This window comes from Hippocampus guttulatus, chromosome 1 (genome assembly GCF_054856545.1).
Source record: "Hippocampus guttulatus isolate MCC_2025c chromosome 1, RoL_Hgut_1.0, whole genome shotgun sequence".
NCBI lineage: Eukaryota > Metazoa > Chordata > Actinopteri > Syngnathiformes > Syngnathidae > Hippocampus > Hippocampus guttulatus.
The window spans coordinates 22039042-22145647 of NC_141261.1; the positions used below are offsets into that span (position 1 = coordinate 22039042).

The window sequence follows — 106606 nt, forward strand, 5'->3', positions numbered from 1 at the left end:
TTGCCATACTTGTACGTCAGCATTACACCAGTGAGCGAGAGGGTAGCATCCCTCTGCCTTCTCTTCCTGTCTGTTTTTTGTGGCGATGCAACAAACAGCTGCTCTGAGTAACCACCCTTCTTGGAGTCCTCGGAGAGGATGCAGGAGAGCGCACCCTTCGGGAACCCCCTTGTTCTGTTGGGGGGACTTCACTGCTCAAGTGGGCAATGACAGTGAGACTCCGAAGGCCGTGGATGGGTGAAAGCCACCCGGATCAGAACCTGAGCTGTGATCCTTTATTGGACTACCGTGCTCGTTATGGGTTATGGATTGTCCATAATGAACACCATGTTCAGACATAATGGTGTCCACATTGGCACTTGGCATCAGGAGCCACTGATACTCTTCATCGAGAGAAGCCTGGTGAGGTGGCTCAGGCATCTTGTTAGGATGTCTCTGGTGAGGTGATCTGGGCACCTTTCATTGAGAGTTGTACGAAATGGTTGTGCAGGGGGATGTCTGGACATCCCTGCTTAAGCTGCTGCACCCACGACCCGACCTTGGATAAGCAGAAGACAATGGATGGATGGTTTTAATGCCTTAGAGATTTGTCAGCCAGAATCCTCAGGGAGATAAGTCATCCTTGAAATCTATTCTTGTGAGAGGCTACATGTGCATGCTGTTTTTGTTTGTCGTTGTCGTTATATGATGTAGTCATGTGTGCATCCATGCTTCTCACCCCCTCACCATTTTGTGTCCATTGTCATTCAAACATGACCCCGCCTTTATTGTTTCCCTACTCCTTAACTCACCATCAACGTGCGAGTGCTTGAAAAGCAGCCTCTTGTGAGCTGCTCTTATCTTCCACTGCTTCCTGCTTTTCTGCCTCGCCCACCCTTAGTACACACCCATTACCGACAGACAGCCCACATGCTGCTCCCCTGTCCCTCTCTGCTCCAACGACTGCCAACAATAGGGACTCGAGAATCATAATGGCAGCCCAAGTCTGCCTTGGCCCCAGGGGGGGGGGCCTGGCATATCGTCCCAGCCAATCTTAATGCACGTTTTCCGCAACAAATTGGCCAGTTTACTTAAGAGGCGGCTGTGCTCCATGAATATTTTATGGGCTGAAGGGGGCCGGGTGCGGCGATACAATGACAGGGGCTTATCTTATTAAGGCAGACAGAGGGGGTCGGTACCTGGCCTGCTCCAGAACACTCCACTAGTCTTCAGAGATTTGGGATCCAGTCTTAAAAGAAAAAAAAAACACATCCACTTGTCCACACATTTCAAATAGAATCAGAATCTGTCCTCTCACTTGGTAAACACAAAGATCTTTATGTACCCAGTCATACTTGAAATGACCAAGCGAAAATCGCAATATTGAATTGCAATGCCAAGAGCTGTGAGCTGCTTAAGTTACTGTGACGCCCAGCACAAATGTCATGTTATTTCTCTGTGTAACAAAGTCTAGCGCATAATACAATGATGACAGAGGAGGAAACAACACAGGGAGTTTTCCCAACTATCCCTCCCTTCTGCTCTCTTTGTGTGCCTCCTTTCTGTCCCTCTGGGCTTGTGTGATTTACAAAAAAAAAAGGCTTCTCATATTGCCTTGGCGGTGATGGCGAGTAATACAGCAGGCTCCAAATCAATGGAGCCTGTCCTAGATTTCGCCGCGGTCTCAACTCTCTCTATAAAGGGATCTGGAGGGCACTCTATATTTTTATTAGCTGCGGAGAAATGGAGAGGCAGGGACCTGGATCTCATTACACACACACACACACACACACACACACACACACACACACACACACACACACACACACACACACACACACACACACACACACACATTAAGTGGACATATGAACACAGAAGTTGCCAACACACAAAAATACATGCAGAAGCATGCATGTGGAATCCACACACCTCACCTGAGACCTGCTGGGGGCTACTCTTCATCAGAGACTGAAAACACACACACACACACACACACACAAGAATGATGCAAATGTCACAGTGGGTTACACTGCATTGCTGACACTGCACTCGGGAGGCTGTAGCGGGAAAGAATGCATGCAGCATGCAAAGGGACAGCAGACAGAAAGCAGAAATACAGTACGACATGTTCCACTTGCGTCCAGACATTTTCACTTCCTCAGCAGAGATAAAGTCTAACATTTGAGAACAATGAACCTATTTATCCATCTTTCTATTTTCTCCAGCCCTTTTTTTTGTTCAGGATCACAGGGAGATTTGATGGCAGGCTACACCATGGATAGATCACAAGTTAATACCAGGACTGACACAATGGTGAGTCTTCATTGAAACTAACAGATGTTTTGGAGTGTGCCATGAAGTCTAAGTACTATATACCTACAGCAAAGCTACACAAGCACAGTGTGGGGATACAAATGTTGGGGATCAGTTGAATCTTTCCTCAAAAAGGCTGAATTTGTTTGTAACACACACCAAATGTTCAAGTCAACTTCCTCGTGTGCTGACAGAGGTGTGCTGTCATTGAATGCTCCAGCCCGCTGTTACTTTAACATCTACCATTTTTATTGTTTTCTTACAACACACTTAAATAATTTCTGTTTATTCAAGGTTAAAATAAGATTCGGCCTGCTGCAACATGAGGTGTTTGGTTTTAACAGGCATGCTATTGTGATATCATGTGACTTTGATTTGCAAACCAACAGGAGCAGTTTAAAGAAAGCATACCAAAACTACAAATTTCTTCCAAGGGGTTGAGACAATCATCAGACTGCAAGTGAGAGCGAGGTTGACAGTCATTGATCGTCATAGTCACATCAGGAGTGGCTGAAATAATTCTTATTCTGTGGAACAGTCCAACTGTGTCACATTTGTCCTGCTGTCTGTCACATGAAACGTGTTTGAGAGGGAAACATTTTGTTCATAAACTCTTTCCAGCCACTATTTTGAAAGATAAAAGGATTGGACAAACTCACGGAGGGCCCACTCTTGTTTCTGTTGGCTGGACTGATGTCAGACTTGATTCGCCACAATGAAGCAGAGCTTGCAAATTGCTTTCTCAGTCGTCCGCCACCCCGTTGACACGGGCAGGTCAGAGGCGACGCAGCCCTGCGAGCATCTTGCGCACCGTCCATCCGCCCGACTGCCAGACAGCCAGGCTTCGTCAGCAGCTAATTAAATCTGCTGCTATTCATTTGCCCTTAATGTGCTTTTAATTGGATTACAGGCCCTGCGCCAGAGTAAGGGGGTTTCCACTTTCCAGGAAGGGGCGACGGGTAAGCCAGAGGTGAGGCGACAGGGGAGGATATCAGTCTGAGTGGTGACCTTCCATTCTGACCAAACACCAGGAGGAAGATCAAGAAGAAAGCTTTCACACTGAAGCATTTCTCTCTCTTTTTTTTTTTTTTTTTTTTAACACAGTCAGGAGATTTGGGGAACTTGACGAGAAATGCCATGACCATAATGTATATCTTTGTGCCGGAGTGCCGTGAGAGAAAAGTGACTGACTATTCTAGGGTCTGCATGACTGACAGGAGAGCCAGAAAATAGTATTTTCAATTTGCAGCATTACAGTGGTGGGAACTGAAGTGATTTTTTTTTCCTTTTTTGGTCTTCTCACAGAGCAACAAATCCTTGACGGCACCACTGTCTGTGCATGGGGCTTGCAAGAAAGAAATACAGTGTGTGGAATTTATTCACTTTTATGTCATCAAATGACTACACAAAATAAAATTATCTGGATCCAATACATTTATTAAGTAACTGTGTAGTCTATTTAAAACAAATGTACCTGGATCCGGATGATTTTATTTCATGCAATCAATTGCCGAAATAAAATTGAGTACATTAAACAAACAAACAAAAATCAGTGCAGTAAAATAGCATGCTTAAAATATTAAGATATGTTTTTGTCATTTAAAAGTTTTTAAAAAATGGCAAGATCAAAAAAGCGAGAGGCATTGCAGTGAGAAGTGTTAGAGCTGTTTATTGTTCAACATCCTCTTCAAAGGTTTCTGTATTTTAATCAAATTCATGAATGTTTGATATTCAAGTCACTCCCTGCTGCAAGATTAGAAGAAGGGGTGTGTTGCAGGTCAATGTTTTAATTTTTAGAAGAATTGATAAAACAGTTACAGACAGATCGATGGACTTTTAATGTGTATCTCTTGAAAGGCGGCTCAGTCTGACTCCTATCACACTGCCTGATTATGAGTGCAAGTTGTTTTCCCAGCATGCCTAACCTGCCCCGCCGTAGCAGGACTGCCTGCACTGTGTCTCAAGAAGGACCTTAATTACTTTAAAATGGGTGAAATTATCGATATTTCATATCTTTTAATTGAACATAGTTGGCACACCCTTAAATTTTAAATGGCATATCTTATTGGAGAGGGCAATACATTTATAGCAGATTATTCAAACTGGCAACAGCCAGTGACCCTTCGGCTCAGGATGCAAATGCAATGAAGCCTGCGCAATGTAAATCAATGCTGCAATGATGTATAGATATTTAATAGTCCGTACAAGTGTATTATTATTATTATTTTTTAACTTAGCAGTCCAGGTCTAAGCCACACTAAATGTGTTGGTGTCTTCCTCTGTGCTGTTTGGAGTCATAATGGCAACTGATTCATGACTCCTCCACTTCTCTGTATTCATACATAGTTGCATTGAGCCAATGATACAAAAAATTAAGGATGTGCATTGATTTCTTCACTTCCAGTTATGGCTGAATGGAGTCACTTCCATCACAAATGAAATGACTCTGACATTCCTGAGTCGCACAGCCCCGTTTGGCCAAATCAAAAGGGTCATCATCCATCAAGTGTTGAATTGAAGTACGGCACCAAGACGCATGCACTGAGCTGGGAGCAGCCCTCTCTCTCTTGCAACTCTTACACATCATTTAATGTGAATGTCATCAGTTTACATCAGAATTGTCTTCTGTCACTCAGGGGGAGTTTTATTGAGGTCTGTTTTCACAGTGTGTTGCACGGAGGGGGCATGCACTGCCGTGCACTGTTAAAAAGCGTTGACAGCATGTTCTGCGGATTACCCCCAGTTGCAGAGACGTTCTTGTTGGAATTAGATAACAAAGCAGAAGGTTCCAGCTCATAGCTCTGAGCAGCCGGAAATGAATTTGGTTTTACTCCGGTGTGTCAGCAAGGAAATGTTGGTCAATTGTTTTGGCAAAATGAAAATATCCACAAGTCAAAGAAGGCAGACGGCTGATTGTTTCTGCCATTTGATCCAAGAGAGCTCATGTTAGCTACAAAGTCATGTTGACGGGAAAAGGACAACAACAGAGAAAGGTACGTGATGTTCGAAACTGCCTGTGTTTGGCTTCCCAAAAGTTGTCAGTTTTAAAGCGACATAGGGAAGGCGTACATAGTGACTTTTTGGACCCGATTTAATTGAGGAGTTATTCATTTTAAATAACATTTACAAACAAAAGTGTGAGCTGTCAAAGTTATCCGGACTGCTCTACGGGAAGATCACAGCAAGCTTAAAAATGTCCCTGGATTCAGATGATTTTATTTTATGAAACCACTCGACCACGTGATGAAATAAAATTGAGCAAATTCGACCAACATTTTTCAGTGTAGGGTTTTAAAACACTGAGTTAAAGTGACTAGATGTTAGCATGCCTGCCTCACTCTTCTGGGTTAACATTCCAGGTGCTCTGGCTACTGTCCGCATTCCTACAATATCAAAACTAAAACATTATTAGATGACAGTTACAATACAGAATAGATGAAATGTACAGTATATGAATCAACATTTCATTTCCTCTGAATAAGTGCATTTGCTATTGGAGCTCTCTTATTATTATTTTTTTTTTTTAATTATCCGATGCAAGTTCAGTGTTGAGTACTTGTACTGTTCACAAAAATGTTCTTACTGTTTTTGATATGTTAACCTAAGCACTTTTTATGGACCTGATGTTCTATTTTTATTTTTATTTTGTAATTATTTGGAGATTTACAAAAACTAACAAAACTGTGATATTCACCCTGGTGGTCGAAACTAAAGGTTGCAGGTAGCACTTGGGACTAGTCTCAACTACAGCAGCAAGTGAATGGCTAGGACTGCATCTGTTCAAGTCTGTTTACAAACAATGAAAGACTATATAATGCCACTTCTTTTTGTGTTTTGATCTGCCTCAATAATGTAATGAATTAAAAATGGAAATAGGGGTTTTCTCAGCACTTTTTAGATGAGATTAAAATATAAATTAATTAGATCAATCAATTACAGATCATAATTAATTATCTCACTTTTTTTAATTGCTTGACAGTACTAGATGAAACAACATGTTCTTCTTGGCCAGTGCTGTTTGTTACAAGTAAAAGACAAGCTTTCGTATTCTATTCCCATTAACATGTGGCAGAAAAAAAATACTTGGAATATGCAATAAATCAAAAGAGTGCAGAGTGACTTGTCGTAAATGTCATCCTGGTGGAAAACTGTGCCGTGCAGTGAGTCTCTTGACTTCAAACTGCCTTTAATTTTAACCATGTTCTCTCTTTTGAGTGGGTCCTTTGCATGGATTTGGATGGAAAATCCTGACATGGGATTACTTCCTTCACCTCATTGGCCTTTCAGGTCTGCTTCCACAAACAAAGTGACACTTTGGTGGCTCTGTTTTAAGAGTCAGCCACTAAAGCACATCCCAACCGAATGATGTCAAAATCAATATGGCAATGTCACCAGGTCCGCTGCAGGAGTAATGACGGGGCCCGAGCGTGCTCCCAAGTCACGCACAGGCACGCACTTAAACACACCCACTTCATCATATCATCAACCCTATCAGCGGGCTTAATGGGCGAGTGCTTGATACATCGCAGGGGTCGAGGTGAGCGAGGCCCGTGACGCTCCTGCTAATGGCTGCTGTGTGCCGACGCCGCTTCACCTGTCGCCATCTTTGGGGTGGCCACAGGAAGACCATTGTGCTTATCACAGTATCCCTTGTCTAAACCACCACCGGGGGATGATAACAGGCCGGAGGTCAATCCCTCCTGACGTTATGAAGTCATTAAGTGAGGAACTTCTGTGATCCAGATGAGATCTTTTCGTTGGATTATGTTCAGCCATCCCCCTCACCCTTGCTGAAGTCTGTTTACCATGCCAGGAAGAGAGTGGCAAAAACAAATTAGTCCACAGGAGAGGAAAATAGCCAGGGATATTGATTTCGCCTTTTCATGCCAGAGTGGAGCACAGAAAATATTGGGCTATAAAAAGGAAACAAGGATATAAAGCCATTACAGTGCACACTTAATTGATCCCTCTTCCCATAACAAATTAATTGAGCGGAAAATGGCAGATGGCTTTGATGAATGTCATAAAAAGGCTTGTCAGCAAGGCTGGTGTGTACGACCCACTTGCCCATTTGCATAAGAATGGGGGCTTCTCGGAGTGCAAGTGTATATTTGCTCATGTGTTTAAATCGCAGCAATGCTGATGTTAATCATGTTGACTTTTTGACATAATTACTAATTGTCTGCTGTTTCATTTTGCTCTTTGACCAGTGCTTCAATGGCTGCTCAACACGCAAACCCTTGGCTGCATGCTATGTGTATGTTCGTTTCAGGTTATGCTTACTGACAGGTTGCTGCCCTCGTAGCAGAACAAATGCTAATTTAATCAATTGGCTATAAATCCTACTGGCCGCTGACTCATGCGTCTTCTGCCCAGGGGACGCTGACAAAAATAAATAAATAAATAAAAATAAAGAAAACTGCCAGTGCAGTTTGTTCAGCACACTCTTGCCCAAATACACGTACGTACTTGCAAGCACACAAACACACACACACACACACACACACACACACACACACACACACACCATTCATCATACTCCTTTTCCATCATGCAACATCAATATTACCACAATTATATTGGAAAAACCAGAGTGAGCGCATATGTTGACATAGTGGGATATTTTTTTCCATATCTTCTAAATTCCTGCAACTGTGCAGACAACTTGGAAGCTGCGGTGGGTAAACATAGGCATCCATCTCTCGTTGCGCTCCTGCAACCCTCTTAACCACAGAATTATTTATTGAGAGCATATTCCCGCACATGGTTACACACACACACACACACACACACACACACACACACACACACGCACACACACACAGACACACTTTGTGACATCCAAATATCCAAATTGGCTAATGCTGCTGACAGTGACTTAAGGGGGCTTAGAAGCTGTTTTGGGGGCACAGGGAGGTGATGGAGTGACACAGAGGCAACAAAATGGGATGCAGAAAGTGTCATGCAACAGAGGAAGAGAAGTGCCGGCGTGAGCAACAGCGTGATCAAGAAAAGTTGAAAAAAGAGGTGACAATGGAGGGCTGGAGGAGAGGCAGTCTGCTGGCTAGTCGGGCTCTGTTCAGAATTCTGTGGGGCCTCTGCGGTCCCAGTTTTCCCCATCAATCTCAGGCTCCTATGGCAGCCTCCAGCACCTGCATCTTAATCTGCTGGGGCCGGACGTGAGGACGGACAGGTCGCCTGGGCCGAGCAGTAAATAACCCATCTTCTCCGAAGTGTCGCAAATGCAGACATGCAAACACATGTCTCCTGCCTGCAAGTGTACATGCTACGAAGAAAAAAACGTTTTTACATCTACAGCATGCATTCAAAAAAAATTATTCTGAAGCTTTGGTTTCTGTTTCAATCCCACCTCCTGTTCAGTATGAGTGCATCACTATTGCCCTGAATTTTTTCCTCACTCTTAATGAAATCATTAGGTGGTATGGGGTAACATCACTGTGTGTATGTATATTACCTGTGGCAGCAAAAATTACCCTCAGCACTTACTGTAGCAAATAGCATCTGGCAAGTGTTGCTCACCTAACCCCATGGATTAGTGACACAAAGTCTTCAAATTTACGCCCTTTAAAGAAAAGCAACGTACTTCAGCAGATGGAGGGCGCCAGCACTGCAGGTGTTATTTTGACTTCAAAATGGTGCCGCGAGAGTGGCTGCCTTTCCAGCAGCTCCTATATTTTGTTGTTCTACTTCTTCCTTTCATAACTTTGCTGCTGTGAATTGGGAATTTCTCCATTGCGAGACTAATAAAGGTTTTCTTATCTTAATTGTTTACTTAAAAGCAATCAGTGCTACAAAAATAAAATACTGAATGATATCAAATTGTGATTTTGGTGAAAGACACTGTCAAAGTACTGCAATGGTACTTTAGAAATCAGAGCAGTTAACATCTGAGACAGCCTTTCTTGTATGCACATGAAGTATGCACCTTTATTTCAGTCCAATGGGTTTTGGAGAAAGTGGTGGTGACAGATGCAAAAAGTGGACACAATAGATGCTTTATCTGAGAAACATGCAAGAACCAAGGATTAGAATGTGGCAACCTCTCTCAACAGGCACCATTATGGATCATGTGGCTGCATTTACAAGGCAAGGTAGTTCTGTTGCTTTAACCCCGCTCCTCTGCATGCGGAAGACCTTGGCGAGTCAAAGGTCAGCATATTCTCCCTGCCTGCCAAGCCTGCTCGCTCCTGTAGCCTCAGGGTAGAAGGTTTGTGTTCCACTGGGATGCTGGTAACCATGGCAACCTTTGAACCACGAGAGGAGGTGTGGGATGAGTGAGGATGGATGGTAAAGTAACATCACAATGGTTGTGGTCACACAGCAAGACAAGGCGTGCAAAAAACATGACTGCGGCATCACTGTGAACTGCGCGCACACACACACACACACACACACACACACACACACACACACACACACACACACACACACACACACAGTGTTCCGTTAACCTGCCATGCATGTTTTTGGAATGTGGGTGAAAACCCACGCAGGCACGGGGAGAACATGCAAATTCCACACAATCGAACCCTGCACCTCTGCACTGTAACGCCGCATGCTAACCAGTTGACCGCATTCCCGCCATTTTGAAGTAATTTGATCAGAAATACTGAAAAAGGCAGAAGTGGGAGGAGTTCACACCTTGACAGATTGATTGAAATAGTCAAATAAACCATGGTGCCTCAAGCATAGATTAACAAGAGGTCCAGGTCAGCACAGTCTCGTCCTGTTGGGTTGTCTTTGCTGCATGGCGGCAGCAGCTCAGGTCTCACGACTTTGGGACATTCCAACAAACTGTCTTCAGATTTGAGAACCTTCTTCATACACATATACTGTGCGTATGTCTGTAGGTGCGTGTGTGTGTGTGTGTGTCTGTGTGTGAGAACCTGTGTCTATGGGGCCTTGTAGCCATGGCAACCCCAACCAGGTGTTCGTATGTGAAACTGATAATTCAATATGTGATAAAAAGCATGCATATAAGGTCAGTGTTATTAAAATGAGTCAAATCTCCACCTTAGCCACACTCTAGAGTCGAAACCTATCTCAATGCTACAATTGAGGGGCAGGCAGTGCCGTCGTTAACCCTATTTTAGTGAGGCTGAAGCATCCCCAAAATGTTCTTGAGCCTGCCCACTAAGTAATTTTGTTGCATTTGTTTGTTTTTTTAAAATCAAAAATATTCAGTATAAAGTGGCCAGAAAACCATAAATGATTGTAAATAACTATATACCTAATTCTGTTGTTTTCTGTGATTGACTGGCACCCAGTTCAGAGTATCCGCTGCCTACTGTCCGAAGACAGCTGAGATAGGCTCCGGCAAGTCGGCGACCCTCCTGAGGATAAGCGGCCTTTTTTTAGGACAGGCCCACCCATGTGGTCCTTGAAGGCTACCTGGTACCCGTGGACATCACCTGGGTGAACCCTGGTCTAAATGATTACCGGTACACAGAAAAAAGTCATTTGTGATGCAGACAGTCTAGGTCACATGCAACTCAATATGGATATGAAATATGAAACATTCCAGCTAAGATGCATCACATACGACTTGTATTATGTGAAACTTTATTTTGGAAAGTAATTATCAGGAAGTGGAGAGAACTAAGAGGAAGAAACGCATTAGCCTGTCGCAGATATTTTCAAGATTCCCACTTTAATATGACTATTTTTATTGAATTTAAACTTCAGTGATGTGTAAGATTTGTCTTCAACCATTTCGCCACATTTCAGCCGAAATGCAATCTCTATGACTTCTCAAGCAGTTATTGTGATATGAGCCAAAGTTAGCCTCGATTAACCTCTATGCACGCAGTCACAACAACGTCATCAGCCGATTCGTCAACCTTAAAAACCGATGGCATTCTCTTCCACCCAGTAGCTGCAGATTGCAGCTGTTAATATTATTTTGATGACATGTTCACTCTTAGAAGGTAAATGTTTCTCTACATTTTTAATGACGGGCTCGACTTTGTGACAACAGTGGCACTTTTTTTGCACGCAGTTTTGCAGACACTGTAACAATGTATATTTTCTTTTTTGGAGGGGGCATTAAAGCTACTAACATATTTATTGTGTTTGTATATTGTATTAAAAACGGACTGAAATAACACTCCAGCTCTAATCTGTTGACTTGAAACCTTTAACAGTATTATCAGTCTTCATTAGCTGCTTGTGAAATGTGCTCACAGGATGAATTTGTTCACATCCTGCACATCTCTTGGCGGCCAAGCCCCCACTATCTATAAAACCTAGCGATGCCCCTGGGGAGCCGGTATGATATTTTCCACGGTACAAGATTTAAGACTGTTTTAAATGTTGACATTCTGTATTATCCGACATGTTCTTAACACACTCAATATTGAGTTGAGAGAAGGCGTTGGCAATGGCCCGCTAAGTGAATGGGAGTCATTATTGCAATAGGAACATGTGATTAAAAACACAAAGAGAAAATGGGTGAAACCGCAAGTGGGTCTAAGGGATACAACGTGTCAGAGGGGCATGCTGTCGATGGGGTTTCAGGAGCTTGTTTTAAGCCAAGAGGTTTGACAGCTGAATTTAAAGTGGAGGGGGCTATGGATTGGAGTCAGGTCGCTACATGTTTAAGATTAAACTCCCATCCTCCTCCTACACCATTTTTGGGGGCGTCTTTGACATCATTTCCTAGGCTGTTTGGGCCGTGATTTACCGCCTGCTGCAGCACTCTGGTAGCCTTGAAAATCAGATTTTCTCTTGCAGCATCAGCAAGAGGAATCTAATTTAATCACAAGGCATAGTCACCATGGTGATATAGCAAATGTCATGAAGAGATTAATAATTAATGGACATTGTGATTTTGTCAAAGTTTGAGTCTCAAGGACAGACAGGAATAAAAACATGAATTTGACCCAGACTTTCAGAAAAGAAACTTGTGCAACTCTGATTGGGTGGCGACCAGTTCAGGGTTCACCCTGCTTCTTGCCCAAAGACAGCTTAGGTAGGTTCCACCTGCAACCCTGCATGGTGGGAATAAGCGGTGCAGAGAAGGGATTGACGGATGGAAAATACTCTGGTCCACAGGTTTCTTGTGAATTGTTTACTAATGTGCCACCACTGTTTCCTTTTTGGTTTCTTCCAAGATGAGAAAAATCTTGAAATCAGGATCCACACTCCATGCCGGTTAGTTGTTTGCCAACCGCCAAAAACCAATATAGGAAGAATGAGAAAAAGAACATGAAGCGCAAGAGTACTATATATTGACCAAATTGCAGAGGCAATTTAAGGAAGGAATGCAGACTAACCTGGGATGCCGCAGCTAACAGAGCTGGTGGTCTTGATTAAGGGAAATCAATGTCTAATCAAGTCAGCCACATACGGGAACAGATGTAAAGGCAGTTTTGTGACAAATATTTATGACACATACTTTGTCTCACTTTGAATGGAAAAGTAGAAAACTTGAAATCCTTGTCGATGCCGTATCCTGCCATGCAGGTTTTATTGCAAAGGACGGCGTTTAGGTCAGAAGTGTTTGCACCGCTGGGATATTCAATCACTCGCTAGGTATGTTTCACATCTGTAGGTGCGGCTTGAAGAGCTGCTGTGTTGACCTCGCACATAGAGATGATGGTCATAAATTGGTCTGAAGTCTCATTTTCCCCGCAGGATTTTGACCAGCTGCCATAGCTTAGAACCCACTTTGCTGCGGCATCCCCCACATGCCGAATGACAGAGATAATGAGAACATTTTATGGCCTGGGTTGATGACCAGGGAGAGGCAAGTGTATTGCGAATGCAAGAGCTGTAAATAGTACATAATAAGCACCACATGGCTGAAATCCACTGGACCGTCCATTAGAAAGCAAAGAAGTCGCTCATCTCACCTGTTTCAACCAGTCCATCTTAGGCGACAGAAACGTGATAGTTGCAAAAACAGAAGGCAGGTGACTGCTGACCAGGACGGAGAAAGAAATGGAAAGAATTCTGATACCATCATGTGGATGACAAGACACATTGCTGCGAACGAGCGCTCACGGGGGCTTGACAACTATGGGAAATGGGGAAATTTGCAAGAACGAGAACAACAGGTTTGCTGTTCATTTGGAATTCCTTGTCAGCCAGCGTGCTGGATGCAACCCCCATGTCAACATTGTTAACGACACTTATTCCAGCTTTTAATTATCCAAAGAGAAAAGTCAGCCAATTAATAGTCTCCTTTAGACTCTTATGATAGAAATTCCTTCTGTGTAGATATTGCTGCCACCCAAATAACTGACAATTATAGCTTTAATTTCAATACAGCATTTTCAAATTCTTTTTGTCATTCAAAAGTTTTGCAATCATGTAAAAACCTGAAGAATGTTTGTTGTTATGAACTATTCGGTTGAAACAGAAATTCGTAAATGACATGGCAACGATATGTACAGTTTTCATGAGAGTACACTTTGCCTTGGAAAAAGTTAACATTTCAATGCATTGTAACATTTAAAAAAAAAAAGTGCATACAACACAATCCTTCCAAGATACAACATTCCCCTAGGCAGTTTGCAGCGACATTTCTGAAATAGCTTTTATTTTATTATTACATGCCTATCGTTTTTCTGTAGCACTCATCCCGGAACCTTCAATTGCAGATTTGCTGTCGCTAAAGGCGACTTCACTGTGTCCATGCCCAACAGAACATAAAATTACATGATATAATTGTGTACATTTGTCATTATTTCCTTTTTTTCCTCTGGCCAAATATGGACAAAAAGGAATGCGCTGGAGTAAAAAAATTTGACCTGTCTCTGTTAAACCTGAATGGACATTTTTAAAAATGTGATCAGTAACTACGTTAAATGGCAATAAAATAACATCCAGTCAGCAGAAGCAAGTGGTGTCCTTTGACATCTGAATGGAATCTAATATATATTCTAAATATATGGCTGGCTCAACTGACATGAGCAACATATCCGGCGCTGACATAAAGACGGCCACATGTAGGAATGTCCCCTTCTATGGCTGCTTACGAAGGAGTAAAAGTCAGTAACAGACAAAATTGTTATTTAACAAGAGAACAACTGGAAACTCCGTCGAGTGGTAATTGTAGTACTTATAGTTTGGTACCACACGTGGTACACAGGCTCTCTCTAGTGGTTTGCAAAAGAATAAAACTATATAAGGTTCAGTTTAAAATGTTGTTCTTCAGTCCCTATGTATTTGCATATAAACTGTTTTCAAACGTCGGTGCCATTTTTACTTAACCTTTATGAGCAATAAATTTTGTTTGAACCATTTGGTCCAGTTAAAAAAATAATCCTATAAGTAGTCTTACGACTGAAACGATGTAAGACGTTACGGTGGTTTACATATTCATTTACTGTAATATACTTTTTAAGGAGGGAAAGAGATGCGATGTGGCCCCGGACATTTGTCACAGGGGCACGGGGTTCATTCACAGCACGGAATACTGTTTGTGGAAAGGGCAACCGGCTGGGATTTCGGGCCATCACTTTAGGGAAGCTCACACAGGCTGCCCCTATAAATTTTTTCATAGTTGGATTTTTAACACGGGTTAGGGTTTCAAGATAGGATTTAAATTGTGTTTGCAAGACGCGTGTCGGAACCACGGGTGACGCTGCCGCAAACAAATGCTTGAATGCCAACCCCTTTAATAGAAGAGGAAGAATCTTTCGGCCATACTCGCGGGTTCTCGGCTACTCGGCCTTCTTCGGCCCTTTCCGGACATCCGCTTGTTCCTTGCCGACTCTCGCTGTCGTCGTAGCCCTCGTCCTCCTCTCTGTGTTGTTGTTCTCGGTGACGCGACGGAGGTGTAGCCTGACGCGATCTCTTACGTGTCGGTCTGAATAAAAGTGGAGCTCCGTAGACCCGGGAGTGACGAAGCGAGTCTGTGTTGGTAAGAGGATACGCATCCGATCTTTGCTAGACAGTTAGATGGCTGCCCGCAACGTTTATTTGCGGTTTGTAGCCGCACAACGCCAACAAAGAAATCATGGCGGCGGCGTTGCAGAGGCTCACTAAAATGAGTCAGTGGCTGCAATGTTCGGAAAAAAATCAGATTTAGATGGACAGTGGGCTACATTTAAAAAAAAGAAGAGACAAAATTCCTAACGCCGCTGGACTAAGTCACAGAAGCAGTTTGATACATTTTAGCAAACACATTGTTTGAAATAAAGACGAAGCAAATAAACTGTGGTACAGTTATCAAATTTTCCCTCGCAAATCCTTACTGGTTGCAACTTGCAGTCGAAATGACATTAAGGCACATTTGATGAATCAACCGAGACGCAGTTTAATCTGAACACGACCGACTCATAGGGGGAATGCGGAGGAAACTAAACTCTCTTCTTTAAGGCGGAATTAAAGTGTAAACATTCCTATTAGCTTGTTAGCATGCTAACCAAGCAATGTTGGTCACGGTGGCCAGCGACAAGCTACTTGCAGCATTTCTGCACAGAACTAAACCAGGCAAGAAATTTGATCAAGACAACGATTGAAGTGCTTGTCCGGCTCATCACGACTGTTTAATTCTTGCGTTTTTTACTTTGATCAAACGTGTTAAGAAAGCCACACCCTCCTTCGGGATGCCTTTCAAAAGGGGTCACCAACTTGTTTCAAACTAAGAGCTCCTTTTTTAGAACTAATTCACGCTAAGAGCTACCAGTTTGATAAAACGCTTCTGAAATACCAAATGTGCTCAAATCACTTTTCATGTCGTTATTGTTAAAAGTTAATGATTTAACATTCAAGTGAAAACACTGATCATGTTAATGATTTCTCACAGTCATTACAGGGGAAGTCAACTAAAAAAATCGTCTTTGCAATATGTTCCGTGCGCCCCTCCCCAGTCTAAACACCACATTCTGATTAATATTGCGTTTGTGGAGATAAATACAGGTGCATGTTGCTGCTTAATTCATATTACACGAAAACATTATTAATCAGAAAATGCCATGTTTAGAATAGTGGGGGCGGATAGAACATGTTTGACTTGACTTGCCCTTTAAGAAACTGATAAATATCCCTGTGCACCACTTTATTTCTTTTATAAATCTCTGCTTACACTTTAAAATGATCACATTTACAATATTCCAAAAATCACAATGCCTCCTCAATGGTAAACTATTTTAGAACAGGTCCGCGGGCTACTCGAGATCATCACTACATTAGTGACCCTTTTCTTAGAAGTTGCTGAGGTAAAGCATCTCAGCTGAATGTCAGCTGTGCACACTAACACTTTAATTTAATGCTAATGCACATATATTCAAAGATTTTTCTTTCACTGTGCAGATTTTAAATGACAATGGAAGCCTGTGCCGATACACAGCAAAGTGGTGAAACGGGTGTGAAACAAGAGTCCGAGATTGTCCTGTCCCAGGTAACGTCATCATATCACCACCGATACTTGAAAATGTCTAATCTGCTATTGAGCATAAAGTGTCTCACTGGGTGGTTTGTCCTGGTCGTAGGCCTCCATAGCGTCGAGCCAGGTGTCATCCAGCAGTCCCACAGTGACCTTGGTGCAGCTGCCCAACGGCCAAACCGTCCAAGTGCACGGGGTGATCCAAGCGGCCCAGCCCTCTGTTATCCAGCCCCCTCAGGTCCAAGCAGTTCAGGTCTGCACCCAATACCTGCTGCTTATCTCACCAAAACACAGTAAACAGTTGAAATGTAAGGAGAATTTGTTGTGTTCCTGCAAAGATTTCAACAGTTGCCGAGAGTGAGGACTCTCAGGAGTCTGTTGACAGTGTCACAGATTCTCAGAAGAGGAGAGAGATCCTGTCCAGAAGACCTTCGTACAGGTGTGATGTTTCTTGTTATTTTTCCAAGAACCTTGCTAAACCTTCTATTTTGTTAACATTTTCGTTAACAAAATAAAATAAAAATTAAAATGCATTTAAACAAAAACTAACTTAAACTACATTTTACGTTTACAAATCGTACTATGTACGACATAATGTACTACGCACGTACTATGATTACAGTGAAAATGTCCTTCATTTTCATCTTTGGCAATTCATTTAATACATGATCCTTTGGGGTTGATTTTAAATGTATTTATTTCGCTATTAGCCGGAAAGAGAACGTTCAAACAGTCATATGGGAGTCATAGTCCTGTAGTCGCAGTAGCCAGGAAAGAAAAAAATCGTCATCAGATAATATCACTCCCCGCCGATGTGTTTTATGTTTGACTTGGCTTCAAGACGGGCTCCACTGATTTTTGCCATACTCATATGCACTGCGAGGTAAGAAGTGCTTTCCTGTTTTTGGTTCACATCTGACAAAAATATCTGCAGTATATAAAAAATAGTGCCGTACACTGTACAAACAGGTTTAGTATTTCTCAACAGGAATTCAAATATACTTCAGAAGCTGACAATTGAGCAAAAAATACTAATTTTTGAAGTTGTATTCCACACTGCACTTTGAAATTCAGTATCTTTAGACTGTTATATGGGACCTGTATTTGATTTGTGGATGGATGGATATTTTTTTTGGTTTTATTTATATTACACAATACTTAACCGTGGTGTTTTTTTGATCTTGCACAATTAATCCACATTTAACAAGTAATACACAATTTTAAAAAAGGGAAACTAAAAGTAACAAAAACTAAACTAAAACCAAGCTATTTTTGGTGGAACTAAAACAACAATTAAAAAAACAAAAACAAATTAATACTACTGTAACTCCATTTAAAAAAAACACAGCTCAAGACGCCATCAAAGTGACCTGTATCTGTAATAAAAATTCCAAAACCTTAATACCCTGGTAGGTAGGCATTATTTTAAATAGATATATGTATATTTTCATTATCTATTTATATCGTGTCTAAATATGTTCACTTGTGAAGAAGTGAAGTCCACAAAATATTATTTTTTTCATGAAGGTTGAAGAGACAGATAAAGTCACAGTCTTTTGTTTGGATTATTGTTGTAATCTAATTTAATGAATTCTGTTTTCAGCATACGCTACTTGTTTGCTAGAATTTTGTGAAGTTGGTGTAGATAAAGACTCCAAGTCAATTGTTTAGCAAATTGACTAATTGAAGACTCTTTCATATCTCGTTCCTTTGCCTCCCGGTGGTCGAGTGGTTAGCGCGTCGGCCTCACAGTGCAGAGGTGCAGGGTTCGATTGCAGCTACGACCCTCCTGTGTGGACTTTGCTTGTTCTTTTCCGTGCCTGCACGGGTTTTCTCCGGGTACTTTGGTTTCCTCCCACATTCCAAAAACATGCATGGCAGAAAAATTGAACTCTCTAAATTGTCCCAATGGTTTGTTTGTCTCTGTGTGCCCTGCGATTGGCTGGCAACCAGCTCAGGGTGTCCCCCGCCTATTGCCCGAAGAAAGCTGGGATAGGCTCCAGCACGCCCCGCGACCCTTGTGAGGATGGGCGGATCAGAATAAAAATGATTTCTTTGCCTTTATTTTAGCATAAACCTAATTTATAAACCCAAAACACACTAAATTGATTGTAATACAGAATAAATTATTCCTTGTTTGTTTAAAAATAAATGAGAAGAGGACCTTGAACAAATACTTACCGGTACATATTAAATCTCAATATTGGGGGTCAGGGGAGGAATGTGGCAGTAACGTATGTCTGTTTTTCTTTTCAGGAAAATCCTAAACGACTTATCTTCAGACGCTCCAGCAGTTCCTTGCATCGAGGAAGAAAAGTCAGAAGACGACTCTGCCCCGGCCATCACCACCGTCACCATGCCCACACCCATTTACCAAACAAGCAGCGGCCAATACAGTATGTTGATTGTCCACTGCCAGCTTGCAGATGTGGGTTTTGAAGAAATGTTAAGGCCGACGTGTCACAATTATCTCCCCTCTGCAGTCGCCATCACACAGGGAGGGGCCATCCAGTTGGCCAATAATGGGACAGATGGCATTCAGGGCCTGCAAGCACTCACCATGGCCAATGCCGCCACAGGCCAACCAGGTGCCACCATCCTGCAATACGCCCAGACCAGTGATGGTCAGCAGATCCTGTTGCCCAGCAACCAGGTGGTTGTACAAGGTGAGAAAAGATGGCAAACACGGTTCCTCTGGCACTTCTCTTTGTTACCATTTACCTCCAACCCTTCAGCCGCCTCCGGAGATGTTCAAGCCTATCAGATCCGCACAACCCCATCCAGCGTCATGGCGACCTCGCCCGCATTAGGTACAGGAACGGGAACAGAGGAAGTCACGCGCAAAAGAGAGGTGCGCCTTATGAAAAACAGGTATGTTGCTGAGAATCCTGCACGACAACAGTCCCACAATCTGAGACAGTTTTCAAGACCGTTGGTCCTCTCATTCAGGGAGGCTGCCCGTGAGTGTCGCAGGAAGAAAAAGGAGTATGTCAAGTGTTTGGAGAATCGGGTCGCCGTGCTGGAGAACCAGAACAAAACCCTCATTGAGGAACTTAAAGCCCTCAAAGACTTGTACTGCCATAAATCTGAGTAAGCTCATCATTACTCGCCCGGCGGGGCCCGCCCATGTACAGAGACTCAGCAAAGAGCCATGCATATGGATGCCACTCTACCTTTTCTAATTGTTTTGCTTTCTTAAAAAAAAAAAAAAAACACACACACACACAAAAAAGCAAGAAATTTATGTGGCCCAGTAGGCAAAGTTAACTGGCAGTACTCATTTAGCATTCTGTTTCCTTGATATCGTCATGGTGGATTTGTCCTGGGAGGGGCGCCCATAAATGAAGTGACCAAAGGAATAGATTCTGTCACTGAGTCTTGAACGGGAGATGGAGCTGCAAGATGTCATTGGCATGAATGATAGAAGTTACCCCCCCAGCTTCCCGGCGGTGCCTCACTTGGATACCTCACATCATTAACAAACTGTGTGGTTTCATAGTGGTTGGAAGGTGTACCTGAATTTGCATCATGGATTTAATCTTTTAGCTGTTCTTCTGATCTCCTTCTGGGAGATCGCCCTCTTTGTTGGCACACTTTGCCTTGCTATGTGAACAAAAATGCTCAGCGTTTGGATTTTAGTGTTTTATACAGCACAAAACACTAGCGATCTCAAATGTTCCGTTTTTTTTTTAATTGGCATTTTGTCTCTAACCTTATTAATGCAGGGTCATTATTTTTTGTTTTTGGGTTGTTGTAATCTATGGATCTGCACTTTTTTTTTTAAAGAAAAACAGGAGTTCCACACGTGGGTTTGCAATAAACATGGTCTTTTTTTAGACCTTGAATGAGAAGAGATGGGGGAAATGTAGAGAATGAATAATTGACACAAGGTGTGTGTGTGTGATCCAAGTATCAAATGCTTTTTGTATTGTGGCTTTTATTAAAATTATTTCTGACATCATTTTCTTAAAATAAAAACCAAAAATAATGAGCCCTGCTTACAGCTTATGCAATAGATACATCATCACAGACAGTTTGTGATGTGTTTTAACTTCTCTGTGTTATAAAGACATTTGAGAACTTCAAATTAGTAAAATTAGGTTGTATACAATATGCACTTTTCCTTGCTGAAACAATCCAGATCTTCAAGGTGTGTCTGAAAAGTCCCAGCCCTGGTGTTCCAAATGTTGTTTCAAATCCAAATGACAAGTTTCCCCCGTTTAAGTAAAGCCATTCAGTCAATTACACACTTTCCTGGCCTTCTCTGCATTGCCTTCATGCATACCTGGAAGGATTTTTTCAGGACCCTCTGCAGCTTTGTTATCACAGCCATCTTGAGTGACACGCGTCTTCAAAAACAGACCTCCTTTGTGAACCTTTGCGCTTGGGAGAGAGGAATAAAATCAGAATGTGTTAAGTTGGTGCGTAGGGAAATTATATCCAACAAAGCAATGTTCTTTTTGGCCAGGAAATTTCCTTTGCTCAGTGCATTATGTGACTGCCGACTGTCAAGAAGAAGAAGCTGCAGCCACCATGAGCTGTTCTCCCACAATTATTACCTCTTCTCACGCACTGAATTAAGCACACATCACAGGATCTTTTTGAAAATGTACTGGTTAATCGTCTGGCCTACTTAGAGGGGGAAAACTGGTAGTAAATGGTTTGGATTTGAAGCAGCTATTTTTTTAGACCTTGTATTCAACATTCAAGCATGATGCTCTGCAACAATGTAAGCAGTAATTGTCCACAAAATGTTTGGGATGTCATTTTTTCTTCTCAAAGATCATGTCATATCTGAATTTGATCAAGTGTGTTGCACATCGCATTTGACTGTTGGTCAAACATTCTGGAAAGGGATTGTAAAGTGCACCCAACCCAAAGAAATCTTGATCATGATGGGCTATCTTATTTTCCTTTTAGGTATGGTGTATAATAAGACTTTGTTATATTTCATGTGGCTTTTCGTTTATTTTCTTAATGTCCGCACCAACTTGTAAAATACATTGTTAGAGCTGTTACATTTTGGCCGCTGTTAGTAAAAGTGTTTCTGAGAAGCTTGGATTTCCAAACAATACATTTATTTAAATGGGGTGTCTTTAGAAAGAAATCACAAATCCCTCCTGGGCAGTTGTTTCCCAGCTTTGTAAATATGGATGTCCCTATTTTTGTCATAGTAAGTCTCCTCGACAGTAAACTGCTCCCTCAACATTGTCAAAAAATTGGTATCTCGTTCATAGCGTATCCTGCATGCCAGTAGCACCACGGTGGCATCCGCACACAAGTGCTGAAGTGTCTGTATCAGTGGCACAAATGTGTCCTCCAGGTAAACGATGTCTGCTCCCAAGACTAGATCAAAGCCTCCAGCTGGGAAGTGGTCAAGGCCCTCGCCCCAAGACAGCTCAGACACCACCACAGATTCCCAGAGGTCAGAGGGCAGGTTGTATTTCACATTGTTAGAAAGGAAGTCCAGAGCACACCTCCTGTCAGTGATGGTCACTTTGGCACCTTAGAAGTCAACAAAGTCACATTCGATTTTTAAGTGTTAAAACTGCAAAGGCATCACCAGTAACACCATCAGTGAGAGTTACCCAGCAGGGCTGCAACGATGCCCACCAATCCAGTGCCCGCCCCCAGCTCAATGGACACCTTCCCCTTGAGCTCGACATGGCCCAGCTCCAAGTACATACACAAGACAACAGCCTGCAAACACGTGTCACTGTCAATTCATGCACATTGTTGAAGCGCAATTCTGCTCAATGCTTAAGTTTACCGACCGCGTCCCACACAACCGCTGCCACTCCAAGCGTCCTCCAATCCTGAGCTATGACGATTTCATGGCTGGCGAAATGAAAACGCGCCGATGAATTCTGAAGTTTGGAAAGGGCAGGTACCACATTTTCTACATACGGAACCAGAGCCATAACGCAATCGAATCATTTAACGCTCCACTATAAAAAACAAACAATTTACTCTCTTCGCTTCCACATTTTCCACTTCCGCTGAAGGTAAATCATCGCTACTCTTGCAATGCTACTGCCCTCATCTGGTGACTGTTAAGCACTAGATTACGGGATACGTTTCTGTATTCACTCACACATTTGTAAAACTAAACTATATGATCACATTTATTCATAAAAATCACGCCCATTGTCACCGCTCATCAATTTAGAAATCAATACTTGTTTGAATCACACTCACTGCCTTAATTAGCACAAAATTACATTGTGATATTTGCCATTGTCGATTGTTATTATCTTTGGAAACCAAATTCTTGTCCGATAATAAAAGCCGAGGAAATGTAAATGAAAATACCCAATACATTAACAGATATTGTACCAATTTATATTGTATATAATACTGTACAGCACAATTCAATTCAATTATTTTCACTAAAATCATGAATGCTCTTTCTTTTGAAAAATAATCACCCGGATATGACGTCTCGAAAGTGCTCTTGGACAACAGTGGTCTGGTCTCGCAGTATGTACAGAACGTGGGATATTGTTTGAAAAAAACATACTGCACTTATTTGTTGGATTTCACTTAAGTGTCATTTCTTTTCGATGCATCTACACTGCACCGACTCTTAATTAAGGCCGAGTCATCGTAGTATGTAGTAAAGTCGTGGATTGGAATGGGATGCGGAAGCCTGCCCATGGACCAAGAGAAAGCCCTGATTTTGGATTTCTAATCTCTGTTTCGTAAAATGACCGGATACGAATATGTTTTACACTATTAACGATTTTCCACCCATGTTTGAAGGGATCCAAGAATGCAACCGTGCTTACATTGGTACGCACACGCCCTGAACATGTCAGCTTTTCAAGACATGTCTGGTTTGTTTGCATATTTGTCAAACACTCTGAGTCTACATCCTTGTTCTCAGAAGCTAAGACACATTTCGTTCAGGAGGATTGCACGCCGGCTTTACATACTTAAACCTACCCTAACTTAAAAGGATAATAGCTGAGGCCTCTTGAATGAAGAAATTGACTGAGATGATGCAGCCCATATTTCTCGTCAGTTGCATGGGAAATTAAGCAATGGGCGGGTTGGTGTCCTGCTGCATCTCTCCAAGAGAGAGTCCCAAGCGTCTCAGGAGAGAGCTGGACCTTGAGGACTGTCCTATCACCGCAGATGTGAGTGAGGAAACTGGGACCTGCCTGCAACATATCAGTGACAGAGAGCTCCCAGATGGTGAGAGGAGAGCACCTTCCTTTGCACAGTACAGCAACATTGAGGTAGACATATATTTGGATAACCGTTCCTCTCTTTTAGAGCTGGCCCAAGAGGGCAACCCATCGGATCACCCCAGAACCACAACCCTGTTCCTGAACAAATCTCAGACAGATGGTGAGCCTTTCTCTGTCACCATCTGTCGTCATTATCCACCTGAAAGTCACCTAAATGTTTTTCTCTCACCTTTTAATTTAGTGCGAGAAAAAAGGAAAAGCAACAACATAAACAATGTGAGTCTTTCATACAATGGTAATTTTCTTATTCATTCATTGCTCAAATGTTGATGTGCATTATAAAATATAGGTAGAAATACAGCGCTGTGCATATTAGTCAACTTTCACAGGTAAATATATCAGATTGTAGCCACAGCCCAACTCTAATTTTTAGTCTCTTTGGCAGTTTAGGGTTGAAAAGCATCCAGTAGTTATAAAATAAACAAAGGAACATAGAGACAGAATGCTATTGTCGTCATTTGTGTTCTCCACCATAGTTATAGGATAATGTATGTGTACTCATGTGTAAAGAAATCTTTTTATGACCGTTGTTTCCGCTCGTAAATGTTTGTTGCTTTGAAACAACAACAAAACACCAAAACTTAAGATCCTACAAGTAAATGCAAGCCATATAAAAATATGTGAAACAGAGATATAGATGTGCCAAATTCACAAGCCTGATTAAAGTTATCTGCTGAAATCCCTGTACTCATTTTCCATCAATAGGGTTACAAATGAGGGATTGGACAAATCCCTTAATATTCTGCACTCAATTAATTTTACTAATCTGTTGTGAAACCGATATCTATTATGCAGCAAGGTGGAACAGTGGCTGACCTATCATAATGCTCACATCACGGCTACAGGTTCTGTTCAGCATTGGCTCGGGTCTAGAGTATGTTTGTTGACTTTGAATAATCACTTGGGGTGCGTTTGCGTCCTCCCTTTTCTAAAGACATGTATTCCAGATTAATTGAAGATTTAGAAATGGAGGTATCACTGTAAAGCTAAGATCAGCTGGTAACCACATCAGTTTCCTTACTCTTAGGCTAAACATTGATATTTCCACCAGATGTCCCCTGGCCTTCTGATGAGGAAGTACAGCTCCTGCTCTACAATCTTCCTAGATGACAGCACAGTCAGCCAGCCCAACCTCAAGGACACCATCAAATGGTACACCAGCTTTGCTTTGCACTCTGGCAAGTATGGGAGATGTACTTTAGCTCCAAGAATCTAGAGTTGAGCGGCAAACTTCTGCATCAGGATTCCCAAAACTGTTGAACTGTGCTGCATCTTGATTAACTGTCAGGCATACAGCAGGTAGACTTGGTTACAAAAAATATACAGAGATAAATGAATCTGTTCCAAACAGTGACGCACATTCCAAAACTGATGTCCTTCATTTTCTGTTTCAGTGTGGCCTTGGCTATTTACTATCACATAAAAAACAGGTAAGGGTGCTTAGCTTGTTTATTAAGTGTGGGTATTAATGGCAGCATCTTTCAGATAGCAGCTTCAATGAATTTACACTTCTCAAAAAAAAGTTTGTGACATTGAGCTGTCGGGTGAAATTTCAGAATGGATTTAAAATCCACAATCTTTCTGGGTCAACTTAATTTGACATTCTGAAAACCTGTAAATGCACAAAAAATATATATCTCACACAAAGTGCACATTTAATTTCACATTCTCTCCTCCGCTGCAGGGATTCCAGTCGCTCGCTGGACATATTTGATGAGCAGAAACACCCACTGTCGGTGAGATAAAAGCATTTCGATTTTTACTGGCCTGTTTTGGCTCATGACTGACGGATGCCGTTGCTGCCTCCCTAGCGTGAGAAAGTTGCCGACGACTACTCTGCAGTGAACCCCGAGAACAGGCTCATTTACCGCTTCATACGCACGCTGTTCAGTTCTGCACAGCTTACCGCCGAGTGTGCCATTGTGACACTGGTGAGTTCACAACATTGCATGAACCCCTTGACTAAGATAAGTCTTCACGACAGCTGTTCACGACAGCTGTTTTTTTTTGAAAGCTCTTTAATTTTGGCGCAAGACATTTATGACTCTCATCTAGGGCTGCAGCTGATAATTATATTATTTCAATAATCGATTAATCTGTCAATTATTTTCTCGATGAATCATTGAATCAGATAATAAAAACGTTTTAATTTCCGGTTTTGGTCTGTAGCGTCAAAAAATCGACAGAAATGTTGACAAAATCGTTCAAAAAGTTGAAGCAAATGTTCTATTTTGATTCAACACGCAGTTAATCGGTCTGCTATCCTTGAGGACAACACAGAAATGTGGGAATACTTACTGTTGAGTGCTTGTGTTTTTTCTTTGGCCTTTGGTAAACAACATACAAACTTTTTTATTACCATAACCAGCATTTTTTTTCAGCCAAGAAATGATATCCATCATTTTATTATGTGCTGTATGTTACACATACAGCACATTTGACAATAAAGTTGAATCCAGTCCAATCCCAATCCAATCCAATTGTTCTAGTTTACTCTGCCTCCTCTGCAGATTTACTATGACAACAATGCCAATATTCCAACAATGCCAATATTCCAATAATATCATACAATGTAACATTGCTAATGCTGCACACAAACTGATTGAAGTACCGTATTTTCACGACTATAAGGCGCCATTAAAAGTCTAAAATTTTCTCCAAAATGGACAGGACGCCTTATGATGCGAAGCGTCTTGTCTATGCGCTGAGTTCCAAAACCTGACTGACAGCCGACACGCTGTTTATATAGAGAAAAGGCGGAAGTGACTGTGGACAGGCATGCGGCAAAGAAGTCGGCCAATCAGTGAAGGGTGGGCGTGTATGTATACATATATGGAGAGAAAGAGAGAGAAAAGGCAGACGTGAGTGACAGGCATGCGGGGAAGCAGTCCGCCAATGAGTGAAGGGTGGGCGTGTAAGTGGACGCTAAAGGCACGCTACAAGCAGGTACCAACACCTGTATAGAGTGTGGCTATGTGCATTGTTGCAAAACAACTTCGGTTTTGGTTTCTAAGAGCCCCCGAAAATAAATTCTACAAAGAGACACGCCTACGAAGCTCAGTTCAAACTTCAAGCCATCGGTTATGCTTTTGGCATGCGTGCCCATCTCACAGCAGCGGTGAAAAACCAAGTCAAGCAAATGAACTCTGAGCTTGCCGTTATTCCCGGAGCCTTGACTAAAGAACTCCAACCGCTGGACATCGGCATCAACCGGGCGTTCAAAGTAAAGTTGCGAACGGCATGGGAACAATGAATGATCGATGGCAAACACAACTTTACAAAGAGTGAGAGGCAGCGCCGGGCGAGTTACGCCACAATTTGCGAATGGATTGTGGCTGCTTGGACGAACGTGTCTGCTTGCACTGTTGTTCGAGTTTTTGGCAAAGCCGGCATCATTTCTGTGGAGCCACATGGCAATGAGAGTGACTGACAACGAGAGGGAACACGGCGTTTTTGATAGATTACCGGTACTTGCACAATTGTTCAATTCTGATACAGAGGATGAGGACTTTGATGGATTTCTGGGTGATGATTGATCGAAAAACGTGAGTACATTGTACGATGGCTAAATAAAATACAACGGAACTCAGTTTTCCGTTGCCTTTTTAAAAACGTGTTTTTAGCTTGTATCTGTATGTCTTGCATGCTACAAGCTAACGTGTTTTTAGCGTGCGCGCATGCATGCCGTATGTTTAAGCTGGCGTATGTTTTACCACTTTAAAATTGCGCCCAATCATACAGTGCGTTTTGTCTATGTGTAAAATACAGAAATAGCACCCATTAATGAGACTGCGCCCAACCATACGGTGCGTCAAATGGTCGTGAAAATACGGTACATACTAAACAGAACAGGACTAAGTACACTGCCTTGTGGAACACCAGTCCATTCATTTAAGGAACCAGACTTAATTGATCATTATGACTTGGGAGAAGACTTGATGAGATTGATCCATTTTGTGGAGGAATTGCTGTTGGGTGAATAAGCTGCTTTCTTTCAGCATGGATGTGTCCCTCCTAAGGATATCTTTAGCTCTGGATGAGGTAAAGGTTGGTTCTCTCACAGGTGTACTTGGAGCGGCTTCTAACTTATGCAGAGATGGACATCTGTCCTTCCAACTGGAAGCGCATTGTTTTAGGTGCCATCCTGCTGGCCTCTAAAGTCTGGGACGACCAGGCAGTATGGAATGTTGACTACTGCCAGATCCTGAAAGACATCACTGTGGAGGACATGTGAGTCTTGCTTGTAACTGATAAGTACTGTTAAGGTGCCATTGAACATTCTGGCATTTTAGCTTTGCATTATTGTTTTCATGAAAATCTTCAAACTTAGCTTGACTCTTTGGTCTCTAGTTTTGTATACAATGTGCGTTGGGTGCCCTCTTCACAGCGTGTGATAGCCCAGGCAAACTTTATATCATCCCCCGTGGAGGTCTGCATGCAGTTCCTTATAAACGTACTTTGTGAGCTTCTGCATGGTCTCCAGCGAGTCAGCTTCTGCTTCCTTCATGTCAAAGACTGTGCGCCTCTTGCGCATTGAATTTGAAGAGATTGAGAGGAGCCGCTTCCATTGATCACAAAGCTCGTTGGCTGTGTTCACTCCCACAACGGGGTAAAGCGTTTGTTGGTATTTGCGCCTGGCTGCGGAAAATACCAAAAGAAAGGCACTTCCACCAATGTGTACAGTTAGACTGTGCTTTGCGCTAGTCCTTTGCTGGGCACGAAAATAGAGCCCTAAACCTTTATGAAATTACTTTACGTCAAACATAATATCAGTTCTTTTTATTGTTCTTACATATTCAAACTGTGAATAATTATTGTTTAATGCAACAACCCATGTTTTTAAAGGAAATTTGACCCAAATAATCTGACACAATCTCTGATAATCCTGTTTGACCTTTCAGGAATGAGATGGAGCGTCACTTCCTTGAGTTGCTCCAGTTCAACATTAACGTCCCGGCCAGCGTCTACGCCAAATACTACTTTGACTTGCGCTCACTTGCTGATGACAATAAAGTTGGCTCCCTTCTGCAGCCGCTCAGCAACAAGCGAGCCCAAAAGTTGGAGGTGAGTAGTCGGAAGCACTTTGCCACATGTCCCTGTTGTGCATTACTGACAAGCTTGCAATGTTTTCTTCAGGCCATCTCCAGGCTGTGTGAGGACCAGTACAAGAACGTGAGCAAATCCTGTTTGCGGAGGACCGTCAGTGCAGACAACTTTGTTCTTGTCAAGAACACAAAAGCAATATTGTCCTAATTTGAAACCTGCAAGGAAGTGAAGTAATGATGGGTTCCAATCCCATACATTTGAATTGGAGCCTAAATACTTCGCAGACTGACATTTCAAAGTGTCTTCACAAATATTTGGATGCTACCCTGTGGTGGTGTTCCTTTCACGGAGACAAAAGTAAATTTTGCTTTGCTTACTATGTAGGCTATTTTGACTGAAATGTAACCGACTTTATTCAACTAAAATAAAAACAAGTGCAGCAGTTGGGTTTATTTATTTTTTTGGTGTGGTGTCTCCCTCACATCCAAAAAATAATGAAAAGAAAAACAATCCAGGAAGTTGTGAAAAGAGCCCAGAATTGTAAAAGTAAAGGCTTTATTTGTGGCCTGTGCCCGAAGTTGGCCAGAAGGTATAAGAAAGTCAATTTACTGTACAGTAGAACTACACTGCAAGATACAGAGAACTGTTTCAAATATTTTTGTAATTTTGCTTTCTATATAAGTTAACCAAAATTAAAAAAAATGTAAGCAGCTGAGCTCACCATTATACAGTATTATCATTACCCATTCTTGGAAAATTGCGATCAACCTTGGTGTATGTTAGTTGCAGTGAGTTTTGAATGTTACTGAATGTATGTGATGCAGGTTAGTACCGTGCAAAAGTCTTACCACAACTCTGTGTAAACAACCCTTCCATAGCAATCATTTTAACTCATTGAACAAATGCAGTTCGTTGGATCAGGCAAAAATTTCAAAACCAGTTTATTAGAAAACAGAGACTTGTGGCCCATGGAGGACCTGAAAGAATGGTGGTGAGCTCATGGAAAAAATGGACATTGAGGACTTAATTTACATCAGTACCATAACTGGCATCAGTGAATTCTGGAATCCCTCCAGAATCTTTTGGCAATTCCATAGTGCAATACAAATTTGATGTCACTCTTATTTTAACTGTTTGTTCTTGGTCAGGGTGTATTTTCTTCTATCCATAGCAGTGGTTCTTAACCTGGGTTCGATCGGACCCTAGGGGTTCGGTGAATCGGTCTCAGGGGTTCGACAGAGCCTCTGGTTAAGGTTAAGGTTAAGACACACCCGACTGAACATGTCAATTAGTTATGACACGCCCACTTGGCCATCACTGACTGGTTCATTTTGTGCACAATTAAAATAAACATATATTTATATCTTGAGATTTTATTTACGTTTTTTTCTGGTTTTAATAAATGCGTTTTCTTATGTCTTGAATTTGTAATATATATACTGTATACAGTATATAATTTTTTTTCCACTAATGAAGGTGTCTGTGAATGTGCATACGAACTGGTTTGGGTTCGGTACCTCTAACAAGGTTAAGAACCACTGACCTATTGTATACCATCTTCATATCAAATCTAATGGTGAAGTAATACTATTGTAAGGTCCTTTGCAACAATTTAGACCAAGCAAACAGCCATTGCAATGGTAAAGTGACGCGTCTGAGACATTATTCTCACGACTGTAACATTAGGTGGTAAATATTTGCTGCTGTTGTTGTTGATTATGATGATATATTAAGATGATATATTTTCATCGTAATATTTGTTTTAGCACTCAAGGGAGAGTCCATTTTCACACCGCAATACCTGTATATTTTGCTGCACTGACCAAACGCATTTTACCAGAAGAGTATCTCGCTGTGCTGAATATCTTCAACAAACTTTGTTAGCAGAGCAGCGTGGAGAGAGCAGTGCCCGCCCGCCACCCCAACATCTTAAAATAAACAAAAAAAGTTGAAAATTACGGTCCAACTCTGGCTTCTAAGAGGTACGTTAAAGATATGACTTGACAGTCGTGTAGGCTATCTGGAATCGTTCACTGCAAAATGCTAGCTTCAAAATCGCCACCTGCTGCATCCAACGGATCTTCATTTCATCCAGTACAGCTTTCTTTTTTGCCACTCGTTCCAGAATTGTATGACGTGTTTACGTCCACGGGGAGGCAGCACCACAACGCCTACAGTAAGTGAGCTCATATCGTCACTCAACGTCCTCTCTGGGCCTAATTGCAGCTTGTTTGTGGGGCTACACCCAGCCAGAAAAAAACCCGTCAGAAATCTGTGTTGCCTCAGCTACACATTTAAGGCTACAAATCCTCTGCTGTAAGCTCTTAAATGTAAATGTGTCTGATTTATTAATCCTCCTTGTAAGCAAACTAATCGGGGCTATGCAAAATTTACCAATTTATGCCTTCTGCAAACAAGGTCAAAGCATTTTCTTCCGGTTCGGGTGACTGACAGAGGTCGATGACCAGAGACTGGAACAAAACACCTGCAGAAATATCCAGCATCTACAATGCCTTCTGTATTATACAAAATATCTTCACCAGCTGACCATGTACTGCATGTTCCCCTGGCATTTTCATGCTGCCTAGTCATACGATGACATACGCTATGGAATGTGAAATCTGTGTGTGTGTGTGTTTTGTTATCCCTATAGAACTCACAGCGCCAGTGTGGCTTCATTAATCTCTCAGCATCAAGTCCCTTGATTCAAGGGACTTGACTGAACTCATCAAGCTGCCCCAACACCACCTGGGAGAGTCTAAGCATTTACCCTCTGCTCAGGTCACGCTTCACAAAGAAGGTGAGAGTTGTACTGTATACTTGTCAGGCTTCACAGCAGGTGCTATGTTTCGCCCTATCAGTCACACTAAATGGACCGTACATTCATTCAGTGCCAGTGCCACAAAAGTAAAAAATTAAATAAAATCAAACATCAAACCAAACAGGTTACCTAACAAACAAGTAACTCGCCAGGTCAGATTCAGCATATCTATGAATTTAGACTGTCATAAAGTCAAAACCGCACATTTGATCAATATGAAACAATGTGTCCCATCCACATTACAAAATGTACAGAGGCGCTATTCTGATCACATTACAAAATATGCGGCACTATACACAGTGTTGTGTTTTAGGAAATAACTCACACCATGCAAATACTCAAGTAAATATTTTTCCTTCTCTGTCTCTGTGAGTGAAGGTAAATCTGCTCAGTTCCCGCACTTTTTTCAAATATGGCTCTCGAGATTCACTCCAGAAACCTGAGTGGTTTCCCATGTGGAAGATGAATGAGCAGAAAATGTCACTGCTGGTTAAATCAGCTCCACAAGTTAGAAACACATTCTGGAAGCTGCAGTGTTCTGATCCATCACCAAGAACCAGCACAGTTCTCGTGGTAGTGTCTTCTTTTAGGCTTCTAAATGAAGGAACACTTTGAAAGATGTTATTTTGTCTCTGACTGTAACCACATATTTTCTGCCAAATGCCTGTGTATACCATTGATATACAAAGACCTTTTCATAATGTATATGGAGAGGTGTTGGGTGGCAGAACTGGAGTGACAATCGCTGACCTGAATTGAAAATGATCACAAGAACTTGTGTTTGCGCTGCCAGATGCTCCCCAAAAGGTGGATTTGTTCGAGTGGATGACATAACTGATAACTTACCTGTTGAACTTACCTGTTGAAATGTCAATTACAGACACCATTGCACCTTCCTTGAAAGCAAGTCACCTCAGTCCGCACATTGAAACTATGATGCAGAGAATAAGGTTAAAAATCATCATTCATGCCATTTACCGGTACTCTGTTTTCTCAATCATTCCGGACTTGTCACCTGCCATGCATGTCATGGTTTGTTCACATATGACAATGCTTGAGGTCTTACCACCTGGAAGTATGCGTGTCATCATGGTGAAAAGTGCTATAATGACCTTCACAAACAGATTCCTTACATTACAAAAAAAAAAAAAAGTGTGTCCCTCCCGAAGAATTGAATTGTTTTTGTATTGTGCTGCAGAGCGTACAAAAGTATGACGCATCCACCTCAGTGTCATCTGCAGGAGTGAAGTGATGATGTTAACGGTGCGCGTCGGATCCAAGCTTTCACATTATAGCATCTATCTTGGCTTTGCCGCACCGCCGCTCTTCCTGCTGAGCTGGCACAAAAATGGCTGCTGACTGCCGCTGGTTCTGTTTGTCTTCTAATGAACTCTGATTTAAATTTTGCCACGCAACCCTGGCAGTGGAGCAAAGTATTTCAGGGGAACCAGATGTTCAGCAGACACCAACAGTAAGCTTAAAGAGCGCCTGTGTACCCTTTGACCTTAGCAGGGAGGCTGCTGTGGCATTAAATCAGCGGGTATGCGAGTTGGGTTGGTAGTCTTCTTCACAACACCTATTTGCATATTTACATGAGGCTGTTTACATACAGTACAAAGCAGATAGGCTGCAACTGGAATCATCCCGGTCCCATTAACCCCTAGGCCTGGTTCAATTTAACAACCTTTTAAATTTGTTTGTGACCATTTTTGCCCAGTTACAGACAGTCAGAAATTTTTGTAGCTTTTTGTTTTTGCTTCTTTTATTTTTAACTAATATCAGTTCTTATCGTTCGTATTAAACGTGTTCATTTGTTTACCGCAGAAAAATCCTGTCTGAAAAAAAAAGACATTTCCACATTTTCTCACTGACACCTTATTTTTATAATATTGGTAAGAGTACAATCTTTTTTACTGGAAGCAGATGGAGCTTCCAATTCTTAAATTTAAATTATTCTCCATAGACAGCACGGGGGTTGACTGGTTAGCACATCCACCTCACATTGCAGAGGTACAGGGTTCAATTCTGGCTCTGGCCTTCCTGTGTGGAGTTGCATGTTCTCCCTGTGTCTGTGTGGGTTTTCTCCGGGTACTCCGGTTTCCTCCCACATTCAAAAACATGCATGGCAGGCTGATTGAGCACTCGAAATTGTCCATAGTTTTCACTGTGAGTGTGAATGTTTGTCTATGTGTGCCCCTGCGATTGGCTGACCAGCAGTTCAGGGTGTCCCCCAACTACTGCCCGAAGACACCTGGGATAGGCTACAGCAGGCCCACAACTCTCATGAGAATAAACAGAACAGAAAATGGATGGATGGGGCATTCTCCATAGTCAGCAGAGGCTCGATCACGACCTCTTGGAATCCAAATGACATCATTCATTTGGTCCATTGGAGGACAAATGACATAATCTGGTTCAAAATACAGTATAAAACAATTACATTTTGAGAATGAAACAGAGGGGGGAAGGGTACATAAAAGAGCAAAGTAAGATACGATAAGAAAACCTTTATCAGTCTCGCAAAAGAGAAATTCCCAATTCACAGCAGCAAAGTTATGAAAGGAAGAAGTAGGAGAACAAAATATAGCAGCTGATGGAAAGGCAGCCACTCTCGCACTGTAGTTCTAATGTGTCTCGATTTACCAAAAGTTTCTTTAATAGAGTCAGAATCAGTGTAGTGATGTACAGTATATAAAGAATTTAAATAAGAAATAACACTGTCAGACAACACACACACACACACACACACTCCTTTGTGGAGTTTCATTACATGTGCATTAGCACAGTTAAATTGGTTCTGGAAAGTGTCGTAAGTTGAACATAAATGGCCAGCCTAGAGCCCAGAGGATTGCACTTGTTTTTGTGACCTACTGAACTGTATTTCTCACTTTGATGCCAGATGGTTAACAGCGCTATTATGTCATTAAGGGTCATGAAATGCTTACCTCTTCCTCTGGTGCCAGTTAACATTGAAGCAATGCGACACTAGAGGTAAACCTGATGATGATGCTCCCTTTGCGACCACTATGTTAATGTTCCTGTGAGCGCTGCGATTAGCAGTTGCTGCGCAGTGATGATGAGTTGAACAAAAATGTGTTCTTGTGCGTTACAACTACGGTTGTTTTGTTTATGTTGGCAGAGACTAAAATGTCTGTGTGGGATCTCATGTTGACCTTCACATCAAACCTTGCACAATAACGGCCGTCAGCCAAGAGAATGTAATAAAGCTAATGGAGCACGACGCAGTGGAGAGAATATGGGGCGAACACTGCATGGCTGTTCATGCATGTCTCTGCCTTGAGTGTTCCAAAATCTGTCTCGCTTCTCACTGTTTATCAGCTTCGAAGTAGCCAGCGTCATACTTTCTGCTTGTGCAGAAGCAGCATTCAGACTTTGTGCTTTGATGTTTATGTGCAGAGGCTAGCTTAGCATGCTGCAAATTAAATCAACATGATATACGGTTCTGCATTCATTGTGGGCGGTTCCACAGCCAGCCAATAAGTTTCCACTTTGCCTCTCTTGTTCTCCTTTCCCCCAATGAGAGCTTAAAATCACTTTATCGCACAGCCCAAGACAATTTCGCCCTCTGTTAAATCACCAAGAAGGGACTTTTTTTTTTTTAAAGCGCGGCAATGCACCCCTGCTCTTCGGCACCCGCAGTGACAGTTAACAGGATTAGGCATGGCTTACATAAGTGTCTCCCATGGCAACAGAGCGATGGCAGCAAAGAAAAGGCGGGGAGTCCATTCGCACCTGCAAAAGATCACCGCCGTTTTACAGCATGTCCACGTGCAGACAATAAGTTTTACTTTTGATGCTTTTTCTTTGTCACCGTCACAAATGAATGTGGCACATAGGTGGGAACACTAGCGTGCACTGTATTCTCTCAGCCACGTTGTTTGTCTCACTGTATGTGTATCTGGCTCCCTGCGACAGTTGTGCTTGCATGCCTCAAATTGTGTCCCGTTGGAAACACAATGTCTTCAGAATGGTTCGTTTCCCATAATTCCCCCAGGAGAGGCACATGCATGCTTTCTGCCTCTTGTGGCTCCAGCCATTTTTACCATACATTAGCAATCCACTGTCATAAGAGTTGAATCGCTACCTCTCATCCAAAATTGCAACTCAAAAGCTCAAGTTAAGCATTACATTTGAGATTTGGTATCACTGTCGTGAAATGTGTGTGTGTGTGTGTGTGTGTGTGTGTGTGTGTGTGTGTGTGTGTGTGTGTGTGTGTGTGTGTGTGTGTGTGTGGTTTCTAAAGTCGGCCCACAACATGTCCTATCAATATGCCGAATGACTGCTTGATAAAAACATTCTATCATGATTTCTCAGCAAAGCCACGTGGCCGTGGCCTTCTGCCACCTTGTTTTGCCGTAGCACTGACCATTTTTGATTTGTTAGGCTCATCTCAAAAGGCTTATAACCTTGAACTACAGTGTCGTATTATTCTGTATTCCATTATGTCAGGGGTGTCAAACTCAATTTTGTCGCGGGCCACATTGTAGTTACCGTTCCCTTGGAGGGCCGTTATGACTGTGAAACCCTATCAATAAGTCAAGAATAAAGGTTTATTCAACTATTGTTTAAGTAACTCCAATGAGGGGTTTGCTAACAAGAAAATGCTTACAATATCTCTCATATCTTACATATGAGAATTTGAAATTTTGGAACACGTTTTAGCAAACATCATGGAAGTTGTCATCTTTGCTTTGCTTTCGTGGGCCACATAAACTGATGTGCTGGGCCAGATCTGGCCCCCGGGCCTTGGGTTTGACACCTGTGCATTATGTGATGCTTGCTGTCTGCTGCACTGTTTCTTTCCTCTCTCATCTTGATCTTGCTGGCAGCGGACGGGCCCCGTCCCAGATAACAGTCCTGACGGAGATTTTCGGAATCAACCGGATGGAGGCTCATCGTCACTTTGGCCTCATAGTGCAGCATCACTTTGCATCCAAGTCCAAGGCTGTGATTGGTGATGAATGCATATAATTAGAAGGGGTAGGTCGTTCAATTGATTCCTTGGCCCATTTAGAGAATGAGGGCTCTGCAGATTTCTGAGCACAGCAGACAGAATGAGGTGATTAATTCACCCATAGATATATAACTCACCATTCTCTCAGAGCAAATCAAACCTAAAATGCATCGCTGTGTTGTTTCGCTCTGAGTTGTTAGCGGCAACTTTTACTGCAGGACTGGCTTTAACCTTGAGACGTCTCCCCTGGCGCTGGTGTGTTTGTCGACCACAAGGGGGTCTTTAACCTACATAGGTAGCAACATTAGCGGAGCTAAACGCATGCCACAAACTCCACTGGAGAACAGCCAAGTCAGCAGCGGGATGGAAGCTAGCAGTCATGTCAGACGCGCAGGAGGAAAGCGTAACTTTCGGCACTGGTTCTTTCCAGCCTCACACATATTTTCCTGCTGCTGCCTCCAAGGACTTATTTTTATTTCACACATCCTGAACTATAAACTGACATTGACAATGACCTTGTCAGACTTTTCAGTCATTCCATGTTTATGTTCACTTCACACGTATTAATTGCTAGTTAGCCAACACTGTGCCATGGCCTCCTATTGGCAGCAAAATCTGCGGCAAGTGGAAGATTTAAGGGTGTGGAGTTAAGTTGGGGGTCGATTTTAATTTGGCCCAGCGCTGCAGCTGATTGTGGCGATTGTATCGCGTTGCTGTTGTCTGGCTGATGCCGGTTGGAGCTTATCATGGGCACGTACATTGCTGATTATCTGCAGCTTTCTGCGGCTGCACCAAGATCAGCTATCTTTGTCTGGCTCATTGAAGCAAGACAGTAAAGGTGACAAAAGGACATTTGGCGAATTATGATCATGGGGCCTTTGGGGGCATGAAAATCAGCTCACAATGCAAATCCGTCATTTGGGTGAAAATATGGTCACTGATTGTGTTGCGGTTCAGTTGGCTGACGTCAGTGCAGCCCGAAAGGCTCAGTACCCACTCAGTGACGGAATTAGACTGACTATAGTTTTCTTATTTGTACCTTTTCTTTATACTGTATGGATCCATTCAAGCTAGGCACCAAGTCCTTGTGCATTCAAACAGGATGAATAGCATCGAAAATACAGGAATGGATAAAAGAAAAATATTTGTTCAAAATAAAGAATGGATTCTCACCCTTTGCCCAGGAAAAGAACAATTTGCTAACATGCATGCTTATAATTGACCTCACATTCCTCGTCATAAGGTTCTAATTGTATTTTCTCCCAGCCAATCAGCATAGAAATATAGTGATAGGTATACACCAACATAAATAGAAAGTACAACAAATGCAAAGATCTAGAATCAATTTTTGATTATAATAGTAAAACAAAACAATCAAACTAAAGGTCCCTATTTTCATAGACAGCGCACATGCGCTTGGCATAAAAACTGGCACATCTTAATTTTCTTGTCTCTAAGTCTTGTTTAGCATGTTTGGGAACGTGGCAGAACGTGCACCATGCTGGGCCTTCCCCGTGGACCAAGAGCATTTTCCTTTACATGTCCCCCGACCCACCTGACATTTTGGCGACTGAAAGCAGACTCGACTTCAGACCAATTGCAGCCAGGTCGAAGTTGTGGCACCGATTTTGGTGAATTTGTGTGATGGATGGTGGTCTTTTTTTCATTCATAAATATGACGGTAGCATGCATCGATCCCACTGAATCACTGTAGAAATTAATTAATTGAATGCATCAAGCTGTGGTGGTATGAAATAAAATCATCTGGATCCAAGTATATTTTTTAAGTAGACTATTCATCTACTTAAAAATGTATCTAAATCCAGATTCTTTTATTGTGTGCAGCCATTTGACAAAGTAAAATGGACTACATTCAACACACCATATTTTTCAGTGCAGCTAAGGGCAGGGAGCAGCGGGGGGTTCAAACACAGAGGTGAAGAATTGCAGTGGAAGGCAATTTCCAAGTACTCAAGTCCCAGTGGTGATCTCTGCTTTAAATTATCCTCAAGTGGAGATCTGCTTGCATTTCCTCATAAACGTACTTTGCACACTTCTGTCTTTGACAGGTTCTCCAGCAAGTATTTTTCTGCTCCCGCAATGTCACAGACTGTGTGCACCTCTCCTGCGCTTAATTTAAGGGGAATGAGAGGAGCCGTTTCCATTGGCAGGGAAGCAATTGGATATGTTCACTGCCACATTGGTGCAAACGCCCCTTTCTAACTGCACCTGTCTACCAAAATACCAAAAGAAAGAAAACTACACTCATGCGCACGGTTGGACTGCGATTTGCACTGGGCATGAAAATAGGCCCCACTGACTTGTACTCCATATACAGTAATCCCTCGTTTATTGCGGTTAATGGGGACCAAAACCACCCGCGATAAACGAAAATCCGCGAAGTAGCGTCCAATTAACATAAACAGGTAAAAAAAAAGTTTTTTTTTTTAAGTCCGCAAACGGTCCGCGAGAAGCTGCAAAACAACAGCGAGTCACATAGAGCAACATATACAGTACTGTACTCCATGTATATGTAAAAAAAATAAAAAAAAAATATACAGGTACCGGTATATATTTTTTAAATATGTTTGAAAAAATCCGCTATGCACTGAACCCGCGATAAACGAACCGCGAAGTAGCGAGGGATCACTGTACTGCATATGCTTTCTGTTTGCTTTTGGCAATGTTTCAATGAGTGCCACGAAAGGGATTTAGGACAGCATTTTTTGTAACGGGAGCTACCTTAAGTTACATACACAGCTGTGGACAAGTTTACATACCTTTGAGAGATGCATACCATCCTGTAAAGAAAACATGAATGATCAGGTCAAATACATTTGATTTTATCTATCCATCCATCGATCCATCCATTTTCTGCTCCGCTTAATCCTCACAGGGGCACACAAAGACGAACAACCATCCATGCTCACACCCACACCTACGGACAATTTAGTTCAATCAGCCTGCCATGCATGTCGACACGCTAACCACTGGACCACCGGGTGCCCACATTTGATTTTAGTGTGATTCAAATTAAACTGAAAGGCATTTCAGAATAGCACAATCATTAAACAAAACATGAACAATATTAAATATAACGAGATGGTCCGGCAGCCCTATTTTACCCCAAATTTTTACAAATTTTATGTAAACGTATGAGCACAACTGAATTTAACATCATTGCTGGATTATGAATTTGGAAATGTTTGTTATTTTTCTGACAATGTTGTATCATCGCCACAGTGCAACAGAGATTAAGTTAGATAAAAAAATTCCATCAACAGAAAAAAGGTTGAAGGGGATTACTTGTGGTACAGTATTTCCCAAAATGTTCCATACACTCCTCCTCCCTTGGGTGTCCACAAAAAGATGTCGCTGGAGTAGAATAGGCGGGGAGGCCCGGATGGATAAGTGAGTTTACCTTGGCAGCTGGCCCTGGATGTGTCACCACTCATGGTCCTCTACTTTAAGTGCATCTCCGTCCCCTCACATAATTTGGCCCCGCTAAAGACAAAGCTGTCACCTGGAGGTTTATCCAGTGACGAGCCGCGGGTCGCTCTGGGCAATCCTTCATCCTGACCCACACATCGCATATACTGAAAACAACATTGTCATCTTCAGCCTGAGACGCTTGTGGATTTCTCACATCCAATGATCCAGTTTCATTAAGTGGGTGATCAAAGCACATTCGGTGACGAGACAAAACCATTGATCGCAGGCCTCTGGGGTCACCTCTCACTGTGGTGCTTTCACTTGGATCAGACGGGTGCAAATGTGATGTAGGATGCTTTTGACACACACAAAAAAAGTGTCACCAATGTCGGCAGTTGTTGCAGACGGAGGGCTGCAGAATAGGTCGCAGCCAAGGGGGAGGTGCAGAGAGAGAGAGAAAGGCATCAAGAGAAGAGTAAAGGATGGGATCCAATTTAAAAAGAAGGGAACGAGAGGACGAGTGGGAGAGAAGTGGAAGATGGATGAGTCAGCACATTAGTGAATGATGAGGTGTGTGATGGGACCTAATCTGGTGTCTGCTCCATACAGTATACACTGTGTGCCCTGAATGTGAATGGGATGCTGGTGCAGGAATAGAGGGCTGTGTGGGCGGGTAGCAAATGGTCTGGCTGTCATTCACAGCGCAGGCCAATCCATTGTGAGAGAACTGGAGGTCACTGGGATTGTTATTGTTGTTGTTGTTTTATTAAACACATTTATTTATTATCTTCTCGTTTTATTTGCTGACAAATGCTTGAATAATCAGACTTATTTTGATTGGCCAAGTATGTAGAACACACAAGAAATTGGTCTCTGGTAGTAAAGGCTACACTAGTATCAATGAAGTCAGGATCAAAAGACTTTCCGTAATTAAGGGCACCATTGTGCAGTAGTACCACCCAATGACAGCTATGCGACAATGTGCAGAGTCATTGAGCAGAGATAAAGTGATCGGTGGTGCAGTACAATACTCTGATGGTTGTGCAGTTGGTGCAGATAATCACATTCTTTAAGTGACCAGTAGCAATAATTGTAGTACAACTTTAGGTGTGCAATTATACACGAAGTCCTTGAGTGCTTTCAAGTGTCTGGTGCTGTGGAATATTGATCAATGACAAGTTCAAGTATGTAGTGAACTGGAGCTACAATGATCACCTGGTTCCACCTGGTTGTGCAAAAATGCAAAAAGTCACTATGGATTTGAGTTACTGTTTAGGAATTAATGGGGAGAGGGAAGAAGCTGTTTGAAGGTCTCGTGGTTTTGGTCCACATGGTTTGATAGCGCTTACCTAAAGGGAGTAGCTGGAAGGAGTGGTGGGCACGATGTGGGGGATCCAGTAGGATTTTTCGTACCCTTGTCTTGTTTCTTGCGGTGTGCAAGTCCTCAAGAATGGGTAGAGGGGTGCCACCGTTTGAGTTTGATGGCTGTGTGTGTTGAAGTGCAGTCGTTCGTGTAGAGGGAGAAGAGCAGCAGAGAGAGGACTCATCTTTGAAGGGGCCCTAACAGATTTTGGATAGGCTTTGTCTTTTGAGCTAAGTAGAGTTTTTTTGGGGGGGGGGGGGGGGTTGCTCAATTCTCCTAGAATAATAGCATAATTGAAACGATGTAGCAACACAGGTGATTAAAGAGCCTTTGGTAGGAACATCCGGTCCAGTGGAGTATGCGCTAGCATGGCAGACATGCTGCTGTTTTGTTGTTTGTTTTTGTAGTATTGGCAGCCCTCATTTTCCCGCAGGCTTTCCACTCTCATGGATGGGCAGTGTGACAGGCCGGTCAATCGAAGTCAGGAGTACTTATGCAAGTTGCTTATGTTTAATGAGGATGATCGGCGCATTGCCAAGTGTGCAGAGAATACCTTGGTGATTTTCTGTCTGTGGATGTCCAGCAGTGGGGCCAATTTCATTTTGTTATTCATGAATCGAAGGGCAGGACAGTTATAAAATTGGGTATTGCCTTTATCACCCATTGATTTGATGATCATTGCAACGCACCGTGTGATCAAAAGTATTGGGGCATCTTATAGAGTGAAAAGAGCAGAAGGAAGGTTTCAAGGTTTCGCAAGTTCTTCTCCAGCAAATGTGTCCAATCTTATCTTTAGGAAGCTTGCTTCATGCTTACCCTGCCACGAGCTTGGTAAGATGATAAACTAAGATGTCTTCTTCAACCAGCGAGTGATTGATGAATGAATTAAGTGGGGATTCTCAAAACTCACTTAAGTATCGTGTTTGCAGTGTGATGCGCGGTGACGGGCACGATATACATGAGCTTGAACTGTTTTCTGGTTTCCAGTCTAAAGGCATATTTTTATTGCCTCATTGTTTCCATATGGGCTACCATTTTGCCCGACCCTAATCCTCCTGCGCATTTCCCATCTCCCCGCAGGCTCGATGTGGTCCTCCATGCACTTGTGTATCTGCCTTGCTCACTGTGTTGTGATTGCGTTGGTGTGGTGGTGGCGCCGGCGGTGGTGCACTGGGTCGGACTGGGAAAGGGGGGAGAGAAAAGCGTTCTGCAGTAAAAATGTGCTACTACTGAAGCGTAGAGAGACTGCAGCACCAGTGAACGAGCCTGTGCACCACCTGCAGTCCTCTGTGCTCGCGCGCACGTGTGTGTGTCTGCTCCTCAAAGTACGTCCGTGTGTGTGTGTGTGTGTGTGTGTGTGTGTGTGTGTGTGTGTGTGCGTGTGTGTGTGTGTGTGTGTGTGTGTGTGTGTGTGTGTGTGTGTGAGAGAGAGAGAGAGACAGAGAGAGAGGAGGAAGATAATCTTGGAGGACGCAATGATTCAATGTCTCTCTTCTCGCTCCTTCTTTCCATTCAGCCCAATTCTGCTCACACGCCACAATCATCTCGTTACACACAGTCTGCTTTTTGTGTGCACATTGCGCATACTGGCGTGCGTATGCGTGTGTTTTGATCGGTGCTCTCTGCTCTCCAAGCACTTTCTCCCCCTGCATCTTTGTTTTGTCCCCCCTTTTCCCGCATGTCTCCCATCCACGCATCTTGACTCATCCATTCTCTCTTTCTTTTCATTGTGTCACTCAATATTTGGCGTGCACCTCCCGCTCGTCATTTCCTCAGCTGCCCTCTTAAACACAAGCGATGCACGCTGTATGCTTGTTTGGTGATCATTGTCTTCTCATTTCCCATCATTCTGTTTTCCCTTTTCTACCAAACCTTCCATTCCCAATACACACACTTTTTTGCTCCCATCCACCCCCTCCCCTTGCTGGCTGAGTAAGTGCTGCAGCATCACTGCAAGTGTGTGTGTTAGAGAAAGAGAGAGAGAGAGAGAGAGCAGCAACGGCGTGTAACTGTGAGAGCGCAAAGCACCGGGAATCCTGAGCCTAGAGGGGAGCCGTGCGATGAGAGGGGGGCTCGTCACCCTGTGGATGTATGCGCCAGGACAACGTTTTTTTTCCCTATGTTATTTTTTTCTTCTGTCAAAGGCGAGTGCTGTGTATGTGAGAGACAAGCCAATGAGTGTGGGACATGCCTCTGTAGTATGTGTGTAACATTGCCGTCGATGAGTGGCGGACTATTCGCATTATGCAACCGCCGATGCTCATGACTCTTAAACTGATCTAGATTGGCTTGGGGAGCAGAGAGGGGACCGGTGACTTATGGACAGACAAGAAGACAGTTGCATGGCTTTGGTGTGTGCTAAACCATCCAACCAAGGGGGCTTGTCCAATTTGGGGGAATTCGTAGCTTTACATAGACGCTTGTTATTCACCCCACAGATTGGCATTTGCAAAGACACAACCAGACAGGTTGTTCAAATTTGTCACAATGGAAAACCGGACAAGATTGTTCGACTAGGAGTGTATTGTTTGTGAGGGATCTTTTTTTTTTTTGACATTGTTTTTGGTGGGGGTTACAGGATCATACGTTGGGGCCGAGCCGGAAATAAGGGGCTCGCAGACAAGAGGAAGCAAACGCAGGCATGGCTCGCCTCAACTGGTGCCTAGCTGCCGTCATCAGCTGGGGCAAGTTCCTCTTCGCATGCTTCTTTCCTCTGCGGGGGTTCAAGCGAGACAAGGTAAGATTCCTCCAAGGCTGAGGAGTGATGTGAGCGACTGGATGATTCGGGAGACTCTCTCTTCTGCAAATCTGCCAGTTAGCTTCTGTGCATCATGTCATTTGATGATGGATGTGAACCATTCACACACACCCCTCACCACCACCACCAAATAGCCAAAGGAGTGATTTTGCAGAAAAGAAAAATCGGGGAAGAGTAAATGAAAGTAACCATTACATACATGCATACCACCAGCTTGAACAAAGCATACGAATGTTGTGGACGCGTTTCTGGGGGTGCCTGTCATGCTGGGACCTCAGTGCATGATGGCCCCTCAAAGTGCTGATTCAAGGTCAGGGTTACAAGTGAAAATGGTCTCCATGCAGCTGTTGCCCAAATAGAAGGGCTCAGATTTTGGATTCACCACTCGGGCTCGGTACTCGTTGCCATCAACTGGACAATGGATGTTCTGGACGAACAGGGTCACCTTCCGATCACAAATTGTAGTCCACTATCATCCGCATTGCACATCATGCTGTTGGCTGGGGGAAGACTTTCGTCCCTTTGCCAGGATTTGCCATGGCACACATGCTTGAGCGATAAAGGCCGTCCAGAATTGAAGGAATGGTATCGGTTCTGTATGCTAATCTCCAAGCGATCAACCTTTTTGACTTTTTGTGTGACAGGTAATCGTAATAATGTGTCTTCACAGAAAGGCCAAATGACATTTTGCCATACTCAAAGTCGGAGACTCACATGAGGACAGCCGTGCCTGAGCTAATCCTCTCATGGGAAGCATCTCCTGGTCATTTTTTTTGAATGGCAAACACAAAGACAAACGTTTTTATGGCAACTGTGAATAATCTCTCCCCCTGTTGAGAATACATCATCTTCTGTCTCCCCACTATAATTCAGTCCTTTGGCTAATTTGAATCTAAAAGCTTTCAAGCTTCAAATCTGTGCAAAATGCTCAATACGAATGTAGCGTGCGTTGCTGCATCCGCTCATCACATCAAGCCCCAACACCCTCCTACCAGCCCCAAAATCCAACCTTCCCCAATCCCCTCGTCCCCCCCACACTCAATTGCCGCAGCTCCTTATCTCTACACCCGTGCTCAATCCCGGCGTGTGTGTGTGTGTGTGTGTGTGTGTGTGTGTGTGTGTGTGTGTGTGTGTGTGTGTGTGTGTGTGTGTGTGTGTGTGTGTGTAAATGTTTTGCATGAACACTTGGCTGGCTTGCTGAGCAGCTTGTCTGCAGGCTTGCTCGTTAAAATTGTCATGGAGGTGTCCGATTTCATCAAACCTAAGCACTCATTGTGCTGCACTTTTCAGATAAGTCATGCGTTTTGGATTTGCAAAAAAAAAAAGTAATAAAATAAAAAAGGGTGCAATGATGTAACACTCTTAGCCCCCTCCCTTTAGTCTAGTCTGATGGCTCCAGCTGCAGTGCCAGAGCTCATTATGTGACTGACTGGGAGGTGAAAGTGGAGAGGTAAGTCTCCGAGTCTTCCCCTCCGAGGACCGCTGTGAGCTGTTCAGTTTCTATGGCAACCAAGATCACACGGTCCCAGGCTTGGGTTATGGCAGGAGATGGCGTAACAGGCAGACAGGGGAATAGGTGGAGGGCTGATGATGTACAGAGGTTTTTCCGTTGCTATGGTGACACTATGGCAGCGCATACATATGGATCCTTTTCTCTTCATTTTCCTCTTCTCTACTTGTGTTCTTCCCCTTCTATGGCCTCGTTATTCACTTTCTTTCATTTAATTTGAAATCAAAGCCTTTTCTTTTAATGTCCTGTTTCTTGCTATCATTTACAGATCGGTCGAGAACTATTTGGACCAGACCCGTCACAAGACCCTTAAGGGGGGCACATGACATGCATGGCAGGCCCATTTATAATGAATACCCCACAGACAGAACTTACTTTGCTCCAAATATGTGACGCTACTGTACACTGTTCGCGCAGCGCTGCCGCTTTCAGCTGATATTGTCTTGAATGGCGCCCTTTGCGACAACTGCTGCCAACTATTACCATAGACAACATTTACATGACATTCACAAATACGGCATCATGAGTACGTTTTATTGTGTGATGTCATTGCAAGTACATTTTACAAATATTTGTCACTTTTATGGCTTATACAAAGGCCACATCCAATATGCCGGATGCAGGAATAAAAATAATAATCAAATAAAATGAAAAAAAAAACAGCAAAAGAAAATTGGCTGTAACAGGTGGCAAAAGAACCTGAGTAAGTTGAGGAATGCTCATCAAACACCTGTTTGGAACATCCCCCTGGTGAAAAGTCTAACTGGGAACAGGTGGTTGCCATTGTTGGGTATAAAAGGAGCTTGCCTGAATGGCTCAATCATTCACAAGCAAAGATGGGGTGAGGTTCATCTGTTTGTGAACAACTGTGTGAGAAAATAGTCAAACAGTTTAGCGACAATGTTCCTCAACACGCAATTGCAAGGAATTTAGAGATTTCATCATCATCATCTCACATCTGCATAATATCATCAAAAGGTTCAGAGAATTTGGACAAATCACCCCTTGAGAGCGGCAATGCCTAAAACTGGTCCAAATACTTCTGATCCAACTGTACATTGCTCCTCATATTCTTCCTTTGTTTCCACCTGTAGTCTTCCGCTCTTGTTGTTTCTCTGTTCCATTCCTTCTCCATAATCTCCTATTCATCATTTTCATATGCCTTTGTTTGGTTCCCTGCTTCGTCCTCTGGTCTCTTCCTTTCTTTGGTGTTGCCTTTTCCGTATTCATTTGACCAATGTCCTGCTGAAGCCGTAGAGTCGCATCATAATGCCTTCCCCGTGTTCATAATTCTGCGACGCAGTACAATGAGTAATGCCAGCCACTCGTGGGTGAATGGCATGCAGGTGCGTAGGCAATTGGACATTTGGTCCCTGAATGGCTTGCAGTATTCTAGGGTGACACTCAATGTGATGGATGCTTTGTTATTCTTCTATTAAATCGCTCACGTGATGGATTCCTCAGCAAGCAAGAAGGAAGGGCAACTTTTCCACCTCTCGTTTCATTGTTTCAAATAAAACCCAAATGTTTGCGCATGGGGATCTTGGATGTGCCTAAAATTTGGCAACCTGTATGCGGTCTGACCTCACCATGCAACTTCCGCACTGAGAAAACACCACCACTCACTCCCATAGGAGTGATCCACTGGATCTCTTGGCTATATAAAATCACCAACAAACCAGAGGCAAACTGCTATATTGAATGGATTGCGGTGAACATGCAGGCAAGTTGAAACAATCTGCAACCAACCTCTGAAAGTTTGTTGGAGGCCACTAGAGGCTGCTAGCTAGCCAAAATAGAATGTTTAGCTGCAGGAAAAAAGTCTCTCATGGATCACATGCACGCTCCAAATCATTTCAGAACATAGTCATTACTTCTGCCAAAGTTTCTGTTAATTGCCATCACGTTTATAGTGTACATGCACATGCACACACACAGACACATGCATACAAAGAATATGTGTCAGGTTAGCCTCTGGACTAAAATAACTGTTAGAGTGCAAGTAATAAAGTGCAGCCGCGATCAATAGAGGGTATTTCCTCAAAATGAATCGGCTCTTGGGCTTTTATGGATCTAATTGTGTTATGATGTAACGTGCCCTCTGATACAATGCTGATTTATTACTCGACTTTTTATTGACATTCAGAAGGAAGATGCTCAAACTCACTCATAAAAGTTTGATTACACATGCTGCAAGTGTGAGTTCACGCCTCGCACCTCGTCTCTCAAATCTTGTTCTGCAAATGTTTAGCCTCCGAAGGGCATACGCTTGAGATACTGTATTTGCAGACTTTGCCAACTGTGTCTGGAGAAAATATGGTCTGCGAAATTCTTGTGCATTTGTGTCAAATTTGACTGCATAAAAGCTAGCACCTCCATCACCTACCTATCTTTTGCAGCTGCCGACACCGTCAGCGTGGGGGCTGGGATTGATGTGATCTTGTAAATGAAACATCTGTCTGCGCCAGTAATTTGTGCCATTTTGGATTTCGGAGGGAACAAGTTGAGGTGATTAGGGGAGTTAAGGAGGAGCGAATGGACAGAGAGAGACAGTCTGACAAGATCTGGGAGGGAGAAACAGAACATCTCCTGGCCCACCTCCTCCTCATTCTCCCTTCGCAGAATAAAGTGGCACTAGTTGACAGGAGCAGCCAGCAGAAGTGGTCGAGGCGCCGAGAGCGAGGTAGCGAAGCATGAGAAGGACGGAGCCCCGACGGGGTTACACTGACTGATCTTTCCTTTCGACAGCATTTGTGCCCCTTACATCTCTAATGGCTCACGGTTGCCATTGGAGCCTGAATGGCAGCGCCGGGAATACTTGGAAATATTGCGGTTTTATCATATGAGCTGGAAAGCCCTCTTTTCTTGGGTCGGGATGCCCTCTGCGTCTCTTTCTCTGCCCTCTGCTCTAGCCGGAAGAGCGAGGACGTGGGTCTGCCTCTCCTGCATGTTTTGGGTAAGACATTTTGTTCAGTCTGAGGGTCTTTTACTGCTTGAAGGACTAATAATCTTCTTGTCAGCTTGTCAAAGTCAGGGAGTTACAGGATTGGCATTTGGTTTACGAGGCAACCTGGACACTAAATAGTTTCTCGAGTCATCTTTTATTCCCCGCCTTTACTGCATATTCCAAAACTCAATTTTCTGTCCGGGGCTAATCTAGTTGCTGCTTTGTGGTGACTCTCACCGGTGTGTCCAGGCGGCCGCTACACCGGAGCTATTTCTGTTCTCTCCTGTATAATTTAATCTGCTTCGCCTTTCCTCCTATCTGGGACTGACTGAGTATATCGGGATGCGGGACACGCACCACAATGATTGTCTATGTCGGACAAGAACATGCAGAACATGAAGACCCGTCCACATTACTATGCACATGTATTGGTTTTTCTTGGTGACGGCACCTCACTAGTATTGGTAGCTCCTCATTTATCAGACTTTGCCGATCTTTCTGAGCATCTTAAATATACAGTATATTTCAAACACATCAAGAACGGATCTGGATGTTTTCCTTGGGTTTTGCCATTTAGTATGGATACACATTGTGTGACGATGTGTCCAACGAGGCTTCTGCCCTACTTTTAAGTCTTGCAGTCGTTTAGATGCAGAAGTGGAGAATCTCCCATGCAGCGTGAATGCCAAGCGAGACTTAGCAAAGGCACGATCCAACATGAGTGACCACTGGATGCAGAAAAATTTAAACCGAACATGGGGAAGGAAAGACCTCAAGGGCTGTGAAGAGTAACACGCAAGAGTGACGTGTGAGAGGCTGGTTCCAAGAAAGCTCCCCAAATACACGGCATTAATGATTTATCAGGCCCGTGCACAGGGAGTGAATATTCGATGTGACGCACTGACACAAGTGCACTCCTACAGAAGCATGTGTGTGCTCATTGCTAACAAGCAACTGATTTTTTTTTCTTTTTACACATATCTCCTGCTGTAACACGCAGTCATGGAAACGTTGGAGGCTCACATGAATGCCGGATCAATCATGTCTTTAGTTGTCTAACAGAGTCCCATATTGACTCAACCAAATCCTTGGAGAGCTGTGAAAATCAATCAGGCTTTGATTGGACTTTTACAGCCATGCCACACCTCTGAGTGTTAGTGTTGGTGTTTTCTGTGTGTACGTGTGTGTGTGTGTGCGTGTGTGTGTGTGTGTGTGTGTGTGTGTGTGTGTGTGTGTGTGTGTGTGTGTGGCTGATGTGCATGGCTGTGGCCCATCACACTCTAGATTCGAACAACAAATGTGTTGCTCACCATTCCCTTCAAGAGTTGCGTGTCCTGACGATGACAACAAGAACTTTATGATTTGATTGGGCAACCGTAATACTGGTCCACTTGTAATTTGTTTAGTTTTTGAAACAATATTTCCAGTAGCGAATGTTAAAACTAGAAATATGTTTCAGGATGAAAAATTTTCCAGACCAAAAATCTGTATTCCCTCTCCTATTCACAGTGTTACATTGTAAGATAACCACTGTTAACATAATGTAAAATTATTATCAGGCTTATTCTTAACTTGAGAAATGGAAGTGTAAAATGAGGGAATGTCAAATAGTAAAAAAAAATAAAAAATCTCCTTCCATTCACTCCCATTGAGCACACCAAAGTTCATTCTTTGATGGTCACTGAACTGGCGAGGTACACTGAGTGTGCGGGTTCAAAATATATTGTGACTCGGTGGTTGGAACTTTGTCGTTTGAACTTTGGAGTCATATTTTCTCAAAATACATGGTTGAATTCTGAACAATACGAGGTCAGGAGTTTACTTCAGATGCTCCACTTTGTATGGATATTGAGGTAACAAATATAACTGCCTTCTAAATTATTTATGCATTGAAGATTAATGTTAAAAAAAACATTTCTGTGTAAGTTGAATCTACTCTCTTCGATCCATCTCAAGCAGGTTTGATCATTTGTTTTCGAGCTGAGCCTTATTTAGCGGAAATGACGGAAATAGTTGTTCCATATTATTGAGGGAGTGACGGTTACAAGGCATAATAGGGATCAAAGAAGCATTTTTGTGCGAATGGAGAGTGTTCAGTCGTCCAGCGCCATGCAAAAGGGAATGAAAACATTTCAACAAAATCATACTGGGAAATCATTTGTCTGTGACTCATGGAGCAAACGGGTACGTTCCGATATGGCACGTATGAAGTTCCTGCTCAGCAAATACCCCATACCTTGTATTAAGAGCGCAGCAAGCAGGTATTTGAAGTTACTTGTGTCTTCAGAGTCACTCTAGAATCCTCCCAAAGGCTTGCAGTCACACAAGTTCTATTTCAGCCGTCCTGCCGAATCCATCTCATAGGAAACAATTGCAGTGGTCCCAAAAATCTATGAAGATAACTTTCAAAGAGTTTATTTCCACTGATGCTGTGCTGCTTTGGATGGTCCAGATGGCTAGAGTTGTGAAGCTTTGTTGCTTGGCGCCACCTCCCAACAAGGCGGCAACGTCAACAGGAGGGTGCCAGAGTGAAGGTTTGGGCTGAACATAATGGGGAGGGACTTGGTAGCCCCTTTAACAGCGGCTGAAAATAACGGAACAAAGTCGATACGGTCGGGTCTATAAATATCGGGGACATTGACACCGTTCCCATCGTTTTATTTGTAAAGACCCCTCAATGAATTAGAAATTACATGCGTAAGAACCACAGACATTTAGCTTTAATTTGACGGTATTCTCATCAAAATCAGGTGAGTGGTACAGGGATTAGTTTGTATAAACGCCTCCCACTTTTTTTTAGGACCAAAGGTAATTGGACAAATGAACAATCATAAAACAAGCTTTCACTTTTTATGTAGTTGCAAATCCTTTGCAGTCATTTACAGCCTAAAGTCTGGAACGTTTAAACATCACCAGATGTTTGTTTGTTTGTTTATTGAACATAAAACATATATACAGTAATAATTTGACAGAAAATAAGGTAGATAAAAAAAAGTAAAAAGAAAGAAATCAATCTTCATTCAACACAGTTATTATGTTCAAGGGAGTAGGAAGAAGTAAAAAACTTATCTAGTCCTACCCCGTTATGTGATTGTATCTAATAAATCATTTTTATATCAATCAGAAAAGAAAAAAGTAAGAAGAAAGAAGTCTCCATTAAGGCTCATACTTTACCCTTAACCGTGATATTTTTACAACTTTTGGTTTGTATCGGGATTATATACTTCCACACCCTGACACTCTTGTGTCAATTTTCTCTTGTATTCATAATGGATATTTATATACCTTTCTCTATTTATCAACTTAGTTCTGATTTATCATTATATTTAATGTTTTGAATTGATCATTTTAACTCTGATTGATGTAGGTTGTTTGTACTATTTTTTTGAATTTGTTTTTGAACTCAGCAAGCGATTTACTCATTTTCAGGTCCGTTTCGAGATTATTCCACAGATTAACACCTTTGATAGATACACTTCTTTGCTTGATGTTTGTTCTTGTTTTGAGTTTTTTGAATAAGTTGGTACCTCTTAAATCATAGGTGCTTTCTCGAATTTCGAAAAACTTCTGAATGTTTTGGCAGAGCAGGTTATTGTGTGCTTTGTACATTAATTCGGCGATTTTAAAGTCAACCAGGTCATAAAATTTCATCGTATTTAATTTGATAAATAGTGGATTTGTGGGTTCCGTATATTTTGATCTATTAATAATTCGAATTGCTTTTTTTGTAGGTTGAGAATAGGGAGTGTGTTTGTTTTGCGGGCATTTCCCCATATTTCGACACAGTAGGTCATATATGGTAATAATAATGAAGTGTATAATGTGTACAAAGATCTCTTATTTAGCACTACCTTGGTTTTGTAGAGGATCCCTACGGTTTTGGCTATTTTTCTTTTTACGTTATCGATATGTGGCTTCCAACATAGTTTTGAGTCTATTACTAATCCGAGAAACTTGGTTTCATACGCTCTTTCTATCTCAATTGAGTTTACCATAATTTTAGCTTGGTGTTTGATTGGTCTTGTGCCAAAAACAATTAACTTCGATTTTTTCAGGTTAAGTGACAATTTATTTCTGTCGAACCAGTTTTTTAATTTGCTTAATTCATTTTCTACGGTTGTCAGGAGATGTTTCAGATTTATTCCAGAACAGTAGAAAGTTGTATCATCAGCAAATAGGACACATTTAAATTGTTTTGAGACCTTGCAGATATCATTTATATATAAGATGAATAGTTTTGGACCAAGCACTGACCCCTGAGGAACTCCGTGAGTGATTTTCAGTTGATTCGTTTTTTTATTGTTGAGTTGCACGTACTGATATCTGTTTTCTAAATAACTTTTTATCCATTTATAAGCTACACCTCTAATGCCATATCTTTCTATTTTTTTCAATAATATACTGTGATCTATTGTGTCAAAAGCTTTTTTTAGATCTAGGAAAACCCCAACAGTAAATTCTTTGTTGTCTATATTAGTGGCTATTGCTTCCACAAACTCCATAACTGCCATTGAGGTGGTCCGTTTTTCCCTGAAGCAATATTGATTCTCACTTAACAGTGCATGCTTTTGTATAAAGCTATCAAGTCTGCGAGAAAATAGTTTTTCTAATATTTTTGAAAATTGTGGTAGTAGTGATATTGGTCTATAATTTGTAAACCGATGTCTTTCTCCACTTTTATAGATTGGAATAACTTTAGCAATTTTCATTTTTGATGGACAGATACCAGCTTTGAATGACAGGTTGCATATGTGCGAGATGCTGTCACTTATATCGCGCTTTTCTTCCTCGGGAACTCAAAGCGCTTTACACTGTTACCTCATTCAACAACTGAGAAAATGTGAAAAGAAAGATTTGATCGTATTATTCAGTATAATGCTGTTTGTTATACAAGGGCCGCATTATTTTGGTGATCAAAAACATGTCTGTTGAAATCATATTGACAACGTGAATGAACAAAAATCAAATCCAACTTTTTTCGGGACTGCTTATCCCCACTATAGGATTGTGGGTGAGCTGGTACCTACCCCTGACATTGGGCGAGTGGCAGGGTACCCCCGGAATGGTCGCCAGATCACCGTTAGGCTACAATGGACAAAGCAATCATTCATACTCAGGTTCACACCAATGGACGATTTCGATTATTCAATTAACCTAACATGGATTTTTGCCCGGGCGGGGGGTGGGGGGGGGGGGTGCAGGAGGAAGGGGGAGAACATGCAAAATCCACACATGATGAGTCCGGAATCTTAGAACTGTGAAGTGAACGTGTGAACCATTTGCCCACCGTGCCACCAAACACGGCGAATTTGCCGGTAGTTAGCAACACATAGCACATTTGGATGTGCGAGTTAGGAACACAGCACATTTGGATGTGCGCATGAAAACAAAAGGTTGGCCTTTGACACCGTCAAAGTCAGAGGTTGTGACCTGCTGCAGGAAATGCTGTCAACTATCATGTTGTTCAAATGACATGAAGACCTGTGCTTATTTGAAGTAAGCCCTAATAATGGGCTGACTTCATGTCTGCCCCCAGTTCACATGACCTAAAACTGCAGATCACCACAGTCTGCTGGGCTGCCTCCGCTTTTCGAGCCAGTGCGTACTGCGTGTATCTTCACCACTCCTCTGAGGGTGTCACTCTGGCCAAACATATCTATTGCGTGCGTCGCGGCACTTTGCACCTCTTCTCATCGCCTGTGTTGCTCGCGGCGGTCAGAGGAAGCCCGCTTGGAGGCTGCACGTTCGTCTGTATTTGCTCCACACTTCTATAAGTCAGGTATTGCTACGATCCTGTCGTAGATTGTGCAGACGCATCACACAAAGTTGTGTTTGACATCATGCCGCAGAGATGCTCTGTGCAATCTGCATTTCAAAGCACTGCTCTGTCTTCTTCTTCAGTGTGTGCGTGTGTGTGTGTGTGTGTGTGCGTGTATGTGTGTGTGTGTGTGTGTGTGTGTGTGTGAATGAGAGAGCATGTGTGTTTTCGATGCATTAGCAATCACCGCATCCCCCCCCAACATTAGCGGATGCCCCAACAATCATACTGCAAGTGGCCGTGACTTCATGATCGCGGCTCATCGATCAATTTGTCTGCCGCACCTGGTATTGATCATGTGGCACCCTCATTCCACTTTGTATAGGTTGATGCTATCATGCTAACACAAGCTTGGCAAAGCTGTCACCTCACAGCATTTCTCTGGGCGATCACCTACAATCTGGGAACAGGCCCAGAGATTCAGTCTACTGGGATTGACTGTATTCGCTGTCATTAATAAAACATTCTGAAGTCATCTCTACGTTCTTGTACACCGATCTATACTCCCATGATGCATCATTGCACAAAGGGGAAAGAACTTGTTGGCAAAGCCTTACAAATGAAAGCTTGTGTGCCAACTTGCTAAAATTTGTACTGAAATGTCAAATTGTCATGTATAATAAATAACGTTGAGATCTTGCAATAATGTTGTGACCCTGTTTACACTCACTTGAACAATAATTGAACAAACTATTATAACTGACTTGACTGATTTCAAAACCAGTACAAGTAATTGATTCATTTGTTGTGTGCAAGTAATACATTTTGTGGTTTCGCTGTCATAACAGCCCTCCGAGGGAAGACGCAACTCCAAATTGGCCCGCCTTTAAAATGAGTTTGACCCCCCTGGTATAAGTTAGCATAAGTTTACCACTGGGGCCAGTTAACGATAAGAAAAAAGTCCACTCCCCCCCGCAAAAATTGCCTTTTTGAAATCGAGAGTTACTTCTTTGGTATTGATTAAGGGTTACCAGTTTGCTACACACTTCTGAAATAACAAATTTGCTTTAATTGCCTTTATATGTTGTGATTCGTCATGGATGATATCCATTTACTTGTATGTGAAAACACTGATCATGTTAATAATTTCTCACAATCATTAGGGAACCAATACCTGTACATGTCATGTGCAAAAGTTTATATCCATTCATCCACATTCACATCCATTTTCTTATCGGCTTATCTTCACCAGGGTGGCGTTTGTGCTGGAGCTTATCCCAGCTGTCTTCGGGCAGTAGGCGGGGACGCCATGAACTGGTTGCCAGCCAATCGCAGGGCACACATAGACAAACAAACATTCACACTCACAATCACACCCAGGACAATTTATAGTGTTCCATGAGCGAACCATGCATGTTTTGGGAATGTGGGAGTACCCGGAGAAAAGCCGCGCAGCCACGGGGAGAACATGCAAACTCCACGCAGGAAGACCGGAGCCGGAATCAAACCCTGCACCTCTGCACTGTGAGGCTGACATGCTAACCAGTCGTCCACTGTGCCGCCCCCAAATGAATTTATTGCATATAACCAATGACAGAGTAGTGCGACCATGTTAAAAGGTGTCCATGCTTTCCTTTCCTTTATATGGCTTTGAATGTTGTTTTGAGCATCCCGGTGGTGACAAATACTTCTTCCTTGGGGCATCGTCTGGATTCATCAAAGCTGACACACAGCACCAATGTATGATTGGTCAAGAATGAAGCACTCGATTGTAGCTGAGCTCAGCTCGGCAAAAGAGTCACATCTGAAAGTGCAGTTTCGTGAGAGCCCGCAGTAGCCGTCCTTCAGCCGTTTGGTTAACCATTTACATGTGGAGATGGCTCATGAATTGGTTTTCATGGAGCATCTTGATTTAAAGGCAGCCCATGGAGTGGGGTTAGTTGAAATTGGAGGGAATTATACATGCACCACAGCATGCAAGAGTGAATGCACAGCATATGGGAGCTTTTGCCCTTCTCGTTGGCCCAGTCTGTCTCACAAAGGCACTCTTTGTTCCAGGCAGGATTTCACTCTGGTGGAAATTGAAAGCAGGTGTGGCTGCTTTCTTTCTTAATCTTGAGGGGCGTGCAGGATTTCTCCTGCTGCAGGCCATGTTTGTTTCTGTGGAGCCTGGTCCTCCTCATGCTCACCTGGCTCAATGCAGTCCTGCCATGTTTCACACTCGTTCCAATTTTATCCTCTACCGAGGCTACCTAGTTCATCAGCATTCCTGTGCGACTTCACATCTGATTTAATTACTGGCTCGACCAATCTGTAGCTCATGTTGATGATGTAAATTTTCAGGACCACAGATACCTTCACCATTATTTCTGGCGCAATCGTTTGGTCGCCTGTTTTTTAAGGAATGATTTAACACAGGTGTTCCCAAGTTCGAACAAATGATCAGGTGTATTGGAGGAGGGAAACATCTAAAAAATAGGGGCCGTCAAGGGCCAGTCTTGGGTACCCCTGATTCAAATTTTTCAACATGTTGACGTGCTTTTTTTGTATCATATGCTGATGAGGTATTTCATAATAGCTGCAATGTGTCCACGCAGTGAAAAAAAATGCAATATGATAACACAGTGGCAAAAATACAAAAATGAAAATTGCGCTGAAATCAATGTCCCCAAACCTTTGAGCTGTGTGTTTCTTTCAAGGCCAAATTCTTCCAGTTTCGTGGCATTAATGTGCTGCATGTATAGTGGCTCCTATTTAAAAAAAAAACAAAAAAAACCAAAACAAAACCCATTTTTGTTGTAACTGTCCAAAGGAAATTTAGACTTTAAACTTTTGAATTTGTTATTTAAGAGTTAATGGACTGCAGGAAAATCACGTCAGACCCTTTATTGCAACACAAGCAAAAGTCAGGCTTTAATGTACTTGGTAGCATTTTGCACATTTCACACACTTTGAGGATTAACATTGATACATCACCGTAAGTCATTCTTAAAATATTCAGTTGAATAGGAAAAGCTTTCCCAGTCTTTTTTTCCCCCCAATCAATGCCCATAAATCCATATTCGTCGCTGAGTAAGTTTGACTTTTGTTCTACAACAAAACTTTGTCAAAGTCAAAAATGCTTGTTTATTAATGATAAAATTCAGGTGTGCGGGAGGTGCGTGCTTTTGAAAAGTGTATCATTTGGTGCTGATCCAAATTGTTCGGCCGTCAGAGGCCGGTGCTCTGCTGGGTGCTATTGCTGTTTGATTGAATTCATCCATGCTTTGGTACCATTCAGAGACATGCCCACACTAATTTGCATTCCTGGGGTGCAAAAGGACACGCTGGGGTCTTTGGGTCTGTCGCCCCGCCTAACTGCCTCTGCCTCGCCTTTCTTGTGGTCTTACATCTGTGCTCAAAGTGAAGTCGAGGTACAGTTGTGTCGCCCTGCTTTTCATTAGCTAAGTGCACCTAGCGGAGAGGACCGCCAGTGCTTGATTTACTGTGCGAGCTGTCTCAAAGATACGGAAAAACACACCTCCTCTCCTTGTTGTCTGTCCTCGGCTCTTGGGCCATCTTCTGTCTTTTTATGTCCTCTTTTTACCTCCATTACATCCGTTTTCTGCTTCTCATGGGAATGCTTAATTCTCTCTTGGGCGTCTTCAGGGAAGCCAACACTGCACAGGGATTGGGGATTTTTTTTATTCTTATTTTTTTTAATCCTGTCATTTTGAGAGCTGCAGGGTTATTTATAAGGTTGGTAAATGCTCACTTTGTCTACTGTCCCCATCAACTGACTGGCCGACACATGTTGCCGTGGGAGTCAGTTCGGTAAGGTGGTTTAAAAAAGTTGTTTTCAAGCAAGAGTTGCAGTTCGGCAGAGCCCGCCCTACCGATCTTATTCAGACTGCACAAAGACACAAAGGAAATGACATTGCTGCTATGAAGAGGTGGCCTCAGGGAGAGGAGATGATGGGAACATGACAGCTAAGGAGAGGAAAAACATTACGTCCAGGAGAATTTTTGCTTGGCATCTCTCTCATGGGAAAGACATGCACGACTGCAGTAAAACACTTGAAATATTGTCTTTTTTTAAAATGGATTTGTACCAAACTCATTCCTGAATGTAAACATAGATACATCTTTAATGTATGGGTAATTTCAGTCAAACTTATTTTTTTTATTTACGAACTTATGTTTCTCTTGTTCATGATCAAGGTCTTTTTGTTCAGTTTCAGATTTTAACATGTTAAAATAATGATACCCTTAACTAGAGATGCATTAATGCACTACATTTAGTCTGCGACATTTCTTCAAGTAACTTATAAATTGTACTTGCGAGTCGTTTTGATGCAACATACTTTCTACTTTTACTTGAGTATCTGAAGAAGAAACAGTAATTTAGCTCCATTGCATGGAGCTGCATTCCATTCTCCACTTTTATTTTTATGTTGATTCTTTTATTAATTTATTGGTTGCACAGTCAGAACATCACATTCGCAGTAGGTAGAGAGCTCAATTCATGGAACAACCCCTGGTAAGAAGGATGAAATCACCAGTCTTCGAGGATGTTCATTCAAATGTTTAATTTTGTAGCATGGAAGCAGGTCACAAATGTGACAAAAAAAACAAAACAAAAGTCCTTTCATATGGCAAGTCTCAGACTTTAAGAAACACTAAAAGAAATCGAGAAAATAAAATGTGTTATCACAGTTACTACTGTAGCAGAAGGAAAAAAAAGCGAAATCACTCAATTCTGAGGGGAAAAAAAAAGTCAAATCAGGAAAACGACAAAAGAACACTTCAACACACCATGAGTACTTTGTTGTTCCATAATTTGTGCCAGGGGTTGTGCGCTTCATGTCTGGGTCTGAAAAAACAGCTGTACAGCCATATTAATATATTTTTTTAAATCATTCTTTTGGACCTAAAAATAAAGCAGTGTCTGTTATGAATTCATTAAAAGTTTCAGTATACTTTTAATTTGTATCACTTTTGTCAGTTTCAAGATTTGGGCCAATGCATGTGGGGTTTTCTTACTTGAACAAATTGGCACCAATGATTTTCTTTGCGTGTGTGTCAAAATGATGCGGTATTTTGCCTGTGTGAGATTGTTTCTTTACTTTTATCATTGATTAGTCATTCAATTGGACATGTTCAAAGTGAAAACATTCTGTGCTGGTAGTTGTGCTTGTGTGTGTGTGTGTGTGTGTGTGTGTGTGTGTGTGTGTGTGTGTGTGTGTGTGTGTGTGTGTGTGTGTGTGTGTGTGTGTGTGCGCGTGTGCGTGTGCGTGCGTGTGTGTGTGTGCGTGCGTGTGTGTTTTAATGGCATTGGGAGTTGGATGCATTGAAAGCAACACACAGTGAGCCAAGCATCCTCATGTTAAGATGACATTGGACAAATGTTGAGGTGACCACGTGTGTGTGATGATAATTTCCTCTTTTCTACTTCCACTCAGCCCGACGAGCTGGAGGGGGTCCACACACACTCCTTTAAGCTGAAGCCATTCAAGAAGGCCAAGAGCTGTGATATATGCAAGCAGGCCATCACAAAGGAGGGTCTCGTCTGCAAAGGTGAGTGCCATTCACAACAGCGGGACTTCTCCCACGCTGATGGGTTATTTGCTTAAATCCTGCTTGTATTTTATGACTTCGGATAGAGCTGTTCTCACATCCTTCCAGACAACCAATCGAAGGTGTATCTTCTGGCAACCTTTCCCTTGCCTTTTTCTCTGCACTGGGAATGGCTGCGGCTGCCGACGACCTACTTTGTCCGTTTAGTTCAGCAAATTGCCATCACGCCTGCCAGAAACATTACCATGCCTCACTGAATGCAGGCTGATGATGTTCAGGAAATCCTTGCAAGTCCATCCCGGTGTTTGTCGAGTTATGATAAAGCACATGAAGCATGGGATGGTTTCTACTTTTTTTTTTGTGGGAGGGTGCAACCATACGGCTATTCTTTTGTGGTTGCAGGGCAAATTTCTGTACTAACTGCAGCCGAAGTCAAGATGAAAAACGCAAAGCCCCAGCAGTAGGAGATCAGGCCGGTTTGGGGCTTTGGCTAAGGATTTGCTGTTAAAATTAGCACGGCTACTGCAGCTGCTGCTGTATTAACCTAGATAAGAGGGAAAGTGGGGTGGTAGAGAGGGGCAGAACGGGCAGAGAAAATGGGGAAATGTGAGGGAGAGTGCATGTGAATTGCCGTCATCCCTCTTTTGTTTTTTTGGGCAGCAAATGGTCCTTGTGTGAATATGGCACACGCCTCCAATTGACATTGGTTGCTACACTGAAAAAAATGGCGCATTGAATTTACTCAATTTTAATTATTCGAGATTAAAATTCGAGAAGGAGCTGAGCGAAAGGGCAAAGCTCTCAATTTACCGGTCGATCTATGTCCCAACCCTCATCTATGGTCCCGAGCTATGGGTCGTGACCGAAAGAACGAGATCCCGGATACAAGCGGCCGAAATGAGTTTTCTCCGCAGGGTGTCCGGGCTCTCCCTTAGAGATAAGGTGAGAAACTCGGTCATCCGGGAGGGGCTCAGAGTAGAGCCACTTCTCCTCCACATCGAGAGGAGCCAGATGAGGTGGCTCGGGCATCTGATTCGGATGCCTCCTGGGGGCCTCCCTGGTGAGGTGTCCCGGGCATGTCCCGCTGGCAGGAGACCCCGCGGACGACCCAGGACGCGCTGGAGAGACTATGTCACCCAGCTGGCCTGGGAACGCCTCGGGATCCGCCAGGAAGAGCTCAAAGAAGTGGCTGGGGAGAGGGAAGTCTGGGCTTCCCTCCTAAAGCTGCTGCCCCCGCGACCCGACCCCGGATAAGCGGTGGAAAATGGATGGATGGATAATTATTCGAGTGGTTACACAAAATAAAATAATCTCTCTCTCTCTCTCTCTCTCCCAAAGAAAGGCAGTGATTGCTTATGTACATGTTTTTTTTTATTTTTTAATTCTGACGTTACTGTTGTGCCATTTCAAAGCATTCAAAATACATGACTTTATTTTTATGTTTTTGCTTGACTCTTTTGAATTGAGTGACAACGACGGGGGTACTTTCCCCTACTGGAGTCATGTGATGATAGCATCATATGATATGATGGAGAGGTCAAGCCAGTGAAAAACTATGTGGCTCCATCCTCATTGTTTTGATCTATTGAACTGAGGATCAATTTACACTTAATTATCTAATACACCAAAAATGTTGGCAAATTAGTTGATGTTTTTTGTACTTCATTTGAACTGAAGTAAACTTGGCCACACAAACATCCCAAATAATCTTTTACTTTGTGCTTCATTACTGAGCTGTTTTACAGAGAAATATATATTTTCTCTGTATCCAATAAATCATGTTTATCTTATGACATATATTAAAGGTGAAGAATTTGAAAATCACTCGCAGTCCTCAATTTTTCTGTATTTTGCCCTTTGGAAGAAAAAGTTTGGACACCCCTAAAATAAATGAATTCCGTTGTCATGTGCTATTGTAGCCACTTGGGGGCAGTAACACACTTAAACATGTACCGTACAAGGAAGGAGACTGACCTTGATGCAGTTTCCTTTCGAACTCACTGCTCAGTCAGCTGGACAGAAAGCATGACAGTGTGTGCATGTGTTTTCCTGTACTGTATATGAAACAAACAGTCCTTGCTTTTCTTGTTGCAGCTTGTCAGCTGTCCTGCCATAAAAAATGTGAAGTGAAGGTAAGACATTCCCCACTGACTGGTGGTGTGTTGTGTGAAACTTTACTCTGTTTTACGTTTGGGCTCAAGCATCAGCTGTACAGTGCACACTTAACTACTTAACTGTACTTGTTTTTGAAATGCCCACACACACTAGTAAAATGCCCTCACACTCATGACTTTTTTGGGGGGAGTGGGGTTCTCATGTACATGCAGCTGAGATTTCTGCAAATGCATGAGTGCATTTCCAAAAACAAATCGTACATTTGGTATATTATGCTATCATATTTCAATATAATAATAATAATAATACATTTTATTTATAAGCGCCTTTCAAGACACCCAAGGACACTTTACAATCATATAATCTGTCAAGGCAATTCAACTTGTGTGTTTCAGTCATGAATGAGAGCATTTCAGTGGTGCGTGAGAGTACATCTTGAATTATATCCCCGACGGCCCTTCCACCTGACAGGTACACTCACGCTGCAGGCACAGTACAATGCCCTGTAACATAATGGGTCAAAGATGACATTTGTCTTTATGTTATTGATGCTCTAAAGGAGCAAGTATGGCACCACAAATAAAAAGAGATAGCCTGTAGGTATTCTAACTTGTAAAATTCATAACCCAAGAATGATTTTCACTTTATACTCTGCTTTATGCGTGCAAGACGAATACAGTGATGTGTTCATTGCCCTTCATAGCTGGCAAATGGAAGCCGTTTCCTCCAGCAGGCTTGCTCGGCTCCGTCTGTCTGTCTGTCTGTTTCCTCACTTCGGCCCTTTAATGTCATCACACAGTCACAGTGCGCAATGGAAAACACAAAAAAATGAAAAGGTGATGATAGAATGATGGCTCAGCGGGCAGAGCCGAACAAGGCTGTTCTTGTTGTTTTTTTTTTGTTGGTTGGAAGTGATGTTGAAAATTATCGTCACCCTGATCTCTCCTCAGCAGAGTTCTCACCCGAGACGTTTTCATTGCTTTTCCTTTGGCTCAAATGTGTCTGCGATAGCGTGAAACACACGCAAACACACACACACACACACACACAAACCTCAAAACAGGAAAACTCGTTTTGGTGGCTGGCGTTGAACTTGAAATCTTTTGAAGGAGAACATCATTTAATTCCTCAAACGTGTGGAAACTGTGCTTTTATCTCCAGCCTTGTAAGAGTAAATGTGTCAGCAGTCGCATTGATTTTATTTTTTATGTTTAGTCGAGGCTTTAGCATCCCATTGTTGACATCATTAACCACACATGCAATTGCTTGAATGCTTTAATGTAATGTAATGTTCGTACATTTTATGCTGTTTATGGCGCTTTAATGGGGCCTATAATGATTTGGATGAGAGTGTCAAGAAGGTTTGATGTTGCCAGCATGTGGCACGCATAATATTAAATATATCCACAGCAACAAGCAAATTCAGTCTTGTGGCAATTTTGTATCACTCTTGATGCAAAAAGTCGAGATCACTCCCTGTTGTTGTTGTTGTTGTTGTTGTTGGGGGGGGGGGGGTTGTCCATCTTGTACGTGTGTCCTGGATCGTTGCTGCATTGGTTTTCCGCAGTTTGGAAGATTCAAAGGAGAGATTTGCCCATGTGGATTTCAAGGAGGGATGTCTCAATATACCTAAAAAGCAGGGTCAGAGAGCATAACTGTACCTCCAAGGTTTTGTGACTTAAAATACTACTTACCGGTACATGTTGGGTTTATTTATTTATTTTTGGGTGAAGGCATGTCACACTGTGCTGCTGCTGGAATTGTACTTCACCCTGAAGAGAAGTTTGTTCACAGAGCCTTAAATACACAAAACAGATGGAAGCAAGCACAGGTTTGCGAAATCAGGTACTGATTTATACTGTATGTGAATAAAAATGGGAACGACTGAAGCTCATGCAGTTCATGATATTAAATGAGGTAGTGTGTCATTTTAATAATGCATACTGATACAGTTTCAATGACTTTTAGTAGGAGTTTTTTTTAAAATATTTTGCATGATGTTCAGTTGAATCAAATTATCATTATGATGTCATGTTGTTTTACATTGCATGCATTGAGTGAGGGAATGCCAATGTTGCCTCATTTTATAGCCAGGAAAAAAAGAAAACAAAAAAACATTGGAATTTCCATCAGCTCTTTTGTGCCACTGACATTATTGGCAGATAACTCCTGTTTCATGTGCAATGGGCTAAAAGTGACGTGTGCATCAACACGAGCACCTTGAGGTTTGAATTCATATAAGCACATGTCTGAAAGTCCACTGCATGCCAGCTGTAGGACCTGGATCATCGCTGTGGAGTTTGTCAGAGAGTAGCTGCATTGTGCACAACTCTCCATCAGGCCTTGTTAACATGTTGACGTTTGCTTGGTTGTGGCATATATATATATATATATATATATATACAGTATATATATGTGTGTGTGTGTATCAAACAGTAATAGAGAGATAATGATAGCAACACGTTTTTGTCACAGAAACATGTTGCGGCTACTGTATGTTGATTCCATACATCCCTCCATCCTCCACTTTTTATACTGCTTACCTTCTCCTGAGAAGCATATTTTCGGGGTGTGGGAGGAAGTCAAGATCCATTGCATACAGGAAGGCCGCATCCCGGATTCAAACCTCCAGCCTTGCCACTTGCTCACCGTGCCACGATAGCTTGATTCTGTTTTTCCCCCACACAGTTTCACGACGTTGCTAATGCAATGCTAATTACAGTATTCTCTTTGAAAGAAAGTGCGGACAGAGGGAGTGCGGACAGTGGAATTCGACAGACAGGGCTCAGAGAGGGAGGGATGCAGTTATTGTCTTGCTTTGGGCACCAAGCAGCCCCAAACTGTTTTCTTGGCCTTATATAGTGTGTTTGGATTCTACTTGGCAGCTGATAGAGGAGTCTGGGCCAGCAGCACAAAAAGTGCTTCCTGGTTCAGTCCAGTGGCTGAACACAGTCGACTTCAGTAGCTCTCTGGCACGCGTCCGGGATTACGGCTGGTGTTTGGAGTGAGGGGGGCGGGGGAGGCTTGTGACTGAGGAGGTGGTCAAAAGTGTCTGTATTTGGCGCTCCTTCTTCTGCCTCTGTCCTCTCAGGAGGGGGTGAGGCTCGTAGGTGTTGTGCAGCCAGTGGAAATGCAAAGTTAGAAAGCAGGCAGAACAGGAGAGAGGAATGAGCTCCAGCGTACAGGTAAGATTTGTTTTAGGGTACGTTCACCAACTGCATGCTCACAGAAATGGGAATTTTGTGTTGAGAGAAACTTGAAGACATGGTATGCGTGTTTTGTTTTTTTGATATATATATATATATATATTTTTTTTAAATGTTGATGTTTAAGTTCCATCATGGCTTAGAAGGAATTCGATTCTTGGCAACCTCCTTAAAAGTGTAGTTGAAGTTTATGTATAACAATTGTAAAACTGCACGAGATAAAATGAAGCTTTTTATAGTTCATGCAGTTTTTCACACTCTGACCTCCTTCACGCCTGAGAAAACTGATGTTGCCAATCACTCTTCTCAGACCTTCAACAGCAGCTAACTTTGAGTGGCTGGGAGGTCAGGGGGGCTTGCATGTCCTCTTTCCTTCCTAACAAAACGTGGGAATTCAGTTTTATTGTACCGCCGTTGGGTACGGCACAGCCTGCCAATATTCTTAATTTGCTTGTGAGTCTCAAGAGGAAAACATTTCACCTTTTTCTCACCTTGCCCATAACAAGAGCGCTAGTCATGCGTCCCTTGAGCGTCGTAAGGCGAAGACCGATGTTAATAGAGCAGCTGTTTGTCTCTTCTTATAGAACTGGGTTCCCCTCAGGGAAGGTTACATGTTTACCCATTCGAGAACAACCCCAAGGGAAATGTGGGAGACACAGTACGAATCATGGATCCACACGGTCCCTCCGACAATGCGAAACCAGCTTGACCCATGAAAGAGTGTTGAATAAAGTGTTTTCACTGTAAAAGCACACATGAGGCAGCTGCGTACTGAGGCAGCTCCACTCTGCAAGAAATGTGTTTATAGAGCCTTATGGGCTTGCATTCCATCACAATGCATATCTTTATTCTGACTTCACTGCACTCTTCGTAGGCCATTACAAGCCTACAAGTGATTACTGTCCAACAGCAACATCGTGATTATTTATGAACATCAGCAAATTGCACATACAGATTTCCCCCATAAGTGAAAGAATAAACAATGTTTAGAACAAGCAATCATGGTGTTAAATCCCACTACGGCGTTTCCGACCAGGTTTTCTGTGTCCAATGTGTGCTGCAATTGCACATATGCTCATCATCAGTTCCTTATTTAAAGGTGTATTTTGTAGCAGCAGTCATGATTGGCCCAATTTGCTGCTCACTGTAGCCTGATTGTGATCCAACAGCTACTTTCTCTCTCAACCCGGGTTCTCAGCATCTTGTCCGTCATTTTATGAAGTTCCTTGTTGACCACAAAGCCGTCACGCAACTGCGGCGGTTGGGGGGATAGCTCATCCTAAATATATGAATATGCTGTGCTCTAGGCAGCCGATATGTTATATCTTGCTGAAATCACAGTAGATGTCAGTAGTTAAAACAGAACACTTCACATCAGCTTTCCTGAAGAGAGACGGAAATAATGTGATGACATTTATGCATCCATCAGATTATGTGCCAGGAAGTTGTTTCCACATAGCTCCCAACTCAAAGCTATTGCCTGTGTTTTAGGGGAATTGTCCAATAGCATGTGCAGCATCATTGCACCCTTATTTCAAAATGTCAAATCAGAGATGAAAAGGCACTCTCTCCACTGTTATGGCACTTTGTGGGTTTCTTCCCTTTCCAAAGGAAAACAGAGAGCCAGCATGTTTAAATCCATCCAGAGTTTTTTTTATTTTTTATTTTGAGCTTCGATCCTTATTTGGCCATTGCTTGGTGAGCGTGGGATTCAATTTCACAGGCAAGCTAGATCAGCAGGATAGCCGCTGGAATTGTGAGTGTGGTTGCCCCACTGGAGCCAATGCACTTCTACGTCAATTAGACGATATATACACGGTATAGAGTAGGGCCTGACTGATTTGGACTTTTTTTAGGCTCATTCAGATATTAAAATAAATAAATAACTGCTTAATCAGCAGATTAATTTTTAAAAATATATAATGAATAAATAGACTATGTTTTGGTCTCTTAAAACATTAAAAATCCGAATCACAGGCAGAACATTTGACAGATTTACCTTACTTTGTCCTATAGTATTTGTTTAACTTTGGCTGATTGTTTTTTTTTCTTTTTGTTTTTTTTTATATAGGGGGAAGAATGTGGGAATGTGTTGACTTATGTTGTAATGTGTTCTGTTAACGTGTAAAAAACATATAAACTAAAAATACACCAATAATGGGCAAAAAAAAAAATTCTGACTTTTGCCGAAACAGCCAATATCCATCCATCCATCCATTTTCTGATCCGCTTCTCCTCACGAGGGTCCTGGAGCATACTGGAGCCTATCCCAGCTGTCTTGGGGCAGTAGGCGGGGGACACCCTGAACCGGTTGCCAGCCAATTGCAGGGCACACACCACAACCATTCATGCTCACACTCACACCTAGGGATAATTTAGAGTGTTCAATCAGCCTGCCACGCACGTTTTTGGAATGTGGAAGGAAACCGGAGTACCCGGAGAAAACCCACGCAGGCACGGGGGGAACATGCAAACTCCACACAGGAAGGCCACACAATCGAACCCTGCACCTCTGCACTGTGAGGCCGACGCACTAACCAGCCGCCACAAGCAAATATCAGACAAGAGAAAATCGACATGCAAATGTGCTAGGGTGTGTATGTATATAGTCCCTATACAAACCAAAAGTTGTAAAAAATAGATAAGTATACTATAGCACATATAAGCATGTTTATTTTCAGACTTTTTCCTTTTCTGATGGATATAAAAAATGATCTCTTTATATATTAATACATAACAAGGGGTAGGACTAGATACGTTTTTTTACTTCTTCCTACTCTTTTGAACATATAATTGTGCTATATGATGACTGTTTTCGTTTCCTTTTTTTTACAATTTTACTGACTTTACTTTCTATCAATTTATTACTGCATGTTGAATAAACAAACAAACAATGAATTGGTCCGGCCCTAATAAAAACGACACAAATATTGCAGCATATGTGAGGTTATAGCTGTTGGGCTTGAGGGCTTGCTCATGCTTTCTGTTGTAGTTCATCCCAAAAGGTGTTTGATGGGATTACGGTCAGCGTTCTGCGCAAGAGCTTCTACGTCAAACTCACCGAAATATGCTTGGGCTTCTTCCTTCCCCAAAAAGGTGACATTCCACATGCCTCGAGCCAGCTTTTTGTAGCCGTAGATCGGACTGCCAAGGTGCCCGCCACCTGGCGACATTTTCCTTGTTAACTATTGAGAAGAGAGAATAAAGAAAAGAGGGGCAGACCTGAGGAAAAGAATCATCTCTTATGAGTTGTGCTTGAGGTCACTGGCTTCCCAGAAGCCCCTTGTGATGTGATGCGATTTTAAACTCTGTGTTTCATCATGGCTGAACCCTTTTCAAGTTCATTTGTCTCCAATCTGGATTATTTGAATTGTTTTCTGCCTGTGGGTTTGCTCTGAAGGAGCAAAGAGAGGCTGGAAAGGAAGCTTACCATAGAAACTCGGATGCATGCTTCATTTCGGTAAGGAAGCACCAAACTGGCTGAGGCTTTTTATATTCTGTTTATTCTAACAACCAGAATTTCTTGGCGCATGGTAGAACCTCCAAGATAGTCCTGTGCTCTTATGTGCCTCAGCAGGCGAATACCACATGAAGACTGTATTAGCTTCCCACATCAGCCGCCTTATAAGGATATAGTCAGGGTAGACGCAGTCGGAAATGTTCACAGTGAAGGTCTGTCGTCACACTTCTCTTGAGTCTCATTATCCACATCTCTGATGCTGCTTGACCTTCAAAACGACAAACATCCTGTATGCAGGCGATTCTCGGGTCACAGAACTGTTGGCAGTGGTTCGTGGGCAGCAATTTAGAAAGGTAACATGACATAGAATGTTCTCATTTTGGGCTGTGATAATCAACACGGTATTTCAGGGATGTTCCTTAATAATGCTCTGTAATGCACAGCTGTTTGGACAGTTGAGATGTTTTTCAAAGGCATTTGTTGCAAAATAAATTCAATTGCTTGCGACCGGCTGGCAATCCGTTCAGGGTATACCCCGCCTGCTGCCCGAAGACAACTTGGATCGGCTCCTGCAAACCCGTGACTCTCGTGAGGATAAGTGGTTTGGATAATGGGTGCATGAATACATTCACTTGATTTTATGTCTATAAAAGTGGCTTGCGACTTAATGATTGTGGGAAAATGTGAATCTTTGCGTAACCCGAGTTGAGAACCCCTGCAATGTGTAATACATTACTGCTGCAAATGAAATGACATGCTCTAATGATACAGCTACTGTGCGCCAAGGCAGTTGTGTTAATGTCAAGCGAGGCCGCGGGAAGTGAAAAAGAGTGCCCGTTGGCATGAAAGCAAAATGGTGACTTTGATCAGCGATGTTTGTCAGCTCTGCCATCACGTGACATATCAACAGTACCGTTCCAGCTCCTGTGTTTTGAAATATTCCATGATAGCAAATGCCAACCAGGCTTTTGTTCTCACTGTGCAAACTAATTATGGTGGCTTCCTTCCCACTGGAGCCTGCTGGCCACTGATAGAGCTGCGTCCCGCTCACTGCGCGCAAACATGCAGCAGCTCATGTTTATGTGTAAAGTTCCCTCTCTTGTTGGATCCTAATCAGTGATGTGTGGCTGTGAGATGCTCCGACAGAGTATTTGGAGCCGTTGTTCTTGTCATAGATACCATACTTGGAGGAAAACAGAAACGTCATGAAAAGCCGCACGAGTTCTGAAGCACTGTGATGATCATAGGATCTCCTTGCTTGTTATTATCTGCAGAGTCAGACGGTTTCATGGAAGAAAACAGAATCACAGTCCTTCACACATTCTCTCTGCTCTCACAGGTCACCACGGCGTGTCAAACGAGCACCAACTATGAGCTTGTGAGTACAACGCGTCGCACCTGAATGTGCCACAGACACCTTGACCGACTGACCCCTTTCACCCGCTCAAATCCCCTTTTCCAATTTCATGATCCTTCCTGGAATTGTGGACAAAGCCACCCACAAACACAGCGAGCTGCCGCAGGAGGGTCATAGGTCAGGCTCTCAAGCAGGGGTGTCAAACTCATATTTGTCGCAGGCCACATTGTATATGGTCTCAACATAGTAATTGGACTTTTTATTTCTTTGCTTTGCTTTTAGATATCTTTACCTCTTTTGTTTGGAAATGCACTTTTATGTGAAGCACATAACTTATCTAAATAAAGCTTCCTTCCCTTGCTCTCAGGGTGACATTGTGACATCATCATTTTTGAACTTATACACAACAATTTGATGGATAGCAACATTTTAACCCTTTCAGGGACAGCGGCTACGACAGCGGACGGTTTACCATGTTATTAGGATACAGGGTGCGTGAAAAGGTTCAATCACAAGTCAAGGAAGATCATTTTTGCTCAACTATTAAATGAATAATTTAAAACGAGGCTTGATGATGTGAACATGCTTCAAATTTCCCACTGGTATTTCAAGTAAAGCCAATTTAAAATTGAAAAGAAGAATGAAGTCGGCGGACATGATTTGCTTCTGAGGGCCAAACGTATAAGAACATGTGGTGGACCGAATCTGGCTTTTGGCCCGTGAATTTGACACCTGCACTCTGTATCTTTTGCAAGACTCGTTTTGTGTCGCACTGAGGACCGCGTCAAGAATTTGATGCTGCTTGCTGGATGTTTTCGCCTATTTGAAGAGCTGAACAAATTAGGAACATTCCTAGCAGTCACTTATTTGCACTTATTTACTTTGGATGCGGGCCCTTTAAAATGACCAATGCAGCTGATAAACAGTCCCAAGTTTTGTTTATAGAGCTGAACTAAACACATTGCTGAACTATTTTTCCTGGATACATTTGGGGAGAGATGGCGACATGCTTATGTTTTGTCCATACAGTAGCTGTAGTTCATCTCTTTGTCACCCAACCCACATGTGTTTTACCCCCCCCCCCCCCCCCCATTCCCCGCCACCGCCACATGTACTTCTGCAAAAATAATGCTCTTCCAAATAACTGGCGTGGCAACATTTGGAATTTTGTGACTAATCAGTCGCCTGTCTGGTTTGTCTCCACAGCCTCCCACTCCTCAGCTGCCCTTAAAGCACGTAGATACTCCGGTAAGTAGCATGTCTTTCTGGCTCCACACATGCACAGGTCACACTTTCACAGTCCACATCTGCAGTGTTAAATATCAGCTGACTGATCACGCAACCTGGTGTGAAAAATAAAGACACGTGCCACGTAATAGGTTCTGGACCAATACAAGGAACGTTGACCTGACCTAAAGTTGTGTTCAGTGTAATAGTTGTTTGTTAAGAAAGGCTTTTAGCTTTTCTTTGTGTACACCGCACAATCTGAAATGAAATGAACTGAAACATGTCTTAGTAGGCTTGTTTGTTGTTCGATCTTTCTGTTATCCGTGGACTGAATGTTTACATGTGGGATTTGTTGTCACACTAAACTGTAACCGGGAATATTTTTGGCAACAAATCACGGGGCGAAGTATGGCATCGCTAATTGACATACTTGCACGAACAATGGCAGAAATTACACTTATAATTGTCTCTATTGTGATTTTCACAGTTGGCAAGGAGTCGAAAATGATGAGTTGACATTTAAAAATACAGTGCAATTCTTTTGGATGAAGAGATGAAGGCGTTATATATTTTTTGTTCCCCCTTTCCCATTGAAAACCTCCATGGAAAACATAGCCACGAAAACTGAACGTAATTGAGATCGTGCAGGGGTGTCTGGGTCAAGGAAGTGCTCTGTCGGGATTTTTAAAATCAATTTCTGTCTCCGGGGACAACCCAGTGTAACGTGCTGTAAATTGGTGGAATGAACAACGGGGCTCATGCACGAGACAATTTTAGTCTCATTTCAACCACAGCCGCAGCGACACCAGGATAATGCAAGTCGGTTGCAACTATTTTGAACTCAGGAACTTCATTGTGAAGGGTAATTACAGTTAGCATCTCATGTTTACAGTACGAAGGAAGTGCACAACAGCACTCGGCTTGGGAAGAAGGGAGAAACTGTTGTGGGGGAGTTGGGAATAAGCAGAGATAATGAGACAGAGGGAGGAGCCGCTGCAAAGGAGGCAAAGTATGTTGGAAAAACATCTCCCGTTGGCAAAAGCAGCATCATGCAGCATCTTTGTCCACCATGGGAACCAGTGTGGAGGGCAATGCAGCCTCACGGGACATAGTCATATCCTGCCAAACTTAGTTTTCTCACCTATTTTGATATTCCAAACAAAAAGCATCTGGCAGCCTGATCGGCCATGCCTCTCGGCGGCTCTTTTCAGAGGCATTTTCCCTTCCTGCGTTTAAGTTGGAAGTGGAGCACAGGTCACCTGGTCAACAAGGTAGGCCCCGCCAACATCAGAGAACAGATTTCACTCTCACTTTCATTTAGAATGACGTCAAACACAAGTCCGTAACCTTCTGCCGCCGTACTTTTGAATACGTGACGTGTCAGTATAAAGAGGTTGCAAGATGTCAATTGCTTCAGCCTTCATTTATATTTTAGACAGCTAATTTGATTCGAATGTGGGTAACGTGATTAGGGAGGAACTATTCTGCTGCTTGGATTAATGGAACAGGGTTGTTGTTTTTTTAGGGCGAAATAGATAATATGCAATAGAGATGACCAGCTAGCCATTAATATTTGCTCGATTTCTTCAAGACAACCCAACCATGTCTTCCACAAATTCACTGATGGAGGTTTGGTTCCGAGTCAGTTCCTTTTGGAGTGGCTACTCAGCCTCTGAAAAGTCTCGTGATCTTGCGACTTGCACTCGATTTATTTTCCGTACCCGTAGGTTCTGCTGGATTCGTTTTGATTTCGATTTTTTTTTCTCAAAGAAATTGAAAGATACCTCAACCTTTTATAGTATATCTTACGGTGCATCGTAGAGTTTTTGTCATTGATTTCAGTTCAAGTCAGTGGAAGTCAATTCCTTTTCTGCCACTGGCGCCTACCATTTGCAAATATTATGAAAAGGGTTTATAAAGCCCTTTGGAATTCCCAAGATTTTTATGAGCGTATACGAGCTCTGAGCTCCACTGTGATGTACGTTATATAGACTCAAGTATTGGGACACATGATCATTGGAGGTTGACCCCTCCTGCAGTTCTAACAGCTTCCATACATGTTGCTACAAGACCACCAACTGTTGTGATGTTATGTGCTGAGCCCTCATTCAGCAGTGTCTGAGGCCTGCCCCACACCTGGTGCTTGTCAGAGCACTGAAGAGGAGGCTTCCCCTTTTGGCTCTCAAGGCTAGTTCCAGCTATGGCCTGTGGGCACCACACACTCTGTGCTGCAAAATCGTTTCATATTGTTGTCCTGCGTGCTGCCATCTTCGACACATCCCCATCTTACTCGCTTCCAAAAAGAGGAGTCATGTTAATCCTGTCCACGGGTGATTCTGTCAAATATCTGAATCGGCAGTAAAGGAACATTCAAGAACATGAATTTGCTTATGATTTATTCGCCCTTCCTCCCTTCAGGGGTCAGCCAGGTCCTGCAAGAGTGCCGAAATAAAGCGAAAGCAGTCACGGTAAGATGCACCGCGGTCACGCCGCATACACACAAACAAACAAACTTGGACTGAACATGGACGACTTCTCCTTTGTTACCCAGTGAATGTGCGAAAAATGAACCACTTTTCTCTGATGTGTGCATAGATCACAATAATTACAATCTCTGCTCTGATAACACAATAAAGCAAGAGAAAATACTGTAATGCGTAACCTGCTTCGTGCTTGCCCACGCCAGGAGTCAGAGTATGGTCCAGGACATGGAGGAGAGCTACGAAGTGGACCTGGTCTACATCACAGAGAGGATCATCTCCTTCTCCTTTCCTGCCACCGCCGAGGAGCGCAGCTACATCGCCCACCTCAAGGAGGTGGCTGCCATGCTGCGCTCCAAACACGGTGACCACTACCTGGTGAGGAATGGCCCTGGAATTAATCCAACACTTTTTATGTGGGCTTTGATGCATTTCTATTTGGTCTTCCGAATGTTAGGTGCTCAACCTGAGTGAGTTGAGGAACGACCTAGCCGCATTAAACCCCAAGGTAAAAACGGGTACGATGCAGGAAAACATGCCATGTGAGAAGGTTCTTACTCGCTTGGCTTGTGCAGGTGCTGGAGTTCGGCTGGCCAGACCATCATGCGCCACCACTGGACAAAATCTGCAGCATGTGCAAGGCCATCGACACGTGGCTCAACGGCGACCCGCACAATGTCGTGGTGCTTCACAACAAAGTAAATCCGTACAGACAGCACAAATCAATGAACTTGTAGTACATTAGGTGCATCACACTATGGCATCTCTGGTGTTACAGGGAAACCGAGGTCGGACGGGGGTGGTGGTGGCAGCCTACATGCACTACAGCAACATATCGGCAAGGTAGCGAACACATTCTCGGAATTCCCTACTTCAAGATTGCTGGTGTTGTTGAATTCCGCTTTTCTTCTTCAACTTTGATCCCCCGGTCTCGAAAGCCTTGAGGTGTGTGAGAGTCCGCTGTGTGATGAATGTGGCAAAACAAGCCATCCCAGCTGGTTTATTGTTCTGGTTCTGAGAACGAGCAGCTCGGGGAGAGTCATCATTCTTTAATGCAGCCAGATGTTGTTAGAACTTTGGAGATACTTTGAAACTCTGCAGGATAATTCTTCAAAAGATTCCCGTAATGCCACTGTTCATCTACATTTACAGCGCTGACCAGGCATTGGACAGGTTCGCCATGAGGCGTTTCTATGAGGACAAAGCGCTTCCTATGGGCCAGCCCTCGCAGAGAAGGTTTGTTGTTCCCTCGCTCCCTGTTTGGAAATGTATGCGTGTCACGCAGTACAAAGTATACAATCCGTGTCTCCAAACCACCTAATTTTCCAAGATTGGTCCAAATGTGGTCCATTCCTGTACACAGGAAAAGCGTTTTTCCCATCTGCAATTTAGTTTGAATTGGGATAATTGTGTGAAAATGTCATGGCATCTACTGTGCTTGTTTGAGGGATTCCACTCATGCCAAGAGAGGTCCCAAGAGAGTGTGGCGAATAGCGAAATCTGTTTTCCGCCACTGTGATGACTGGAGATGATGTCATCAAGCATGTTGCGGAATCGCAGAATTTAAGAGGGGGAAGATCGGAAGAAGGTTACAGAGAATGAAAATCGGATGGCTCATCCTCAACGGTGCAGCTATTTCCCGCGTCAGACATAATTATCTCTGCTCTCACCCGGCTGCTATTATGAACGCGACGTTTTAAAACTGGAATGAGCTCAGTTGCTGCTGTGTGATTGTACAAGTTTATGTTTAAAACAGATTATACAACATGTAAGTATATTGTGTCATTAGGTTATTTTATACTACATTACAGAATCTGAAGGAAGTTAGAACTTTCAACATGCAAAATTAACTTTCACCAGAACTCCCAAATGGGGCAGATGAAAACTTGGCCCGAAAATGGGCACTTTAAAACATTTGGATCACAAGCCGTGGCTCCTTCCTTCCTTCCTTGCTTGCTTCCTTCCTTCCATCTGTGAGATCCCGGCTAACTAAACCATCCGGCTTCCATCAGCAGATCAAGGCATTCGGCCTCCTCATGGTCAAGGTCATGTCCTGCAGCTCCCTCACAACGATGTTTAACAACTAATGCACCAGACCCCCAACCGTTCACAACAGTTCACCCGAGCACGTTCCACAGTGGACCGGGGTGGAATAATCTCAGGGATCAGGAGCAGCACATCCGACTGTGGGGAAAGAAATGCTCACATTCTATGATTTTTCTTGATTTTTTTAAATGAAATTATTTATTTGGGTTAGAGGGGAAGTAGGCACAGAAAGCCAAGTGACATATAAAAGGTAACATGTCTGCGTCACAACTGAGAAACTCTGCCTTCCCTGTGTGAAGGTTGTGTGGGATTTCCTTCCACATTACAAATACATGCACATTAAGTTCACTGATTCGCGTAAACGGTCCACCTGGGAACAAATGAGGAAAGGAATCAATACAAGTAGGCTCTGCTCAACGCTTTCTTTGCTCTTTAGGTACGTGCGATACTTTAACGGTCTTTTGTCGGGAGACATAAAAATCAACAACAAGCCCCTGTTCCTGCACCACGTCATCATGCACGGAATTCCCAACTTTGAGTCCAAAGGAGGTGAGTGTGCACCCTACAATTATTATGGGGTAGTTTGGTGTAGTGAGAAATAAAATGAAGATCAATGTCCATTCTCTGTTTGTCCTTCCCAGGCTGCCGTCCATTCCTAAAGATTTACCAGGCGATGCAGCCAGTCTATACGTCGGGAATATAGTACGCAAACATTGGCAACTTGTCAGTTTGGTGCAGCTTTGAATGCATTTGTTTTTTATGAGATGCTGTTCTTGTTACACAGCAACGTGCAGGGAGATGGCAACACCAGTATTTGCATCACCATTGAACCCGGCCTCCTGCTAAAAGGCGACATCCTGGTGAGCGATTCCTCCTTGCTCATTCTGATCACGCCTGATCATTTTGTTGTCATCACGCCACCCCGTACAAATTTCTACACTCACCTGCCGCAGCTCAAGTGTTACCACAAGCGCTACAGAAACCCCACCAGGGATGTTGTCTTCAGGGTGCAGTTCCACACGTGTGCCATCCATGATCTGGGAGTGGTGTTTGGGAAAAGCGAATTGGACGAGACATTCAAAGGTAATACAGTAATACCCCCCCACCCCCTTTCGTGGGGGTTATGCTCTGCTCCCCTCCACACACACACACACATGCGTGATAAGTGAAATCCATGATTTTATAGCATTTATGGCACTTTATTTTCTTTAAACACACAAACAATACAAACACATTTAAACGCATGTACTATGTTGCAAGAGCAATGGATAACACTAAAATATTGCACAGCAAAACAGTGTACCGAACTCTCTGTGTTTACACAATTATAAACAGTTCTGTCTTTTTTCCAATTTTAACAAATTTACAAACTCGGAAAGTCATAATATACATCAAAAATCACGTCCAAAGATGGACATTAGAAAAGTTTCTTAGTGCCGTTGCTTTCAGTAGTGTTTGGTTTTCTGAGTGGCTGCCTTTCCAGCAGCTCCTATATTTTGTTGTTCTACTTCTTCCTTTCATAACTTTGCTGCTGTGAATTGGGAATTTCTCCATTGCGAGACTAATAAAGGTTTTCTTATCTTATCTTTATTGTTCTTCATTCAGAGTAGTTGTATGTTCCCATCTAGTGGTCAAAAATAGAACCACACCCGGAATGGGTGAGTTTTTATTATTATTTAGAAGCATCCATCCTCCATTATTCACTGTTTTTGCACTGAGGCCAAAGCCATGTCTAATCTAAAACTAGTACCATCCGGTGGCATATTGGTGCTAAGCAACTAAGGGTATGAGGTTCATTGTCCGAAAAAAAAAAGTATATTGCTGCCATCCAGTGCTATCAAAGGTAATTACAAACCTTTTGGGGTGAGTATCAATTATATGCAGATATTCGGTATTCGCAGCAAAGCTCGGTCTCGATCCCTCACCACGAGCAGAAGTTCATTATATTTCTGAGTTCATGATGTATTCACAGATATATATTTTTACTCGTTTACCACTCTTTTAAATTAAGATAAGATAAGATGTCCTTTATTTGTCCCACACTGGGGAAATTTACAGTCTACAGCAGCAAGATTGTGGGTAGAAAGAAGAAAGAAGAAAAACAAAGTGTTTGCATTCACTCACAAAATAAATGTTACAGTTTCAATGTACACCGTTCAATTAAGTGCAATATAAATATAGATATAGATAAGGTGGCTGTGCTATTTGCAATTGTTTTGCGTTTTTTTTTCTAATTAATTGCTTTCTTTGTACAGATGACAGATTCCCCGAGTATGGGAAGGTGGAATTAGTTTTTTCTTATGGTCCTCAGAAAATCAAAGGTAGCATGCTTTTTTTTTCTGACTGCTTATAGTTACTAATTGTTCCTAAATGTATGAGTCACGTCCCCGTCATGGCATGTGTTCCACAGGCCTCGGCCATCTGGAGAACGGACCGAGCGTCTGCGTGGACTACAACACTCAGGATCCTTTGATCCGTTGCGACTCATACGAGAACTTCAGTCATCGCTGTGAGGGAGCCGTGGATTATCAGCACGGTATGCCCATACATGCACACCCATCAGTACTGGAGTCATCTCAGTGGCAGCCAGTGCGGTACCACCATCCACTTTACGATGTCACAAAGAGCCATTTTATTTTTATGGACTTCCTCTGAGGGATGTCGTGGTAATTGCAGCGTTTCAAGAAGGTCAGCGCCCGAATTGCAAATTGTTTCCTATTTTAACAAGGACTCTGTAGGAAGACACTTGTCCTGTAATTTCTTCAATTTAAGTCTCTTGGCTGCCCAGTCAAGTGGAAGACTTTGTTTTTATACCATCTGAGTAGAATTCTCGATAAATAGTATCAATTGTTTTGGAGGATAGTGTCTGAGAAGAGTGTGCCCTGCGAGGCGATATTTGTATGACGGGATACGCTGACATTGTTGTTTAGGGCTGAAATACAGATCAGTCTCCACCATCACAGCTCGAAAATCTTTCTTGGCAGAGGAAAGGTTTCAACTCGTCGCAGCACAGCCGACACAATTACTCATTTGCAGAAGCCAGACTTGTTCATTTGTTCTGGGCTTCGGGCGTTGATCTTTGAATCCACGTCGCTTTCCTCCCCCTGGCGCCTTGCTTAACCCTGACCTTGGACATGGAGTTGAAAGAGCTCAGCAAAAGAATGGTGTCTTTCAAAGACTGCGCAGGATTAGAATGCTTGTTGCTTTCATTCGAACTCACAATCCCCCAGTGGTACAGTAATATTGGCAGTGCTCCCCATGAGCCTTCACCTGTGTCAGTGCACGCGTGATTTTATAAATATTTTGAGTTCCTTGCAGTTTTTACACTGGAATGCAAGCATGTGTGTCAGCTTGACTTTGCTCCGCTAATAACTCTGATCCCCGGCAGCTGTTTACCTGCAAGTCAGAAGGCCCCGGTCCAGGCCGGTGAACAGCCGGTTACTTTAAAACTGTCAGGTACTGTTGTCTTAAAAACAAATGTGTGTCTAGTTTAAATACAAACAGCTGATTTTTCAAGACAAGGCCACTCGTCATCAGACAAAGAAAGCAAACATGCAGAAATAAAATGTATTTACAGGGAGGGAATATGAATTACCATTGCTCCGGATTTGTTTCGAAGGACTGGAATTTGTGTGTGACATTCAGTAGGCTTACAACCCCTCCCCTATTTGGCCAGGCCGCGCCGCCACGAAACATGTCTCGAATAGCTGGACAGTGACAGCAAGGGACACAGGCAGGCAGGCAGGCAGGGTGAGGCAGACGCCGCCAGTTATATGTGTGGAGCCACACAAGTCATTTTGTTTGCGTTTGCGAGGACTGTTTGAAGGAAAACTTGTGAAGAGAAGCCGAAACGCGAACCGTTTTTTGGCTGGTGAGTCCAACTGTCAGCTCTTCGTCAACGTGAATGCTTGCATTTCGAGACATCGATTACCTTCAAACCTGGTAGTCAGCCATGTCACTGTTGATGATGGTTGTCATGGATAATAGCAATGGTCAACATCAAAATGTTGACTTTACGTGTCCCTAAATGTATATTTGATGATCATTTAAAACATATCTTAAGTTTTTTTTCAAGGCCATCATTTAACCATGCGTTGTCATGTATCGTGATGACGTTTCAGAAACAAATTCCACCTTTTCCTGAACGTAACTGTTATTGAATAATAATAATGATAATAATAATAATGAAGTCACTGATGGTGTAGTGTTAGACTGGCCTGCCTTGTGTGCAGGCAGCGTGGGATCGGTTCTCACTCAGTGACGGTGTGGATGTGGGTGGGAATGGTTGTTTGTCTCTATATGTTTGTCTCTATATATCTGGTGACCAATTCAGCCTTCCGCCCGAAGTCAGTTGGGATAGACTCAAGCAACTTCACGCGACTCTGTTTGGGATAAGCGGTGTTGAAAATGGATGGATGGCTTAATAATAAAAAAATAAATAATAATAATAATAATAATAATAGGGTGGTTAGCACGTCGACTTCACAGTGCAGAGGTACCGGGTTCGATTCCAGCTCCGGACTCCCTGTGCGGAGTTTGCATGTTCTCCCCGGGCCTGCGTGGGTTTTCTTCGGGTACTCCGGTTTCCTCCTACATTCCAAAAAAACATACATGGCAGGCTGATTGAACACTCTAAATTGTCCCTAGGTCTGAGTGTGGGCGGGGATGGTTGTTCGTCTTTGTGTGCCCTGCGATTGGCTGGCAACGGATTCAGGGTGTCCCCCGCCTGCTGCCTGAAGACGGCTAGGATAGGCTCCAGCACCCCCCGCGACCCTTGTGAGGATAAAGCGGTTCGGAAAATGAATGAATGAATAATAATGATAATAATAATAATAATAATAGGGCGGCCCGGTAGTCCAGTGGGTAGTGGCTTAATAATAAAAAAATAAATAATAATAATAATAATAATAATAGGGTGGTTAGCACGTCGACTTCACAGTGCAGAGGTACCAGGTTCAGTTCCAGCTCCGGACTCCCTGTGCGGAGTTTGCATGTTCTCCCCGGGCCTGCGTGGGTTTTCTCCGGGTACTCCGATTTCCTCCCACATTCCCAAAAACATGCATGGCAGGCTGATTAAACAGTCTAAATTGTCCCTAGGTGTGAGTATGAGCATGAATGGTTGTTCGTCTCTGTGTGCCCTGCGATTGGCTGGCAACGGATTCAGGGTGTCCCCCGCCTACTGCCCAAAGACGGCTGGGATAGGCTCCAGCACCCTTGTGAGGATAAAGCGGATCGGAGAATGGATGGATGGATATTTATTTCACATGATGTGGCATCACCAGGAATGAAATGACTCAGGAAACCCAGATATTTTTGTTTTGTTTTGTTTTTTTTTTTCCTGACAAGGCTTCTAATTTAGACATGAACAATTAGTACCATGCATGGTCACTTATTGTGAGAGACTGGACAGTTGTACTCTACTTGGGAGTTTTCAATGTAGTAATTTTACGTCTTTTATTGTGCATTTGTCCTCATGTCTTATCACTCCGGAGTCTAACCTACAGGAGCCCATACCTGTACATAACTGACTAAAGAAACCAAATATACTGCAGCCAAACTAAGTCTGCAGAAATGGAGAGCAGTGAGGTATTTTAAATGCGTGCTTGTGTGTGTGTGTCACATGAGAACAAAATGCTTTGAGCTGGACGTGTCACTGACAGCACGGTGAGCCGCAGCAGCAGGTTCAGGTCCCAGCCGTCCTCGAAACCCTGCTGGCTGTCTTCTTTCCTTCATGCCTTCTTTCTCCTCTGAATAGCTATTTTGGAGTCAACCCGCTACTGATCGCATATCCTCTGAGCATAGAGATAAATGTGAATTAGAAGTGTAACGGGATGTCTTTAACATGACATCACCCTGAAAATCCTCTTGGTAGGTGACACCAATACGGACACATCACGTTACCGCTAAGGAGTGGCTGATGGATGGAGCAGGAGGCAGACTTTGCTCATATGAAACCAGTCACTCACCGATTCTCCCACTGTGACACATGCCGTGTGCTGTCACGTCATATCTCACTCTTAAAATGTTCCACTCTTTAACAGAGAACTGCAATGTGTTATTAGTTCCCTTGAAGATTTTGTAAGATGGGCTAATGTGACACAAACACGTGTATGGGACAAGTCAGACAGCTGTCAGTCAAACCCAGTCACCTTCTGCTGGCATGTAGACTGGATGACGTCTCAGCGATATCAAAGCTAAATGTCACATCCAGTGGTGAGGCGATATCACTGTGTGTCCACACATTCCTGCACTGGCCTGTCAGTGTGTATAATTGTGACTGACGTTGAAGATGTTGTCATACTGAAAGAAAACATCAACCTCCATCTTTCACACTTTGGTTGACTTCAACAAGGACAGTATCCACCTTTGTGGGTTTTTTTTAGGTCCCCCCCCCCCCCCCCCCGCAAAGCAGAGTGCAGTTTTACTGTCCTCTTGTATGCCCACTGAGATCTGAATTGCTTTTGCTTGAAATTCCAGGCTTTTGATCACACAACATTGTAAATTGCTTACGCTTTTACGAAGAAGAAACAAAAATAATGCACTGCATCTAATCAAATTCAAACTGCAGGTCTATCTTCCAGAGGTAGATGTTAACCAGACATGTAGTCCCAAGCAGGTCAGACCTGTCAATGAAAGGTGTAGCACTATCGCGTAAACTTTTTTTTTAGGTCTTCTTGTAAAATTGTACGCTTGTCATGCATCTATCATCTAATCTGTAAGACTGCCAAGTGCGTATTAATCATCTATATAATGTGAATAGCCTGCTGATTTGTTTTTGTTTCGCTATCATCAAGTAGGAAAGCACAGAATCAGCCTTGTTGACATCAAGTTAGGTCCAGACTTGGACTACCAAGGAAGTTTTATTTTGCCTCTTTCCTACACCGCTACAATTGATTTGAATTACAATAAGCAATCAATTAGTATCTGAAGTGTAGACTCATCTTTTATCATTCAGGAATTACAGCCATTTTATGTAGATTATGTCACTTTGTATGGACTGAAAAGTATTTTGCTAAATACTTCATAGTTGGTCACAACTGCCTGAAATCTGGACTCCATGGGCATCATCACATTCTTACATTTCTCCCTGGGTATGCCTTGACCGACTTTCATTTCCAGACACCTTCAATTGCCGCTTGTTTTGGGGTCTTACTATTTTGACTGAAATCTTCAGTAAGTGACCAGAATGCTCCAATGCAACGCTATTCAACTGACAGCTCGCAGCGCAGAATGGAATGGACGGGCCCATCTGTTCTGTTCTATTCTGTTAATGCCATATTTTTCTTTGGTCTTACATCTGAAAGTTGACACGGCAATCACATTTTGTTTTCAGTGTAATCCATTGTGCTGCTGTGTAAAAGGCAAAATCACAAACACTGTCCAAATACTTCTGGACCAAACTGCATGTACACCCCGCTTTGTACTCAACTTGCCAGCTGGGCTTTTGACACCGCAGTGACACACGGTGCTCAACTGCTTCTATTTATAACAAACCATTAGCCACTTTTGTGAAAATGGCTTTTTAATGGCTGCCAAGTCTGAGATGTGCCAATGAGGCACCCAAGCTAGGGCTTGTGTTTGGGATTGAGTGTGTGGACCTGCAACCAGTACCATTCATTTACAAATAAACAGAAATACACTAGGTGAACAAGCATGTGCACCAGCATTTGGTGTGCATGGCACACTGCCCGGGTGACTCACCTGATCTAATTTAAGGTTGGCTGCCACTATTTAATGGCGCCCAGGGAAGGTTGTGCGATCTATTTGGGTTTAAAATCCTGCTCGCCACAGTTAATACCCAGCTGGAGTGCTGCCACAATGATTTGAAGCGCTTTGGCATTAATGTGAGTGATAACTGCATGTTGGGTGCCTTGCAGCGCCATCGGATCTTTTGGTGGTCATAGATGGATGCAAAGCATGTGTTCAGATTTCAAAAGGATTTCTCCAAGCCATCAACATTGCTGCTGCCGCATGACTGACATTGCACCGTCATCCATCCATTTCCTATACCGCTTATTCTGTACTGGATCTTCAGCGAAGCTGAAGTTGATCCCATCTGATTTCGGGTGAGAGGTGCCATACATCTTGGACTGTTAACCAGGCATTCGCTGGACTTACAAATTGGAATAGAAAACCATTTGCAATAGTCCCAGTCTGCAATTGAATTCGTTTATCGCTCATATTTATCAGATTTATGACTGACATGTCGCTTGGTAGACTGCAGAGTACCCTCCATGCTCGATTTTCATCAAAACAGATATTCAAAACTGTTGGAGCACTGTACAGTGGTCTCTGAACTTTCAGGTGATAGAATTAGAATTTTTCAAGATGCGAGCCGTCGCTTGGCTGATTTTCTTTGACTTGCAAGCAGAAATCAGAGATAAGAGTGCTCGGTGGTTCAAGCAAAGTCGACTCAACTCACTTCATGGCAAGCAGCCGATAGTGTGCAATTCTTTCAAAAAGAAGCTTCAAGCTGTTTCTTGACAAGGACCAGATGAAGTTTACTTTCAAACTAAACTGGAAACAAAGAATTACATTATTGTGTATTTAGAGCAAACCCCACAACTTTGCCTTTAAAACACATGTATTTGCTAGCTTGAAGTTTACCTCCGGCGGCCCATTTCGACGTATTGTTGGAGAAACGGATCAATATTATAAAGTTGGATCATGAATAGCATTGATTGTTGTGTGTTATAGTCCTTTAACTCTGGCGAGCCATTTTCCCAAAAAAGAGAACCTATTGCAGGGGTGTCAAACTCATTTTTGTCGGTTACTTTTGAGGGCCGTTATGACTGTGAAACCATACATACATAGTCAAGAATAATGTTTTATTCAACTATAGTTTAAGTTACTATAATGAGGATTTTGCTAACAAGAAAACTTACAATAGCTCTCTTATATATCACATACAAGAATTTGAAATTGTGTTGCAAATTTTAGGAAGCATCATAGAAGTCAACATGTTTGATTTGCTTTCGCGGGCCACATCGAATGATGTGGTGGGCCAGATCTGGCCCCTGGGCCTTGAGTTTGACACCAGTGACCTAATGAGTCAGAGAACTCAGAGAACATTTTTTCAAGGCTCATAGAATATACACAGAAACTACCAAATCTTTTTTCATCACACACTAGAGCTAAGATCGGCCCTAAAAAATCGAGCCCGACCCGAACCGGCCCAAGGGGATTTAAGCCCGACCCGGCCCAATCCCGATCACTTAGCTTGATTTGCAGGGCCGAGCCCGAAGCAAACCCGACATTTCATATTTTATTTGTGAGGACTCGGGAGGAGGAGGGTTGATTTCTGATAACAAAGCCTTTCTTTTGGAACGAAATCTAAGTTAAACAAGACTGTATAAACATTTACATCTTTTATATTTCTGTTTCTGAAGAGGTTACATTAACCGACAATTTTCTATCATTGACGGATTTTTTTTAAGAGTGGACGGGGAAAATTTAAGGCCGTCCGTCATTTTGACGGGTTGAAAATTGGGCCGTAAACCACCACAGCAGTACGTCCTTAAGAATCTAGCGCGGCACTATATGAGAGAGAAGCAGAGAGACAAAAAAGAATAATGATGGGTGGATCATAGACAGAGACAGGAAGGAGTTCTTTGAATTGTCATTGCAAGAGTTTAGTACAGTACGTGTTGTGATGAGGCGACTTCTGTTTTTTTGCGAACCACGGTCTCTCGTGGCCAAAACTATTGACGGCCTCGAAAAAAAAAATAAGTCAGCGAGAGAGAAGCCCAACCCGACCCGAACCCGAACCAATGATTGACATTTTAAGGCCCGACCCGACCCAATCTTACCTCTAACACACACACACACACACACACACACACACACACACACACACACACACACACACACACACACACACACACACACACATTTTGTTTCTACCTAATTCCATGTTTAGTAATCAGCAGGAGAATATGGGTTGATTAAACAAATCCCTTATTTTAGACCAAAAAATACAGAATATTCGTTTTTTGGGAAAAGATCAATTTTATGCAGAACAGTGACTTAGAATGCTAACAATTTATTTGCCTTCGTGATGTCTCTAACATCTGAACAGTCCATTTCTTCTATAAAGTACTAACAGCAACAATGAAAATGTGCTTTTGATGGCATTTGAATGATTTTACAAATATCACCATTGTGACAATTTTAAGTTTGACAAACTTTCCTATTTAGTAGTGCATGTGCGTGCGTGCATGAATCATGCCATGCATGTTCATGTAGGATGATAAACTGATAGGAAATTCCATTGGATTTTCATTTTCAGATTTTACATTGCACTCGTAAATGTATCTAACTCATGACTGTTTATAATGTTGAAATTATTGCTGAGTGAAAATGTCTTAAAAAAAAATCTATACTGTATGTGTTTTGGGACTGTGAGAGGGTGCCGTGGAAGGAGAACTTGATAATTCACTTTTCTCCTGCGACATCAGAAGGTTGACAGATGGGTTTTCTGTGTAGCCACTCCCCTGCTGCTGGGAAGAATCAAGTGGTGGTGCGGCCCCGCTTCTCATGTCAAGCGCATTTCTGGTGATGAGAGGGCGCAGAGAGGGGAGCAACAGGAGAAGGCTCACTCTTTATATATGTGGAAGTAAATTATTAGTTTGCGTAGTTTTTGGAGAGGGAGAGTGATGGAAAATCACATCGACAGCAGGTAAGGAGGACTTTTCCATGGCAATCATCAGAGATATATGGTACAAGCTAATGATCCATTCAGTCCCATTAGAAGCAAGCAAAGGGACAATTTGTGTTTATAGTTGGTGTTCTGACTTCCTGTTGACATGATGTTTGAAATAACTGTGTTTGAAGTGATTCACCATCTGTCTCTTGGGGTCGCACTACCACATACCAATCAGCTGTTGTTGGTGTGTACTTGTCGTGGCTTTCCATTGCTTTGTGTGGACTACTTTAGAATCTGGATGAGTTTTCTTCTTGCAAATGTAAGAGTTATTGCTTACAATTTGAGCTACATTAAAGTATCTTCATTAGGTTGCCACCACTTTGACTTTGCTAGGCTTCTTTGCCCAATACCAGATGTTCTACTGGTAAATTCATCTTCACAGCCTCGACAAAGGATAGTTTGTTTCTGTCCTTCAGTACAGATGAAATACAGTATTCTTCCAGTGTTGTGTTTGCTGGTCAGTGTCCACCCTGGTTTGCATCAGACTGAGTTGGTCGTCAGTGACGCAATGGTGGCACCGCCTTTAGCCCTGTAAACTTTCTATTATTAGTGCACGGGGACGGTGCTGCCCGTTGCTAGGCTAAAACTCAGGGTTTAAAAAAAGACTTCCAGAGCTTCCTTGTGCTGATGGGCAGGGTTATTTACTCCTTTGCAAGTTCGCTGTTGTTTATTTGTGTGCAGAGAACTACAGTGAAAGAAGTCCACTAAGGCTTATAATTTTTTAAAATCTGTCTTTCAGATGTTGTTCACAGTCAAGGTCCACTTGATGGAAGCCTTTATGCACAGGTCCGAAAGAAAGAGTCCCTGGAGGGAGTGGTCACCGTCAATGGCCTCCCAGTCCTTGGAGACCCCCTGACTGCCCCAGAGAACCCTTTGCAACACCCAAACCACCCCCTTCAACGATCAGAGCATACCCTTCCTGTAATAGGTCACGCCTCTCTCCCCACTGTCGACCACACTCTGTCTGTGAGCAGCGATTCGGGAAACTCCACCGCCTCCATCAAGACAGACCGCACAGAGGAACACAGTCACTCTCTGCAGGGGGGCTCAAACCACAGTAACACAGGAGTAAGTCACCCGGCCCTTAGCCCCCAGGAGAAGAGAGAACTAGACCGGCTTCTGAGCGGTCTTGAGGAGCCTGTTCATCAACGACAAGTTTATTTGTCTACTTCAACCAGTCCGGGAGGTGGTGTCCGGCACCTGGTCCCTGCACAGGTGCATGTCAATGGGGGTCACACCAGACTAATTGGTGCCCCTTCCACAGAAGAGCGTGAGACAGATATCCTTGATGACGAGCTTCCCAATAGCCAAGAGGGCAACAGTGTGGACAGTTTGGGCACACTCTCATCCTTAGAGGGCCAAGCCACACCAGGTGACCTTTACTATCACTCACAAGCCCCTGTCAAGAACGACGGCCACCATCTTGAATCAGGTGTTCTCAGCGATAAGTTGAGTGTGATGCCTGTGCACGGACTACAGACGCCCACTGCAATGCAGGAGCGCAGTGCCTCTGTGTCACCATCGGGGGGATGTAACAATTTCCAGAATGGAAGTGGAATGTATCGCTCACAGTCCTTTGGTAACGCGCCTGGGAGAAGTCCTGAGTCCAACTCTAAACTCATGCCCAGGGCCCCCGAGAGAAGCACCAGTAGCCGGGATGCTGTTCAAAGGGGACTCAGTACATGGCACCAGTACAGCCTCCCGGATGATCCTTTTGGCCCGCCCCTCCAGTCCACCAATAGCTTGCCACGTTTTCCCTCCTCAGCTTCACAAAGGGACATTGAGCAATCCATTGAAGCGCTCAACATGCTCATGCTCGACCTGGACCCGATCAACTCCCACATGTCCAAGTCACACAGTGCTCCCCCTGGAGAAAATACCTTCAGTTCATCACCCGTGCCCTTCTCCCAGACACTCACAAGGCCATCCTACCAAGCTGACGCGGCCATCCATGGCTACAGCTCCTCTGGGTCATCCAATAATACTTTCCATCAGCCACCACGCGTGACTGTGAGAAGTTTTCCGAACCAGAGCCCTCTTTTGGAGTCTCCGGTACACTCCCCTCAAAGGCCCACCCCCATTTCGCAACACCAAAACACCACGCCGTCACACACACCTGAGCCCTACATGCACACACGTCAAGCACTGCAGCAGTTCCCCTCAGATACCTCCACAAATGTCCATCCACCGTTGAAGCCTGTGAACTTGTACATGGTCGGCACGGTGTCCCACTCTCCGGACCTACAGGGCTCATCTCCCTATCCGGGCTGCAGTGAGTCCTCTTCTCCACTTCCTGCTCTCACCCCTCAACCTAAGGACACCTCCTCCTCCTCTTTGCCCCAAGAGCAGGATGCTGAGGAGGGGGCGTTGAACCTAGAGGGCCTGGTTGCTCACCGCATTGCCGGTAAGTCCGGGCTGTGCCAAACTGTAACGTAATTCCATAATTGATATGCCTGACAAGGCTCAGTGTATTAAATGCCTCACTGGCGTCAGAGTTTAATCTGTAAAGTTTCAACTCAAGATCCCCATCTAGGCCAACGAGGAGCATGTGGTTGAGCAGATTATAGCAGTTCCTGTAACACATTCACCAGAGGAATGAGAAGTGCACATATAATTAGCTCTGCAGCTAAAATGAAAATTAAGTCTAGCATGACAGCGCGAGGTGATCATAGCAGGAAGCTTCTGAGATCCCGGCTTTCATGAGTTCACATTTAGGCAAACTCAGTGGAAGCTCGATGCTGCTCCCAAGTGGATTTAAGCTGCGCATACAGTACATGTACCTTCTTTTTGTATACTTTCTACACGCCACTTCATTAGTTGCGTGAAATATTGTTTCACATGCAGGTCGTTTCAGTTGAACATTTGCTTTTCAGTCAGTTGCTTTCTTTTGTTTTGTTTATATTCTCTGTTTCTATGCTATCCCACACTGATCGGACCATCCCCTTCCCACCATTACTTCTTCCCCTGCACGTCTTCCTCACCTTCTTCCTCATCTACCCTTCCTCCTGTCCACTATTCACCACCCTGACTTCCTGCCCCGGCATCAGAGTACAACGCTCGTATCCGTGGCATCAGTGAAAGCGTAACGCCGCAACACTCTGACCGCCTTCGTTCCTATTCCTTCTCTGGTTTGTCCACCACCACTCACTTTTAGTTGCGTCCTTTTTTTGTTGTTCTTTTCTTTCACATTATTTGTAGAACATTTTTGACGTTGCTTCCAATTCAATTGTATTTATTTATTTTACAATGAGCAGTTATCGTTGCCCACATTATTCAATGGTGTGTGCGGGGTTCGCAGGGGTACGCTCTAGGGCAATGACCCCAGAAGTAAGCCAGGAGACGGGCCGCCGTAGAACCACGAGTGAGGGTCAGTACCAAAGTGGGCATGACAACAGGCCAGATGGCCATTCGACAGACTTCAACACCAGTCTGCCCCACAACACAAGAGGAAGACCCGGAGAGGTACATTTATCAGTTTCATCCTCCCTTTAGCCCTCCAGAGCTTGGCAGGAAATAAAAATCAATACACATTCTCCAATATGTCATTTGTTTTTCCTCTGATTCTGTTTTCTTGACTCGTTTCTGGCAGGGTACCGTGCACAGCTACCGGGATGCATTTGAGGACAGCGATATCGATAGATTTGTCAGGAACAGCCCTGCTTTGGGGGGCTGTGGTAAGAATTTTCCTCAAACATCAAACTTTGATCCTGTTGCCTAAGAATACATTCATTTCTTCTCCATCATTGTGCAGAAAAGAGACAAGCAGCAAATATCGTGTTGTTATTAGTGTTGAAGAACCTTTATGAAAAGTTTACATGACACAATTCAAACATGGACACACACATTGGCAGGAAATAACAATGAAACAGCCGAAAAGTAAATAAATAACCATTCTGCTTGGAGATACTCTCTCCAACAACTGAAAGTTGAAAAGAACTAATAAATGAACTAATAAGCTTTTGATTACTTAATCAGCAATTTCAATAGCAAACAAAATAAAGCCTCTGCTCACAGTCATGAACTTCCCACTCTGATTCTTGCCAAAAGTCAATTCTTCCCAAACTGACACCAAGTAGCGTGTCATTGGTTCCCAAAATATCACTGGTGTCGATATCATCACTTGGCATCCATCCCATCACTTTTAAGGTGCCACACTTGTGTCTTGCTGCTGGACACAAAGGCCTCTCGGCACCAGTCCAGACCTCGTATGTCAACTGCTCCTTGTCCGTCCAGCGCCAGCCCCCTGGGAAGAAACGCAGACCCACCCAGACATGCTCAGTAAAGGGGCTCTTGTCCAGCTCTGCCTGGATCAACAGCATGTCTGTCTGTGATGTCACGCTGGCCAAGTCGCTGTGTCTCTCCCTGCAGTGCTCCAAAGCTTCCTCCCAGCTCGCTCTCTCCCTCACGACAATGGCATCAAAGCAAAAAAAGGGATGCAGATGGATTCGGTTTGCATTATAAATCCTGTAGTTCACCATCAGGCCGGCGTCTTCGTTTGTCGTATCATCTGGCTGCCCAATTCCCCAGAGAATTGCAGATGCCTCGCCACCCCCTGACCACATCCATTTGTTTTGGTCAGTGTCACCCTTCACCAGTCCGATCCAGAAACTAAACGCATAGTCGCTGATTTCACGGAATTTCCTGAGTTCCTCATCGTTAACAGCCGGAGCCAGATCGGTGTAAAACTCACGGCAGTAGCTCTGAGCGTCGTTCCATGTCATTCTCTCGCTCACATAGACGTACTTTCCCAAAATGGTGGAGAATGTCTGTAGGAGCTGGAGGTAGACACATACGTGCACTATCGCGGTCATCTTTTCAGTCCTACGTCGCACTCTTTGGATGGGCTTTAAAGATGCTGAGCATTTTTTTTTTTGTGCCCTCACAGGATTTGCGTAGGCTTGTGATTATGTAAAAGCATGAACGCTTGACCTCACAACAAATAACATACAGCAGCTGTGTGCAAATATATGTAGAAAGTCCCTCAAAGGTATACTGGAGTTCGTGAGAGAAAATAGATTTGATAAAACTCACCTGATTTTTGTACTGTTTCTGTTTCTATGACTGGACGTATGGTAACAGTCAAAGAATTTGCTGAAAGTGACAGGTTTGACTCTGAATTATGTTTTTATTCATTTTTTATTTAGTTTAAGAAGCTCACAATAATCCAAAGAATATTGACTTTACTGGAGTAATCAAAATGAATTTAACCTGATGGGGAGATTTAAAATGCCCAAATTCCTGACACTTTAGGTAGACGTAAGAAGCACTTGATCCCGAAGAAAGAATCGTTCACACTCGTGCATGACGAGAAAAAAAAAAATCTCCTTCCACGCGTTTGTAACGTTATATTCGTTCACCACTATGGTTGTTTTGATCAGCATCTGTTGCCAGGACTGTTCTTTCACTGTTCAGGCAAAGACCAATTTCTTTGGATGTAATTTGGAGTCCCGGGTAACAAAGATGGAAATGCATCGGCGTTAAAATCATTTTAATTGGGAAATACTGTATAATGCAATCAAAGTCATAATCGTCTGCAACATTTTACTCAAATGTTACTCAATTGCAATTTTGAAGTATTTGTGCTGTGTTACATTACAAGACTGGCAAATCAAGATCAGCGGGTAAAGGCTGTCATAAAATTGTAATGATCTTTGTTCTTTCTGTCTGTCTGCAGCTCATTCCCCACCAGGCTGGTTGTCAGTAGCGGGAATGAAGGCTAATCAAAAATTTGTACCAGGTCAGTGAAGTCTAACTTCAAAAACATCTCAAGGTGTATTTACAGTCAGTCTGCCTCTCTGCTGCCCTCTGTGGTTTGCTAACAGTTACTGCTTCTCCCTAGCTTACAGGCTTTTGAAATATCCTTGCTTTCGTGCATCTTCAAAACGGTTTCTTCTGTTCTTTTCCCTTGATTAGACTCTGCTTCAAGTCATGGAGAACAAGGTAGCATACTGGATAAATTTTGGTTGCTGCTTTTTTTCAGTTCCAGCTTTTATTCTCAAAATGTGCTTTTAATCTGTGCAACACTTTTAACACATTGGATTTTCTCATGATTTGATGTATTTTTCATCCGATGCAGATCATCGTGGTTTTGTGGAATTTAGAGCACAACAGTTCAGCAGTCCTCTCACCTCTAGCAGTCCTGTACACAGCCCCGAAGGGTGCGTATCTGGTAGTGGTGTGATAAAACACAGTTTGAACCGGTAAATATTTTTTTAATTTCAAAGATTCCAGTAAATAAAACTTCTCTTTGAAATATATCGAGATACATAGTGTCTTTCAGTGGCGAGATATGGATTATTTTAGAAGGCAATGGCACATTTACATGACTGACAACTTCATTCAAATGTACGTAAAATGACAACAATACATCAGAACCTCTCAAACTGAGTTGTACTGTATCAAATCAAATCATAATCCCACTGAATTCAACCGAATTGAATCGTTCCACTTTCAAATCGAATTGTCCTTGAATCGTTTCGCACCCCACACATCAAAAAAACGTATGAAAATGTCTTTGTGGAAAGATGTGCACCGCTAGTATCTGTGTTCAACTGACACTTCAAGCTCACATTGCTGAGAATGTAGCAGCAAAGGTCAGGGGTTTCGCAACATACTTCAGGTAATATTTGAAAACAGACCATGAAAGAAACTCAGAAAGTCTCATCAGACCCAATGAATGCACTGAACTGTAAGTACAATCTGGCCAAAGATGCACCAGTTACCACGATGCAAAGAGATTCAAAAACTCATATCTCAGTCAATTAATCTTATCGATATAAATAAGCAATGGGATGAGGTATGGATGGATGGGGATGACCTGGACTGAGAAACTTTAAACTTTGAACCTTTAATCCAAATGGAAGAATAATCTTCTCGTTGTTGTTTTCTTTATCAAAAGGAGATGTGGCTCTTCTGACCACAGCTCAGCAGCATTTTATCCTCACACACACGCTTCCCCTGATGGCTCCCAGGTAAATATCATGGGTGTCCACACTGTCCCTGGTAGCCCCAACACCCTCCACCGCACAGTGGCCACCAATACTCCCCCAAGCCCTGCCCTCCAAAGGCGCCTGGGCCGAGGCAGTCCTTCACCGGTCAGACGCACCCCTCCAGCAGGTGCCAGCAGGGACGGCATCCCCTCCAGTCCCTTAATTGGCCGAAACCCCAAAACGAGTGCAAGTGTGCCACCCGCCAGCCCCCTGATGGGGCGGCGAGCTGCAGCGGGAGGCCACAGTACCCCAGATGAGTTGGGGGCCACGTCTCGTCAGGCTCGGCCGCCTTCCACGCCCGCCTTCCCCGTCTCCCCCGAGCTGCCAGTGAAGAGGCACGCAAGCAGCGGAGACGCAGAGAGGATGGACAGCAAGAACCTCGCAGCCGAGGTTGGAGGGTCAAACTTGACTGGGACTTACCCAGACACCGCCAAGTCCATCTATGGTGAGACACAAAGACGATTAGCTGTGGGTGTTTGAGGTGTTCTTTTTCTTTGTCCCCCCTCCACATTCATAATTTCATTCTGTCATCAACAGATGGTTATCCGGACATCAAAATGAATGTTAAGTTTGTCCAAGACACGTCCAAGTTCTGGTACAAGCCCGACATTTCCCGAGAACAAGGTGACACCAGGAGCTCTGCGCAGACTCCCATCATCGTCATGTCATGTCATGTCATGTCACCACCTGGACTTTCACTTTTCCTTTCAGCCATTAATGTGCTGAAGGACAGGGAGCCCGGCGCCTTTGTCATCAGGGACAGCCACTCCTTCCGTGGGGCTTACGGTCTTGCCTTGAAGGTGGCCTGCCCACCACCAACAGTAAAACAAAGCAAAAAAGGTACGCTTTGGTGCTGGAGCCTGCGAACAAGCTTCGAATATGCCGCTACATGCAATTGCAAATGAGTTTGACGTGCAGCCAAAAGCATATTGCTAGCTATGACGTCCACTAGCCAAAGGCTGAGCTGCACTTTATTGGTTTACAGAGTAGCTCAGTGACTCGAGCACAGGTGAATAACATTTCCTGACGCCTATACCAATATTGTATGAGCCAAGAGGAAACTTATCCGCCTCAGTACTGTGGCAAAAAAAAGCGTAATACAACTACCGGTACATGAAATTTTTTTCCTAGCTATTTGCAACCCAACCAAAATGGGTCCACGACACGGTTCTGGCTTCCGACACACCATTTGAGAATCACTGCTGTGTTCTAACACACAATTTACCGTAACTCATAAAAATAAAAAGTCAAGACACCCACATGTAATAATATACTTATAGGAAAGGAACAAAGACACTCAACCAAATCTGATAACAAAAAAAAAAAAAGGACAATTTCCTGATGGTCTCGCATAGCACACTGCAGAGAGCTGTTTAGGGGTATATAGCAGTCATTTCACATGCTGTCTTACAATGCATCTAGTTGCTGATTTGACCAACGAGCTGGTGAGACATTTCCTGATCGAAACAAGCCCCAAAGGTGTCCGCCTGAAGGGTTGTGCCAATGAGCCCTACTTTGGTGAGGACATGTGAAGCTATTTTGATATCTGCCATGGATTCGACTCACACACTCTATTTCACCCCAGGTTGTCTCTCTGCGCTTGTTTATCAACACTCCATGACGCCTTTGGCGCTGCCCTGCAAGCTCACGATCCCCACCAAAGGTAAAATGGCAGGCAGCCACTAATAACATGACCCAAGTTGCGTGTGATGCTTGAAATGTGCTTGCCTTGTACAGACCCAAATGAGGAAGCGTTGGAGCTGGCTACACCCACCGACCCAGTTGTGGAGCTTTTGAAACAAGGAACAGGTAACCACCTCCTTTCTGGTATATGCAGAATTAGGGAAGATGGTGCTCTATATGGTTATCCAGTTTGGCTCACAGTGTCACCTCTACTTTACAGTTCAGAAGGTTCCGGAGGAGTCTTACGGTAAATATCGGACCACTGCTATCTCTCACATAATCCACTGCTTCCATTTTTTGGTTGTACCGTAGTACACGCGCCATTGTCCTGCATCAGAAAAAAAACTGATGGTGAGTTCTGCTTTTTGGCTTCCAGCGTCCAACGTGCTTTACATTAACTCTGTGGATATGGAGTCCTTGACTGGCCCTCAAGCCATTGCCAAGGCCATCAGTCAGACGCTGGCGACCAATCCCCAGCCTGCCGCCACCGTCGTCCACTGTAAAGTGTCCCCACAGGGCATCATGCTCACAGACAGTCACAGGAAGTAAGTGCATAGTCATTATTTCACAAAATAAGAGCTAACGTGTTCATAATATGTATAAACATTCGGAGGCAGGGTACTTCCTGGTGGCCAAATGCAACTAATTGCCGCTAATTTGAACCAAAAATGACAACATTTGTTCCGTTTGGGTATTTTCCATAGTAGTAAGTAGTGTAGTAGGAAGAAACCCATTCTAATGTACTGTCGTGATTTCTATGGCGTCTTCAGTTTAAATTCATCTCTCCTTTTATTATTTATAATTTTATCTATGGTTTTATTGTTCTTGTTTTGATTGTGAAGTGTCCTTGAGTGTTTTGAAAGGCGCTTAAAAATGAAATGTATTATTATTATTATTTTATTATTACAGGCTCTTCTTCAGGCGGCATTATCCACTAAGCACTATAACCTACTGTGACGCCGACCCCCAGGGCAGAAGGTATGACTCAATATCAACAGGAATAAACTTTGCGTGCCATCAAAATAGTAATATGCTCACAGTTTCCTGATGCGATTATAGCTGAAATAAAAAGACAATTTAGAGAATTTTGAGTATTCGCCGGTACAGTGGGACCCATAATCAACTGTAATCAAGCAAGGCGAATTTGCTGACTCAGCATTTCACGATTAAATACAGGGGTCACAAAACTTACTTCATATTTTTGTTTGAACAGATGCAAAATGTTCCAAAGAAATTTGAGTAGGTGTCGATCAGTAATAAAATCTTTTATTTGCACAGGTGGGGCCAAGAGGGTGGTCGTTCACTTAGGTAGGTACTTTAATCAATGCCTGTCCATTGTGTGCACGTGTACAACAAAGTGCATACACACATGTGTTTTCTTTCAGGCTTTTTGGCTTCGTAGCAAGAAAACAAGGAAGCACAACAGACAATGTCAGCCACCTGTTTGCCGAGCTGGATCCTGACCAGCTGGCCTCGACCATAGTCAGCTTTGTCTCCAAAATGATGAGGCGATGAAACGCATGTCGGGATGGTGCCCATTTTTAAATCCATCATTTTGGTGTCTTTTTGTCTCTGGGATCCGACGATCTCTTATTTTTTTTTTTTAATTCGATTAATTTATATATATAAATTTTTTTTCTGCCTTTCTAGTTTGGCGTATTGCAAGCATCTTTTTGTGCAAGAGGCATTGTGAACTTGTGAGAGGATGTGCCAATGTGGGCCTGCAAATGTGACGAACATGGAGGCCGCTGGACTGAAATGCGGAGAGGAGAGCGGATGAAACTGGCAAGTTCGGTGTGAGGACATGTGAGGCTCGGATGTTTCAGGGTGTTTTCCCGTTTTTCTTGATTGATTTACCAAAGGTGAATGACGTAGCGATTAAGCCATTCTTATTGTTTCCTTCTGTAAAAGATGTACCTCCGGACACACAGAAAAGAAAAAAAATACTTTCTTCTTCTTCTTGTCTTCAGGAAGAGAAAAAAACTTAAGCTTTGATGGCTTTTGGCAAAACATTGTCTGAAGACCTAATGCATGTTAACTTGACCTTTAAGCTCAGTTCTCCTCCTACCGTCCACTCATCCTTGTGGAGCACTTAGTGTGAGCTTTTCTGGTTCTGCTGTGTTAGAAAGGGCTCCGCAGTGAAACGGCGACTGATCGAAACTGCACATTGCAGACCAGCCCCACTCCCCAAAAAAGAAAAACGGCACACACACTAACACTAAGCTCCGTGCACATGTGCATTTTCATCACTCCCACTACCCCACGCCCACCCACCTCCTTTTCTTGCAAGATGCTTTACACTGCAAGCAACTGGTGACTTTGACAGATTGTCCACAGGGTACAGCCCCCCCAGTCAGCCTTGCACCAGGACGCTTGTCACGCAATGACACTGGAAAGCACCTCCAGGAAGCTGAACCTGGACCTATGCACTGTTCTTTCTGCATGCTGTTTTTCCTTCGTAGCGGCATTCACTGAAAACATTCTGCGCTGTGTGCCCTCGTAGACACTGAGGCCATTTGACTTGTCAAAGACCGCATGAAGTAGACTTTTTTTTTAATACTCTCAGAGTCCTCAACAAGATGTAGACAACCCCTTTTTGAAGTAGTCAAATGATGGTGGTGCGCTATATTTTTATTTTAAGTGTTGGTCTGACGGGTTTACCTTTGAGTGTACCGGGGGCGGGTCTGTCTCCATTTTGTTTCCACTGTGTTGTCACAAATTACATTGAGATGTTTTTAGCAGATAAAAACACGTGAGTACTCACACTGTGCACGTTTCCACACACGCAAGCATCTACAAGAGGATAGATATATATGTACATAGGTGAACTACTTTGAAAGGTGACTTAGCGAAATGTATTTATTTTTGTTGCTTTGGTCCCTCATGAGTACTCATTATGCATATATTGTACAGTCTAGATAGAGAAATGGGTTCAGAAAAAAAATCTACTTATTTTGGCTAATGATTTCAAAGTCTGAGGATTTTGAAATGTTTGAATATATGGTGTACATTATTTTGTACATGTATCTGTTTTGGCTCGTCTTGTTTGTCATCTTGGCAAAAGCAGTGTAACGGACTTGCATGGACAAAAGTGTGCGTGAACAAGAGTTTGGTGGCGGGAAACATTTAGAACAGATTGTAGTTGATAGAACATTGCAGATTAAAAAAAAATGTAAGGAAAAAGAGGCCAAGTTCAAATGCAATACAAAAAACAGTGTGCGCCCATGACAGTTTTGATTTTTGCCAAAGAGTCACACAAGTTGCTTTTTGTCTTTGCTTCCAATTGACATGCAAAACTATGTTACACAGGGAGGTTTACACTTATGCACTGAGACATTGACGACTCTTCTTTTAACCATATGCCCAGAGAAAAAAAGTAGATTGCTGAGTACATGAATCACTTAACTTGACAGAGCAGCAGAGAATCGACAGGAATTCCACATGCGACAAGCTCTTCCAAGGCTTAATCATTAGACCTCCTGGACGGCAATGGTTTATTTATCTTTTTTTAATTTTTTCTCCATGACAGACATCTTGTTCCACTGTGTTATATGGAAGTAGAGCTGTGGAGCTTGCTTCTGTCCAAGAAAGCATTTTTATAAAAGACCTAGCAAGTGTCGCTAAAGTTGTTTCAATTGTATTAATGCAAAAAAAAAAAAAGACACTCTGATTGTGTTTGTGCTTACCAACTTCATTTGTCATGACAGCTTACCTATGGAGAAGGAAAAAAAAACCATTAAAGCAATACAAGTCTGTTTCACCCAAGTGTCTGTCTGCATAAGCATGTGTGGTATTACAGTATGTGTTTTTGTCTCCAAATGGCATGCATGCATGTAACAGGTGTACAGCATCGGTCCTTTAGCTTGCAGAAGGATGCCTGCCGCAAATTAATTACTGTACAGTACGGGAAAGGGTTGCCACTGATCTGCATGGTGCTACTTACCTTATGCACGAAACTCAAGTGAACACTGTCGGTCTTATGTAACATGAACAAATTTGATTTCCAAAGTGATAAAAATAGCCAAAGTACAGTGGCACTTTCAGATCGTCTATTTAATTCGTTCCATGACCACACTCGAAATGCAAAAGTCTCAAATCATATTGACATGAACTGAAATGCCATTCATCTGTTCCAGCCTCCGCCCAAAAATTGTTGGAATGTGTATTTTAATAAGGAAAAAAAATAGCACTCCATAATAATCCATCCATCCATCCATTTTCCGAACCGCTTGATCCTCACTAGGGTCGCGGGGGGTGCTGGAGCCTATCCCAGCCATCTCCGGGCAGTAGGCAGGGGACACCCTGAATCAGTTGCCAGCCAATCGCAGGGCACACAGAGACGAACAACCATCCACGCCCACACTCACACCTAGGGACAATTTAGAGCGTCCAATCAGCCTGACATGCATGTTTTTGGAATGTGGGAGGAAACCGGAGCACCCGGAGAAAACCCACGCAGGCCCAGGGAGAACATGCAAACTCCACACAGGGAGGCCGGAGCTGGAATCGAACCCGGTACCTCTGCACTGTGAAGCCGACGTGCTAACCACTGGACTACCGGGCCGCTGCATTATTATTATTATTATTGTAACTATTCGCAGTCACACTCACACGTAGGGACAATTTTGAGTGTTCAATCAGCCTGGCATGCATGTGTTTGGAATTTGGGGAGGTGGGGAACCTGGAGAAAAACCACGCAGGCACGGGAAGAACATGCAAACTCCACACAGGAAGGTCGAAGCCGGAATCAAACACTGTGAGGTGGGCGTGCTCACCAGTTGATATTGTCCATAATAATATATTTGATAAAAATATACAGCAGTAACAATTCAATATTAAATGTTTATTCATATTACACGGTTTGAATAAAGGATGGATGGATCAATTAAATGTCGAGTACTGTTACATTGTCAATGTATATGTTTGTTTTCAAAGCAATTGCCTTAAGGGCTAAAGCATTGTGACAGATGTTAGCGAGCATCAGGATCAAGTTGGCGGCTTTATAGGCTAAACTATGGTTGTTCAAAATACACAAGGTTAAATTCTCTGTGTTATGTTTATTTTAACAGTAAACTTCAACTGAGAGTGGCATGAAACTGCTTGAAGCCTATAGTTTTTTTTGAAGGGGCAAGGGGTGAATAATTAAATATCTTCTGCTGACAGTAAGGCGATTTGAGCTTTTGGGGGAGGACACAAGCTTCAAATGTGAAGGAGAGAGGCAGTGATCTGGCCCGCTACTGCTGAGCCGCAACTTGGAGAGTGTTAAGATGAAGAGTTCAAACACCCGGAGATGGTTGGGGACCACCTGATGGTGTCTTTTCCTGACCAAGGATTCATCCATTCAACATGATTGTATGTTAGCATCACAGAAGTGTTGTCCAACTTTCATTGAAATATGTCTATATGTACATATAAATGGATTCAAAATACACATACATGAAAATACTTAATTTAATTTTATACATTCTTATACAGGTGCAACAAACTTTGCATACACTAAGGCTGTTTCAGTTCAAATTTGACCAAGTGGGTGAAACCAAGGACAATTGTGGGAATATTGAAATTGGGGGGTAAGTGACAACAGTATTCAAGAGGATCTTTAAAAAAAAACATTCCCAAGGACTGTCTACATCTGCACAGGTTCCAGCAGAAATATGCCCCCGTTTGTTTTGGGAAGGTCACGAGGGAATCTCCAAACAGGTGGAAGAGTAAAACAGCATCATAAGAATGATCATACAAAAATAGAATGTTGCATTGTTAGGTTATGCGTATTTGGAGCTGCTTAGAATTGAATCCGATTTAAAATTGAAGAAGTGAACCAATTTCTTTCATCTTTACCTGCTTCAAACAATGAGACTTCTGCTGGAATCTGGCTATAATTACAACTGTCCACGTCTGGTAATGTGTTGTGTTGTATTACCGTATTTTGTTATTTTACTGTTCTGTAAAGCGCTTTGTTACAACTGCAGCTCTGGTGAAAGCACTATATAAATAAAGATGAATTCTATTGAAACAAGACAACGTCAATAGCAAGGAACTTTTTACCCCTCCCATCCGTGCCCCGTGCCTCTCACAATACACAATGAATGGGGTTAATGATTGCACTCTGCGCCGAGCTAAATTCATTTTGAAAAGTGCCGCGTGAAACCGACTCGCAAGAGCCGTGGGTTGAGCAGGCCTGTATTGAACAGTTGCAATGCATGTATAGGATATTTTTTAATTGAGTAAACAATTCATATTCAAGCATGATCTAATTCATAGGTGTCAAACGCAAGGCCCGGGGCCAGATCTGGCCCGCCACATCATTTTATGTGGCCCACCAAAGCAAAACATTTATTAGGTTTCACTATCGTAACGGCTCTGTGAGGGAAGATGTGAATCCAAAGCGGCTCACGAGTTTGACACCCCTGATCTAGATGGACTGCCATGTGTTCCGAGTCTCAGGTCTCCATAGATCTACCTTTTGAGGTGAGGACATGGATGACTTGCCATTGTTGCTGTTCTTTTGTTTGCCTTCACATTGACAAGGTTCCAGGGCAGCATGCGTTCTTCAAAAGCTTTATTTAAAAATACACTGGTTACTCTATTTTAGCAGCTATACTTTTTCAAGAGTTCCAAACAAGTCAGAATTGTAGCTCTATACAAAAATAGAAACATTTGAAATTCCTGTACAAGACCAAATGAACACTGTAGAACTGACCAGATAAAAATAAACAAACTATTGACAATGAAAAACATGAACCTTAATCGAACCACAAACTTTCCAGAATTTTTCACAAACATTTGAAACAGACAACCCGAATGAGGTCAAGAGTTAGAGAAAATGCATTTAACAGTTAAACCATCGTAAGTACAATAGTGGTGGCTGAACCTCACCGCAAACTTGACGGGTGGATGGGCGGGATTACATAAATACAATATCACGATAAAAAAAATTTGAGCTACAGTTCACAGATCTGCCCCTCGGGTTCTTTTGCATCGTGCGCCACTGTCGCTGCTTTGTTCGTCTTCCATTGGATTGTGGCATCGCCACATTCCAAGTGGAGGAGTCCTGAGTAAGACAAAATGTTTGATTGCCATCTGATAAGTTACCTGTATGAACTCCGCCGTGTGTAATGCTGAAACAAGCTTACGTTTGTGTGCCTGGTGTTTCATTTCACCGCCGCCCTTCCTGGAGCTGTCAATTGAAGACATGTAGATGACTTCTGCATCTCTGTTGCTTCTTTTACTTGCAGCTGAAGCACTATGTGGATCCAAATTCCCATATTGATATCTCAAGTATGAAGGATGAGACTTTTTGCCAACATGTGACCTCCTACCAGCAGACGATTTCATCATCCTCCTCCTCACGTTTCCTTTTCCTCACTCCATTGTTACTTTGAGGCAAGGAATTGGCGCTGCTGAATGTGATGACCGACTGGTCCAACATCCTGGGCCCAATCGCATGATCGCCACATGTGAAGCTTGACGTGCTCCAAATGGGCCTCGCGGAGGTTTCTTTGTTCTGACACGTACGACCCACCTCCATGCAGTCGCGCCAGAGTTTGACGCTGGAAGAGAAGCAAACAGGGAGTCGGAAAATGTCCTGCATAGGCGGCAGCAGAGGAATGGCGCACGGACACACTTACTAAGCACTGTTTGGAAATTTGCCATCAAAGTGGCTCATGGTAACAAATGGGTGCTCCAGAATTTGGCACGGCCTCGATCTTTTACTCGGGTCCATGTGGAGCATTGTAGCAACTGCGTTCACAAAGCTCTCCAGGTCACACTGCATAGCATGCCAGTCCTCATCACTGCAGTTGATGGGTCGCACAAAATGAACCTAGGTCAAGGCATAAGGAATCCTATTATTCTCACACGGAAGCCATACTAGTTACACAAGTCGGGTAAACAAACCTCCAGCAGATCTGACAGCTTGTTTAAAGGTTGAGTTCCATCGTACGTTGTGACCATTTCGGCTCTGTTCTGAAGCGAGGAACCGCTCGTGTTATAGGCAGGCTTCGAATGCACCAAAACTGAGCGGAAGAACAACATACGGTTACCTTCAGCCTCCACTTCTTGGCTTTCTTGCGGAAGAAGCACGAAGTGAATATGCCGGCGTCGAGGAGGCTGGCTGGCAGTTTTCCAAGTGTGGTGCTGATCTGTGACAGCTGTGGACGTGACATCGATTTTAGAATTGATGCTGTGCAGCTCTTGATGATGACGTGTCACACTTACCATGCCGTACTCATCAGAGCCATCAAACAGAGCTCGACCCAGCAGAAGCTCAACGGCAACACAGCCCAAAGACCACACATCGATAGCCTCCGTGCACTCGTGTCCCAGCAGCACTTCGGGGCACCTTGTTGGAGGGGGGAGACATCACACTTCAGATCAGGCGTGTCCAATCATTTTCACGGGGGCAGCATAAAGACAAAATGGAAGGCCACCACTTTGACAATTTTGAACTTTACAATATAAACTCAGAAAAATACAATTATGACATTAATGGAACTCATACAAAGGAAAAAGATGAAATCATTCCTTTTATATAAACACTGGAAGAGGAGTTTTGGAAAATCTTCACCCTTGCTGTTATATTCCAAAATGTTTGTGATCGAAACAATGTGTGGAGAAAATGCCAATAATGGCGGATGTGTGTGTGGACACGGCCTCACTCTGGAGGCATGCACTCACTGATGGATCCAAGTAGACTCACCGGTACCACATGCTCTGCACGGTCATTCCCCGTGACAGCTCCGAGGCATGCAGTGCCAAGCCAAAGTCGATAACTTTCACCTTCAGCGGCAGTTGCAGATGGTCCACCACCATGATGTTGTCTGGCTTCAGATCACAATGCACGATCCCTACACTCTTCAGAAACTGCAGTGCGGTTGTCAGCTAAAATAAAATATCAGACATTATTTCAGAGCATATGTATGTGATTCAACACTAGAGGCTTGTTTCAAATGGTAATGCTCAGTGCTGTTAATCTGCCACATAGTGGGTGGGAGTGTAGGTCGTGAGGGATTAAACGTCATGGAGGACACTGTGGACTGATCACCAGTCAATGGCACAACTGACTTCACGCTCATAATCACACATACAAGCAATATAGTCTTCAGTGAAGCTAACACTGTGCGAGGAAGCCAGAGTACTGTACCTGTAGACAACAGACACGAGCACAGGGAGAACATAAGAGTAAGATTCAAGCCCAGAGCCTTCTTGCTGTGACACCACACAGCCACGGAATTACTGCTGACCCAGGGAACCCAAGTTATGCTGCTTTCTTTGGAAAATGATGGGCAATGGGCTCAGACCCTACCAAGGTTTGTGCTCTAGTGAGTATCATTGTAGCTTGCATCAATTTAAGGGGCTTTTCACACTGCACTAGTGACCTGGTTGACGATTGTTGTATGTGTCTGGTTGCTAAGCGACCAAACAGGAAGTAGCCCGGTGCCTTGTCCCTCTTATTTGCACTGCTTGGCAATGTCTCTTTATTACGACGAAAAGCTCTGGGTTTACTTTCACTGAGGAGGAGAGGATGATGAGAGGCAACAAGAAAAAGGGAATGCCATCATGTGATTATAAAGACATGGCAGGATCTCAGGGAATTCAAGCTCATCTTTGGGCAGCTCTTCGCCGCCTACGGCATCACCAAAGTAGTGTGCTCTTTGCACTCAGAAATCACTCAGTCACTCTCCTATTTGATGCACCATCTGATGTCATGGTGGCGGGAAGGCAGGACTGAAAAAAATTTCAATCGGGCAACATGACTGTGGCAAAACCCTGCTCCCTGCGCTCATGCTGTTCTGTTGGTGCGATGTGGCAAAATGTAGACAATGAATGATTTCTGACGACGGCGCACAGCTTTGATTTGCATGCTGTGAAAGGCCTTTATATTGCTTCCTCAAAACTTCTCGTCATGTCAAGCCCGTCACCTTTATTTTGTCCAAACCGACTTTGGATATCAGAACACTTCCAACATAAATCTTCATTTGCTGTTAGTTCAATCGAATGTTTGCCATAACCGTCAAACCTGCTGCAGAACAGGCCGGATCTCCATCAGTGACAGAGGGAGGCGCCACTCGAGCAGCTGATGCAGACTCATGTCGAGCTTCTCAAACTCCAGGCAAAACTGCCCCTGGAAGGTGAAGGAGTCGTTCCAGCAGACAATATTGAACCGGTCCGAGCCGTGTTCTTTCAGCTCAATCAGAACGCGCTCCTGTAATGCACAGCACGAAAATCACATGCAGTGTGTTTTTGCGCATCTAAAGTGCATCTGAACTTACGGCGTATGCACCTCATCCTTGGCATCCTCCATCTTGCTACTGTCCTTGATCACCTTCAAAGCCACAGTCTCGCCCGATGACAACTTCCTACACTGGACCACTTCGCCAAATGACCCGGCCCCTAAAAGTTCCTCCATCATATAGCTGCAGGTGGGAGAGGAGATCTGGCACTCCACAGTCACTGCAACGTTGGAACACTCCATTCTATGCGTCCTCACATTGAGAGGAGGTCAGAACGTGCCCGGTCCATGTCTTTGCAGGCAGGCACCATCTAATCTAGAGCACAGCGCCCGACAGTGACAGCAGAATTTAGTGAAAACTTTCACACAGTTCTGCAGGTGTTAAGGTCCGTGAAAGTTCAAATAATAAAGTCTTTATTTTCAAGTACTTACAGGAAAAGAAAAACACTTACCTGTTAGTCACTTGGACATTTGAGAAAGTAAGATGCTTTATCGGTAGAATACAGGTATATTTCAAAAAAGATTTAGCAATTCAAACTTAAACAAGAAATTACAAAATACAAATAGTCATCTAAGACAAAAACCAGCAGTAAAGAACCGTCTTTGTGACATCACAGTTATGCGACCTGCGCCTTTGCGACAACCACAAAGAGTAAAGATGCATCAGTTAGCCAGCTGACAACTGTATCCGTGGTGACAAAATCCCAAACAGTATCGTCAGAGAAATCGACATACAGGCAGGCTTGCTTTTGGGCTCCTCTCCACAAATCTGTGTAAGACCTGCATCATCGATCACATGTGTAAGCAACATGTTTTTTTTTGGCGGGGGGGGGGGTTAAGCTGACTAAAGTGCCCTCGTTTGAAACTAACACTTGAGGGCTGCCTTACCAACATCTTCGATTCAATTACAATAAAAAAAATATTTGTCTGCAATACCATTTCCAGCCCATATAAGTAGCAACTCTAGTATCAGCTACATGGTTTTCGTAGCTTATTAAAGATCTTATCGTACATGAGCGCACATCTAACTGGAACTG

The 106606-nt window shown here is 43.1% G+C and overlaps 6 protein-coding genes and 1 long non-coding RNA gene across 9 annotated transcripts; 3 read left to right on the forward strand and 4 right to left on the reverse strand.

The window, feature by feature from the left end:
* The first annotated feature begins 15038 nt into the window (after positions 1 to 15038).
* Positions 15039 to 21705, forward strand: LOC147210974 (cyclic AMP-responsive element-binding protein 1-like). 2 transcript variants are annotated; one of them, XM_086119568.1, is made up of 8 exons: positions 15039 to 15184; positions 16579 to 16666; positions 16758 to 16904; positions 16990 to 17090; positions 18908 to 19047; positions 19135 to 19317; positions 19387 to 19522; positions 19601 to 21705. In XM_086119568.1, exons 2-8 carry the CDS (start codon positions 16586 to 16588, stop codon positions 19743 to 19745), a joined length of 933 nt encoding a protein of 310 aa, XP_085975694.1. In that variant the 5' UTR covers positions 15039 to 15184; positions 16579 to 16585; the 3' UTR covers positions 19746 to 21705. The 2 variants fall into 2 exon arrangements, with proteins under 2 accessions (XP_085975694.1, XP_085975685.1); XM_086119559.1 differs by having other exon boundaries at positions 19135 to 19522.
* A 53-nt stretch (positions 21706 to 21758) lies between these two features.
* mettl21a (methyltransferase 21A, HSPA lysine) lies at positions 21759 to 22661 on the reverse strand. The gene is made up of 3 exons (XM_086119581.1): positions 22426 to 22661; positions 22240 to 22351; positions 21759 to 22156 (listed from the first exon to the last, which is right to left on the reverse strand). Exons 1-3 carry the CDS (start codon positions 22570 to 22572, stop codon positions 21759 to 21761), a joined length of 657 nt encoding a protein of 218 aa, XP_085975707.1. The 5' UTR covers positions 22573 to 22661.
* Positions 22662 to 23096: 435 nt separating this feature from the next.
* LOC147210976 (cyclin-Y-like protein 1) lies at positions 23097 to 29392 on the forward strand. Its single transcript, XM_086119591.1, has 10 exons — positions 23097 to 23848; positions 23930 to 24004; positions 24086 to 24120; positions 24956 to 25056; positions 25299 to 25334; positions 25589 to 25640; positions 25716 to 25835; positions 27968 to 28134; positions 28806 to 28968; positions 29041 to 29392. Exons 1-10 carry the CDS (start codon positions 23695 to 23697, stop codon positions 29155 to 29157), a joined length of 1020 nt encoding a protein of 339 aa, XP_085975717.1. The 5' UTR covers positions 23097 to 23694; the 3' UTR covers positions 29158 to 29392.
* A 14158-nt stretch (positions 29393 to 43550) lies between these two features.
* On the forward strand, positions 43551 to 99098 carry tns1a (tensin 1a). Of its 2 annotated transcripts, XM_086119601.1 has the most exons (35): positions 43551 to 43685; positions 44120 to 44278; positions 59956 to 60070; positions 62165 to 62202; positions 70191 to 70229; positions 71415 to 71456; positions 73854 to 73903; positions 74122 to 74293; positions 74373 to 74423; positions 74491 to 74613; positions 74694 to 74758; positions 75068 to 75151; positions 76398 to 76510; positions 76603 to 76663; positions 76746 to 76821; positions 76915 to 77044; positions 78217 to 78282; positions 78372 to 78497; positions 87406 to 89070; positions 89965 to 90128; positions 90256 to 90340; positions 92341 to 92403; positions 92580 to 92606; positions 92743 to 92824; positions 93565 to 94100; positions 94193 to 94279; positions 94367 to 94495; positions 95078 to 95173; positions 95241 to 95318; positions 95393 to 95464; positions 95559 to 95585; positions 95715 to 95883; positions 96248 to 96316; positions 96617 to 96646; positions 96724 to 99098. In XM_086119601.1, exons 2-35 carry the CDS (start codon positions 44183 to 44185, stop codon positions 96851 to 96853), a joined length of 4956 nt encoding a protein of 1651 aa, XP_085975727.1. In that variant the 5' UTR covers positions 43551 to 43685; positions 44120 to 44182; the 3' UTR covers positions 96854 to 99098. The 2 variants fall into 2 exon arrangements, with proteins under 2 accessions (XP_085975727.1, XP_085975737.1); XM_086119611.1 differs by lacking the exons at positions 43551 to 43685; positions 44120 to 44278; positions 59956 to 60070; positions 62165 to 62202 and adding an exon at positions 65202 to 65370.
* On the reverse strand, positions 63500 to 64955 carry LOC147210978 (uncharacterized). The gene is made up of 3 exons (XR_015101800.1): positions 64729 to 64955; positions 63880 to 63982; positions 63500 to 63814 (listed from the first exon to the last, which is right to left on the reverse strand). It is a non-coding gene; the product is annotated as an uncharacterized LOC147210978 (long non-coding RNA).
* On the reverse strand, positions 90439 to 91563 carry LOC147210979 (putative C-type lectin domain family 20 member A). Its single transcript, XM_086119623.1, has one exon. It carries the CDS (start codon positions 91475 to 91477, stop codon positions 90647 to 90649), a length of 831 nt encoding a protein of 276 aa, XP_085975749.1. The 5' UTR covers positions 91478 to 91563; the 3' UTR covers positions 90439 to 90646.
* A 1746-nt stretch (positions 99099 to 100844) lies between the features above and the next one.
* On the reverse strand, positions 100845 to 105878 carry LOC147210980 (homeodomain-interacting protein kinase 2-like). Its single transcript, XM_086119638.1, has 10 exons — positions 105621 to 105878; positions 105357 to 105542; positions 104037 to 104218; positions 103556 to 103679; positions 103381 to 103488; positions 103235 to 103303; positions 102967 to 103160; positions 102658 to 102888; positions 102472 to 102581; positions 100845 to 102389 (listed from the first exon to the last, which is right to left on the reverse strand). The coding sequence occupies exons 1-10, from the start codon at positions 105810 to 105812 to the stop codon at positions 102280 to 102282; spliced, it is 1506 nt and encodes a 501-aa protein (XP_085975764.1). The 5' UTR covers positions 105813 to 105878; the 3' UTR covers positions 100845 to 102279.
* Between the last annotated feature and the right edge of the window lie 728 nt (positions 105879 to 106606).

Coding starts and splice junctions, on each gene's coding strand:
- LOC147210974 (XM_086119559.1), top strand. CDS start 16,586: ATGACAATGGAAGCCTGTGCCGATACACAGCAAAGTGGTGAAACGGGT. Junction 17,091..18,907: donor TCCAGAAGACCTTCGTACAG/GTGTGATGTTTC, acceptor TTTTCTTTTCAG/GAAAATCCTAAACGACTTAT. Junction 19,523..19,600: donor GTGCGCCTTATGAAAAACAG/GTATGTTGCTGA, acceptor CCTCTCATTCAG/GGAGGCTGCCCGTGAGTGTC.
- mettl21a (XM_086119581.1), bottom strand. CDS start 22,572: ATGGCTCTGGTTCCGTATGTAGAAAATGTGGTACCTGCCCTTTCCAAA. Junction 22,352..22,425: donor CAGCGGTTGTGTGGGACGCG/GTCGGTAAACTT, acceptor ACGTGTTTGCAG/GCTGTTGTCTTGTGTATGTA. Junction 22,157..22,239: donor CATCGTTGCAGCCCTGCTGG/GTAACTCTCACT, acceptor TTGACTTCTAAG/GTGCCAAAGTGACCATCACT.
- LOC147210976 (XM_086119591.1), top strand. CDS start 23,695: ATGGGCGGGTTGGTGTCCTGCTGCATCTCTCCAAGAGAGAGTCCCAAG. Junction 24,005..24,085: donor GAACAAATCTCAGACAGATG/GTGAGCCTTTCT, acceptor CTTTTAATTTAG/TGCGAGAAAAAAGGAAAAGC. Junction 25,641..25,715: donor AGCAGAAACACCCACTGTCG/GTGAGATAAAAG, acceptor CTGCCTCCCTAG/CGTGAGAAAGTTGCCGACGA.
- tns1a (XM_086119601.1), top strand. CDS start 44,183: ATGGCTCGCCTCAACTGGTGCCTAGCTGCCGTCATCAGCTGGGGCAAG. Junction 62,203..70,190: donor ATAAAAAATGTGAAGTGAAG/GTAAGACATTCC, acceptor CTGCTCTCACAG/GTCACCACGGCGTGTCAAAC. Junction 94,496..95,077: donor AGTAAAACAAAGCAAAAAAG/GTACGCTTTGGT, acceptor CAATGCATCTAG/TTGCTGATTTGACCAACGAG.
- LOC147210979 (XM_086119623.1), bottom strand. CDS start 91,477: ATGACCGCGATAGTGCACGTATGTGTCTACCTCCAGCTCCTACAGACA.
- LOC147210980 (XM_086119638.1), bottom strand. CDS start 105,812: ATGGAGTGTTCCAACGTTGCAGTGACTGTGGAGTGCCAGATCTCCTCT. Junction 103,161..103,234: donor AGCTGTCAGATCTGCTGGAG/GTTTGTTTACCC, acceptor GCCTTGACCTAG/GTTCATTTTGTGCGACCCAT. Junction 102,889..102,966: donor AAATTTCCAAACAGTGCTTA/GTAAGTGTGTCC, acceptor CTTCTCTTCCAG/CGTCAAACTCTGGCGCGACT.